General features: G+C 40.1%; 4 protein-coding genes across 7 annotated transcripts in view; 2 read left to right on the top strand and 2 right to left on the bottom strand.

Moving 5' to 3' along the window:
* Positions 1 to 25466: 25466 nt before the first annotated feature.
* LOC132148764 (uncharacterized) lies at positions 25467 to 28624 on the bottom strand. Its single transcript, XM_059557462.1, has 2 exons — positions 28563 to 28624; positions 25467 to 28314 (listed from the first exon to the last, which is right to left on the bottom strand). Exon 2 carries the CDS (start codon positions 27934 to 27936, stop codon positions 26827 to 26829), a length of 1110 nt encoding a protein of 369 aa, XP_059413445.1. The 5' UTR covers positions 27937 to 28314; positions 28563 to 28624; the 3' UTR covers positions 25467 to 26826.
* Positions 28625 to 32878: 4254 nt separating this feature from the next.
* On the top strand, positions 32879 to 41564 carry LOC132148767 (uncharacterized). 3 transcript variants are annotated; one of them, XR_009434964.1, is made up of 7 exons: positions 32881 to 33100; positions 34105 to 34262; positions 34374 to 34503; positions 34871 to 34962; positions 35794 to 35951; positions 40690 to 40756; positions 41327 to 41373. XR_009434964.1 is itself a non-coding variant. In XM_059557465.1 (7 exons), exons 1-7 carry the CDS (start codon positions 32896 to 32898, stop codon positions 41431 to 41433), a joined length of 918 nt encoding a protein of 305 aa, XP_059413448.1. In that variant the 5' UTR covers positions 32881 to 32895; the 3' UTR covers positions 41434 to 41564. The 3 variants fall into 3 exon arrangements, 2 of the variants coding, with proteins under 2 accessions (XP_059413449.1, XP_059413448.1); XM_059557465.1 differs by having other exon boundaries at positions 35794 to 35938; positions 40676 to 40756; positions 41327 to 41564; XM_059557466.1 differs by lacking the exons at positions 35794 to 35951; positions 41327 to 41373 and having other exon boundaries at positions 32879 to 33100; positions 40676 to 40756.
* A 1321-nt stretch (positions 41565 to 42885) lies between these two features.
* LOC132148759 (gastrula zinc finger protein XlCGF57.1-like) lies at positions 42886 to 65434 on the top strand. Its single transcript, XM_059557455.1, has 2 exons — positions 42886 to 42993; positions 63996 to 65434. Exons 1-2 carry the CDS (start codon positions 42909 to 42911, stop codon positions 65375 to 65377), a joined length of 1467 nt encoding a protein of 488 aa, XP_059413438.1. The 5' UTR covers positions 42886 to 42908; the 3' UTR covers positions 65378 to 65434.
* Positions 65435 to 119294: 53860 nt separating this feature from the next.
* The window catches only part of LOC132148762 (G-protein coupled receptor family C group 5 member B-like), a 38100-nt gene continuing 13215 nt past the window's right edge, over positions 119295 to 144179 (bottom strand). Inside the window, exons 2-5 of one of the 2 annotated variants that reach the window (XM_059557457.1) lie at positions 126986 to 127045; positions 122932 to 123949; positions 122742 to 122854; positions 119295 to 119375 (exon numbers count right to left, since the gene is read on the bottom strand). In XM_059557457.1, the coding sequence (XP_059413440.1) occupies positions 119331 to 119375; positions 122742 to 122854; positions 122932 to 123949 (1176 nt within the window). In that variant the 5' untranslated portion in view covers positions 126986 to 127045 and the 3' untranslated portion in view covers positions 119295 to 119330. The remainder of the gene's footprint in view (positions 119376 to 122741; positions 122855 to 122931; positions 123950 to 126985; positions 127046 to 144179) is intronic. The other variant, XM_059557456.1, reaches the window with a different exon arrangement.

The raw sequence follows: 144179 nt of genomic DNA on the forward strand, positions 1-144179 counted from the left end.
CTCCCATGGGATCCAAATTTTTTTTTCTTTTTTGGGATGGATAAATGGCCTAAAAATTAAACAAATCACAACCTGTATATTAGTTGCTACATATTGAAAATAACTTTCAAAACTGTTGCTTTTATTTCACAAATGATTGACAAAGTAGTCTCTGCTACCGTTGGATTATCTGTTTTGCTTTATTGACTAAACTTTATTTGACTTATCTTTTTAATCTTTCTCTGGACACGAATTAAATTCCACTTATATGGGCATCCGCATTTGTTTTTCCTCTGTTAAAAGGAGGCGACCCGACTGATTTAAATAACTATAGACCCATCTCGAAATTGTCTGTCCTGACCAAGGTTATGGAAACTCTGGTGAACGAACAATTGAAAGAGTTTCTAACTATCAACAATATTCTGTCTAATTTTCAATCAGGTTTTCGTAAAAAACACAGCACAACTACAGCAGCCCTAAAAGTAGTAAATGATTTTATTGACTCCATAGATAAAAAACAACATTGTGCAGCTCTCTTCATTGACCTATCGAAGGCTTTTGATACTGTGGATCATGCAATATTAAAACAAAGACTTCTCAGTGTCGGGTTGTCAGAACAAACAGTTTGCTGGTTTGACAACTATCTATCAGGTAGATCAGAGTGTGTACAGGCAGATGGTCAAACTTCCAGCCCTCTTAGTATATCCAAGGGTGTGCCCCAAGGGTCAATGCTGGGACCACTTCTATTTATTTTATATATCAACAATCTTGATCAAAATGTCTTCAACGCAAATTTTGACTTTTATGCTGATGATAGTGTGATATACTGCTCTGCATCAACTCCAAACCAAGCTCTTTGTCAGCTTCAACTAGCTTTTGATACTGTACAACGTACCTTGTTCGATTTAAAACTTGTTTTGAATGACGACAAAACAAAACTTATGTTGTTCTCAAATGCAAAATCAAAGTCACGGAACCTTCTACCCATCACTACTTCTCAGGGCTCCGAGATTGAGTCTGTATCTCAATTCAAGTATCTTGGTATCCTAACTGATGATTCACTCTCTTTTAAACCTCACATTCAACAGTTGGTAAAAAAATTAAAGCTGAAATTGGGTTTTTATTTTAGAAACAAGTCATGTTTTTCCTTTGAGGCCAAAAGGAGGCTTGTTGCTGCCACTTTCTTGTCAGTGCTGGACTATGGCGATGTTGTATACATGAATGCTTCCACCACAAGCTTGAAATTGTTGGATACTGTTTATCATGGAGCTCTTAGGTTTATCACAAACTTTAGAGCACTTACTCATCACTGTTCTTTGTATGATCGGGTTGGTTGGTCTGCATTGTCCACCCGTAGACTTAACCATTGGTACATTTTTATCTACAAGGCAATTCTTGGTCTGCTTCCTCCATACCTCCAATCTTACATCAAAAAGAAAAATATAGGAAGATATTGTCTTCGTTCTGAGGACTTATTATTATTATCTGTCCCTCAAGTCCGGACCGAACTGGGAGAAGGGGCGTTCAAGTATGCGGCCCCCTGCACTTGGAATCAGCTGCAAAATGTCCTGAATCTTTAGGAGCCAGTTTCATTGGCTGATTTTAAATTACTTTTAAATAACATGGAAGCTACACAAACTGGCTGTAGATGTTATGACTGACTCAGTTATGACGGACGATTCTTGCTTGCAATAATATGTGAAATTCTGATTTCTTATGACTTTATAATTATTTATTACTTTTATAAATCGTTATATGTTGATGTTATATGTTATATGTTTTTATGTCTGTAACCTTGTTAATTGTGCTGCTGCCTGTCTTGGCCAGGATGCTCTTGGAAAAGAGATTTTTAATCTCAATGAGTTTTATTCTGGTTAAATAAAGGTTATATATATATATATATATATATATATATATATATATATATATATATATATATATATATATATATCTTACTATCACTTTCTGTTTTTTAAAGTGGTAAAATATAACTTAATTCACACCATATTTCTGATATTATCGATCAATCTTATCAGATTAACTTTGATCATTCACTTTTATTTTATATCCGTGAGTGCAGTACACCTGCAAAGCGTTAGCACTCGTTAGCTTGTCATTAGCATTTTCATTCGAACCTATCGCTGTTTTCTTTTCTCCTCTCCCTCGCTCCAGTTTTCCACAAGTTCATTAAACAACCGCAGTAAGAATTTTCATCAAGCACGGTGAGTAATGGCTTCTCCTATCATTGTTTCTTGCACCTCTTGCCACATGTACAGTTTATCTATCTCTGTCGCAGATGAGGGATTCACATGTGATAAATGCAGGGAAATAGTTAGGCTGACAGAGAAGATTTCAGAATTAGAGACACGCATCCAAACTTTAATTGAGGATAGTAAAAATGTTAGGGCTCTAGATACGGCTTTGGATGCGTCTAGCTCAGGGATTCCTGTACATTGTTCGGTTCCGGAAACAGAGCCCCAGCAGCAGGGCAACTGGGTGACGGTGAGGCATTGTAGTCGTGGGTCAAAACACCACTCTTCTGTTCCGATCAAAACATTAAACAGGTTCTCCCCACTCAGTGATGCACCCACTGAGAAACCTGATGAAAGTGCTCTAGTTATTGGTGATTCTATTGTACGGAACGTGAATATAGAGACACCAGCCACCATAGTCAAATGTTTACCGGGAGCCAGAGCGCCTGACATCTTGGCAAATTTAAAAGTGCTGGCTAATGCTAAACGTAAATACAGTAAGATTGTTATTCATGCCGGCGCTAATGATGTTCGACTTCGCCAGTCGGAGATCACTAAAAATAACATTAAAGAGGTGTGTGAACTTGCAAGCACGATGTCAGACACTGTAATATGCTCTGGTCCCCTCCCTGCTTACCGTGGTGATGAGATGCATAGCAGATTGTCATCACTCAATGGCTGGATGTCTAAGTGGTGCCCACAGAATAACATAGGTTTCATAGACAATTGGACGAGCTTTTGGGGCAGACCTTACCTGTTTAAAAGAGATGGTCTTCATCCCTCCTGGGGTGGCGCCACTCTTCTCTCTAGAAATATGGCAAATAGTCTTAGTGTTTATACTTGACTAACTGGGGCCCAGGTCAGGAAGCAGACAGACTGGCTAAACCGACCGTCTGCTAGCTGCCTCCCGTCACAGAGGTCAGTTAATTCTCACTACATAGAGACTTTTTCACCTAGATATCACACTATAGAGACTGTGTCTGTTCCCCGAACTAGAAAAAACAAAAAACGTCCAAACCAAGTTAAGATTAACAATTTAATTGAGGTTCAACAAATAAAAAACAGAAGCAATATGGATAAACAAATGATAAAGCTTGGCTTATTGAATATCAGATCGCTTTCTACGAAAACACTTTTTGTAAATAATATGATCACTGATCATAATATAGATGTACTCTGTTTGACAGAAACCTGGCTAATACCTGATGATTACATTATTTTAAATGAGTCCACCCCCCAAGATTACCGTTATAAACATGAGCCGCGTCTAAAAGGCAAAGGTGGAGGTGTTGCTTCAATTTATAACAACGTTTTCAGGATTTCTCAGAGGGCAGGCTACAAGTATAACTCGTTTGAAGTAATGGTACTTCATATAACATTATCCAGAGAAACAAATGTTAATGATAAATCCCCTGTTATGTTTGTACTGGCTACTGTATACAGGCCACCAGGGCACCATACAGACTTTATTAAAGAGTTTGGTGATTTTATATCAGAGTTAGTTATGGCTGCAGATAAAGTTTTAATAGTTGGTGATTTTAATATTCATGTTGATAATGAAAACGATGCATTGGGATCAGCATTTATAGACATTCTGAACTCTATTGGGGTTAGACAACACGTTTCAGGACCTACTCATTGTCGAAATCATACTCTAGATTTAATACTGTCACATGGAATTGATGTTGATAGTGTAGAAATTATTCAGCCAAGTGATGATATCTCAGATCATTATTTAGTTCTGTGCAAACTTCATATAGCCAAAATTGTAAATTCTACTTCTTGTTACAAGTATGGAAGAACCATCACTTCTAACACAAAAGACTGCTTTTTAAGTTATCTTCCTGATGTATCCAAATTCCTTAGCATATCCAAAACCTCAGAACAACTTGATGATGTAACAGAAACTATGGACTCTCTCTTTTCTAGCACTTTAAATAAAGTTGCTCCTTTACGCTTAAGGAAGTTTGACACCATGTTATAATGAGCATACTCGAACCCTACAGAGAGCAGCCCGAAAAATGGAGCGTAGCTGGAGGAAAACAAAACTAGAGGTATTTCGTATTGCTTGGCGGGAAAGTAACATATCCTACAGAAAAGCATTAAAAACTGCTAGATCCGATTACTTTTCTTCTCTTTTATAAGAAAACAAACATAACCCCAGGTATTTATTCAATGCAGTGGCTAAATTAACGAAAAATAAAGCCTCAACAAGTGTTGACATTTCCCAACACCACAGCAGTAATGACTTTATGAACTACTTTACTTCTAAAATCGATACTATTAGAGATAAAATTGCAACCATTCAGCCGTCAGCTACAGTATCACATCAGACAGTGCACTATAGACCCCCTGAGGAACAGTTCCACTCATTCTCTACCATAAGAGAGGAAGAATTGTAGAAACTTGTTAAATCATCTAAACCAACAACATGTATGTTAGACCCTATACCATCTAAGCTCCTAAAAGAGGTGCTTCCAGAAGTCATAGATCCTCTTCTGACTATTATTAATTCCTCATTGTCATTAGGATTATGTCCCCAAAACCTTCAAACTGGCTGTTATTAAGCCTCTCATCAAAAAACCACAACTTGACCCCAAAGAACTAGTTAATTATAGACCAATCTCGAATCTCCCTTTTCTGTCCAAGATACTAGAAAAGGTGGTATCCACACAATTATATTCCTTCTTAGAGAAAAATGGTATATGTGAGGATTTCCAGTCAGGATTTAGACCGTATCATAGTACTGAGACTGCTCTTCTTAGAGTTACAAATGATCTGCTCTTATCATCTGATCGTGGGTGTATCTCTCTATTACTTTTATTGGATCTTAGTGCTGCGTTTGACACAATTGACCACAACATTCTTTTGCATAGACTTGAACACTTTGTTGGCATCAGTGGAAGTGCATTAGCATGGTTTAAATCGTACTTATATGACCGCCATCAGTTCGTAGCAGTGAATGAAGATGTATCCTATCGATCACAAATGCAGTATGGAGTACCTCAAGGCTCAGTACTAGGGCCGCTACTCTTCACGCTTTATATGTTACCCTTGGGAGATATCATCAGGAAACATGGTGTTAGCTTTCACTGTTATGCTGATGATACTCAGCTCTATATTTCTTCGCAGCCCGGTGAAACACAGCAATTTGAAAAACTAATGGATTGCATAGTCGATATAAAAAACTGGATGACGAGTAATTTCTTACTGCTAAATTCTGAAAAAACAGAGGTGTTAATTATAGGACCTAAAAACTCTGCTTGTAATAACCTAGAACACTGTCTAAGACTTGATGGTTGCTCTGTCAATTCTTCGTCATCAGTTAGGAACCTAGGTGTGCTATTTGATCACAATCTTTCCTTAGAAAGCCATGTTTCTAGCATTTGTAAAACTGCATTTTTCCATCTCAAAAATAGATCTAACTTACGGCCTATGCTCTCAATGTCAAATGCAGAAATGTTAATCCATGCATTTATGACCTCAAGGTTAGATTATTGTAATGCTTTATTGGGTGGTTGTTCTGCACGCTTAGTAAACAAACTACAGCTAGTCCAAAATGCAGCAGCAAGAGTTCTTACTAGAACCAGGAAGTATGACCATATTAGCCCGGTCCTGTCAACACTGCACTGGCTCCCTATCAAGCATCGCATAGATTTTAAAATATTGCTTATTACTTATAAAGCCCTGAATGGTTTAGCACCTCAGTATTTGAATGAGCTCCTTTTACATTATAATCCTCTACGTCCGCTACGTTCTCAAAACTCAATTTGATAATACCTAGAATATCAAAATCAACTGCGGGCGGCAGATCCTTTTCCTATTTGGCGCCCAAACTCTGGAATAACCTACCTAACATTGTTCGGGAGGCAGACACACTCTTGCAGTTTAAATCTAGATTAAAGACCCATCTCTTTAACCTGGCATACACATAACATACTAATATGCTTTTATTATCCAAATCCGTTAAAGGATTTTTAGGCTGCATTAATTAGGTAAACCGGAACCGGGAACACTTCCCATAACACCCTATGTACTTGCTACATCATTAGAAGAATGGCATCTACGCTAATATTAGTCTGTTTCTCTCTTGTTCCGAGGTCAACGTGGCCACCAGATCCAGTCTGTGTCCAGATCAGAGGGTCACTGCAGTCACCCGGATCCAGTACGTATCCAGACCAGATGGTGGATCAGCACCTAGAAAGGACCTCTACATCCCTGAAAGACAGCGGAGACCAGGACAACTAGAGCCCCAGATACAGATCCCCTGTAAAGACCTTGTCTCAGAGGAGCACCAGGACAAGACCACAGGAAACAGATGATTCTTCTGCACAATCTGGCTTTGCTGCAGCCTGGAATTGAACTACTGGTTTCGTCTGGTCAGAGGAGAACTGGCCCCCCAACTGAGCCTGGTTTCTTCCAAGGTTTTTTTCTCCATTCTGTCACCGATGGAGTTTCGGTTCCTTGCCGCTGTCGCCTCTGGCTTGCTTAGTTGGGGACACTTCATCTACAGCGATATCGTTGACTTGATTGCAAATAAATCCACAGACACTATTTAACTGAACAGAGATGACATCACTGAATCCAATGATGAACTGCCTTTAACTATCATTTTTGCATTATTGACACTGTTTTCCTAATGAATGTTGTTCAGTTGCTTTGACGCAATGTATTTTGTTTAAAGCGCTATATAAATAAAGGTGACATTGACATAAACTGCTTTGTTGTTTAGTACCTTGTTTACCTTCATCATCATTGGGCATTAAACGTTACACATATTTACAAGACTTACATTTGATACAGGTTTAATCTGCTTTCATTGCAACTTTCTATGGACTTAATGTTGAGGTGTATTCATGGATACTCACAGCAATAGTCCATTGATTGTGCTCATTTATCACACCCAGAAGAACTTTATACTGGCGTGGATTACACTAAAATAACAAAAATAATAAAAACCGATTGCTAAATCAAATTAATATAGCAATACAGAATAGAACCAATAAAGAAAATTATTAATCATTAGAAAAAAGATTGTTAAATTAGATAAGGACAGTGTTTTGTAAAATATTTATTACATAGTCTCAGTCCTAGATACAGTTACCCTGCTTAAGGTGCGATATGACCCTTCCCATATTTTGGTCATTGCGTAGGAGTCTATCAAGTATGCCTGGTCCTCGTTGTCCTGGTTATACTTCCTCACCAGCATAAAAATGTGTGCATTAATAACCTTCAGCGAAACAAACATTTTGGTGCTACATTGATAACATAGTATATATATATATATATATATATATATATATATATATATATATATATATATATATATATATATATGGGTAGTTGACGTGACGTGGCAAAATAATATATTTCACATTACCTGAGTTATTTTTTTATTTTTTTACACCTTTGAGACAAATCTCAAAATCGTCCTATGGTGTAACAGTAGACAACATTATTTCATAAATACTAACTTTAATAAAGAACATAATGTTTAAAAATCTTAATTAACACTCCTGGCACAATTGTGCAAGTGTCCATTTCAAAAGTGATCATCACTTTTCCTACACATACATTCCTAAAAGTGTATGAATTTCATAAAGTTTGTCAAAGAAAAAAATGTCCTTTGGTGTTATGCAATAACCTGATATTAAATTGGGCAAAATCATGGACAACTACCTTTAGTTGAAAGACCCCATTCAAGGTCATGTGACTGAAGACCCCTATGAAGCCCATGAGCAGTGCACATGGTAATTATTTCTCTCAGAATTGTTCAAATATTTAATCTTTTCAGAGCACTGAAGTTAAGTTTTTTTGTCAAATTTCATTTTTGAATTCAAATTTGTATTTTTAACAGCAGGACTATGTAGTATTAGGTAAAACTTTACTTGAAGGGGTGTGCATAAGACATGAATATGAAGGAGGTTTTATGCATGTTTATGACAAATGTCATTAAGTGTCAATGTCATTTGCTCAATTATGACATTTTTAATGCAAATATGACATTGTGTGAGATGTCTTTGTTATTGCAACTTAATATCTCCTCTTAGATAGGTACAATTTCAAACAGTTTTGTAAGGTTGGCGAAAAAGTTTTATTGACAAATAGGGAAAAGTTTATCAAGTGCATCTATTCATGGTGGAAATGATTCTAATTAGTACTTTCATGTAAAATAAAATCACTTTAAGAAAATAATGTTTTAATAATGTTAACACTTCTTTCTCACGTATTTTTTTTATGTTATTTACTATAATTTCTTAGTACTTTTAAAATGTCACACCATAGGACACAGTACTGTTACAAAAAAAAAATATGTGAAGACATTGACAAAATGAGTGACCACTACTATTTTCATAGTTTTCATACTCCATAAATATGTATTTTTTCTTAAAAAGTTATGTTTTCCAAAAAAAGTACTTTTTCTTGGCCATTTGTCAACTACCCATATATATATATATATATATATATATATATATATATATATATATATATATATATATATATATATATATATATATATATGAATACATTTTTAATACATCTAGACTGAAAATGCTGAATACTGTACCTCGCTCTCCACTTCCCTCCCAGGTGCAAGGTTTGATATGTCCATGGAAAAAATTTTGTATGGCCCAATTTTGGCCATCAGGACACAAACCTTTTTACCAGACCAAATAGCATTGATGCCTGCAAACATTATGTAAGGGAAAAATTACATTAATAACAATAAATTACCCTGATTCAGAACTGAAAAAATATAATAAAAATATAATATAACGGTCACAGATTCAACCATGCCATCAGCACCAGATGCACCTGCTAACGCTCTAGTACATGATCAACTATTTCATCTGAAGCAGTGTGAAGCAGCACCGTTCCAGTGCATACCCAGTTACCAACCACCCCTGTACCCCTGTTCAGGTGAGCCTTTGGAAGTTCCAGCTGTGAACCACTGGATGCAGGAATGTGAGATACTATATTTAAGATGCAACTTACTTTTTTCAGTATCACTGACCAGGGGCACTGTGTCTGGGACCAGGACCGGAGACGCTGTGTCAAGGACCAGGGACACTGTGTCTGGGACCAGGACCGGAGGCACTGCTGTGTCTAGGACCAGGGACACTGTGACTGGGACCAGGACCGGAGGCACTGCTGTGTCTAGGACCAGGGACACTGTGACTGGGACCAGGACCGGAGGCACTGCTGTGTCTGGGACCAGGGACACTGTGTCTGGGACCAGGACCGGAGGCACTGCTGTGTCTAGGACCAGGGACACTGTGACTGGGACCAGGACCGGAGGCACTGCTGTGTCTTGGACCAGGGACACTGTGACTGGGACCAGGACCGGAGACGCTGTGTCAAGGACCAGGGACACTGTGTCTGGGACCAGGACCGGAGGCACTGCTGTGTCTAGGACCAGGGACACTGTGACTGGGACCAGGACCGGAGGCACTGCTGTGTCTGGGACCAGGGACACTGTGTCTGGGACCAGGACCGGAGGCACTGCTGTGTCTAGGACCAGGGACACTGTGACTGGGACCAGGACCGGAGGCACTGCTGTGTCTTGGACCAGGGACACTGTGTCTGGGACCAGGACCGGAGGCACTGCTGTGTCTGGGACCAGGACCGGAGGCACTGCTGTGTCTGGGACCAGGGACACTGTGTCTGGGACCAGGACCGGAGGCGCTGTGTCTAGGACCAGGGACACTGTGTCTGGGACCAGGACCGGAGGCGCTGTGTCAAGGACCAGGGACACTGTGTCTGGGACCAGGACCGGAGGCGCTGTGTCTGGGACCAGAGACACTGTGTCTGGGACCAGGACCGGAGACGCTGTGTCAAGGACCAGGGACACTGTGTCTGGGACCAGGACCGGAGGCGCTGTGTCTGGGACCAGGGACACTGTGACTGGGACCAGGACCGGAGGCACTGCTGTGTCTGGGACCAGGGACACTGTGTCTGGGACCAGGACCGGAGGCACTGCTGTGTCTAGGACCAGGGACACTGTGACTGGGACCAGGACCGGAGGCACTGCTGTGTCTGGGACCAGGGACACTTTGTCTGGGACCAGGACCGGAGACGCTGTGTCAAGGACCAGGGGCACTGTGTCTGGGACCAGGACCGGAGGTGCTGTGTCAAGGACCAGGGACACTGTGTCTGGGACCAGGACCGGAGGCACTGCTGTGTCTGGGACCAGGGACACTGTGTCTGGGACCAGGACCGGAGGCACTGCTGTGTCTAGGACCATGGGCACTGTGTCTGGGACCAGGACCAGAGACGCTGTGTCTGGGACCTGAGGCACTGGGTTCACTGTGTCAAACCTTCTGAGACTGTGAGGAACTCGAGCTACTTCCTCCACATATGGGACCAAGTGATCTAGATTAATTTTCTTGAATTTTAGTCCATCATCACTAATTAAATCTGCACTTTTCCCTTGTAAGGACATAATGGTGAAGGGCCCCAGAAAATCTCTGTCTAACTGCCCTCCTTTCCTCTCCTGGCTTCTGATGTTCCTTCTGAGCACCTTTTCCCCAAGAACAAATTTGTGAATTACAGCCTTTGAGGCTTGTTTTTTTGCTTTTATTTTGTCCCTGGAGGCTTGCATATTTTTCTTCACTGCCTCATACACTTGGTCCTGCATCTGTATGGCAGGCTTGATTAGCTCTTCCTGGAGCACATCTTCCACTGTTTCAGTTACCTAGACAATGATAGGAAATTATATATTTATAAAAGTAAATATTTAAAAATGATTGAAACAAGATATAGATATGCAGTGAAATAACTCACACTGGAAGATTCAGGAACTTCTGAGAAGTAGCGTGCCTCTCTTCCAAACATCAGATAGAATGGTGAATACTGTGTAGTCAGTTGTTTTTTGGACCTGATGTTAAACAACACAGCATCAAGGTATTTGTCCCATGTTTGTGGTTTGTCCTGACACAGTTTTCCAAGGGCGCTGAAAAAAAAAACTACTTTAATGGTATATGGTTACTGCTTATACATTTTTGTTTGTTAAGTTCTTTACTGCTTTCCACTTTCTGCAACACAATGTGTAAATGAAGCAAAACACTGCTTTATTAAAGTACTATGAACCGGACTCATGCCTACCAATGTATGAAAACTCATTGTCCATGTTATCAGGTCCACTTAACATATACAGTGGGGAATACAATGCAAATTAATTTAGCAAATTAATTACTTTAAAATCATACTATGTGATTTTCTGGATTTTTGTTTTAGATTACGTCTCTCACAGTTGAAGAGTACCTATGATAAAAATTGTAGACTTCTACATGCTTTGTAAGTGGGGAAAACATGCAAAATTGCCAGTGTATCAAATACTTGTTCTCCCCACTGTAGGTGTATATTGTGCACCTTCAGTCATCCATCCCTTTCTCAGTATAATTTGTTTGCTTTTTCTTTATGTTCAGGCCCCATAGGCCACCGATGTAGGTATTATTTGCAGGGTTCATACAGACACTGTAAATTGAAATTCCAGGGATTTCAAGGGGCTTTCAAGCACTATTTTTGGTTTTCAAGGACTACAATTCAATTACATTATTACACTTATATTGTAATATTCCAATAATAATCTCTTTTATTTCTTTCAAATTCTAAAAAGTAAATTTAAAAAAAAATATAACATAAAAAGAAATTTACTATATTTCACACATCAAGTTTTTATGTCTCATAAATGCAATTAAATGATACCTGAAAGACAGATGCATAAATACTTTTATATTTATGGTGTTTTTATATATATTTATATTTATATATATTTCTGTTTTAAAATTATAAGAAAACACCAGTACTTTGTTTAGGCTTGGTTTGTAGGGAATTCCAAACCTGCGCACATATATTCAAACGCACATAACTATAGAACCCATTCTTAATGCATTTCGCATTTAAAGTCTGTGTAGAGAGAATGGTGTTGTCTTAGCGGCCCCTAATTTAATAACAAATGATCATTGTGACGGAAGCGAATCAATCAAAACTAACTTTAGATGGAACATAACTTTATTAAAGAACCGCTATAAAGACAAAATAATCTTACCTTAAATTATACGTTTATCTATGTAAAGCTGCTTTGAAGCAATCTACATTGTTAAAAGTTCTATATAAATGAAGATGACTTGACTTGACTTTTACAATTACTAATCTTACCTCTGTATTGTGCCATTCATGCGTTCCACTAACCCATTGGTCTGTGGATGGTACGGTGAACAAAGACTGCGTTGTATATCGAACAATTCACAAACTTCTTTGTTGATCTGGAGAAAATAATTGTATTGGTATAGTAAAAAAAAAATAACAAAAAAATATATAACAACATTAATAATAAAGTAAACAGTTGAGCAAATGCAAATACAAACCCCGAAACGATAAAACATTTTTACAATGCAGGTTGTAACCTCCTCGGCTAACCCACTTTGTGAAATAATCTATAAGTACACAGATGTACTGATTTTGTGCCAACCAACCAACCAACCAACTGCCATGGTTCAGTCACCTACACAAACAAATCAGGCAATGTATTTTTGGACAACATTTGTAGAAGAAGAAGAAAAAGAAGAAAAAGAAGACACAATTATTGGAGTGTACTCTTCCTGGAGTTTGATAGGTCTATTCGCCTGGCATGCAAAACACAATTTAATCTGAAGAGAGGAATAAAAAACATTGTTTAGTAATTCTTTTATTTTTTTATTTTTATAGGAACTGGCACTGTTTATACAATTTAGCAAAATGTTATTAAAACTCACCCAGTTTTCGATATCAACTGACATTCCAGGCCAATAGTATCTATTAGAAATGGCATGTGTTGTCTTCTCCTTGCCACTATGCCCACCTGCCTCACTGGCATGGAATTCTTTAAAAATGCTGTCTGCTTCTGCAGCACCTCTGACCACTTTTACTTTCACCTGTCTTTCTGTGCCCTTATGGCGGATATAAAAGAGTACTCCATCTATGAAAAATAAAATCAAAATAGTTTGTGTTTTTTAGCGTGTGTGTGTGTGTGTATGTGTGTCCACGTCAAATTAAATTTACAGAAGTAATTTTACTTATAAAAAAATTAAAAAACATATTAAAATGCAAGTAAAGTGTCTACTTTCATGTTTCAAAAAACCTTTGTGAAAATAAAATGACAAAATATTTTAGTAACTAAACTGAATTTTATTAGGTTTAGTGACATGTTACAGTGTTTACATGGTGCAATTTCTGGTAAGCTACACTTTTTTATTATTGCAATTCATTTATTTTGATTTGATTTAATATTGACTCATTTGGATAAACATTAGGTAGGCTACACAAGATAGGCATTAATTTACCTCATGAAAAAAACAGCTCACCTAATTCTGTAAACATACAGAGAGCCCTATCAGCAGCTAGTATTATGTAAGGTTAAAAATAACTCAAATTAAATATAATACGTTTTTATTATAATAACTTTATTTAATGATATAAGTAAAACTATAATATATATATAATATATAACTATAATAACTATAACCGCTGGGCTTCAGGGCTTAAAGCAGAATTCCGCCACGTTAGCCTGGCCAGCGCAGGTCTGAGAAGCTCCAGCTGCTCCACAATGAGTTGTCTTGGGAGGGGATTTTTTTTAATATAGCCACGTCAGGCAAAATGTCAAAAGGGCTTAAGTTTTGCTGAATAAAAAAAACTGACATGGACTAAACGGCTCCGTGTCTGGCTCCGTCTTTGATTCAATACAAGAACACGTTGGATCGCTGCCATAGTTGGTCGCTTACTGGACACCACCATGCTTACCCATTTATAGATCTTAGCCATTTAGAGACAAATTGTTTGCCAGATTTTAATTATCAAAAAAATTATTGCCAATTCGCTTTAATTACATTACGAAAAAGCCTAGGCTAATTACCACCTTATTAGTTCTGTAACCACATAAAGTCAACTTCATAAATAGGCCTGTATCTATTGCGAACATCATTTATTATGAGTCTTAAAAATAACAGAAAATCATTGTTGAGCCACAAAATTGTCAACATACCATAGTTTGACTTGTACTTCGCTGCGCTGGTTTCTAAAGACTGCTGCACAGTAGCGTCATGAGCTCAAATAACGCTAAGAGAGAGCTACGAATGGTCCAGACCAACTTTACGAAAGTGTGACTTACAGAAGATATACTTAGCGTACGAACGTGTTGGGAACCGTGCCATAAGGTTAAGAGAGAGGTTAAGGAATAGGTTAAGAACTACTTAACGATAAGAACGTTTTGGGGAACCGGGCCCTGATGAAATATGACGAGCGCTGAGCGCGTATACATGCCCCCTCGGTTTGAATGGGCAATGACGCCTCTGGCTGTAGTGAAAACTGGACATCTACCTGTGTGGAAGATTTTTATTAGTAAGATTTTAATTAAACAAGTATATAATCAATGTGAATCTAGCCATTTTAGTTGCTAGTTATTACTCCATTATAATCTTATAGGTAATAGAAAGCTACGTGCTGGAATGTACAAAACTGAGGAGAAACATATGGTCAGACATACATACAGGGCCTTTGTTTAGAATAAATCAAGCAGGGGGCCTCTCCTCTCTAGGGAGGTATTAAAATTGTAATCATAAGGAAAAGTTTGACTATGTGGAACCGCCCCATATAGTGTATATAAGGAGATACCAAATAACATTCGAGAGATCTCCTTGCAAGGACTCTCGGCTTTATTTTCTGTAAAATAAAGTCTTTTCTTCTGAGAGAAAAATCCCTGACTGAGTGTGATTCTTCAGAGAAGGGCAGACGACACCACAGATTTGGCACCCCAGATGGGACTGGAAAAGAGCGGCAGAGTGGACAACCGCTCTTGAGCTGACCCATGATCAACACAACCGGGTGGCCACCATAAAATAAGGTAAGCATTTTTGCTTATAAAATTCGTTTGTGTTGGTTGAGGTCAGTTCTGAGTGGTAAGGACACTTAAAATCTGCTCTTCCAAATTTAGAAAAATATTAGGATATCTAAATTGAAAAAGGGGTTTTACTCCAGAAGAAATAACTGCATGCACATATTTGGTTTATTAATAGGAAAGCCTTGGAAGGTCACCTTGATTTAAAACAAAGATGGTGTAGGCTGAAAGACATTGTATGCAATGGTCTGTGTTTATTGGAGACTGGGCCTAGGAAGGACAGTGATAAACGGAGAAGCAGATTGGTTAAGGATTTGCAAGGAAAAGCCCCACGGATACCGCTTTGAGAAAGTATAAAGTGAAAAGTCTCAAAGGTCAGAACGGGTGGGCCCTTAAGGATGCTCTAGGAAGAGCGGTGTTTTGTTGTGTGGATGTAACTGTGTCCGGACGAATGAATGAGTGAACGAATGAAAGTATGAACAAATAAATTCCGTATTGGGTGGGTAAGGGTTGAGCACCGTTCCTGGACCGTCACTTCAGTGTGACTTGGCAGAATTGGACTCAACTAGTATCCACTTGAGAGGGATGAATGTATGATGAGCCTTGATAATAAAAAGACAATTAATGACTGATTATCCCTTGGATAAAGGGAAAAAGTACGCACGAATAAGCACTCTGGCTCAATAAAGAGTGTAGAAAGTGTGAATGAGTTTAGGAAAATAGTATCAATAAAGTTTGAATCAAGATCTATAATAGGTTTTTGCATTTTGGATGCTTGTGTGAAAGGGGAGAGAATTCTTTGACTCAGTGCAGTGGGAGTGGGAGCAAGGGATGAAGTGTCTACATTAAAGTTGTATTACATGGGTGGACAAAAAAGGAAAGAGAAGTAAAATAAAGAATTATTGTTAGAAATTGTTATCTAAAAAGTGATAATAAAATAGAGCAAATAAAATAGACAGTGAAATAATATAAAGAAGTGTAAATGCATCAGACAAAATAAAAAACTAAATTCAAGGAGGTATGACACAAAGTAAAAAATAAAAAGTAGGGTGAAATTGGTAAAGGAAAAATAGTTAAATTAAGTAAAAGGGAAAAGAAGAGATTGTAACCAAGTTACTATATAAAACTAAAAAGTTGATTTTTGAGGGTAATAATATAAATAAAGATATGGCAGCCACACCAGTGGAAATAATTGGATTAAAATATCCACTGTGTAAAGAGCAAATAAACAAAATCTCAAAAAAATGGCAGAAGAGAACAAAAAATATGATGACAAAATGGCCAAAGGAAGGGACATTTGATGTGGCATTGTGTAAGGAAATGGAAACTCTGATAAAAAACTATAAAACTAAAAGCATCAATATGAAAAGAGAAACAAAGAGGGAAAAAGAGAAAGAAGTAATTGCCCTGTTTAAAAAAGAAGGTGAGGATATGTTGAAGAGTCTTAAACAGGCTAGGAAAATCCTGAAGGGGGCAGAGAAAGATAACATGAGAAAAGAAAAGTTATTTTCAGAGCCTCCCCCCTATTTGCCAGTACAAGGAGAGTTCCCAATACTCAAGGGAACAGTGGAAGTAACAGGAGAACTAGAGTTAGAAGGGCAGATAGAGATGGATGATAGAGAGGAACAAGCTGTAAAAACACAGAGGCAACCCAGAAAGGAAGTTGCAGAAAGTTTGCATCTTGATTGTTACAGGCAAGCACGTACAGCTTTAGAAAAAATGAAAGCTAATCAGGTAGATAAAACCTGGTTTGAGGAAGGATTAGAAAAAAAGAGGAGGAAAGATAGAGATATTGTAGCACAAGTACAAGCTATGGAAGAAGAAATGGAAGAGAAAATTAGAGAATCATGGAAAAAGATGCAAGAGGTAAATAAGTTGGAGAGAGGAAAGAGTAAGTTATTCTATGGTAGTGAAGAGGAGAATCAGGCAGAGGAGTTATTTGATAACGGTCAATGGGAACAGGGCAGAGAAAAAGGGACACTTAGACCACTGGCCGCACATCTCCCAATTTTAATCAAGGGTGAGCAGGGACAGTATGTCCCCTGGGCTTCACAGGACCTTGAGGGGCTTGTCACTCGCCTTTCTGATATAAATGAGGGCGCGGGCAAATTTATTCGAATGTTTGAGGACGAAACAACAGGAAAGCTATTGTCAGTAGGTGATGTCAAAGCTCTACTGGCTAGAATTATTGGAGGGACAAAGATGGATGAAATTCTTCTTACAACGACACTAAACAGAGCAGTGAACTCTCACAATATGGATGGGATTGTTTTTGATGCATTCCGCCCAGCAGTATGGCAGGCATTGCGTGCGGAGTATCCGATCAGACTGAATCCTAAATCACTGAAGGGAGAAGAAATCGGGGATGCAGAGAATCCAACCACATATGTACAGAAACAGTTGAAAAGGTGGAAACAAGAAACTGAGGGGGATCCCGAGGGAGACCCATTAATGGCAACATTGTTTAGACAAGCTGTGATTGATGCTATGCCGCCAGCGGTAAAAAGCAAGCTGGAGGATGTGGTCGGTTTAACTTCTAATACACACAAAGAGTTTTGCGACCATGTGTCTCATGCAGTGGAACAACACAGAAAAAATGAACAAAAACTCAAAAGTCAAGAGAAAGAGTTACAACGTAAACTAACTCAATTACAGCTTGAAGAATTCACAAAGAAAAATAAGAAAAATATTCAAGCTTCAATAACAAATGCAGCAGCAGAACAAATGACTATAATGCCTCCAGTAATTGTTCCACAACCAACTCTTCAGTCAAGCCCACTTACAACAGTCCCTCCATATCAACACTTGAACTCTGTGCCCATAATAAATGTTTATACTCAACAGCCAGGACAGATGGGATGGAGAAAAAACCCCATACAGCAAGGCCAAAGAGGCAGAGGCAGAGGCAGAAGCATGCCTCCAAGTCTGTGCTGGGGCTGTGGACAGCCCGGGCACAATAAAGCTGACTGTCCAACTCGTCAATGGTCACAGCAACCTCAAGGTGGAAGGGAGGTGAGCTGGCAACAGCCTAATCAGGGTCCAGTGCAGGGTCCAGTAAACCCTTGGGGAGGTCCCAATCCAGGCTATTAGGGGTGCCCAGAGAATCCTAAAGGGGAGAATCAGCTTCCAATTTTATCAACAAAAGCTGATCAAGAGCCTATTATGCAGATTAAAATAGAGGGAAAAGATACTCCGATGATGATTGATACGGGCGCAAATCTAACTTGTATTAATTTGAAATATGCTTCACATCTCCCCATGTCTGGAAAATTTGCAAAGACGATAGGATTCTCGGGAAAAATGCAATTGATACCCATAACAGCTCCAGTGTGTCTTCAAACAAAAGATCAAAGTATAACAATGCCCATTCTGGTATCAAATAACAAAATCAATTTGTTAGGAAGAGATGCATTATGTAAATTAGGACTACAAATTTGGTGTTCTCCAGAACGAATATATATTGATGCAATAGGAACAGAAACACAAATGATGGTTGCAGAGCCAAAAGCAAATGTTTATTGGATAGGACAGATAGAACAAGATGTGACACAGTCAATAAATGGGGAAAGTTTACTGAAGCACAGATACCTGAAGCACAGCTATCAAAGTCTGAATTTCATTGCACAATGATGTATGATCAAGAAAGGGATGAAAATATAGAACAGAAATGGCAAAAAGAAACAAAAGGACAGCGGATTGAGATAGTCTCCCAGTACATCATCATAGGTAAACAGGGAGCAGCTTTAAACATACCAGAAGGTGAATTTGTCAAAAAATGGTTAAATGTAAATAACTCTGTCCCGCATATTGCAGTATATGTAGGAAAAAGTTGGGAAGCAAAAGATTTAGGACCAATGATGAAAAGGGCAGAACAAAGCAAATGGGAATCAACAGAAAACCCATAAATTTTTCATTCAGCTGACAAAAATTACATCAAAATTTTGTGTGCAACCAGTTTGCTGGGAATTCCACAGGAAGTAGTTATCAGCCAAAAGAAAGAGACACAGATGACTACAGCATCTGAGTTAATAAACACAACTGAGACTGAATTATTTAAGGAAATGGAGTGTCAGGTACCAACTGAACTATGGTCTCAGCATGACACAGATATTGGATTAATAAAATCAGCAAATCCAGTAAGAGTTCAACTTAAGCCAAATACACGTCTACCTAGAAAAGCACAATATCCTTTACGGGCAGATGCTGAAGCAGGAATAAAAGACACAATTGAAGGCTTAGTGAAGGCAGGAGTATTGATAGAAACTACTAGTTACTGTAACACTCCAATTATGCCTGTAATCAAATCAGACAAAAACAGATGGTGACTTGTTCATGATTTACGAACAATAAATGAAATAACTGAAGATATGCCAGCTGAGGTACCAAACACGCACACTTTACTGACAAATGTCCCTCCTGATGCCAAATACTTTACTGTAATTGATCTTTGCTCTGCCTACTTCAGTGTACCGCTTGCAGAAGAGAGTAGGTATCTATTTGCATTTTCATTTTCAAATAAACAATACACATATTCTAGAATTCCCCAGGGATATAATCATTCACCACATATATTCAACAAGATTCTTAAGGCTGATTTAGAAGACCTCGTAATAGACGGTACACTATTACAATACATGGATGATTTAATTATCTGTTCTACCACACTAGAACAATGTCACAAAGATTCAATTAAGGTGTTGACAAAATTAGCACAAGGAGGACACAGGGTGTCTAAAAAGAAATTGCAATATTGCCAGCCTCAAGTGGAATACTTGGGAAGATTAATTGCATTTAGCACACGAGCTATAGCTCCAGCTCAATTAGAAGGTATAAGTAAAACACCGTTACCTCAGACAGTAGGACACATGATGACTTTTTTAGGAATGACTGGCTTTAGTGCCGATTGGATAGAAGACTATGCAATAAAGACAGGGCCTTTGAGAGAAATGATGAAACAAGCAGGATTACAACATTTAAGCAATCCATTAAAATGGAACACAAATGCCTTACTAGCATTTGAAGCAATAAAAAAAGAATTACAACAGGCCCCTGTCCTGGGAATGGCAGAATATGATAAAATGTTTCATCTATATGTGGCAAACAGAGTTGATGGTTATGCATCAGCTGTATTGATGCAAGAGACCTGTAGTGGAAGGAAAAAACAGCCTATAGCGTACTACAGCACAAAGTTAGACAATGTAGCCCAGGGATACCCACCATGTTACCAACAGGGTTTAGCTGCAGTGTATTATGCTTATGAAAAAGCATCCACAATAACTATGGGGTACCCAGTGACTATATATACCCATCACAAAGTTGTGGAATTAATAGAACAAGGGAAATTTGTTCTGACACAAGCTCAAATTCTAGCCTATTCCTCATTACTCACATATCCAGATGTTACCATTAAAAGATGCCAGACAGTTAATCCAGCTGAATTAATTCCTTTGGCTTTTGAAGGAGAACCTCATGAGTGTGTGAATGAGTCCTTGGCATTTACTAGATTACGACCAGATCTTGAATCAACACCTATTTCTGAAGCAGAAGTTACTTACTTCGTAGATGGTTCTAGCTTTAGAGATCACGAAGGAAATCATACAGGATATTCAGTAGTGAAGAAAAACAAAAAAGAATATGAATCTGTAATATCACAACATTGTGTACAGCCATGCTCTGCTCAATTAGCAGAATTAAAAGCTCTCACAACTGCATGTCAGTTAGCAAAAGGACAAACTGCTAACATTTTTACAGATTCAGTATATGCTCATGGTGTATGTCATCTATTCGGAGCAGTGTGGAAACAAAGAGGTTTCAAAAAAAGTGATGGGACTCCCATCCAACATACTGAACAAATAGGGCAATTGATTTCTGCTATGATGCTACCAAAACGACTAGCAATAATCAAATGTCAAGCACACAAGAAGGGAAATGACTATGTCATTAAAGGAAAAAATGCAGCAGATTTAGAAGCTAAAAAAGCTTCAGGGTGTCAGGTAGCAGTATTAGCACCTGTTGTGTTTATCGAACCTCATCCTCAACTGGATGACATTATTCGAATTCAACAACAAGCAGGCCCCTATGAACAATCAATCTGGCATCAAAGGGGAGCTAAAAAAGACTCACAGGAGATCTGGCGTACACATGAAGGACACATTGTTGCACCTACTTCACTGTTGAATATTCTTATTACAGATGCACATGGTTTTGACCATTGTGCAAGGGGAGAAGTGGTAAGAAAAATTAAACAGCAAGGATATTGGTCTCCTTATTTATATGCAATGGTGGATGAATTTTTGTCCACATGTGAAGTATGTGCTAAATACAATGTAAGAAAAGGCATAGTGACACCAATAGGTCATATTCCAACACCTGAAGGCCCCTTTAAACATCTTGTATGCGATTATGTGGATATGATAAAGCGTGTACAAGGCAAAAGATACATGCTGGTTATCATAGACAGGTTTAGCAGATGGGTGGAGGCGGTACCATCCGCAGATCTAGGAGCAGGAACGGTAATAACATTTCTAACAAGAGAGGTAATTCCTAGATTTGGAATTCCATCAGAAATAAGTTCAGATAATGGGTCGGCATTCATACAAAAAACTGTGAAACAAGTATTGCAACAATTAAGAATAAAACAGAGATTAGGATGTGTTTATAGACCTCAATCACAAGGGTCAGTGGAGAGGGTTAATGGAGTTATCAAGGCCAAAATAAACAAAATATGTGAAAGTACTAAACTTAATTGGATTGATGCATTACCGCTCGCACTAATGAGCTATCGCATGCAAACTAACAGGAACACGCATTTAACACCGCATGAAATGCTTACGGGTCGACCCATGCCTGTGCCATATTGTAGAGGTCCCTATAAAGGACCGCCTCTAGAACAATTACAAATGGAACTTCGCTCTTATATGAAGAAATTAACTGACATACATAAAGCTATCTATTTACAGGAAAAAAGAAAAGAGCCCAGAGAGGAATCGGAGACTGCCTGTCCAGTTGTTCCAGGTGACCAAGTTTATCTGAGGGTATTCCGGAGAAAATGGAATGAGCCCAGGAGAGAAGGACCCTACACAGTGGTGAGAGCTACTCCAACAGCAGTCCAAGTGGAGGGAAGCACAACCTGGTATCATCTAAACCACTGTACTAGAGTTCCCACAGGAAAGGCAGAAAGAAAGGAAAACAGACAACCAGACAATGCAGGAGAGAGCAATGAGGAAAAATCAGAGACACATGATGAAGTGCAAACTGACGAGAGCTCACCAAAAGATACACAAGGAGCTTCTTTCCTCCTGTCAGACAAACTGGAGAGGACAGAGAATAAGTCTGACAACATGTCTGAAGACCATCCTATGCCTAATTGATCTCATAATGCAGACTCAAACTCAACCGATAGAAAGCAACCTGACTTCCCTTCCATTGACTTTTCAACCTTTGAACAAAACTGACAATGTTATCAACTCAACAGAACCAATGATAATCAAAATTCGTAGAGACATTGATTATGATGTTCAAGGTGATGAAGACATTAGTCAAATTGATGCATTATGGGATACAGCCCAAAATAATGAATGGTATAAATGGGCAGCTTTTACAGCTAAAGAAACAGGAAAAGAGGAGTTGCCATATTAATAGGAGGATTATTATTTTGCTGTGTATTACCTTTATTAAGATCATTAATCGTCAATGCTACTGTTAAGCAAATGGAAGTGATAAAAGTCCCGAATAATCAACAAAGGATCACTGAAAGGAGTCTGGAGGAATATTATGAGGGATGGCTAAACAAACTGAACTTAAATGAGCAAACTTTTGACGATAGTTCTATTGACTCTAACGAGAATGATGAAGATGTCTAAAGGTGAACCATTCCCTGGATATAAGTGCCAGTTTAACTTCGGCCCAGGGAGGCTCTCTACGATACATAAGGTATCTGAGCTGAAGATCAACTTTCATAATCTTGTGATATTCAATTATTGATGTAATGTATGTATTTTATGCCTTTTATACATAACTGTGATAACCACAGGCAAATGCTGAACCAATTGCACGCTCACGCTTATAACATTGTGTACTATTAAAGAAGGAATTAGGGAGACTGGATCTTTTACTCCCTCCTCGTCAAATAAGGAGAGAGATGTTTGGTCCAGTAATCCCTCAGAGTGGAATTTCATAATCTACTCACTGGTGATAATACAATGTGACTTATTTAGTCACTAGGTAGTGTAACTAATATGACTGGATTTTGGAGTAGCACTCTGGATAAGAATAATCAAATGTGAGACTTACTAAGTCTCAAAGGGGAGAATATGTGGAAGATTTTTATTAGTAAGATTTTAATTAAACAAGTATATAATCAATGTGAATCTAGCCATTTTAGTTGCTAGTTATTACTCCATTATAATCTTATAGGTAATAGAAAGCTACGTGCTGGAATGTACAAAACTGATGAGAAACATATGGTCAGACATACATACAGGGCCTTTCTTTAGAATAAATCAAGCAGGGGGTCTCTCCTCTCTAGGGAGGTATTAAAATTGTAATCATAAGGAAAAGTTTGACTATGTGGAACCGCCCCATATAGTGTATATAAGGAGATACCAAATAACATTCGAGAGATCTCCTTGCAAGGACTCTCGACTTTATTTTCCTTGAAATAAAGTATTTTCTTCTGAGAGAAAAATCCCAGACTGAGTGTGATTCTTCAGAGAAGGGCAGACGACACCACACCTGCGCTAGCATTTCTTTTTTTATGCAAATATATAGCCTACCACATATTGTCGGATATATGCAAACTATAAACAAGTGTGAATTACAGTACAGTATCTTACCCTGGACAACATAGTGATGAGCACGTCGCCGAATTACATACTTTTCTGATTTTGTTAAATTCTCAGGGTATTTTCCACTAATTTGGTAGTTTAATATCTCCTCATATTGTGTCGGATCCATTCTGAAAAATAAAAAGGTCTAAATTTAATCTTATTTAAAGTGTTTAGACTTCTTGTAATGTAGAATTAGTAAAGTTAGCTACACATTCGGAATAGTTAGTAAATGAAACAATCACTATTAAATATCGGCAGTATGTCATTAATCATGACAGAAAATGCATCCTATTATTTAATACAAATATTTTTTGGTGTTGTATGAAAATAAAACAGCAAAACGTACCTCATAAATGTTTCTTCATTCACACGCAAAAGTCACAATCCTTTTTTATTATTATTGTGTGATCACCTCCACATAACCAGAAGCGCAGTAGGCAGTGACAGCCGTGACAGGGCACTAATTAATGTCGTTTTTTTATTTATTTAAATTGATGTGTTATAAGAAATAATGAGAATGAATAAAAGTATGTGTTTGTGTTATAAATTCAAATGTGTGTATGTGCGAGTATGGGTGGGGGATGGGAGAAAATAAATCTGGCAGGAATATATGGTGGGCACTGGGCAGACTGTTATAAATCCTCAGAAGGTAATATACAGGGGGGGTACCACTTTTTCTGGACCTCCGGGTTATACTGTTCCCCCTGTGTTCTCAGTGGAAGGGTCTGATCTGTGGATGACAGTGTTTACACGTAAAAGAAGACAATTAAATGCATCACCAGCATCACTGTAGTGTGTTATAAATGCTCAAAAGGTAATATACAGGGGGGGAACCATTTTTTCTGGACCTCCGGGTAGACGAAACATAGGCCTATCATAAAATATCGTAAATGAAAATAACAACACAGTACTTATTGTGCAGTGCAATATAGTTTATTTATGTGTGCAGCAAAACTGACAAAACGACACACACACACACACACACACACGATGTAGGCTACATTAAAACACACAGTAATAATAATAATAATAATAATAATAATAACAATAATAATAAAAAGAACATGAAATTAGCAAACGATGTACATTAAAACATCTAAAACCTACATGTAACGCAAATTATCTAGTAAACAACGTAAACTGTACATTACTAGTAATTTACAGTTTAGTATATTACAGAAATGTAATATATGGCCATATATATACTTATATTTTAAATAGCATGACATATATCTCTACATATATTTGACTTATCTGAGAACACAATATATGCCTCCGACATATATGTATACATATATTTGACGTATCTGAGAACACAATATATGCCTGCAACATATATTTGACTTATCTGAGAACACAATATATGCCTCCGACATATATGTATACATATATTTGACGTATCTGGGAACACAATATAAGCCCGCCACATATATGAACATTTATGTGTCCAAACATGTGAAGAAAATATTTGAGTTCATCCATATATGATACCATATATCGGCATATATTACAGTATAGTATTGGTTTCTCGCATATATGGACAACATTAAGTATAAATATGTTACATACATTTTAAATATGTGGAAAACAAATATGTATGTAAACATACATGCATGTGATACTGATGCATTTTTAAAGTGGTGGCATATGGTTATGGTACTTTGTGGATGTATTTGTCAAAAATGACAAAGAAAACACTGAATTATTGTACTAAAAATACTATATTTGGTATTCACACAATACAGACACAATATCTCCAACTATAGACATTCAGATATAATATATAAAACAGTACATTTTGACTATTTTAAATATTGGCGTTTGAGGTATTCAGACATTAAGTATCATCTTTTCAAACTATTCAGACAAGTAAATACAACATTTCTATTATTAACTGGCATTTCATTACATGACATTTTGACAAGTACAAACAATTCATGTCAAGGTATTCAGAGTTAGACAATATTCTTTTTAACTATCATTTAGCATTTCATTGACAAGCGAAAACTCTATAAAGAATGTGTTTTCACCATTTGGTCTGCATGGGTAAAAATGTTTTGCATTCGATGACCCCTTTCGTTTTTTTTATCAATTCGTCAACTCATTACGATTCAAAAACATAAAAACATAATTAACCTTCAGGTTTGGAAGATTCATAAAGAGACACTTTCTCTGAATAACTGCAGCTGGAACAGCTGTCAGATGCCCCAACTTTTTGCCAACAGCAACAAAGTGGTGTGGGTTTGACAATGAAGCAAAAAAAACTGTGTCGCTTTGTTTCAAAATAATGTCCTATGGCATAGCAGTGTTCCCCACTTCCAAAGTCTGCAACAACAAACTTATCAACACTGAAAATACTGTTATCTGTGAGGACTACAACATGCGAGTTTCTCTTTCTCTCTCTCGAATGTCTTTTAGAGTGCGTAACTTCACCATTAATCACTGCCCTGTCACGGTAACTGACGAGAATTCTCTCTCTATGTGATTAGCTACATTGTGGAGGGCAAGGTAGTCATCTTGCTCAAGTCTTACTTTCTCATGTCTGCCTCCAAGTGCAATGACCTCTTTACACCTTATTGCACTCTGGGTGTGTGTAGGACTGACTAAGTCTTCAAAGGCCGAAATGCATTCAGACGATGCATTTGACAGTGTTTTCTGGGCATATAAGGGCAGACCTTTTTGTAACTGAAATGTTTTAGCAATCTGCAAAGGGACCCCTTGTGTGCTCTTGATCATTTTGAGCAGGCTGTGATTATATGACTCAAATGTGAAAGCTGAATGAGCCCATAAAGGACCCCAGTTTCGCACACTTTGTGCAAGGTGAAGAGAGAGATGGACATTATAGGACATGTTTTGTATACCATAGAGATCCCCCATTTCCATCACAAATCTCCTAAGCATGATATCTGCTTTCCTGAATTTGTTGCAAGGTGACACTTTCAGTTAAGAGCAATGCCAAAGCCTTCACAAACCGTGTCCAGTGGATTAGATAGCACTCTGGTAAGATCCCTTTAAGCACTGGGATGCTATAGTAGAAAAGCCACATGTACCACTCATGCGCCTTCCAATAGTTTCTCTCTCGCAGTGATCTAGGCACTCTCGAGACACAGGAGGGTGGTTGAATAAGGTGAAGTTTTTGATCAATCACTTGGATACATCTTCCTACATACCATGGATTTTCATGATTGCCACTTCCAACCCACATATAAGTCATAGATCTTGCAACACCAAGAAGACAGGCGTGCATGTAGTCAGGTACGCAACCTTGTATCAGGTCAACTGATGGGATCAAGGACAAAATAGACGGTCCTTTCACTCCTTTCACAGTAGTGCGATTTTCTATAGCCTCTCGAGCAAAATCTAGGCTGCTACCATGATTTCTGCTTTCAGTATCAGACTCAAAAGGATAGACCCGTACATGACCTTGACCCTTCTCAACGACTGTACCTTTTTGAAAACAGTAAGAACATCCAAATTCTCCATTGAATTGCTTAAAATTTTGAATCATCGGTCTCGCAACAGAATCACATATTGCAACCAAGGGAAATACTTTGGACCGGCCATGAATACCATTTACACTGATCCACTCAAACCCATGAGTAAGCAATTGATTGCATTCTTTCACAAATGGTGATAAGTATGTGTTACAGTTTGGCTTTGATGGACCAAACCATAAGGCTGCCAACATCACTTGTTTTGCTCTCAAATCAGGTGGTAATTCATTGACTGTATAGAGAAGTGGCCAAATACTGTAAGAAGATTTCTTAAACACAGGTACCCCGTCACAGCTAAAGGTTAGTGTGAGATTGACGTGATGCTCAGATTGGCCTTCAATATTTCTGTTAACCCTCTTGTAAAGCTCACCATCGGTGATATCTGTCAGTGGACTAGAGTGAGCAGCACTGTTAGGCCTAGTCAACTGGCTGAAGAGTTCCTCTTGTTCCATCATATTCCTTAATTGTGATTCTAGTGGAAAAACAATAAAGAAGTGCCCCTGTTTCATGTGATCGGCTACACTACAAGAATACTGACAATTAGGACAAACCACTTTTTCTCCCTCAATGTTTACAGAAATTGTGCATCCCTCACATATGTAGTGAAACTGAATATTTCTTTTCAAGTCATCAAAAGTTCTGTAAAAGTGATGTTTGGTAGATGACGCAGCATGCCTCTGACTTATAACGTTAACAACTTTAAGTGTGTCTTCTAAAGCTTCATCAGTCAGTCCATGCTTGAGTTTTAAAGCAAGAAGAAGCAACTCATGCTGTTTTCTTGTATCCTCGACAGTAGCAGTTTGCGGTACCTGCCCATATGCACAGGAAGTGTTTGTAGAGGTTTGGTGGACTGGTGGTATGAATGAGAGTGGAGGTTCTTCACAGACCTGCAACACACAAAGAAATTTATAATGTTATTTTATTTCAGCCAACGATACCAAATAGCAATGATAAAGTATGTGTATTAATCTTAATATTATAAAGTAAAACTTGCATAACAATTAACATTCCGGTTTGTTGAGATTTCACAAATAAGCAAAAATGAGCCTTAATATGTGACCGGGAGTAGTTTTTAGAATGTAATATAATAATATTATTTTATATAATATTTATAGAGACAGCTATTAACATTTACCGATATAGTACTAATGAGTGCAGAATCAGTATCAGGCAACACAAGTGCAGGATCACAGGAGACGAGTGCAGGATCATGTCGGTCGAGTGCAGGATCAGGATCAGGACCATGTGAGTTCAGTGCAGGACCACAGGAGACGAGTGCAGGATCAGGACCATGTGAGTTCAGTGCAGGACCACATGAGACGAGTGCAGGATCAGGATCAGGACCATGTGAGTTCAGTGCAGGACCTCAGGAGACGAGTGCAGGATCAGGACCATGTGAGTTCAGTGCAGGACCACAGGAGACGAGTGCAGGATCAGGACCATGTGAGTTCAGTGCAGGACCACAGGAGACGAGTGCAGGATCAGGATCAGGACCATGTGAGTTCAGTGCAGGACCACAGGAGACGAGTGCAGGATCACGTCGGTCGAGTGCAGGATCAGGACCATGTGAGTTCAGTGCAGGACCACAGGAGACGAGTGCAGGATCAGGATCAGGATCAGGACCATGTGAGTTCAGTGCAGGACCACAGGAGACGAGTGCAGGATCAGGACCATGTGAGTTCAGTGCAGGACCACAGGAGACGAGTGCAGGATCAGGACCATGTGAGTTCAGTGCAGGACCACAGGAGACGAGTGCAGGATCACGTCGGTCGAGTGCAGGATCAGGACCATGTGAGTTCAGTGCAGGACCACAGGAGACGAGTGCAGGATCAGGACCATGTGAGTTCAGTGCAGGACCACAGGAGACGAGTGCAGGATCAGGATCAGGACCATGTGAGTTCAGTGCAGGACCACAGGAGATGAGTGCAGGATCACGTCGGTCGAGTGCAGGATCAGGACCATGTGAGTTCAGTGCAGGACCACAGGAGACGAGTGCAGGATCAGGACCATGTGAGTTCAGTGCAGGACCACAGGAGACGAGTGCAGGATCAGGACCATGTGAGTTCAGTGCAGGATCACAGGAGACGAGTGCAGGATCACGTCGGTCGAGTGCAGGATCAGGACCATGTGAGTTCAGTGCAGGACCACAGGAGACGAGTGCAGGATCAGGATCAGGACCATGTGAGTTCAGTGCAGGACCACAGGAGACGAGTGCAGGATCAGGACCATGTGAGTTCAGTGCAGGACCACAGGAGACGAGTGCAGGATCACGTCGGTCGAGTGCAGGATCAGGACCATGTGAGTTCAGTGCAGGACCACAGGAGACGAGTGCAGGATCAGGATCAGGATCAGGACCATGTGAGTTCAGTGCAGGACCACAGGAGACGAGTGCAGGATCAGGACCATGTGAGTTCAGTGCAGGACCACAGGAGACGAGTGCAGGATCAGGACCATGTGAGTTCAGTGCAGGACCACAGGAGACGAGTGCAGGATCACGTCGGTCGAGTGCAGGATCAGGACCATGTGAGTTCAGTGCAGGACCACAGGAGACGAGTGCAGGATCAGGACCATGTGAGTTCAGTGCAGGACCACAGGAGACGAGTGCAGGATCAGGACCATGTGAGTTCAGTGCAGGACCACAGGAGATGAGTGCAGGATCACGTCGGTCGAGTGCAGGATCAGGACCATGTGAGTTCAGTGCAGGACCACAGGAGACGAGTGCAGGATCAGGACCATGTGAGTTCAGTGCAGGACCACAGGAGACGAGTGCAGGATCAGGACCATGTGAGTTCAGTGCAGGATCACAGGAGACGAGTGCAGGATCACGTCGGTCGAGTGCAGGATCAGGACCATGTGAGTTCAGTGCAGGACCACAGGAGACGAGTGCAGGATCAGGACCATGTGAGTTCAGTGCAGGATCACAGGAGACGAGTGCAGGATCACGTCGGTCGAGTGCAGGATCAGGACCATGTGAGTTCAGTGCAGGACCACAGGAGACGAGTGTAGGATCAGGATCAGGACCATGTGAGTTCAGTGCAGGACCACAGGAGACGAGTGCAGGATCACTTAGGGTAACAGCAGAAACACATACCTGAAATAGGAAACCAATATTTATGAAAAAAATAAATATTACTTCAAGGCGGTATTCAATTCTTCAAGGCAGTATTCAATTCAACATGTTTCCTTAATCTCTGATAATACATGATTTTGTTGTACAATAACTTACCAACTTAAAATGAATAAACACGAGCTAGAGCTAAAACACTACAAATATAACATTATAACTAAGTTAGACTTTATAAAGTTGGTGCAAGTAAAATGGTAAAAATGGAAGCAGGTAGCCTGCAATCCTGACACAGATCAGTGTAGAATTAGAATGTGGATTTCAATGTGTTCACATGTAAAGTGACTTACTTTTTTTCTCCTTGGGGAGCCTGAACATGCCGCTGACCTGAAAGAAGAAAATAAGAAAAAATGAGAATTGTATTTTAACACTAAGCTTGACCATTTCTTCAGGGTTTGGCAATTTATGTCGATTTGTTTTTTTTGTTTTTTTGCAATTTCTCAAGTGATTTTATTATTATTATTTTCTTTAAGGTCCAGTTTACACATATGTAGATATTTTTATAATCGGATTTTTAAAAAACATCAGTTTGAGATTGCTAAAACTTCAGTACAAAACACACACTTACAAACTTATACTTTATAATTGTTATTTTCCCCCAATCATTAGATTCAGCAGCATTTGTTCTCCAACATTAACGTTAACTTACATGTCAATCATGTCTCCTTTCTTTGCATGGCTACAATAAACTTAAACCTACCCAGAATCATCTTTCTATGGCTCTGAACCTACCTAAAGTTCCGTGTACTTTTTCGTTCATTTATTTTTTTAACAAATAAATGAAAAACGAAAATAAATTGTGATTTTCTTTTTTCTTTTACACGGACCACCCCTGGTTATACATAAACAATTCTCATGAATGAAATGCGGAAAAGGTCAATGGTCCGTGTATCTTTTGGTCATTTGATTTTCTATTTAAAAATAAATAAAGATAAATGAGAAACGGTTTGATTTTCGTTTTGTTTAAGAAACGCAAAACGAAAATGTAGCTGGATTTTTCGTATTTTTGTTTGTGGGTAAAAAATGAGATTATGCTTTATTATTTGTTTGAATGTGTGGGCGGCGCTGAAACGCCCCTTTCATCCCTTCTGTACTGCACCGACAAGCGGCCACCGCAAACTCAGTTCATTTTCACCAGGAGAGAAGCGGCAGACAGCAGAGCATATTAATCCCGCGGATTCAAACAAATATTAAAGCATAATCTCATTTTTTGCCCACAAACAAAAATACGAAAAATGCAGCTAAATTTTCGTTTTCCGTTTCTTAAACAAAACGAAAAAACGAAAATCAAACCGTTTCTCATTTATCTTTATTTATTTTTAAATAGAAAATCAAATGACCAAAAGATACACGGACCGTCAATATTACTCAAGTTTTCCCTTTTCTTAAGCTTTCTAAATTTAACAGAAACGGATAATAATAATCGAAGCATGCTTGCTTGCTAGTTCACATAGACAGTATAATTCAAGTTAGGCAGCTGCTAGATATAATTGCTAAGGTAACTAACGCTATGTCTTATGCACGCACGGAATTGTCTTTTAAAGTTAGCTAACGTTATCAGTATAGTGCACTTACCTTTTCCATTGACGTGCTGTTCGCGCAGGAACTGCTGCACCCGTGGTAAGGTATTTTCGATACTCCATTTATGAACTTAAAATCAAAATGCCGTCTTCCATAATTGACTCTGAAATCACCCAAGCTAATATTTATTTGAACCTTCTTCTTCTTCTTCTTCTTCTTCTTTATGGCAGTTGGCACACAGCGTCTGGTTGCCGCCACCTTCTGAAATGTGTGTCAGAATAATATATTTACCTACACTTAAATTATCTTTATTAAACCAGTTCTTCTAAAAAAAAAGAAAAAAAAGAAAAACCTAAATCTCCAGAATTCATTTGGAAAATATAATTTAATATCAAATGTATCTCTTCATCTATATTTGAACCTTGCCTGACCTTGCTTTCTTTTTTTTCTTTTTTTTGACTTTTAGGAATTACAACTGCAGTCAGGGGGTACAAAAAGTAAAGCAAATAAACAGACATAAAAATACATATACATAATGAGAGACAAATTTAAGCCTGACCTTGCTTTCTTGGAGCACATTTACTTGGTGGATTATGTAACCTCCAGTAACGGCCATCTGATTTTTAAAACTAAGATAAAAATAATAATAATAATAATAACAACAATACCAATAACATATTGGTTTTGATTTTTAAAACATTAACATTTTTCTTATTGAGATTTTTTTTCAGTATTTCGATGGTAACCAGTTCTGTCACTATAGCAACACCCGCGTAAACCTGAGGAACGTTAACGAAGAAGAAACGACAAGGAGAAGTAAGACATGTATGCGCTTGTGAAATGGTGTGCCGGGGTTGATGAGGGGAAATTTAGTATTGTTCACATTAAATACATACAAAATTTTGATCTGGAAAGTTTTGTAAACGGCGTGATTACCTACGAAGACGAATTTGCCGTCGAGTGGGGTGTGGGAAAACGACCAAAAGGTGGATTCCCCATTTATATGGCTACCGTTCAATCAGTTGGAGGTAAGTAAGTTCAACCCTAACGTTTTTTTACTGCTTTGTATTAGTTACACAGGGATATAATGTAAGGGATAATGTAATACGAGGCGGTTTATAACTGTTAGACGTTATCAACCCCGACAGGCTGAATTCAGAGGGGTCTTGCATCAGCCTGAAGGCTTGTATTCTCAATAATAACCGCCTCGCTATAGGCTACATTATCCCTCTTATTACATGGCTAACGTGACGTACAAAATAAATAAATAATTTGACACAAAATATTGATTAAAAAAAATTTTTTATTGCTTCCGCAAAAGAAAATAGTCCGTTCCGCGTCCAACGCTCTGTTTTTCATGGCAACGGCGTAACGTTACTTCGCAGCGGTTTGTTATGAATAACAGGCCGCATACTAAACCAAGCCATGTAATAAGCTATATTAACATAAATAGATAACTTATTACGAAACCACGTTGTCAAGGAATGTGTTTAGTTAACGTTATGTTACATGAGTTTCATTTTTCTGAGGCAAAAAGGTTACTTTGACTTGCTAAAGCTACCTCGAGGTTATGTAGGATAACGTTAATGAACGGCGTTCTACCGATATGAGTGATCACTTTGTGATATTAATAATAATGTGATAATATCATATTGAGCGGGCTTTACTTTATTTCATGTGTTGTTTCAAACCTGTATGAATTTCTTCTGCTAAACAGATAACAGAAAGAAAGATATTTAGAAGAACGTCATCTGACAGTTTTTGGTTTCACTGACTTTCATAGTATAACGTTATTTTTTTTTCCTACTATGGAAGTCAATGAGACCAGAATCTGTCTGGTTACTGACATTCTTCTAAATATCTTCCTTTCTGTTCAGCAGAAGAAAGAAATTCATACAGGTTTAAAACAACATGAGGGTGAGTATATGATGACAGTATTTTCATTTTAAAGTGGAGCATCCCTTTAACTCAGACCCTTGTTGGTACTATCAGTGTGTTAGTGGCAATGGTGACTGATATTTCTCTGCAATAGACATGAATACTTTGGAGCGAAAGTTGGACAAACGTTCGAAGAAAGATTCCGAAGACAACGCCATTGTGGGAAAGAGAATCCGTGTTGCCAAACGTCTGTGGGAGGATGAGGATGAGGATGACCCCCCTACTGCCGTGGCCACAGTCAGTGGAACCAAAGTGAGTTTTTTGTTTAATGTACTAACTCTTTACCCCATAATGATATATATATAACTAAGGCAATAATTTGTATGTTTAATTTAAAATAATTTCATTTATATGTTTCCACAGGCTGCCATTCACAATCAAGGAGCTGAAATCCTAGCTTCCATTTCCTTGGAAGAACAAGCAGAAAATGGGGACAACGAGCTCTCACTTGTGCGTCAAGAATTGCTAGAAATAAAAAAATTCATCTTTACAGGTAAACGTATTATATCTCCATTCTGCACACACACATACACAAAGTAAAACTTAAATACTGGGGGCTTTTATTTTGTCAGATCATAAAACTCGACCTGCCAATGTTTCTTATTCATTGACCAGACTGCTGGCCTGCCATCCCACACAGTAAAATTGGCTGGTGTAAATTGTTTATGGGGACTTACATCATCACATCATTATTTTAAAAGGACTGATAAGAAGCGTGATGTTTTCAACAGTTTGTCTCACTAATACATAGATGGGATAAATGCAGAGACTGAATTTCCCTCACAGGATCAAAAGAGTATACTTCTATTCTTATACTTTTTGGCTACAGTCTTTCACACCCGTTTTTCCTGTTGATGCAGAGATACCTCAGATAAAAGAAATGCTCAACAGAAGCTCCATGCACCTCGGCAGTCCAGGGTCTCTCCCCAGCCCTTCAAACCCTGTTCAAATAGTGAGTATTTTTTTATGCAGTGCTGTTGGAACGTATGTGAACTGCTTGCAATCACCTTGTCTTCTATATCAGGGTAGCCGCGGGGTCTTAAAAGTCTTAAAAAAGGTCTTAAATGACATGTTCCTAAATTAAGGCCTTAAAAAGTCTTAAATTCCATTGTCCAACGCTTTAATTTTTTAAACGAAGGTCTTAAATTTCATTACACTAGCCTATTTATTCAAAGTCAACCAGACTGCAACGCAAGGTGAAATGGGGGAAACAACAACAACGTGAAAATTCAACAGGGTTTAGCGTAACGTCAGAGAACATCTAATTTCTAGTATGCGCAAACAATAGTTTGGGTTTTCGCTAGGGCTGCATGTTTTCAAGTTTTTCATTAACCGTTAACCGAGGCCCTTAGCGGTTAATACTCGGTTAACCATAGTGTGAGCGCCGCAACCCCGAGATAGGCGGGACATGTCCCCACCACTATTTTCTAAGGTAGATTTTGTTCCCACCACTTTAGAAAAATCTCGCCGCACGAATACCAATACAAATAAACAAAACATCTCCAGTTAACTAGCAGAGCATTCATTTCGTTCGTTTTTTTTAGGCGATCTAGCGCTGAAATGTTTTATTTTTTAAACAAACCTTGTGGCAATGGCTCTTTTTCACACTACTTATTGATAATATGACATCTCCAACATTGACAGTAGGGACCAGGAATGCTTGACATTATACTATTGGGACCAATTTACACAGTCAATTGTACATAAATCTTGAGTGCTGGATATTTTGTTTACTATACTGAATTGAAACTTTTAAGCCTATCTATTTTATTTTGTTCAACAGGAAGAAATTGTCCCAGGTTCAGGTGTTTACGTATCACGAAGTGTGTGGCGCTCTGCTTGCCAGGCATCTAGTGGGACTTCAATGGCAAGGATTTTGCTGCTTGGGGTGTTTGACATTGAAACACTCATCAAAAGTAATTTGAGAGGTTAGTATTGTCTGTACAGTAGTGTAGAGTGTAGTTAAAAATGCTTATTCCATAGTCACATTTGTTATATTAAATGACAAGTTTGGTATTTTACACTTAAAGCCCTGTTTTCAGATTGTTTTCTGATGAAATAGAATGGTTAAGACTTAAATTTGGACAAATGCTGCTGGCCTGGTTTTTGTGGTAGCAAAAGTAGGTTTTTGACAAAATTCAAAATGGCGAAAAAATGTGCAGACCAGAAATGAAATTGATTACATTTTGATCTTCAGGAGTCCAGCTTTCCATTGATATAAGACATTTGAGTCTACGACATATGGTCTAGGAGTTATGAGCAGTTTCACGCTTTTGGTCGCTATAGCACCCCATAGGTGCACTCCAATCGGGGTCATACTTTGATAACCTCTCCTTGATTTTTGTACTACCATCTGGCAAAGTTTCAAGGCTCCAGCTCTTACGGTTTGGGCTGCACGATGCGTTTTACAGCGGAAGAAAAATAATAATAAAAATCCTTACAATTACAATAGGGTTTCAGCACTTCGTGCTTGAACCCCTAATAACTACAATTCAGAGTGTACTTGGCCTGTGATCCGTCACACAGATTTATGATACAACATACCCTAGACAATTCTTTTTCATCGATGCGAGAAAAAGTATCCTAGATGTTATTCTACCGTTATGCACAACCATGCTATAGTTAGCCAAGCAACAATAAAACTTCGAATTTACACCAAAGACTGTATACAGGTCCTTCTCTAAAAATTAGCATATTGTGATAAAGTTCATTATTTTCCATAATGTAATGATAAAAATTAAACTTTCATATATTTTAGATTCATTACACACCAACTGAAATATTTCAGGTCTTTTATTGTTTTAATACTGATGATTTTGGCATATAGCTCATGAAAACCCAAAATGCCTGTCTCAAAAAATTAGCATATTTCATCCGACCAATAAAAGAAAAGTGTTTTTAATACAAAAAAAGTCAACCTTCAAATAATAATGTTCAGTTATGCACTCAATACTTGGTGGGGAATCCTTTTGCAGAAATGACTGCTTCAATGCGGCGTGGCATGGAGGCAATCAGCCTGTGACACTGCTGAGGTGTTATGGAGGCCCAGGATGCTTCGATAGCGGCCTTAAGCTCATCCAGAGTGTTGGGTCTTGCGTCTCTCAACTTTCTCTTCACAATATCCCACAGATTCTCTATGGGGTTCAGGTTAGGAGAGTTGGCAGGCCAATTGAGCACAGTAATACCATGGTCAGTAAACCATTTACCAGTGGTTTTGGCACTGTGAGCAGGTGCCAGGTCATGCTGAAAAACGAAATCTTCATCTCCATAAAGCTTTTCAGCAGATGGAAGCATGAAGTGCTCCAAAATCTCCTGATAGCTAGCTGCATTGACCCTGCCCTTGATAAAACACAGTGGACCAACACCAGCAGCTGACATGGCACCCCAGACCATCACTGACTGTGGGTACTTGACACTGGACTTCAGGCATTTTGGCATTTCGTTCTCCCCAGTCTTCCTCCAGACTCTGGCACCTTGATTTCCGAATGACATGCAAAATTTGTCCAAAAGTCCAGTGCTGCTTCTCTGTAGCCCAGGTCAGGCGCTTCTGCCGCTGTTTCTGGTTCAAAAGTGGCTTGACCTGGGGAATGCGGCACCTGTAGCCCATTTCCTGCACACGCCTGTGCACGGTGGCTCTGGATGTTTCTACTCCAGACTCAGTCCACTGCTTCCGCAGGTCCCCCAAGGTCTGGAATCGGTCCTTCTCCACAATCTTCCTCAGGGTCCGGTCACCTCTTCTCGTTGTGCAGCGTTTTTTGCCACACTTTTTCCTTCCCACAGACTTCCCAATGAGGTGCCTTGATACAGCACTCTGGGAACAGCCTGTTCGTTCAGAAATTTCTTTCTGTGTCTTACCCTCTTGCTTGAGGGTGTCAATGATGGCCTTCTGGTCAGCAGTCTTACCCATGATTGCGGTTTTGAGTAATGAACCAGGCTGGGAGTTTTTAAAACTCAGGAATCTTTTGCAGGTGTTTAGAGTTAATTAGTTGATTCAGATGATTAGGTTAATAGCTTGTTTAGAGAACCTTTTCATGATATGCTAATTTTTTGAGACCGGCATTTTGGGTTTTCATGAGCTGTATGCCAAAATCATCAGTATTAAAAAAATAAAAGACCTGAAATATTTCAGTTGGTTTACAATGAATCTAAACTATATGAAAGTTTAATTTTTATCATTACATTATGGAAAATAATGAACCTTATCACAATATGCATTTTTTTTTAGAAGAACCTGTAGATTTACACAAATAGGCTGAATTAACGGTCAAGATGAAAGCAGGAACTTCTGCGTTCCTTTTAAAATCCTCACAAGCTCTTTCCATCTTGGAAAAGCCACTCCTATATAGACTTTGGTCTCGTTGTTTTTCCTGTCGCGTTGCCGTTATAATTCTCTTTTTCGCTTCCTTTGCGACTCCTTTTCACGTCCTCGAGAATAGGTGTGATCATCCATCTTCAACAGGCTTTCAAATCTGCCGGCAGTCGCGAGTAGACTAATCTCCCCCTGGCATTAAAGCGTGAAAGGCATACATTGTAAAGTGCTTTGAGTGCTCGTGGGAGTAAAAAAGCGCAATATAAATGCAGTCCATTTACCATTTAAAGCAGGGCTCAGTAGTTTCGGGATTTCTTCACTGTATTCTCGCTTTTTGCTCGCATGTTTCTCTCTAGAGCTCCCCCCACAGCTTCGGAATAGATATTTGACAACACTGTTGTAAAAACTCGTTGGCGATTCTAAGACACCAGAGGCTAGTAGATCAACAACATCAAAGCAGATGGGACATTCTTTAAAACGTCTTCTTCATTCCAGTTCGAACAGCGTGAGGGAGCGCAATAATGACAGAGTTTTAGCCAATTTCTTTTGGGCATAAAGCAATTGTTTACATTGCGAGACTTCCCATCCCGGCTCAAAGTTGCAAGTGCGGATTTCCCACTCACGGGCAGCAGGGGGGTGCAAAACGACCACCATTCAACCCGAAATAAGTAATATAACCATTCCAATGACTCCGAAGCTGTTCAGTTAAAGCTGTAGTCTAGGATGTTTGGAAAATCGGTCGAGAAAGCCTGGGACGGTTGGGAATAAAAAAAAAAAACTCATCCCACCCCTCCCCTCTGTGCTACCTGATCCCTCCCACCGGGAAACGACCTGAACAACGTCACTCAGTCTGTCAAGCTGTGATCACCGGTAGTAAACATCGGAACAGAGATTTACCATGTGCAATGTCAAAATAGCTCAGAAGCACACGTTTGAGTTCACGCTCACGCAAGATTAGCAACACATGCAATGTTCTAAACCCCCTACCACCACCACCCCCTGAAACACAAACAATAATAAATAAATAAAATAAATAATACTGTATTACAGCTGCCGTCTTAGGAGGGTACGTTTGACAAACGTTTCCCCTCCTGAGCCTCGTTTACCCAGGTCAAAAGTGCTACCTAGCGCACATTAATTGCACAATAATTATTAGTTAGTATTGCTAAAGTTGAGTAATTGTTATAGCAGCACACAGCGCATCTTGTTCAAATTCCGATCGGCTCGAAACAGAACCCGCTAGGCCTACTAAGATATATTCAAGCACTTCAAGAAATATAATTACTTTGACCCGTGATAGGCGATGCTAAACGGCTAACATTCCAATGCCGACCGGCAGCATGAGCATGTTGTCAGACTGATAAAAAGCTATTTATGTAACACCATAAAAGTATAAATAAATGCTTACCTGCTCAACAAAAGTCAGCCGTGACTGTAAGGGCAAGCAGGGGCCGCTTGCTGCTTTCGGTTTGTTTTTTTTCCATTGTTGAGCTGATGCTACTTTGCTAGCTACCATAGACTGTCAGCTGCTTGCCCGCGAAATTTCATGTCGCAGGAGGGGGGCGGGGTGGGTTGCGGTGGGGTGGAGACGCGAGCGTCACATGGAGTTTCAAGCGGAGCGGGGGATTGGATGAGAGCAGTTGACCAATGTAAGCTGTCCGGCCGGACAGCTTACATTGGTCAATTTCTCTGCGGGTGTACCCCACCCCAATAGAGTGAATGGATTTTTTCATTCTTTTTTCTCTTCATATTGTTAGGATTGTACTGTAGAACCATAACCAGCATCTAAACGAGGTTATTAATAATGAACAATCTTTGAAATCGTAGACCATAGCTTTAAGGTAAAAAAGTTACTTAGATCACTGTGGCAGGGGAGGTGTGGTTCAGCGAGGTCTGCGACGGGAGAGAGAGTGAGGAGATCAGCGGTGGTAAGTGAGTTAAGTGAGAAACAAGTGACACCTGCTTCTCATTGCAGTGATTGGCGTGGGGAAGCAGTATTTAAGCCGGCTGGGAACCAGAGGAAAGCGAGAGACCTGAGGACTCGTGGGAGAAACGACCGACGGAAAGCGAGAGCCTGAAAGGATCAATGTTGTGATTCATGCGCATGTGGCGCGACTGTGTGTTTCGTTCATTTTGATTTAGTGTAATAAAGTTCCCACGAGCCTCAGTACGCCGACCCTGGTCTCCTTCCTTCTCTGCCATACGAATCGTATCACAATCACCTTTAAGCTGTGCATGTAAATGGACCGACAGTATGTGTCTGTTTTCAGCCATTTTGATTGTCATTCTGCTGATAATGAAAACGTAAACTATATACTGGTTATTTTTCATACTGAAAAACATCTTTTTTCCTCAGGAGGGGAATCCAAGGTTTCAAAGGGGGGAGATGGGGAGAAAAGAAGCGCCCTGGATGAAATAAAAGTGAAAGCTATAATGGGTAAGTTATGATTTTGCTATTTGACATCATTTGCCACAGGTCTGTATGTAAAGTGTTGTGAGCCTTAACTCAGTCAAATCTCCTCAAGAACAACTTGGGGTTAAGTCCCTTGCTCAAGGGCACAACGGTGGTGACCGGGATTCGAACTCCAAATTCCAGGCTACTAGCATACTAGCCAGGTTCCTTTACTGCTGTGCTACCACCACCCCTTTTGGATTCGTGCCTGCGTCCGAAACACACCCATAGAAATATTTGCAAAAAAATGGACTATCATTCATGGGGCTGCAGGTAGTGCATCTCAGAATTTTCAATGTATTTGTTCAAATTTACATTCGGCGTTGCAAAAAAAAAAAAATTAGTTTCGATGAGAGGTGGTGGTGGTGTTTGGCACTATGATCCTATCTCGCCTGGAAATTAAATTGGTGCAAAACTGGCCGCCATGCTTACACACTGTTTGCAGTGTGTTGCACTAGAAGAAACTGCAATAAAGGTTTTTGTCTTTGATTTTTGACCAGTGTTTTGTCTGCTTTATACCTAAAACTTTTTTTTCTTTAAAATCTACCTTTTCAGATGCTGTTATGTCAAGACACTCAGTTTCGACTGGCCAGATCAGAGCAGCCCTGAATGGGAAGATGGCAGAACTAAGACTGGCAATGTCCAGGAAAAATTTTCATTAAAAATGAGTGTTTCCCGAGTGAGTCAAAAAATCTGAAGTTGAAATTAAATGAAGTTTTTACTTGAAAAGTTTGTGTACTGAACAAAATGCATTAAAGTTTGTATTTGAAAAGACCTCGAATTGTGTGTTCTGTGGAATGAGTATAAATATATGTGCAGGATATATAAAAAACATAGTTGTGCCACTAATATAAGTGAAAGTACATGGTGTCATCATATAAGAAGCATATTTGTATCCCTAATATAAGTGAAAGTATGTACTCTGGAAATAAATACATATATGCATGTATACATATATGTGTCTTGCATATATTTCACATATATGTGCATATATGCGAAAATATATGGCACTTACATGAAAACGGCCATTTTTGATATATTTTGAAATATATGTTTCATATATGTCTATGTGTTTTACATATATGAATTTTGCATATATTCTCATATATGCAGCAGACATACATGGGCACTGATATTATATATGTAATTTACATATATTGACATATATTACGGATGGAGAGTAGGTAAATGTATATAACTGCGATGGAGAGTAAATAGTAAAAACACACAAATGCACAATATATCCGCTGAACGAAGCTTGCGCGGAATTATGAGGTCATGATTTTCGTCTTGATGTTGCGCACGCGCGGCAGGCTGAGGGGAAACAGGGGAACCGAATTCTCCGGAACACCGGCGTATGTTGTGATTCAGCTGAAGAAAGGTGTGTTTTAAGCGTTTAAAGTGCGGACTGTTTGGTGTGTTTTTAAAGTGATGTTAAATGCAGGGTTGCCAACTCTCACGCATCTGGCGTGACACTCACGCTTGGACTTCAGCGTGAGATTGATGCTGAAAACGTGAGTGTCACGCCAAATGCGTGAGAGTTGGCAACTATATAAATGGCTCAGTGATTATTGAAGGTAAGATTGTAATACCTAACTAACAGTAATGGACGCTATTTTGTTACAGCGCTTTGTTAACGAGAAACAGAAAAGAAGCGCCTTATTTCGCTACAGTATCGTGATTTTGTTGGTCATGAACAAGAATCACTGGCGAGTAGTGATGGACAAACGGATCTTTTTAAAACGAGTCAGTTGAGTCGATATGATTGTGAAAATGATTCACTGATTTTAAGCGCTCGAGTCTCCGCACTCTGACGACACTTCCGGTTCAAAATGCTACTAGAAAAACTAACAAATGACTACTTTTACAAACCATCTAGCGATGTTTTCATGAAAGTGTCATCTATTAAATAAATGATTAAATAAAAAAACATCACTTAGTGTTATTTATTTATATTTGCCTAGTCAGGTAAGACCAGTTTATCACTCTTTGATTCTCTTATCAGATAACTGATTACTGAACCAGATGTAGTTTGATTTATTTTCTTTCTGTTAACTTTTTATCATCTTAAGCTTTTACAGAGCGTCCAAGCACAGAGAAACTCTGAAGAAATTCTCGTGACACTATTATTATAAAGATGGCGTTTATTAAAGTGGAGAGTGAAGACCTGAAGATTGAAGAAGTATTCAGTGTCAAACAAGAAGAAACTGAGGAACAAACAGGTTGGTTTTCTTTCTCAAAGCTGAACTCATTTACAAAATACTCAGAAGATTTAAAGGTGCTGTATGTAAGATTTTGATTCTCCTGAAGCATAAAAATACCATGTTTGCAGATATTTAAGAAAAATAATAAAACTTTATTTTATAAAGTGCCTTTAAAAGCAGCTTCTCAAAGTGCTGAACACAATATAATCAATACAATTAAAAGCAATACAAAATCAACATGCAAATGCAAGTTTAAAAAAAGTCATAAGTTGAACCTTACAAACATCATAATTCTGAGCATCTCTAAGTTCAAGAGGCAGAGAACTCCAAAGGACAGGAGCATAGAAAGAGCAAGCCTTCTCACCCATAGATCTTAGACATGTTTGACTGAGAGGAACGCAATCTATGACTAGGAGTGTATGGATGTAACACTTCTGTAAGGTAATGTGCTGCCAGACCATGTAGTGCTTTAAAAGTAAGCATCATAATTGTGCAATCCACTCTAAACCTGACCGGGAGCCAGTGCAGAGAATCTATTACTGGAGTAATATGACTGCCAATCCTAGTCCCAGTTAAATCCTGGTGGCTGAATTTTGTAGATGGACAGATGACAAATAAAGGTGAAACAGTATTTTTTAAAACACAGTTCTAAATTGCTTGAGAATTGCATTAATTGGTAAAGTTCAAATACTGTTGTTTTTGAAACTGTTGGAGGTGAGCAGTTTTTTTTTCTCATTATGTAATTTATTAAGCTTTTCTCACAGCTCCAGGCAAAATATGTCCTGCGGTGTGACATGACATTACTATAAAATGCAAATATTGAAATAATATTAATTTCAACTACCAATCAGATATGTTTTAAGTTTTGACAAATATTCTTAAAGAATGATCATTAAAATTATGCATATTTTTTTTAACAGCTGTGTGTCAATTATATTATTTGCTTGTGCAATCTTTTACCACTCACTCCAGTGGAAATATTGTGTAAAATGAGAAAAAATATTTGAAAATGTTTATTTTTTTTTATATAGTTATATTATGCGATGTTTCAAATGCATATAATTATTTAAGCTAGTTAACATAGTAAAAGTCGTTTAATTGTGTTTGAAGTGATGTCACACCACAGGATGAAATGAGACACTGTATGAACATTTATGGTGAAATTATTTGAATACTTTTGTAACAAATTAATTTGCATCTCTATTTGAACATTGATGAAAATGCAACATTTCAGTACAATCTTATTACTTAGTGTATACTAAAAACATAGTGAACAAGACCTACTGAATAATTAACATTTTATAGGCGTCAAATTAGACCCAGACATAAAGACCATTCATTTCTATTTTTAACTTAAGAGACTAAACAAATATCTTGTTTCTCAGGAGAAAGTCCTTAAAATCATGCTTAAATAATTAAAAGCATGTTAAAATCAGCAATTCAGCTCTTTGAAGAAAGACTCCAGTGAACGAGAATTTGACATTCTGGAGTCGTCACTAACAAAAGAGCCAATATTAAAAAAAAGATGTAGAAATTATTTCATAGGAGAAATGGTAAACTTATGGGTTGAACATGAGCCAGTCCATGTTCGTTAACTTCGCAACTCGACCATGGGGCTCAGGCTCTGAAATCTTACCAATTATGTCCCTCCGCTAGAAGTAAATGGTATCATCTTTGTCAGGCCACTGGAAGGCATTCTTGTTTCCATGTTGAACCATACAGTTTCCTCTCCCTGAATATTCAACACTTGGCCCACATATCGCTTCTCATCATATTTTACTATGTTGAAACTTTCCCACTTCAAACACTTGTTCTTGGTTACTTTCGACATCTTCATCCAAGAAGGACGGGGTAGGGATGGGGTAATCTCTTGAGCTGGACTGTCACCAGCCATTGTGACTTTTGTAGCCTTGAAGCAGCCACACACTTTTGTGTGGAGCAACTTACTGCCCTATGAAACACCTCCCCTGGTGTTGTAGAGAAAACAGTCACTGTAAACCAGTCACTGTAATTCCATGTGATACTGGAACCCCCAGGTAAATGGCAGTGTACTCATTAGGAAACAGTTTGCCTTGTTGAGATACTGTGTCACAGGACCAGCACTGATGAGGTGGAGTGACTCAAACTGTGTGTCATGCTGCATTGCGAGGTCTTCAATGACTGGCTGTAAGTGAGCCCATACAGCACACTCATCATACCTCAGAGATTTTGAGATGGTTGCAAAGCTCTGAATGGCTGTTTTGGTGTAGGCAACCACTGTATATACAGGTCCTTCTCAAAAAATTAGCATATTGTGATAAAGTTCAATATTTTCCATAATGTAGTGATAAAAATTAAACTTTTATATATTTTAGATTCATTGCACACCAACTGAAATATTTCAGGTCTTTTATTGTTTTAATACTGATGATTTTGGCATACAGCTCATGAAAACCCAAAATGCCTGTCTCAAAAAATTAGCATATTTCATCCGACCAATAAAAGAAAAGTGTTTTTAATACAAAAAAAGTCAACCTTCAAATAATAATGTTCAGTTATGCACTCAATACTTGGTGGGGAATCCTTTTGCAGAAATGACTGCTTCAATGCGGCGTGGCATGGAGGCAATCAGCCTGTGGCACTGCTGAGGTGTTATGGAGGCCCAGGATGCTTCGATAGCGGCCTTAAGCTCATCCAGAGTGTTGGGTCTTGCGTCTCTCAACTTTCTCTTCACAATATCCCACAGATTCTCTATGGGGTTCAGGTCAGGAGAGTTGGCAGGCCAATTGAGCACAGTAATACCATGGTCAGTAAACCATTTACCAGTGGTTTTGGCACTGTGAGCAGGTGCCAGGTCGTGCTGAAAAACGAAATCTTCATCTCCATAAAGCTTTTCAGCAGATGGAAGCATGAAGTGCTCCAAAATCTCCTGATAGCTAGCTGCATTGACCCTGCCCTTGATAAAACACAGTGGACCAACACCAGCAGCTGACATGGCACCCCAGACCATCACTGACTGTGGGTACTTGACACTGGACTTCAGGCATTTTGGTATTTCCTTCTCCCCAGTCTTCCTCCAGACTCTGGCACCTTGATTTCCGAATGACATGCAAAATTTGTCCAAAAGTCCAGTGCTGCTTCTCTGTAGCCCAGGTCAGGCGCTTCTGCCGCTGTTTCTGGTTCAAAAGTGGCTTGACCTGGGGAATGCGGCACCTGTAGCCCATTTCCTGCACACCCCTGTGCACGGTGGCTCTGGATGTTTCTACTCCAGACTCAGTCCACTGCTTCCGCAGGTCCCCCAAGGTCTGGAATCGGTCCTTCTCCACAATCTTCCTCAGGGTCCGGTCACCTCTTCTCGTTGTGCAGCGTTTTTTGCCACACTTTTTCCTTCCTACAGACTTCCCAATGAGGTGCCTTGATACAGCACTCTGGGAACAGCCTGTTCGTTCAGGAATTTCTTTCTGTGTCTTACCCTCTTGCTTGAGGGTGTCAATGATGGCCTTCTGGTCAGCAGTCTTACCCATGATTGCGGTTTTGAGTAATGAACCAGGCTGGGAGTTTTTAAAAGCCTCAGGAATCTTGTGCAGGTGTTTAGAGTTAATTAGTTGATTCAGATGATTAGGTTAATAGCTCGTTTAGAGAACCTTTTCATGATATGCTAATTTTTTGAGACAGGCATTTTGGGTTTTCATGAGCTGTATGCCAAAATCATCAGTATTAAAAAAATAAAAGACCTGAAATATTTCAGTTGGTGTGCAATGAATCTAAAATATATAAAAGTTTAATTTTTATCATTACATTATGGAAAATAATGACACAATATGCTTTATCACAATATGCTAATTTTTTTGAGAAGGACCTGTATGGTTACTTGGTTTCTATTTCCACCAAAGTGGAAAGATTGAATTTCTATGTTCAGCTTGCATCCATAATTTTCAGAGAAATCAACGTGCAACACCAAATAATTTTCTTGCAATTTCTCCTTTAACCCTCTGGAGTCTAAGGGTATTTTTGGGGCCTGGATAAGTTTTGTCATGCCCTGACATTTGTGCTTTTTTCAGTTTCTTATAAATATCTAAATGGCTAAAGTCTAATCTCACTGTAATCAGCACAAACTGGGCTATAATAATATGTGAAATGCATGTATGTACATGATTGTGTTTTTGAGAAAAAAAATATTATGCGTGGTTAGTGAAAAACTAAAAATGTTAAAACACTTGAATAAGGCAGAAAAACACATACAGAACAATGGTTCCCGGGATTTTTGAGAACTGGAGCTTGTAGCCTAGAATTTTTCTTTCTAAATTATGTGAAAATCTTGTTTACTCACTCACAGAGAACAATATATTGATTTAAATTTTCTAAGACACTTTTTGTTGGTAAAAGTCATATGCGAGTAGGTGTCAACTATCATGAATATCATTGTGATTTTCACCTGAGAAGACGAAGGCTGCATAATGAGCCGCATAATGAGCCGCATAATGAGCCGCATAATGAGCCGCATAATGAGCTGCATAATGAGCCGCATAATGGGCCGCATAATGAGCTGCATAATGAGCCATTCAGTCATCTGTGCCACTGAGAGTGAGGAGTTACAAGAAAGAATGTGAGAACAAAATAAATCTATATAATTTTATGTTTGTAGTTTATTTAGAATATATTTAATTATCCCACAACATAATTTGATATCCACTTGGGGGAGCAGTTAAACAGTTTATCAGGAACAATCAAAGCTGACTTTCAAACAAATTGTTTTGCATCATTACTCCAGTCACACAATCCTTCAGAAATCCTTTTAACAATCTTATTTTCTACAAAAAACATTTAGTAATATTATTGTTGTTGTTATTATTATTATTATTATTATTATAAATGCTGAAAAGAGCTGAGAATATTTTTCAGGTTTTTTAGGGGGAATAAATGGAAAGAACAGCATTTTTTGGTACATTTTTAGTTGCATTTATATTATATGTAACATTTATATTATTTATAATATTTTTATATTATCAAACTTTTGAATGGTATAGTACTGTATATTGTTATTGTAACTTCATAATATTTCATTTGATTATACATTGTCAGGAATTATAGTTTGGAAAAAGTCTAACTAGGAAAATGTTTACACGTTATGTGAAAACTAGTACAAGTATATAAATAAATAAAAAGAGACTTACTCATGTTTATGATCTCTGCTGAATAAAGTGCTTCATTCTTTTTTTTCTGAGGAAATCCATTTCTCAAATCCTCAACCACATCACATCTTTTTGGGGTGAATTATGTCTTATTCCTCTCATCGCGAAGCAAACAGTAAAAAAAAAACTTGGACGGTCTCGCTGCTTTTTCTTCTGTTATGGGCGTATTCAAGCCGCGCGCTTCAGTGAAACATTAGAATCTGAATAGCGCGTTCGGCGCGGGGGCGTGGTCACATTAGAAGATAATGAAGGGAGACGTGAAAAACGGACATCGCGTTGTTTTGATATGGATTACTTTATCACAGAATATCTGTTTTCGGCGGCACTTGTTTAGTTTAAAAGTAGACATGTCAGGCTTTCTATAGATGTGTCTCATGTGTCTTCGTCGAGTATTCACGGAGTTACAGTTCATTTTAATGACGTGTTTGTAAAAGAAGATCAGCGCAGACAAAGGCTGCAGACAGCGCACCTTGTTTGTTATCTTTATTTCATAAGTTTTGTTATGTCTGTATGCAAAAAAAGTAGACCCTTTACAGATTCGATTGATGTATTGCTCTTATCTGTACGATCAAAACTGAAAGTGTAAAGTTCTTTTCGGGGTTATCAGGAGAAAATGCCTCATAACGCGTATCCGCGTTAATCGACTCCAGAGGGTTAACTCCCTCATTTTGGCTGATTGGTGCATCCAGTTGAATTGATGGGTTGCAATTGACTCCAGGTCACGCTGGAAGGTCTCTGCCAGCTTTCCCAGTGTTCCCTCAACCCCTTTTTTCACCTAGTTCGTGAACACCTTTTACCCTACAGTCACCTTCACCCGCTCCCAATGCTACCAGCTAGCGTATTCATCAGGGTTGTGTGAGTTGAGACGCACCTTATCAAAACAGCAGTTGGTGCACTGCTTGTACATACGGTTTTGTTCCTCTGTGTTACAAATAATGGAGAAAAGAAGATTAGACAGGCTTTTGGTTGAAATCATGCCTTTTAAAAACCAAAGAGTCAGTCAGTAGGCGCATGTTTTCATGCTGCTAGAATGCACGGGTATTTCTATCTGTTGGCCTGGTCTCTGTTATGTGCTTGATCCTGTAGCGAGCAAACTGCCGGTCCAACATTTACATTGTGAAGATAGATTCTTCAATTCAGTTCAATTCAAGTTTATTTGTATAGCGCTTTTTACAATACAAATCCTTACAAAGCAACTTTACAGAAAATTATGTTTCTACAATATTTAGTAGTAGCTAGTAGTTTGTGCACGTTTGACAGGATTTTTGAAAAAATAAAAAATAATAATAATAGTACAAGACGTAGTCAGCTAGACGATGAACTATCAATATTATTAATTAATAGTTATTATATGATGCAGTCACACATGTAGCAATAATTGTTAGTTCTGTTTGTTGATTCAAGGTTAGCATCATCTGGGGTCCTCTGAGGGTCAGCATCATCTCTTCTCAGGTGTTCTGGATCCAGACTGGAGCTTGTGTAAATCCTAGTTACCGCGGGATGTAAATCCCGTGGCAAAACATAGAAACAAAATAGAGACATCATTAGCATAGCTGCTGTTCCAACAAAGTAAAATTAGTTTAACCCAAGCTAAAGAATAAAAATGCAGATGCAACTACACTCACAATTTAAGAGATACATTATTCAAATGCTTGGCGAAAGAGATGTGTTTTTAATCTAGATTTAAACCGAGAGAGTGTGTCTGAACCACGAACATTATCAGGAAGGCTATTCCAGAGTTTGTGAAAAAGCCAAATGTGAAAAAGCTCTACCTCCTTTAGTGGACTTTGCTATCCTAGGAACTACCAAAAGTCCAGCGTTTTGTGACCTTAGGGTGCGTGATGGGTTGTAGCGTGGTAGAAGGCTAGTTAGGTACGCAGGAGCTAAACCATTTAGGGCCTTATAGGTAAGTAATGATAATTTGTAACTGATACGGAACTTAATAGGTAGCCAGTGCAGAGACTGTAAAATTGGGGTAATATGATCATATTTTCTTGACCTGGTAAGGACTCTAGCTGCTGCATTTTGGACGACCTGTAGCTTGTTTATTGAAGAAGCAGGACAAACACCTAGAAGTGCATTACAATAGTCCAGTCTAGAGGTCATAAATGCATGAACTAGCTTTTCTGCATCAGAAACAGATAACATGTTTCGTAGCTTGGCAATGTTTCCAAGATGGAAGAATGCAGTTTTTGTTACATGGGAAATATGATTTTCAAAAGACAAATTGCTGTCTAATATAACACCCAGATTTCTGACTGTAGAGGAAGTAACAGTACATCCGTCTAGTTGCAGATTGTAATCTACAAGATTCTGTGTAGTGTTATTTGGTTCAATAATTAATATCTCTGTCTTATCCGAATTTAATTGGAGAAAATTATTTGTCATCCAATCTTTTACATTTTTAACACACTCTGTTAGCTTAGATAATTGGGAAGTTTCATCTGGTCTCGTTGAGATATATAGCTGAGTATCATCAGCATAACAGTGGAAGCTAATTCAGTATTTTCTAATAATATTACCAAGGGGCAACATGTATATTGAAAATAGAAGGGGACCTAGGACGGATCCTTGTGGCACTCCATATTTTACTGATGATAAATGAGATGACACCCCATTTAAGTAAACAAAATGGTAGCGATCAGACAGCTAGAATCTAAACCATCTTAGAGCCTGTCCTTGAATACCTGTATAGTTTTGTAATCGATCTATGAGTATGTCATGATCTATGGTGTCGAACAAAGCACTAAGATCAAGTAAGACTAGAAATGAGATGCAGCCTTGATCTGACGCAAGAAGCAGGTCATTTGTAATTTTAACAAGTGCAGTTTCTGTGCTATGGTGGGGCCTGAAACCTGACTGAAATTCTTCATACAGATCATTTTTGTGCAGGAAGGTGCTCAATTGAGCAGACACAACTTTTTCTAAAATTTTAGACATAAATGGAAGATTTGAAATAGGCCTATAATTTGCCAGTACACTAGGATCTAGTTTTGGTTTCTTAATAAGAGGCTTGATAACCGGCAGCTTGAATGGTTTTGGGACGTGATCTAAAGATAACGACGAGTTAATTGTTTTAAACCTGAATATGATTCTATTTTATATATATATATATATATATATATATATATATAAATTTTTTTTTCTCGAACTACATCAGTCACACCACAGGACTTTCAAAAATGGACACTTTCATGGTCCTCCTTAGCACATCCACCTTAAAAGAAATGGACACAGCGACCCCATTGGATTCAATGGAGACAAGTGAAGTCAATTAGAAGCACGTATTTCCTGGGGGTCGAGCATACTACGCAGACTCAAACTGAGCTTGATGACGTAGATGTCACGTGAGCAACCTGTCTGACAATTGTAAGTGTTCTAATCGCTGTGCCAAGAGAAATCTGATTCACCCACCAAATCGTGCAGAAGTTGTTGAATAATTTTGTTCCGTTGCTTTTATGGACTCTCTATGGGCTTCTCCCTTGACTTTATGCCTCCATAAAGTCAAGGGAGATGCCCCGTCGCTCACTCCAGTCTTCATCTGCGAGATTCCGCTCTTCTGCACCTCGCCAGGCTCTAAGACCACTCTGAACCGGATGCTTGTTTCGGCCAAAACCAGCAGTGGTAAGGGCCTGGGAGGAAACGTTGAAGAGCCCGCACAGCGAGAGAGCCAGCGCTCTATCCTTGGCCACCGAGCAGTCTCCCTGACGGACCGATAAAGTGGAAGAGAGAGCGTGCGGGAGACCCCGCCCCCCCCCAAGCGCCATGTTCAAATGCATCATGTCCCCCATGTTCCTATGGGCAACGATTGCTATGTGTGTTTAAATGCTGTTTGTGTGAGTTCCACAATCGAAGCAACGTATACAATCAACAAAAGAGCTTTTTCTTTCTCTTGCACCCAACACTGTGTCACTCGCCCGGTCTCAGAGCGGCGCACGGATAATCTCTCCAGTTCAAATGCAGAGCTCCACGCTTCAATGGTGTGGTCCCGTCACTGACTTTGCCCCAAAACATTCCTGTTCTGCGACAGGAAGTTCTCAATCTGCTCAAGGAGGGAGTGGTAGAGTAAAATATTCCCTCAGATCGAGCGGAATGCGCATGTTGAATTATCTGGACGATTGGCTAATTTTAGCCCGCTCAAGAGATGTGCTAATCAGTCACGTGGAAACAATGCTTCGCCCTTTTGGATACGCTGGAACTGCATGTGAATATGCAGAAGAGTGTGTTTTTACAGAGTTGGGACTATAGCATATCTGGGAATATTTTAGAACTTGATGGTGATGCGAGCCCATCTCTCTCTAGAGCGTATAGAGGCAATTTCATCGACTCTGCGCTATTTCAGACCGGGCAGGTCGTTTTCACTGAGGGAATTTCAGAGGCTTCTGAGACTGATGGCGGCAGCTTATTCAGTGTGCCATCTGGGTCTGCTGCATATGTGGCCTCTACGTTTTGGCTGTAACTCGAGTTTGGCCGAGTGCGTGGTCTTTGGTCCACATGTGCATTACGGTCATTCACAGTTGCGTCAGCACTTTGAGACCATGGAACAGCCCGGATATGTTCTTTTCTCAACAAACACGTCAACTTCAAGCTGGAGAGCAGTGCGCCTGGGTGTACCTGCCTCAGGCCTGTGGTCGGAGTCACAGAGAAGGCAGCAACATGTACTGATTCAAACCGACAACACGACTGTGGTCTCGTACATAAATCGCCATGGCGGCTTGTGCTCCAGAGCTCTACTCAAACAGGCAGCGAGTCTCCTGTTGTGGGTGGACCGACACTTTCTCTCCATAAGAGCGGCGCACATCCCTGGTATTCTGAACCGTGGAGTGAGCATGCTCCCCAAACTGGCCGAATCAGCCCTGGTTCGCGGACCTGAGAGAGTTAGTGGTGGCTCCCCCATGGCAAATCCCCCTCAGGAAGGACCTGCTGTCTCAAGCAAACAGAACGATATAGTACTCAGGCCCTGAGCTATGGCACCTTTATGTGTGGCCGCTGCGGGGACCCTAATGAGTGGGACGCTCTGCACTCACGAGTGCTGAGCACACTTACGGAGGCGCTGCTGAAGTGGGGAGTTATCATATAATGGTGCGAGGACATTCATATCGACCCGGGGACCGTTCTACAGCACAGTAGGGATTGCGGGAATTTGCCATACATGCTGAAGGTGTATTTGACCACTATTGCCGCTTTTTGTTCCCCCGGTTGACGGGCAAATGATCCGTAAGAACGCTCTTGTAATCAGTTTTCTCAGTTGAGCAAAAAGATTCTGTCCTTCACTGCCACCCTCTGTGCCGCCGTGGGATCTAGCGCTAGTTTTTAGGGCTCTATCTCTAGCAATGTTTGAGCCCTTTGCTTTGATAGTGGTTAAGGAGCTTCCCTGAAGACTTCCTTGCTTCTTGCTCTCACCTCGGCGAAGAGCATTGTAGACTTTTTGGAGTTTTTGGTGAATAATATTGCATCTGTTTCGAACCTGGCAACTAATGTCACTCTCCAGCCGGACCGGGTTACATTCCGAAGTCACTCAAAACACCGTTTTGGAATACATGTTGTTTCTCTGCCCACCTTATCTGCTGAGCCGTCAGCCCTGCATGATTCTGATGCTCAGGGCGCCAGGGCCCTGTTAAGGTGTTACGGATGTTTATGCATCGCTAGGCCACCTTTCGTCAGTCGGACCAGCTGTTCATGTGCTTGGTGGATGTAATAAGGGACGTGCTGTTTCAAAACAGAGACTTCTCACTGGATTGTGGCCACTATCGAATGCTAGCGAATGCCAGTGGAAGGATTGTCCCCTCAACATCAGAGCACATTCTGCGAGGGCAATATAAATTCTTTCTCATGGGCCTGATCTAGAGGTATGTTTAGCCAGTATTTATGTTTTGCTGCTAGCTGGTCTTCTCAGAACATATTTACCAGGTTTTACAAGTTGGATGTACCCTCTGTAGCGTCACATGTACTTTCGGTGAGTTAAGTTTTATTCATGTGTTGTGAACTGTTAACCAGCTATACAGTAGTTACCATGGATGTTAACTCTGTGTTATGGTTTGTAAGGTTTATGCAGTTGTCACCGCAAACACCGTCGACTCTGTTTTACTCTAAGGCTTGAGTGCTTGTTGCGTTGTGTCTGCCCTGTTTAGTGCAGCCTTATGTTATTGCTTGAAGATATGCAAATTTTGTTAGGGTCGGAGCAGGTGTCTCATTGGTCTAGTTCCGCCTATCAGATGCGAGCACTCTTAGTGACACGGCCATTGGCCAGAACAGTCTTGCTTATGTGAGGGGTGATCGACCCCCGTTCAGGGCTTATCTTGAACTGCTCTCATGGCAGGATTGAATATAGTTCCCATATACGTCATAGCTGATGTAATGTCGAGTTACTGCCTCGAGAAGGGAACGTCTCCGGGTTACTATTGTAACCTCTGTTCAAGACATTGTTAGCCGCCGTGGTCGCTGTTTGATCAGCTGTGCTAACGTTCAGTCGTGATTCTGATGTAATTTTTGCACCCATGCATTTTGTACTGCCTACTGACCTGTCAGTATTTGCATGTTTCACGTCAATTGGCCAACTGTCCCCAGCTGGTGTTAGCCCATAAGATTTAATCTAAAGTGGAGAAGGGAGGAGTTCCCATATACATCATAGCTGACATAGTGTCTCGTTCCCATCTCTCAGCAATCTCAAAAGGTGACCTTAAGGTGACATAAATGTTCAAAAAGAAAGGACCCATGAGGGACGCCAGTTGAGACCAAGCTAATCTCAGACCTATAACCACCCATAGAAACAAACTGGGAGCAGTACGGAAAATAAGACCTCAACCACCTTAATGCAATCCCAGACACACCAAACACTCTTTCAAGACGAGTAAGTAATAGACTGTGATCCACAGTATCAAACGTGGCTCTTAGATCAAGAAGAATAAGAATAGATGTTGCAGAAGTCAGAAGCCATCAACAAATCATTGGTGACTTTGACCAAGGCCATCTCATTACTGTGAAATGTACGAAAACCTGACTGAAGAGGTTCAAAAAGATTATTAACCGTGAGATGGTTACACAAATGAGAAGCAAAACTACACAAGTAATTTTGCCAGAAATGCGAGATTTGAAATGGGACGGAAGTTATTGAAGTCATCCAGTGCCACATTTTCTTTTTTTGGTACAGGGGTTACAGCAGAAATCTTTAATGCTGCTGGAACAACCCCAGTCTGTAAGGAGTCATTTATAATACTAAGAACAGCAGTACATAAAGCATCAAAGCAAGATTTAAATAAGCTACTGGGAATAGGGTCAAGGAAGTGGTAGAGCTCATGCTAGATACTTCCCGTTTGAGAGTCTCAGTATCAAGTTGAGAAAAATTGGTAAAAAGAACACCGGTGAACAGTGACGTGGTAGTAGAAACTAGTGAAACAGAAATTTGTTTACAAACATGATCAACTTTTGAATAAAAAAAATATTAAGAAATGAATTGCATAACTGCTGAGAAACAGGCATGGTGGAACAGCATTAACTTAAAGCAGTGTCTCGGTTTCCTTGGTTGTTTTCAATAATCTGAGAGAAATAAGCAGATCCACGGGGTCCGGCTGGGCTCAGCCCCGAAGGAGCGACGTGGGGCCGCCTTCCTGTGGGCTCACCACCTACAGGAGGGACCGTAAGGGGCCGGTGCTTAGACAATCGGGCGGCAGTCGAAGGCGGGGGCCTCGACAGCCCGATCCCTGGACACGGAAACTAGCTCTAAGGATGTGGAACGTCACCTCACTGGCGGGGAAGGAGCCCGAGATTGTGCGTGAGGTTGAGAGGTTCCAACTAGCGATAGTCGGGCTCACCTCTACGCACAGCTTGGGCTCTGGAACCACACTCCTCGAGAGAGGATGGACTCTTCACCACTCTGGAGTTGCCCATGGTGAGAGGCGGCGGGCTGGTGTGGGTTTGCTTATAGCCCCCCAGCTCAGCTGCCATGTGTTGGAGTTTACCCCGGTGAATGAGAGGGTCGCTTCCCTGCGCCTTCGGGTCGGGGATAGGTCTCTCACTGTCGTTTGTGCCTACGGGGCGAATGGCAGTGTAGAGTACCCAGCCTTCTTGGAGTCTCTGGGAGGGGTGCTGGAAAGTACTCCGACTGGGGACTCCGTTGTTTTACTGGGGGACTTCAACGCCCACGTGGGCAACGACAGTGACACCTGGAGGGGCGTGATTGGGAGGAACGGCCCCCCTGACCTGAACCCAAGCGGTGTTCAGTTATTGGACTTCTGTGCTAGTTACAGCTTGTCCATAACGAACATCATGTTCAAGCATAAGGGTGTCCATCAGTACACGTGGCACCAGGACATCCTAGGCCGTAGGTCGATGATCGACTTTGTGGTCGTTTCATCCAACCTCCGGCCGTATGTCTTGGACACTCGGGTGAAGAGAGGGGAGGAGCGGTCAACAGATCACCACCTGGTGGTGAGTTGGATCCGATGGCGGGGGAGGAAGCTGGACAGACTCGGCAGACCCAAACGTACTGTGAGGGTCTGCTGGGAACGTTTGGCCGAGTCTCCTGTCAGAGAGATCTTCAACTCCCACCTCCGGCAGAGCTTCGACCAGATCCCGAGGGAGGCTGGAGATATTGAGTCCGAGTGGACCATGTTCTCCACCTCCATTGTCGAAGCGGCCGCTCGGAGCTGTGGCCGTAAGGTTTCCGGTGCCTGTCGAGGCGGCAATCCCCAAACCCGGTGGTGGACACCGGAAGTAAGGGATACCGTCAAGCTGAAGGAGTCCTATCGGGCCTGGTTGGCTTGTGGGACTCCTGAGGCAGCTGACAGGTACCGGCAGGCCAAGCGGACCACAGCCCGGGTGGTTGTGGAGGCAAAAACTCGGGCCTGGGAGGAGTTCGGTGAGGCCATGGAGAAGGACTATCGGTCAGCCTCGAAGAGATTCTGGCAAACCGTCCGGCGCCTCAGCAGAGGGAAGCAGTGCCCTACCAACGCTGTTTACAGTAGAGGTGGGGAGCTGTTGACCTCAACTGGGGATGTCGTTGGACGGTGGAAGGAATACTTCGAGGATCTCCTCAATCCCGCTGTCACATCTTCCATTGAGGAAGCAGAGGCTGAGGGCTCAAATGTGGACTCGTCCATCACCCAAGCTGAAGTCACCGAGGTAGTCAAGTAACTCCTCGGTGGCAAGGCACCGGGGATGGATGAGATCCGCCCGGAGTACCTCAAGTCTCTGGATGTTGTGGGGCTGTCTTGGCCGACACGCCTCTGCAGCATCGCGTGGCAGTTGGGGACGGTGCCTCTGGGATGGCAGACCGGGGTGGTGGTCCCTCTTTTTAAGAAGGGAGACCGGAGGGTGTGTTCCAACTACAGGGGGATCACACTTCTCAGCCTCCCTGGTAAAGTCTATGCCAGGGTACTGGAGAGGAGAATCCGGACGATAGTAGAACCTCGGATTCAGGAGGAACAGTGTGGTTTTCGTCCAGGCCATGGAACACTGGACCAGCTATATACCCTCTACAGGGTGCTGGAGGGTTCATGGGAGTTTGCCCAACCAGTCCACATGTGCTTTGTGGATTTGGAGAAGGCATTCGACTGTGTCCCTCGCGGCGCCCTGTGGAGGGTGCTCCGGGAGAATGGGGTCCGGGGCCCTTTGCTAAGGGCTATCCGGTCCCTGTACGACCGGAGCAGGAGCTTGGTTCGTATTGCCAGCAGTAAGTCAGACTTGTTCCCGGTGCATGTTGGGCTCCGGCAGGGCTGCCCTTTGTCACTGGTTCTGTTCATGATTTTTATGGACAGAATATCTAGGTGCAGCCAGGGGCCGGAGGGGGTCAGGTTTGGTGACAACACAATTTCGTCTCTGCTCTTTGCGGATGATGTTGTCGTGTTGGCCTCATCAAGCCAGGACCTTCAGCTTGCACTGGGACGGTTTGCGGCCTAGTGTGAAGCGGCTGGGATGAGAATCAGCACCTCCAAATCCGAGGCCATGGTCCTCAGTCGGAAAAGGGTGGCTTGCCCACTTCAGGTTGGTGGAGAGTTCCTGCCTCAAGTGGAGGAGTTTAAGTATCTTGGGGTCTTGTTCACGAGTAAGGGAAGGATGGAACGGGAGATTGACAGATGGATCGGTGCAGCTTCTGCAGTAATGCGGTCGATGTACCGGTCTGTCGTGGTGAAGAAAGAGCTGAGCCGCAAGGCGAAGCTCTCGATTTACCGGTCAATCTACGTTCCTACTCTCACCTATGGTCATGAGCTTTGGGTCATGACCGAAAGGACAAGATCCCGGATACAGGCGGCCGAAATGAGCTTTCTCCGCAGGGTGGCTGGATGATCCCTTAGAGATATGGTGAGAAGCTCAGTCTCCCGGGAGGAGCTCAGAGTAGAGCTGCTGCTCCTCCACATCGAGAGGGGTCAGCTGAGGTGGCTCGGGCATCTGTTCCGGATGCCTCCTGGACGCCTTCCCGGGAAGGTGTTCCGGGCGCGTCCCACTGGGAGGAGACCCCGGGGAAGACCTAGGACACGCTGGAGAGACTATGTCTGAAGAGCTGGAGGAAGTGTCTAGGGAGAGGGAAGTCTGGGGTTCTCTGCTTAGACTGCTGCCCCCGCGACCCGGCCCCGGATAAGCGGAAGAAGATGGATGGATGGATGGATAAGCAGATCCTAATGTGATCACCCAGAAGATCCTTCCAAGCTAAATGTTATACATTCAAGCCAGTGAGATGCCATTTACGCTCCATTTTTTGACAGGCAGCCTTCTTAATGCACAGATTTTCATTATACCATGGGGCATAACGAGCAAACGTAACCTTGCATGTCCTCAGAGCAGCAATGGTGTCTAAGTTCGCATTAAGAGTATTATTCAACTATGAAAGTTTTTCATCCAATGATAAATTAAATGCAAATCACCTAAGATGGAAACAGCAGATGTCACGTTCGGGGTTACAGATAACACAGGAGAGGGAACCAATTGCAGGTATGATGTTTATTTGAAGAGAAATCCAAAGGGGTAAACAGTCCAGGCAGGGTCAAAACCAGAATATCCAAACATAACATAAACAAGACACGAAGACAAGGTAAGGTAAGGCAAGGCAAGGCAAGAAGCGACGGACATGAATAACTCTAAACAGTAAACAAGGACTCCGTAACACAGACTCAGACAGACCGGGTATAAATACACAGAAAGATAATGAGGGAACAGGAGACAGGTGGGGAACAATCAATTACAAAACGGGAGGAAGGTGACCAAATAAGGGAACAGGAAGTGATAAGGAGACAGACACCGTGAGAAAGGAGGACACCTAGTGGAAACCCAGGGAACACAACCCAGACACTGTGACAGGACCCCCCCTCTACGGAGCGGCTCCCAGACGCTCCACGACAAGACACGACACAGACCAGCAGGGAGGCGGACAGGTGGAGGCTCAGTGGGAGGGACGGAGGGCCAGACTCACTGAGGGGAACAGACAGAAACATAACAGAAACCAAGAAACACGAAACAGAAATCCATAAGGACATCATGTGGCGCCCCCCAGGGCGGATCAGAAGACCACCACAGCCGTGTGGTCAAGGCGGAAGCCCCTCAGGGCGGAGCAGAAGACCACCACAACCGTATGGTCAGGACGGAAGCCCCCCAGGGCGGAGCAGAAGACCACCACAACCGTGTGGTCAGGACGGAAGCCCCCCAGGGCGGAGCAGAAGACCACCACAGCCGTGTGGTCAAGGCGGAAGCCCCTCAGGGCGGAGCAGAAGACCACCACAACCGTGTGGTCAGGACGGAAGCCCCCCAGGGCGGAGCAGAAGACCACCACAACCGTGTGGTCAAGACGGAAACCCCCCAGGGCGGAGCAGAAGACCACCACGTCCTTGTGGACGAAGCCAGAGTCTTCCAGGGCGGAGCGGAAGACCCCCACAGCCGTGTGGTCAGGGTGGAAGGCCCCCAGGGCGGAGCAGAAGACAACCACAGCCATGTGGTCAGGACCAGAGCCCCCCAAGGCGGAGCAGACCCCCGTGCGGCTGGACCAACGGGACGACGAAACTATGGTAATCCCCTGATGTCCTTCCTGGACTCCAGAAGATTGGTGCTGGCCTGACACTGCTCATGAAGGTCATTGGTGACTTGATTTGCTTATGAAGATCAATGGTGACTTGTATTTGCTCCTGAAGATCACCAGTGACTTGACTCAGTCCTTGAAGATCACCGGTGACTAGCCCTGACTCCGAAAGTTCAACGGTGACTAGCCCTGACTCTGAAAGGTCAACGGTGACTAGCCCTGACTCTGGAGGATCAGCGGTGACTAGCCCTGACCCTGGAGGATCAGCGGTGCCTAGCCCTGACTCTGGAGGATCAGTGGTGCCTAGCCCTGACTCTGGAGGATCAGCGGTGACTAGCCCTAACTCTGGAGGATCAGCGGTGACTAGCCCTGACTCTGGAGGATCAGCGGTGACTAGCCCTGACTCTGGAGAGTTCACTGGCACCTGACTCGACTCTGGAGAGTTCACTGGCACCTGACTCGACTCTGGAGCGTTCCCTGGCACCTGACTCGACCCTGGAGAGTTCACTGGCACCTGACTCGACTCTGGAGAGTTCACTGGCACCTGACTCGACTCTGGAGAGTTCACTGGCACCTGACTCGACTCTGGAGAGTTCACTAGCACCCGAATCGACTCCGGAGGGTCAACTGAGACTCTCATCCTGTGCAGCGGCACTGGGCAAGCAGCCATCTTGGGCCATGACTCTGGCCAGGCAGCCATCTTGTACTGTGGTGCTGGGCTGGCGGCCATCTGGGGTTGTGGCGCTGGACTGGCGGCCATCTTGTGCCGTGGCGCTGGACTGACGGCCATCTTGTGCTGTGGCGCTAGGCTGACGGCCATCTTGGGCTGTGGCGCTGAACCAGTGGCCAATTTGAGCATTGGCGCCGGGCTGGCGGCCATCTTGGGCTGTGGCGCTGGAACGGTGGCCAATTTGGGCATTGGCGCTGGGTTAGCGGCCATCTTGTGCTGTGGTCAGGGACTGGCGGCCATCTTGGGTTGTGGCACTTGGCTAGTTGCCATCCTGTACTTTGGCGCTGGACCGGTGGCCAATTTGGGCATTGGCGCTGGGTTAGCGGCCATCTTGTGCTGTGGCGCTTGATTGACGGCCATTCTGGGCCATGACTCGGGACGGGCGGCCATCTTGGACCGTGGTTCTGGACCGGTGGCCAACTTGGGCATTGGCGCTGGGTGAGTGGCCATCTTGCGCTGTGGCACTGGGCTGGTGGCCATCTTGTGCGGTGGCACTGGATTGGCGGCCATCTTGTGCTGTGGTGCTGGGCTGGCAACCATCTTGCACCGTGGCACTGGACTGGTGATCACCTTGTGTTGTGGTGCTGTGTTGGCGTCCATCCTGCCTCGTGGCGCTGAAATAGCGGCAATCATGGGCTGTGGCACCACCGCGGCAGACGTGCGCTTCCTCTCCACTCTCCGTCCGCCATGGTGAGACGGTGGCTCTGATCCATCCCACACGAGCCCCAGGTCAAAGGGAGGCCATGGTTGAGAGCGGTGCTGAATCTCCTCTCGACCACTCCCTCCTCGGCGACCTCCCCTGGTCCCCCGGAAAACCACCAGGCGAGTTCCCTCAAATCCGTTCCTCTCCCGCTCTGTGGCTGGGGAGGAGACATAAGCAGACATACCGCTGGTTCCTAGTGTGACGGAGTCCTTCTGTCACGTTTGGGGTTACAGATAACACAGGAGAGGGAACCAATTGCAAGTATGATGTTTATTTGAAGGGTAATCCAAAGGGGTAAACAGTCCAGGCAGGGTCAAAACCAGAATATCCTAACATAACATAAACAAGACACGAAGACAAGGTAAGGCAAGGCAAGGCAAGGCAAGAAGCGACGGACATGAATAACTCTAAACATTAAACAAGGACTCCGTAACACAGACTCAGACAGACCGGGTATAAATACACAGTAGGATAATGAGGGAACAGGAGACAGGTGCAGAATAATCAATTACTAAACAGGAAGTGATAAGGAGAAAGACACCGTGAGAAAAGAGGACATCTAGTGGAAACCCAGGGAACACAACCCAGACACTGTGACAGCAGAATTCGAAAAAGCTGTTTGATCAATAGATTCCCACTTCCGGAATTTTACAGATTGAGTGGTACGCACACTTGGTTGATTTAATTCCAAAACAAAAAAGACAACTGAGTGGTCCAATAGACCAATATCAACAGATGATAGTTGAGATGCAAATGTACCATTTGTAAGCACAAGATCCATTTTATGTCCTTTGGAATGTGTTGGACAAAAATGTACTTTTTCACTCTGTGGAACTTCGGAATCAGCATTATCAAAAAGTCATTGGTCCAATAGACCTAGGAGCATCTGTAGAGGAAGACATTTTTTGCACGCTACACCAAACTCAAATAAACACTCATGTATGTAGACTCAGATGCACTAGTCCTCAACCTATGCTAGAGAAAAACAATAAACTTGATTTTTGAGGAAGAAAAGTTTGTTTTAGAGATGTTAATTTTAACCGGTTATGGATTTTGACCGATTAATTCAACCAGTTAAATGGTTTAAAAAGTTACTTATTTATTTTCAGTCATTTATAGGGATGTAACGATTAACCGTGAGCCAGTTAAAAATTGATTCAAATATATGTGATTATTCAAATCGGTTGAGATGCTAAACAAATCATGATTCATTTAGGTGTAGAAGTTTATATGAATTCCAGTCTGAGGGGAACTTACTCTTTTTTAGAAAAATAGATATTAAAAGTTCATAAGTGCAGCGCTGCTTTGTTTATAGTAGAAACCAAGGGAACGCTTTAAGCTCCACCTGCTGGTAGAGAATGAATCTCCGTCTCATTCAACTCTTCCACGGTTTCATGCTGATATTATGTTAGTTTCACAAAACTGAATTCAAAGCATCCTGTTTTTGATTCAAAATTTCTAAATTATACCATCTCATTTAAATTAAAAACTGCAGTATCTTTGTTTGGATCATGATTAAAATTCAGTGGTTGTCTCTTGTTTTAAATGGAAAGAGCTGGTGATCGACGAAGATGTATTGGCCAGCCGATGTTTTGGGATGCTTTTTGCGGTTTTTACGTGTATCTGAACTGGTGAGTACACGGCTGCTGTGTTCACAGATAGTTTTTTCACGCAATTATTTACAGACAGGCGTCCACAGGCAGCTCTGTGTTTTGACTTGGCTGAAATATTGCCATACACTTTGCCAAACAACCGACCTTTCCATGACAGCATCAAAAGCTTGGCCGAACACCTGTATACTCTTTCCGCTGCAAATTGATAGGGCAACTGGACAGACTCCCCAACCACATGCAGCCAGGAACAACTTCAGTAGACCTGCCAGAGTTTAATTTTCTAATGAAAGATTACACTTTTTTACATTTAATTACATTTTAGATTTTTTTCTCCTATATGTAATACTTTTCATACCTACCTGCTAATTGCACTCACAATTGCATAAAATAGCCTTATCAAGTTTGGTTGAGTAAGGGGAAAATACACAAGATGTAGTCCCTTAAATGATTTGTAAATTTACAGTTATGCATTTTAACAGAATCTTTTATCCAAAGCGACTTACAGTGCATTCAAGCTAACACTTTTCTATATAAGTATGTGTGTTCCCTGGGAATTGAACCCACAACCTTTTGTGCTGCTAATGCAGTTCTATACCGCTGAGCCACAGGAGCACTATGGACTGTAGAGTTCTTTTACTCTGTAAACTACTTTTGCAGCAGAAATAAACTGCCCTGAAAAAATCAGCCTATAAGCATGGGCCTGACTACTTGATCTAACATCACTAGAAGATAAATCTAGCCATGAGTAGATACCAAAAGAAGGTCATGTGTTCAATTTATTCTTCTTGTTTCACCTTAGGTCTGATGACACTGAAAGAGGAGAGTGAAGCTCTGAATGAAACGGATGAGAAATATAAGCTTGAGAAACATCACGAGTTCATAACTGAAGAAAAACCATTTACTTGCTCACAGGCTGAAAAGACGACTTCAAGAAATAGAGCTCAAAAGACAAGAACCTGCGAAAATAAGCATTTGACCTGTCAACAGTGTGAGAAAAGTTTTAACCGAAAAGAAAGCCTAAACAAGCACATGAAATCTCACAATGGAGAGAAGCCCTACACATGCCAACAGTGTGGAAACCATTTCAGTCTACGTGGAAACCTTAAAATCCACATGAGAGTTCACACTGGAGAAAGCCCTTTCACCTGTCAACAGTGTGGAAAGAGTTTCACTCAAAATGCAAGCCTTAAAAGGCACATGACAATTCACACTGGAGAGAAACCTTACACCTGCCAACAGTGTGGAAGCAGTTTCAATCTATATGGAAACCTAAAAACTCACATGAGAGTTCACACTGGAGAGAAGCCCTACACCTGCCAACAGTGTGGAGACAGTTTCACTCAAAATGCAAGCCTTAAAAAGCACATGAGAGTTCACACTGGAGAGAAGCCCTACACATGCCAACAGTGTGGAAACAGTTTCAGTCAGAAAGGAGGCCTTCTCAGACACATGAGATCTCACACTGGAGAGAACCCTTACTCCTGCCAACAGTGTGGAAAGAGTTTCAATCTACGTGGAAAGCTGAAAATTCACATGAGAGTTCACACTGGAGAAAACCCTTTCACTTGCCAACAGTGTGGAAAGAGTTTCACTCAAAATGCAAGCCTTAAAAAGCACATGAGAATTCACACTGGAGAGAAACCATACACCTGCCAACAGTGTGGAGACCGTTTCACTCAAAATGCAAGCCTTAAAAAGCACATGAGAATTCACACTGGAGAGAAACCATACACCTGCCAACAGTGTGGAGACCGTTTCACTCAAAATGCAAGCCTTAAAAAGCACATGAGAATTCACACTGGAGAGAAACCTTTCACCTGCCAACAGTGTGGTAAGAGTTTCACTCAAAAAGCACACCTTATCACACACATGAGACTTCACACCAAAGAGAAGCCTTACACATGCCAACAGTGTGGATATGGTTTTATTCAAAAGCCAAACCTTATGAGGCACATGAGACGTCATACCGGAGAGAAGCCTTATACCTGCCAACAGTGTGGAAAAGGTTTTGCTGAAAAAAGATACCTTATGAAGCACATGAGAGTTCACACCGGAGAGAAGCCTTATACCTGCCAACAGTGTGGAAATAGTTTTACTGACAAAGCAACTCTTATCAGTCACGAGAACTCACACTGGACAGACAGAGTTTCAATTACCTTTATAAAGTTTACGTTCATATGAGAAATCAAAGGCTGCATCTACACTTGTCATTAACATGTGACCTGTATCTGGATGATGTCCACACACTGAAAAGACAAGTGTAAACATGCTTCTGATTGGAATGTTATCTGATCAGTGCGTCCTGGTCCAGAGGTAATCAAAGACTCATTGTGATCAGTGCCCGGTTGCATGAAACTCCTTAAGCTAAGAAATCCCTTAGATATAAGGTTAGGTACCCTTAGTGAAACTTGGGTTGCAAGAAAAAAACCCTAAGGGTTTCCTTAAAGAAATTAAGGCTGTTGTTAAGTTTTTCCCCTTAATTATCTAAGTGTTCCCTTAAGCGTTGCTACAAAGTCCTTAGTAACCATTTTAGCTTAATAAATTTAAGGGACCAAAACAGCTCCCTTAAGTCAACTTTCACTCAAAATAAGATGGCCGATTTAGTGTTAATCGAAGAGGAGGAAATACCAAGGCGTGTTTTTAAAGATCGTAATATTTGTAGAAGATGAATAATACGCAGTTATTGAGAGAGTATCGGTTTGACCGCCAGTCAATCCTTCGTCTCACCGCAACACTTGAACATGACATTGAGCACCAAACCCGGCGAAGTTATGCAATTCCAGCACTTCTTCAAGTTTTAATTGCCTTGCGTTTTTTTGCTTGCGGTACTTTTCATTCTGTCATCGCCGACGTCTTTAAAGTACACAAATCTACTGTCTGCAGAACTGTACATCGAGTGGCCTTAGCTCTGTGTCACCAAATTGACAAATACGTACAATTTCCTTCCAAAGACGAGGAGGATGCAATAGCGGAGCGTTTTTTTGCAGTCGCTGGATTCCCACGCATTTGCGGAGTAATAGATGGAACACACGTCCGAATTCAAGCCCCTCACCAATATGAAGATCAATTTGTTAACCGCAAAAACTTCCATTCCATAAAATGTCCAGCTAATATGTGATCCAGACTGCAAAATAACAAATGTTACTGCTGGTGGCCTGGGAGTTCCCATGACGCACGCGTGTTATTAGAGAGTAACATTTATCGCAGTTTTGAGAATGGATCACACAGGGGCTTACTTTTGGGGGACAGTGGTTATCCCTGTCGTTTATGGCTGATGACACCTTTCAGGAATCCAATAGGAGATGCACAGGCAAAATTTATTTACTTCATTTAAGTTGTTTATGGATAAATAAATAAGCATACAATTAGTAAAAGTAAAACTGAATATTTTTTCCTATTGCAGGAAAGATACAACACTGCTCTAACAAAAACTAGAGTAATCATTGAAAGAACGAATGGGCAGCTTAAAAGGAGATTTCACTGTCTTCACGGGGAGCTACGTCTAGAACCAGCAAGAGCAGGGAGAGTCATCATTGCAAGCGTCGTCCTCTTTAACATATCCAAAGACTTAGGTGTGCTCATGGATGACTACACTGAACCTGAAGGCGTAGTGCAGCCAAATCATATCGTGGAGGATGTGACAACAGAGGGACATGCTATCCGAGATGTGCTTGTGCAACATTTATTTTCCTAATGTGAGCTAGAATATGTTAAACTGTAGGCTATAATAGTGTTTAGATACTGTATAAAGCAGTGCATTTATAATTAAAAATAAGTAAAATCAAAACTTTATTCTATATACTTTATTCTTTACTCAGGACTCTAATATATACATAAAACAGCCATAAAACATTTACAGTAAGCAAATCACATTAGGTATTATTATAGTATAGTATTGTTATATGGTTGTTAAAAATTTGTATATTACAAATCATTTGAATAATAAACACCCTATCAACAGATCAAAGTTTGTGTTACTCTTCCCCTACTGGTTGTATAGTTATTAATCCATCTCGAGCAAGTTTGTTAATTTTGTATTGGAGAACTATATTCTGCATATTCAAGTTTTCCTTTTCCAGTTCTATTTTAGAAATCTCCACCTCTGCTTTTCTCTTCTGCAGCAAAAGAACTTCTCGATTAAGTTCAGCCAGCCCTGATGTGTAGCCTTGGTGGCTTCCAATCCTCTTTCCTCAAACGAACGTCTGAAAACAAAACAAATAACCAGTTAGTTACCTCACAGTTACTTTAGTATTGAACGAACAGTTATACAATGTTACACACACACACACATACATATATATATATATATATATATATATATATATATATATATATATATATATATAATAACCTAGATGTCACTACCTTTGGGCTGTATTGCTGGGAGTGTGGCTTGTCACTCGAACATCCTCCCAGTTATGAGTAGGTAGGCTGAAAGTATTGTTATTATTATTATTATTATTATAACCACTTACGAAAACAAAAGATTTTTTACAAACTGCACGCAAAAAATGCAGTTTATACATATGTATGTATATGTAATTTAGGTTGTAGCGCTCATTTGCATTATTTTACCTGCTTCCCGAACTGCTTTGAGGAACGCCTGGAATACCGACTAGAGAAGGAGAATCCTTCCCTAATATATCTTGTACCAATTTCGCTGTGTCGGATAGGTCTTGTGGCGATGGCCCTCCTCCTTTACACAACAAAACAATAACATTGTTCCATACCAAGCGCGATACCTTTTTGATACAATTTATCAGGCACGAGCATGAACATTACTCACCGGTCTTTCCGGATTCTTTTTTATTGTTTGCTATTTCTTTTCTTGAACTCACCACTATGTTTTCATACTTTTTCATAACTTCTTCTACTGTTCGCTTGACAGCAAGATTTCTTGAATTTATTTTTTCTGTTATCTCCTGCCAAGCTTTCGATTTGTACGAATGAGTGACTGATGGGTTATAGCGGCTTTGGAGAATGTTATTACTTTTTGTGAATTCTTCTAAAAGAATTGCCTTTTCGTCCTCTGTCAGTTTGGTTTACGTTTTTTGTTTTCTGTTATGTTTGTACTCTCCATAGCACAAATATATTAATACAAATGTGGTTTTAGTAAGGGTTCGGCTTTGTGGTTCATTATGTTCTGTTTACTGTTAGAGGTAGTAACTATAGCAACCGCGGCGATCTTTGCCGTATGTTGTCAGAAACTACTGTGAAACGCTTAGTATAAACACTTAGGTAAGGGTGACAGTTAAGAGGTTTCTTGCAACGCTCTTAATGAAATCCCTTACCTCAGGGATTTTTTCCCCCTCAGGGAAACCCTCACTTAAGGAGTTTCATGCAACCGGGCACAGATCTCAGTGTAATGTAAACACAATCCACCCATTGATTCTGCATTTCCCGGTCAATGTAACACAAACCCCCCAACCCCCCCCCCCTCTCTCTCCCGAACTGTCAGAAGAAAGATGGAGGATACCAGGCCGTGGAGTGCTAGTGAGACTCCTACACTTAACACTGCGTCTACACTGGACTGATTCTCTTTTTGAAACAAAATAACTGTGTAGCAGCTGTTCATTTAGTGACTCCTAGTGAGCGCAAACATGCTCATCATAACGACGCAAACATTCTCCTAGATTTCACACTTTGCATTCAGTTAACAGATCCATACGAACCATGCATGAAATAAGTTTATAAAGTCAAATGGTATCTTTATGTGCTTTACAGATGAACTTGACTTTACAAAATGTTCAAGAATAGATTATCTTTGACTCGGTAATGCAAGTTCATGATCTGATCCGTGAACAGAAGATTCTTGAGTCAATTTTATTAAATAATCATTTCTTTTATTTAACGAAACCACTGTGGGAACCAATGTTTTACAAACCGATAGATCTGAGGTGTAGCCGGATGTCCTGGGGCTACTGTGTTTTTCAGTCGGGTCCCAAAATGTATCACTGCTCTGCATGATGGGCTGTCTTGAAGAGTTATGCTAAACTCCTAACTTTATTCGCGTTGTTCACTCGCTAGAAGAGGTGAAACGGATTGTAGTTGATTGTTTGCACTTGTTTCTAAATTTTGCTGATTCTGAGCTTGCGCGCATTCATTCAAAGCAAGCGCTGACAGCATTTCAGACAATGCGCTTAAACAGAACTGATTCGTCTTTCGCTTATCCTTGCTTCTGAATGAATACACACACACTTGATGATTTCAAAAAATAATTGTCTCTGCAAGTATTCTCGTAAACACAGTCTGTTATGTCTTAAGTGAACGTGTACAGTGGAGAAAGAAATATCCTGAGCATTATTATTATATTGGATCGGTGCACTCGTTCTTAAAGGGGCAGTAGCCTTTAAATACCTGCTGTTCCATTAGTGGCACCATCTGTCAGAGAGTGACATCTGCGTCTCATTCACAAAGGTAAAATCTATAAATAAGAATATTTTATGGTGTAATCTGTATTTTGAATTTTACCGCATTGTAAGTTTATTGAATCGTTACATCCAGATATGCTACTAGTTTTTGCTGATCATGCTGAATTGTCCATAGTAAGGTTCAGCCAATGTCCTTACTTTTAATCCGGGCTAGTTAAATTCATTTTTGGCTGCGAAAGAATGCCTGCCCGAAGGGCTACCAGGGATTTTGAAGTCTGAGGTGTGTTTCCCAAAAGCATCATTAATTACGACGTTGCATTAATTAGAACCTCCAGGCAAAGTCTGCATGGCTGGCCATTGTAAACAGTGTCCAAAATATGGAGAGGATGACGTTCGCATTAAACTTAAGGATGGATAAATACTTACAGTATTGGGAAAAATGGATTGTGTCTATGACACAGTTATTGTCTGCTGTATCATCTGAGATATACCTTCATCAATGTTTATGTGGGAATGTTTTGGTGACCAAATAACTGATCTGTTGTTTAGATGGGATTGTTTGTTGTTGTTGTTTAAAAAAAAAAAGTGTGACAAAAAATAGAAACCGTACGGAATCCCATTCATTGTATTCAAATTGAATCTATATTGATTGGAAGATTTAGATGACTTTTTTTCTTTTGTTCATAGAAATTCTGTGGAAAATTCGTCATTAAAATATAAAATTAAAAGAAAACAAATCTTATGGCTGGTAGATGTCAGAAAGCATAAAAACAAGACATCAAGTTAATATGTTTCTTTGTGTTACAAAGCTTAAGTATTTCAAAGTATTTAGATTAAGTTACTAAACCTGAATAATCTAAGGAAATACGTTACTGTTTACTTTTTAAAACTTGTATTTTGTAATCTGTAGTAAAATACATTTTAAAAGTAACCTTCCCAGCCCTGGACTCATTGAAATATTCCATGTGAAAGAGGGATCTGATCGGTTATCCAGATAGAGAGATCACTTGATGTTGCCAAGTGTATACACGCCATGTCCTGATTGACTGATGACCGATCTGCTTGATTCAGATCACGGCGATCGCATGTTAATGCCACGTGTAAACGCAGCCAAACTGGACAAATGCCTTTTGCCCTAAGAGCACTGTAGAAACCGTTTCACTCTAAAGGAAGCTATAACAGGCACATGAGAATTCACATTGGAGACAAAGAGTTTTGATCAACTTATCAAACTTTATTTTGGACTTGCAATTACTTTTGTTCATTTGGTTCTTTTATCCAAAACAAATTATAGTTGAGGAAACCAACAAGCGATTCATCATAAGATGGCAATAAACACGAGAAATGCCTGTTAAACAAGGTTTCAGTCAATGTTCAAATCCATAAATCTAAGACAGGATATAAAGTAAGGAACAGCTGGTTGTTATAGAGTACCGAAGTTATTACGTCAAGTGAGTTAGCATTTTAGCACTTCCGGTTCCCTCGCCCCAAAAGTCTATGGGTTTTTTGAATAGGATTTTGCCTGAAATAAGGTGGTTAACAAAGCCTCTAAATATTTTCACGTTTTGATCTATGACATAAAACACACCAGTTATAACCTGCTTGTGATTTTTATTTATTTTTTTTACTTTGTGTCTTAAAAACGGTGGTTGCTTTCAAGTTGCTAAAAGGGACTACATCCATTGGCGGGGACTTTAGACGTCATCATGACAAACATGAAATCTCTCACTAGCCCGCGTTTCAGCCTCACGTTCTTAGAAGTTTACCTTTCAGTTAATATACATAACGTTATATATTTAGTCTTTTCAAATTGTAGTTTTTCCAAATATTATTGTACACAGAATTCTGTGATATTAAGGTAACCGATTACCAGGTCTTTATTTCTGTGGAGAGACTGTAGTTCGACAATGGTGTTTTGTTTTTTCCCGAGATGCAAGCACAAGTCGTCGAATGAAAGATGCTCGTTTTACCGGTTTCCGTCCAATGTTACCTAGCAGAGACTCTGGATTCGTGCAATAAGGTAAGCTCACACAACGATGATTTCCATGTGAACACCGTATTTACTGCCTTAATGTGGCCACGACGAAACTTTAATGGTGCGCTTAACACGTTACTTTGACAGATGGAGTGAAAAAGGCTAGAAAGAATAAACGTTTTTCATAACCAAATCAACAGCTAAAATACCTTTGTCTTTCTCTTAAAATATCTAAATGCTTGTTTACTTTGCCACTGTTAAATAGATTAGATCCGCTGCAGTTTTATTAAAGGCTAACGTTACGTCGAGAAATGTGTTTAATTAAAATAATCAAAATAATACTTGGTTTATTGATTATTGTAACTTGTTTGGATATAATTATAGAAAGGGTGGGTCCTGCACCCTGATATTTGTGAACTTGGCTTTTACCCACTTATATTAATATGATTGTATTTGTAAACAGCATTAGTTAAGGCATTAGGTAACAATTATATTAACCTTTGTTATTTTAGTAGTAAATGTTAACTATATTTAATGTGCTATATAAACGTGGACAGATCAATGAAGAAGATTAATGTAAATGCTGAAAAACTCCATTCTAATTTAATACAAATATTTTATTGTGTGATTTTTTTTTTTTCCCCCCGCCCCTTATAGAAGGTGTAACTTCCATAAAACTAACATTCCTTAGTTTGAATTTATCCTCAGACGAGCTGACCGGAAGCCCAGTGTCCATTCTCGCATCTGCAGGGGAAAACAAATGTCCCTGTTTTGTTTTTATCCACAAACGATGTTCCCACTGGACAAATTTTGGAAGATCATTCATACTCCCAGAGACAGGATAGCGCTGATGTGCCTAAAAATTTCAATCACCCATTGTAGCAGCAATGCCATCTTTCCCTGTAGAGACCTGTTGTGTGAATTATCAGTTTTTGCAATTAGTATATAGTTTGTTTTCAGTTTACTTATTTTATGAAAATAAAGATGTTTACTACAACTCTTGCTGTAAGGTATCTGTGGTTCAGTGATTAGAGCATTTTGTTAACTGTGTAAAAGGTTGCGAGTTCAATTCCCAGAGAACACGCTGGTATAGCCTGAATGCATTGTAAGTCGCCTGTCTGATAAATACCAAAAATTAAATGTTAAACTATTGTATACTACTTGTATACTATTGTAACTACACTCCAGTCAGCTCACAGTAATGTGAATGTGAGATAAAATATACTACACTGGCTCTCACATTGGGGCTTGTGGATTACCAGGTAAAAATATATAGAAAATGTGAACAAAATGAGTATATATTAGGGTTGGGCATCTAAGGTATAATGCCGATCCGATATGCATCTCGATACAAAGTATTCGATCCGATATATTAACGATAAATATGTGGCATTTTGCGATGCAATACGATACGATTCACACCTAGATCACGATACGATGCGATAATTCAGCACTAGCTAATTAGATCAAGTTTATGTGGTTATGTGAAAGAGGATGGGGTGCCATTGAATTAGTTTGATTATTTATTAACCAAATAAAACCAATACTTTTTTACAAACTGGCTTTTCTTTCAGAGCCCGAGTGTCGGTTTACAGTAGAGGGCCATTTTAGAACCCGTGGCACATATTAAGTATTTCCAAGATAAACAGAACGTATAAAACTGAATATATACTAAAAAAATCTTTGCACTCTTTCAACAGAACGAAGGCTTACCATTGCACAACAAGAATTGTGATTTCACTTTTCAACTATGAAAATAAGTTACAAAGATATTTTGACACTGAATATTCAAAACTTAACGTCATGAACTAGCAGTGTTATGCTGTTGTTACTTTGAAACATCAATGTCACTGTAAACAACAGGCTAATAAAAATTAAATAAATTTCCCTAAAGCAAAGAGGAGGACTCCTTGTGGCCTTTTAGAATAGTACACATTGGTCAGTCACCTTCAGTTAAAGGTTTTTCTTCAGAAATAACTGATCAACATGATCAGGGTGAAGCAAGCTACGCTGAGCTGTAACTATGTCTCCAGCTGTGCTGAAAACTCTTTCAGCTGGTACGCTTGTTGCTGGGATGGACCGATATCTCTTTGCTAAAGCTGATAATAGTGGAAGATCAACACATCCCCATCCAAACCTAAAGTGTCCCTCTCTCTATATTTTAAGATTTCATCCTTAACTTTCTCCCTGATGGTCTTTGCTGGTGGTCTTGCACTCAGGAAATCTCCAAACATCTGGTCCATGGCAGTCTTTTTCTTTGGAGGGGCATCATCTACAGAAGAGGGCAGTGGAGAGGCTCATCAATTGTGCAAAAAATATTCCTTTCATTTACAATCTGAAAATTACTAGACTATATTGCATCTTCACTACATACTTCTGTAAATTTTTGGCATTGTCTCCATTTAAACCAACCTGTCTTGTCCTCTTTGGAAGGGCTTTTGTCGCATTCTGTTTCAGCTGTCTGGTCCTCTTCCAATGTGCCTGTTGCCTGGTCTTCATTCGGCATTGCTGTGTCACTGGCCTCTTCCTTAAAAATGCATAAACATGTAAAATAATGCATATTCATATATTATTAGTTCTAAACTGCAATAACGATCTTACTATGTTCTTACCTGTCCATTCATCTGTACCACCTCTGTTGTTATCTTCATGAATACCATATCCTTGGCATCACTGTCATCCAGAAAAGCCAGGTCTTTAAAACGTGGGTCAAGTGCTGAGGCACAGTGGAGAGTGCCTTCAAGATATGTATAACGGCCATCAAAGTCCTGCCTGAATCTGTCTTTCATATGGGAAATAACCTCTAGATCACTCTCATCTCGTTGGAATTGTCTCTGCAATTTGGCTTGGATTGGAGATATAATGGAGATGGTGGGTGATTTTTTTTTCCTCACTGAGGAATGTGGTTCCCACTTTCAGTGGTGACATTAATTTGATGATCTCTGGGATCAGTGTCATGTCATCTTCTGTCAAACTGGCTATAGCCTCACGCCTCTTTATCTTCCTGGACAGCAGGGTGTTCAGCACAGCAGGCTGCTGCTCCCAGAAACGCTCCAACATGTCGAGGGTACTGTGGAAACGTCATGGATGAACTTGTGGTTGGGCAGGTGTAACTGGGTCTGTATTTCACGCAGAACTTCAGTTGCCTTGGGGCTTTTGTGGAAAAAGGAGACAAGCTTCCTAACTTTCACCACCAGCTCAGAGACACTGTCCACTTTAAAGGCTTTTTGAGATGCCAAGTTCAATGTGTGGGCGATGCATCTCACATGTGGGTCTATCTTGGCACCAGCACCAGCCAGGATCATGTTTCTTGCATTATCTGTGACTAACACAGGGCTCTTCTCTTCAATCTTCCACTCGCGGCAAACATCCTGAAGTAGAACGGCTAGATTATTCCCTGTGTGAGCCTCGCTGAACACTCTGGTCTGCAGAACGTGGTTTTTGAGAACCCACCCGTAATCTATGTAGTGTGCTGTGACCGTTACATATGATGCTGTAGTGCACGATGTCCAGCCGTCCACTGTTACAGCAACTCTTTGGGCTTTGTGCAGAGACTCCTCTGTCTCTCTTCTGACCTTGTCGTACAGGGCAGGAATCTGTTTATCGGAGAATAGCCTTCAGTTTGGTATCTTATAACAAGGCTCCAAGACATGGAGGAGGTGTTTAAAACCTTCGTTTTCTGTGACACTATAGGGCTGAACATCTTTGCAGATGAACAATGCAATAGCATCAGTTATTGCCGTAGAGCAAGCGGGGCATGGAAAAAACTTTCAATACTTTTCTCACCACTTTTGGAGCTGGTAGCTACAGGTGAGTCAGAGCTGGAGGCAGGGGATTCTGGGGCACTAGCAGACGCTTCCACAACAACACTGTGGCGCCGCTTCAAGTGAGATACCAGATTAGTCGTACTGCCCGTGTATTTTACAGATGCGCGGCACATTTTACAAATTGCATCGGTCTTGTCAAGTGTTATGGAAATTTTTAGTTTTGTTAATTTGGCATTGATTGCATTAATTTCATTTAAGTATCTTTTTAAACATACAATGAATAAGGTAGTATATATAGTCCATAGGGACATTGGGTTATTTTATGTAACTTGTCCACGTAACTGCTTTAGGTTGAATAACAACATTTGAGGGGAAACTGTGTAGCAGGGACGGACAGTTTTTGAGAGTACCCAGGCATCTACGATGAGATGTGCATGAGATGTGCATGTGTTATGATGTGATGTTCACTGAGCAACATGATTGGCTCAAAGGTCCTAGTCTGTCCTTCAATGTATCTTTTTATAATCTATAAAAAGTGGGCTGTGATTCTGTGTGTTATTTCTTTGTGTAACCCAGGTCACAAAGGGTTAAAACAGAATCTTGAAAAAAAAAAGAAACAACAAATAATATTATATGTAGAAAAAGAATCATCTATATTATTCAATATAGTATAAAAAGATATATCAGTACAAATATTGTATTTTAAAATAACTCTAAGTTAAAACTAATCAGAGGAATCTAAAGAGATCGCTAATTGGATAAGTGAAAGTTGAGCCCCGCCCCTAGAAGCTCATCGGAAAGAGAGATGTGAGGCGCGATGTGAGAAAAGCCATGTTTGAGAAGCCATGCGAGAGCATTAGCTATATTAAAGCTGATAAGAGATAAAAACAAACCTTGATTATATTGAACAGAAGTTCTGTAATGTTCCTGATCGGAAGGAAGACTTAAGCAGTGGCGATTTACTGAAGTAACAAGGCCAAATCGATGGGTGTTTAGGATAATCACCAAAAAAAAATTTATTTTCTTTTTGGATTATATTCTCCTTGGTGAGTAACATTTTATTTTAAGATGTGGTTTTTGAATGTGAAACGACAAATATGAATATCTTGACTAATGTGCACGTATATACAATGGTAATCTGAATGTCGTGAAATGATGCAATTACTGTTTAAATGAGCTGTGTGCAGTGATGTGAATGTGTAAATGGTGTTTAATGTTGAAGGAAAACATGTATATTTGTGTGAAGTTAGTTTTGTTTTTTTTCTCATTACTGAGTTTATCACCACGAGGTGCTAGCTTGCTAACCATGTATATATATTTCAATATGTATCAACCGCACGTGAGTTGATTAGCATGTCACGTTCTCTGTGTACGAGGAGAATGAAATTGATCAGACAGACATGTTTGAGTTTAAAATAGTTTATTAGAAATTGAAATGAGATATGTTGACTGAATATTTGGAAAATGTGATTTAATGACTGGTTTTTTTTTTTTTTGGCTTTGTGTTTTCAAGGCCGGGTTTTTTTTCTTTGTTTTTTTTGTTTGTTTGTTCTCTTCTTTCTTGTTGAGCATATGTGAGTGTTTCATCTGCTGCCGATCCTGAGCTTCAGCAGTAGAGATTGACATCGAGGAATTGTCCTTGCCTTTTGCTGTGTGTGAATTGCGAGGACTGGCGAGCCATTCCCATCTGAATCGTACCTGGTGACATAGTTTCAAGCCTGATGAATACATATTAGGGGAAGTTGTGGCCTAATGGTTAGAGAGTCGGACTCCCAATTGAAAGGTTGTGAGTTCGAGTCCCGGGCTGGCAGGAATTGTGGGTGGGGGGAGTGCATGTACAGTTCTCTCTCCACCTTCAATACCACGACTTAGGTGCCCTTGAGCAAGGCACCGAACCCCCAACTGCTCCCCGGGCGCCGCAGCATAAATGGCTGCCCACTGCTCCGGGTGTGTGCTCACAGTGTGTGTGTGTGTGTGTTCACTGCTCTGTGTGTGTGCATTTCGGATGGGTTAAATGCAGAGCATGAATTCTGAGTATGGGTCACCATACTTGGCTGAATGTCACTTCACTTTCACTTCACTTTCACTTTCATATTGGTAGGACGAACCATTCTTCTTTAATCACCTTTATTCTACTGGACTGAGCAACTTTATTATTATTTTTTCTCTCTCTCATCTTTCGGACTCGCTGGATTGAGAAACTGATTTTTTTTTTTTGGACTGAGCCATTTTTTTTTGTTTCCCTCTTTAAATCTGAACTGAGATACTGAGATACTGATTATCTGAACTGAGATACTGTTTTTTTTTAACTGAAACACTGATTTTCTGAATCGAGACATTTTTATTTTATTTTTATTTTGACATTTCAATTGAATTATACTGTTGTTTATATTGTTTTTTTCCCCCATTCTAATATTTCACTTCAAGAGTTACTAAGAAAAGAAAATATAAAAAGACACGTAAAATATAAATACTTTTCTTATAGTTAATACTTACATTGATGTTTTGAGTGGTTATTCCCCTTTTGTTGTCGCTGTATATAATTAGCATTTTCTCCCTCCAGAGAGCCGTACTTAATCTTCTGTGACTGGTCTATACTTAGTTTAAACTTGTGATATAGGTTACATTTGCACACAGACTCAGAAGCTGTGTGTAAACCAGATCATTCTCTGCAGAGAATTAAAGCAATACAAAGACAAAACTTGGTTTGGTTTTTCATTCTCAGTCTCTACAAATTGTTATTGAATTAGATTTTCCACAACAAACTTGGCGACGAGGATGGGATTCCACAGCTGATCGCCCAGGACCTGAGGACGTTAGTTGGCTGATCACCCTAAACCCACAAAGGGTTTAGCCCTAAACCCCAAAAAGGTTTCAGGGGAAGGGGGGACTGACGTCTGAGGGCTTGTGGACCTTCACTGCTGGTTTCTCAACAGATCAGAAAACGTGTGCTACAAACGGTGAGACTGATTTTGAAATTCCAATAACCTTAAAATTTACAAATTGGTATTTTAAATTGGCCAATTAAGATCTGGTATTCCCAGACTTTACTGGCAAAGTGAATACCACCAAAATCATGCAGAAGAGCAGAGGACAATGACTGTCTCAGGCTGATCCAAATGTTTGCTTTCACTGGTGGAGAGGGGACATTGAAAAATTTCACTGGGCACGTTTGATCAACCAAACGGCGGCTGGACCAGAGAAAGCTGAGGCAGACTGACAACAGAGACTTTCACAGCAGAAGCTGAAGAAGAAGGGGGGAGTCGCTTGCTAGCTTGCTCATGTTTCTAGATCCAATTCCAAAATTAAGATGGAAATTTAGTTTGGTCTACCACTGCATCTGGTTATATGGTCAGAGAAAATTTCCCTGTACCATTGAGATGTAAAGATTAGAATGGCATGAACTTTAAGCATTGTTTACTGCTGTCAGAAAACTGCCTTCAAAATTTGTAAGAAAGAGATATACGGTAATGTCAAACTGGGAAGTGGCTCAGTGCCAAATTCAAACTTTAGCCACAATCCAACAATTGCAGTTGTGTATTTACCAGTGTAAACTGAAAAATGATGAATTATGTGAAAAGCTTGTCAAGGCTGCAAAAGACAATTTTCAGCTAATTCTGAATTATGCCATTCTCTGATTTACATTGCACAGCACAAATATCATTGGGAAAAGATTACATTTTAGAACAAAAATGGTTTCATGTATAGAAACAACAGACCTGAAATGGTTAATCGAGACATGAAATAGATGCGTTGATTTGAGAAATGAACAGCAAATGTTGTTTGATTCTCTTCCACGTCTTTCATTGTCCAAAAAGAACAATGACCATAGGGAAGACATTGGTTTATTTGTAAAAATGTGTATTTTTCATGTGAATTGGGTGGAGACAGCAGAGGAAAAGGCTGAATACAATCCAACACTGTCTTTATACCGAATGTGTTTGCACGGGCCTGCTGTTAAAGCTGTACATACAGTCTGTGAGATTGATGACACAATGACAACAACCTTTCTCTCAGGAGAGGAAGTAGAGACTCACCCAGTGCTCAAAGAATTCCCTAAAACACTTTGGGCTTTATCTAAATTTGACTTGGGACTGTTTAACAATTGCGAACCAGTTCAAGTCACTCCAATGTCTGATTACAGACTCTGTGAACACCAGTTTTTGAATCATTAAGAGCAGCTGAGGTAATTGTGCGTACACCTATTTTCCCTGTTAAAAAGATGAAGAAACATACAAACAAGACCCTGTAAAACTTTAAGAACTTTTGGCTGCTGAGGGTCATAAGCCATTAGGTCATCATCACTAAAAATGGCAAACCTTTGTCTAAGAAACAAAAAGAGACAATTCAAAAGATTTTAAAGCTTATAATAAAAAAAGCAACTAATGTCATTTTTTGGCATGTGTTCGTATTGTCGAACGTTCATTCCAAATTATGTTATCAGAGAATCGCCCCTGAGCGCTTTGGCTCATCGGAAGGGCTTGCAACCCCATGACAAACTGACCTGGATTCCAGAAGCAGAGAGTGCATTTAAGAATAAATTATTGCTACAAACATCACCAACACTGGGACTCCCAGACCCAGAGAGAAATTTTGTACAAACTGTTGATGAGAGAATGGGTTTTCTTCTGTTACAGGATCATGGGGGAGACCTGTGGCCTATTTTTCAAGTAAGCTCGATCCGGTAGCGGCAGGCATGCCAAAATTGCCTGAGAGCTATTGTATCTGCAGAAAAAGCTATTTTAGCTTCAAGGGAAATTGTGGGGTACTCTGATGTGACTTTGCTCGTGCCACACACAGTCTCTGTGATCCTGTTGGAGCAGAAAACATCCCATTTGTCATCTGCCAGATGGCCCAGGTACAATGCAATTCTTTTAGAAATGCCAAACATCACAATTAAAAGATGCACAGTGTTAAATCCAGCTACACTGCTCCCTACGAAGCAGGATGGGGAAGAACATGATTGTGTTGCCACACTTGAACAGGTCTGTACACCAAGACCAAAAGAAACCCCCTTAGAAAATGCTGACTTAATTCTATTCATTGATGGTTCTGCATCTAGAGACCCAAATAATTGGCAAAAACAGAGCAAGTTAAGCTGTAACCACTGCATATGCAACAATAAGATCTGGAGCGATCCACGCGCATTGCTCTGTGCAAGCGACTGAATTAGTAACAAATTCTTATTATTTTGGGGTTTATCATGATTTTGGGGCATTGTGGAAGCACAGGAAATTTATAAAGTCTGATGGTAAGCCTGATAAAATGGCAGCATTGTTTGAAGCAATTTTGCTACCAAAGTTAGTTGCTATCTGCAAATGCGTCACACATTCCAAAAGTTATGATTGTGTGATTTTAGGTAACAAGTAAGCTGATACCACGGCGAAGGACACAGCTATGAGAACAGAACCTTCTTTTACCTGTGTAACATTTAACAATGATTAATTCACACTCCCTCCTGATTATCTTACAGCCATGTAAGCTTTTGCCACAGCAGAAGACAAGAAACAATGGGTGAAGGCCGAGTGCAAACTGAAAACAGGCCGAGTACTGAAGACAGACCATGTCTGCCAAAACACTTTTTCCCACACTATGCAAAACTTGTACATGCCTAGATCACATGAGTAGAGGGGGAATGTTTGATTTGCTAAATCAATATTGGTTAACAAAGGGATTCACTTCCTTTGCAGACAGGTATTATCAATCATGTATGATCTGTGCCTCAAGCAAAGTGGACAGAGGGCAAATGATGCCTCAAGTGGCACACCCACTTCCAAATCAGCGAATTGATAATATAATGTACAATTGAAAGCATAATTAAGAATGCAAATAAAACCATCAGTCAGATGTGAAATTAAAGAACTGATTAATGAAGTGTTGTGAGCAGACAGGACTGTCTTGGGTAAAAGCACTCCCCATTGTGTTAATGTATATGAGAATGACAAAAAGAACAAAGACTAACTTGAGTCATTTTGAAATTTTGTTTGACAGGCCAACTTTCAGTGGAGTTGGAACAGAACCACAATCACTGTCCTCTACAGCCTTGTGTGAAGATGACATGCTTAAATGTAGAAGAAAGTTGTCTCTTGTTCTCTCTCAGATATCTCAGCAGGTAAAGGACACTCTGCCCAAGCCAGCGGAAGGAGTCTTGCATGATTTAGGTCTTGCTGATAACACACATAACTGAGGTGAAAGTGGCAGAGAGAGCTAAATGGCTACATGCAAGTCACTGCAGGAAGGTTCGAGCGCCACCAGAGGGCTACAGCTCAGTAAAGTGATTGACCAGCTGCCCCGTGCCAAGGGGGACGTCTGGCTGACTTAGGTGAACAAACATACAGTGGTGTATGGGAGCTGAACATGCAGCAACATCACTGTGTGGGGGTGATCTGAGGTCAGTTTGGGCCAACGGATGGATGACAGCGAGGGACTTGAGATGTTAGGAAACATACCATCCGACCACTGCAGCGAAACTACACAACCAACTTGACAAGAGGGAAGACAGGCTGTGGAACGGAGCTGAGAACTTCTTCAATGCTGTAATTCCGGCAACTGGGGTCAGTCTTCTTCAAATCCAAGTCATAATTTGCGAGGTATGAACTGATGAGTTTCATGAACACTACTAAGGTGATGATGGAAGGCATCAAGAAGGAACCATGAGGACTGAGGCCGACTGCACTGCAAGACTTGTCCTGGACCAGCTCTCCGCATCTCCTGGCGGGGATGTGTTTGTACTTGTGGGAACTGTATTCAAAACATGACTAATTCAATTCACAGGTTAACAGCTAGAGAAGTAAATGCCAATGATTATTGGGAATGGAATGTCTACCTTTGATTGCAGGCGAGGACACGTTCGCTCGAGGCCGTGGGAAAGCAGATTCGTGACCTGGATGTAAGGTAAAAGCAGGTCCAGCTAAAAGAGCGGAGGGCCGTGCTGGAATCATCCTGGGCTGACGCTCGCAAGTCGAGGGTAAGTATACAGCGTGCTGTTAACAGTCCCACCACGTCTACTTCGTGTGTTTATCTGTACAGGCCCGGTGCACCCAGGACGCGATCTTCCCAGATGTCATTCACTCCGGCGCCGGGACACCACGGACCCTGGGTGCATCCTCATCATTGAGTTGAAGTGTACAGTACACACATCCGCAAGTCCGTTGCTTAGGCCTACTTTATGTAGGTCGATTGAATTATGCGCAAAAAACAGGTTGACAACACTTAATAAATAGAGAAATACATTCTGTATTAAAAGGATAAGCTGTATCTCAGAAAAAAACGATGCGTCTCGCAAAAACCGATGCATCTCGATTTGCTTCCAAAATTTCATTCATCCTCTGCTGCTCTACCGATGCACTCGCATCGTGCACGCGCATGACCGCGTATCGATACATATCGGTTAATCTTCCCATCCCTAGTATATATGGTTTATTCAGGGAACACATATGGTTTATTTATAATATATTATAATAAGCATTTGTTGATGCTACTGGACAATTCTCTTTAAATTCAACATATGTAATTATATACATCTATTATATTAAATGTTTGGAATTTAACTGTGTTATGCTTGTTCAGAGATTGTTTGTATAGTTATCTTAAATACATAGAACACTATTATAACTCCTCTAACGTTATTTCACTAGTTTTACTTACCGAGACTCGATAAACCAGCATCTAAGCTGCACTGTTCTACATGTCCAGATTTATAGTGGTTCTCTCCTCGATCTATGGTTTTTCTATCGTCTAAGAAACAAGGACATAATAATGGAAATTGATATGGCCATAGCTAACCTTAGTGCTTCTGAGATGGTAAAAGCGCGTTTTTTTTTTTTTGGCGAATTAGCAAATGGTATGCAAACATGCAATCGAACATAATACAGTGAAAGTAAACTTTAAATCTTTAAAGTTCATTTGGGACACAATGATAAGGCATAATAATCTTAATCACAAAGAAAATAAAATTAAGGTTTATATAAAATAACAAAATAATAAACTAATAAAAAATTGATGATGACGTCGATCCGCGACCATGGCGTGCTGTAGTCCGTTTATAGCATACCGTTAGCATTTTATATCTGACGGCTTTATTTAGGCTTCAAAATGTATACATTTTGGAGTAATTTGTAAAGATTATCTTGATAGACAAAACGTGTAAGGGTCATAACTCTTTGTTGAACACAGATCTTATTTTTTCGATTTTCCAAAAGTCTATGGGGAAAATGCATGGCTTTTTTCGATCGAGGGAACCCATGCGTCGCTAACTTCCCGGTTGTCCTACAAAGTGACGTCATAACTTCGGCAACAGAATAACCTCTGACAGGTGATCAGGACCCCAAAGTGGAGCGGACTTATATCACCCTGAAGGGGGTTTTTCTGTGATGATAAGCTGCTGGATGTACATTATCCCACTTATTAAATGTCTACTTGCCACATAACTAAATAATTATAAAATATTGATTTGAGTTGAAATATTTGAACGCAAAGTTTCCGTGATGAAAGCAGGAAACTGAACACTTCTGTTGCTCCGGGATGGAGACTCAGAACTTGGTCATCCACTTCTGGCAGAGGTTGGGGTCAGCCGATGGCCGATATGTGCTGCCCATTTTTAGGGCTGACATCTTGAAGTTTTCCCCTTCATTTGCAGGCTAAAATGTCACACTAATAATAAGTGGATGCACAAGTTGTAAGCTGGTCTGTGTTCAAAAGCAAAACGTTTTTAAGAAGAGTAACTCATTTGTTTTGAAGTGGATAAACAGTTTTCTCCTATATTACCTGATGAGGCTAACACCTGACAAGAGATCAGAGACCATCCCTTCATCCAGAATCACTCCAAACCCTTCAGATTCCCAGCTCCATGTTGGTGCTTCTTCCCTTCAGTTTACTCCTCTCATTTTCTGTAGGGTTCAGGTCAGAGGACTGGAATGGCCATAGCAGAAGCTTGGTTTTGAGCTCAGTGACCCATTTCTGTGATGTTTTTGAGGTTTGTGTTTGGATTACTGTACGTTTGGATGATCCAAACATGGCCCATTAAAAGATTTCTAACAGATTCAGTCACTTTTTGTTTTTTTTTATCTGTTGGTATTTGATAGAAACCATGATGCCATGTGTCTAAACAAGATGTCCAGGGCCTCCAGCAGAAATATAGGCCCACAACATCAAAAATACTAAAGTATATTACATTGTACACATGGGGTACTTTTTATCCCTGTGTGCACCAAACCCATCTTGAGTGTTTGCTGCTAAAAAGCAAAAATAAAATATTCCATTCCCATTTGAAGTTCCAGTCATGTCTGATAACTGAATATGCTGGAGTTTTGGATGAGCTAGAATTTTTCTTGAAGCCCTCCCAAACATGTGGTGATGTAGGTTCTGGTTTTTTTTTTTTAAGGATTTCTGACCCCAAGACTCAACTATTTTCTGCCGTTCTCCAGCTTTGACCCTTGGAGAGTCTGTAGCCACTCAAACTCTCCCTCTCACCGTGCATTAGGACGATATAGACACACATCCTCTTCCAGGCAGATTCGTAACATTTTATGTTGATTGTGAATTTTTTATTATTGCCCTGATGGTGGAAGTGGAATTTTCACTGCTCTAACTCTTTTGTTAAAGCCACTTCACTAATTTGTGTAATACTCTTTTATCACAGTACAGTGATAAACAATATTTCATATACATTAGTTTTAACAATAAATATAAACAACATATTATTCATGCATTTGACTTCTAGGTTTGTAAAATAAGTTGCTCAAGCAAGTGGCAACACATTTAAACATTGTTAGACTATATCACAAACATTTAAAACAAAACTCAGCACTGACAGAAACAGTCAACTCTAGTGCCTTTTTCATTTAAATCTTTATTACAAGCAATCCCATGGGTCTTAATCCCTCTGCCTCCATAAAAGTGCATATATTATGTTGCAATGTTTATCTATAGGTGTTCTTTTTCTTGTTTTAAACTTACCCAAAAAGCAATGTGTTCAGTGTGAAACACAGTAGGCTTTGTCACCCCCCACATTTTCAGCATGGAGACAAATGACGTACCCAAAATTAAAGAAAATGCTGCTTATGAGTCTTTCTGACTAGACACATATTTGACTGTTATGATAATAGAGATATACAAGATCAAACATGAAAACAAAAATACAAATATTTAAAAAAACTGTTTAATGTATTAAAAAATGTTGATGTAGGATATGGTTTTAGAAACATAATGAAGTTAAAGCCACAAGTTTATGAATGCTTCTTTTTGATCTTTCAGAATATAATCTCACAAACTGAATTTTATGAAACAATTTCTAATACCATGTCTTGTTTGTTTTTAGATAAGGCTCGTAAAAGGATAATAAAATTGATTTATGATCCCTGTAAGCTCTTTGTGCTATTATCTCCGACAAAACTCCCCCATTCATGATTCTATTGTTCTCACCAAACGATTCTTTCACACCTCCGCCAGGTATGACACATTATCCCCATTATCCTTTTATCATTATTCTTTTGTTTTTATTCCACCTTTATTAGCCTTTGTTGTGGTATTTCAAGGTTTACCAAGCCATTATCGCTTCAATTCCATTTACCCCACTATTGTCAAAAGTGACCTTACATGAGTTATTATGACAAAATGCATTATGAAGAAGAACCGCATCTGTTATGTAGCTGCATTAAAGCTAACGTTAGCATCAAGCTACATCAGACAATTCATGAAATTTAGTACACATTTACTCAAAACTCACTTTAAACCCCGATCAAGTTTTTTGTAATAACATCCTTTAGCGATCACGGGTGGAATTTGATAGTTTACTGTTGTAACAATATGCCATTTATAGCCTTTTACATCGCTGCACAAGTTATCATGTCAGATGAACATTTTCAATAGTGTAATAAAAATGGCCCAAATCTCAAGAAAATCACATATAAACCATTTACTAACGTTAGCATGTGTTTATTATTTGAATATTTCATGGGTACAGAGATTTCTCTGTGTTGTTTTGGTCAGATAAATGACTCAAACATATTTGTTATTTTGTACTCCTGACATAAATTGCCAAATAACAGTCACTGCAACAATGTTTTATCAAAACAGTGGTCAAATATCTAAGCTAGATATTTGTTTATCTAGCTTAGATATTTAAACAATATATATCCCAGTTTCTTATGTGGCCCCTTGGGAAAATTAATTGCTCACCCCTGCATTAACAGATACCCTTCATGCAAAGTCTTCATTCAGCAACACAACAGATTCAGCTCGTCCTGAGTCTCCATCCCAGAGAGCCAGTAGTGGATTGACCAAGTTTTGAGTCTCCATCCCAGAGCGCCAGAAGTGGTTTGACCAAGTTCTGAGTCTCCATCCCAGAGAGGCAGAAGTGGATTGACCAAGTTCTGAGTCTCCATCCCAGAGAGCCAGTAGTGGATTGACCAAGTTTTGAGTCTCCATCCCAGAGCGCCAGAAGTGGTTTGACCAAGTTCTGAGTCTCTAGCCCAGAGAGGCAGAAGTGGATTGACCACATTTCTGAGTTTCCAGCCCAAAGTGCCAAAAGTGGATTGACCAAGTTTGGAGTCTCTAGCCCAGAGAGCCAGAAGTGGATTGACCAAGTTCGGAGTCTCTAGCCCAGAGAGGCAGAAGTGGATTGACCAAGTTATGGGTCTCCATCCCAGAGAGCCAGAAGTGGATTGACCACATTTCTGAGTTTCCAGCCCAAAGTGCCAAAAGTGGATTGACCAAGTTCGGAGTCTCTAGCCCAGAGAGGCAGAAGTGGATTGACCAAGTTCGGAGTCTCCAGCCCAGAGAGGCAGAAGTGGATTGACCAAGTTCTGAGTCTCCAGCCCAGAGAGCCAAAAGTGGATTGACCAAGTTCGGAGTCTCTAGCCCAGAGAGCCAGAAGTGGATTGACCAAGTTCTGAGTCTCCAGCCCAGAGAGCCAAAAGTGGATTGACCAAGTTCGGAGTCTCTAGCCCAGAGAGGCAGAAGTGGATTGACCAAGTTCTGAGTCTCCAGCCCAGAGAGCCAAAAGTGGATTGACCAAGTTCGGAGTCTCTAGCCCAGAGAGGCAGAAGTGGATTGACCAAGTTATGAGTCTCCATCCCAGAGAGCCAGAAGTGGATTGACCACATTTCTGAGTTTCCAGCCCAAAGTGCCAAAAGTGGATTGACCAAGTTCGGAGTCTCTAGCCCAGAGAGGCAGAAGTGGATTGACCAAGTTCGGAGTCTCCAGCCCAAAGTGCCAAAAGTGGATTGACCAAGTTCGGAGTCTCTAGCCCAGAGAGGCAGAAGTGGATTGACCAAGTTCGGAGTCTCTAGCCCAGAGAGGCAGAAGTGAATTGACCAAGTTCGGAGTCTCCAGCCCAGAGAGGCAGAAGTGGATTGACCAAGTTCTGAGTCTCCAGCCCAGAGAGGCAGAAGTGAATTGACCAAGTTCTGAGTCTCCAGCCCAGAGAGGCAGAAGTGAATTGACCAAGTTCGGAGTCTCTAGCCCAGAGAGGCAGCGCACTCCATCTGCCGGGCTTTCAGCTGATTAGAGCGGATCGCGACGCAGAATCAACGGGGAAATCGCGCGGCGGCGGGACATGCTTTTACATCAATGAACGGTGGTGTACAGATGTAACTGTGTTAAAGAAGATGTGCTGTCCTGATCTAGAAATGCAGTTTGTCAACTGCAAGCCGTTCTATTCGCCGCGGGAGTTTCACTCGCTCATTCTGGTTAGTGTTTACATCCCTCCGCAAGCACAAGTAAGCCTGGCTTTACAGAAACTCGCTGATCAGATCACAGACACAGAACAACAACACCCGGACTCTGTTTTAATCATTCTTGGGGACTTTAATAAAGCCAATCTCTCCCGTGAACTGCCAAAATACAGACAGCATGTTACCTGTCCCACCAGAGACAGTAATATATTGGATCACTGTTACACAACAATAAAGGATGCATATCACTCTGTTCCACAAGCAGCTTTGGGACGTTCTGATCACCTTCTGGTTCATCTTATACCGACCTACAGGCAGAAACTAAAATCAGCTAAACCTGTATTAAGGACTGTAAAAAGATGGACTAATGAAGCAGAGGAGGATTTACAATCTTGTTTTGACCTCACTGATTGGAGTGTTTTTGAAGCTGCTTCCACCGATCTGGATGAACTCACAGAGACCGTAACATCATATATCAGTTTCTGTGAGGATATGTGTATTCCTACCAAGACTCAACTAAATTACAACAATGACAAACCGTGGTTCACTGCAAAACTCAGACAGCTCCGTCAGGCCAAAGAAGATGCTTACAGGAAGGGGGACAATGTCTTGTATAAACAGGCTAAATACACACTGGAAAAGGAGATCAGAGTGGCAAAGAGGAATTATTCTGAAAAAATAAGGACTCAGTTCACTTCGAACGACTCCGCATCAGTGTGGAAAAGCCTAAAGAAGATCACCAATTACAAGACACCACCCCCAGCATTGTGGAGAATCAACGACTGGCAGACGATCTGAACGAGTTTTACTGCAGGTTTGAAAGAACACTAATCACCTGCCCTGAACACCTCTCCACACAACCGTTCACACCATTAACAGCTCCTGCAACCCATCCTGAACACCTCTCCAATCAAGCACTCTCACCATTCACACCTCCTGCATCCCCCCTCTCCCCAACACCTGCAATACAGATCAGCGAGGATACGGTGCGCCAGGTCTTCCGGAAGCAGAAAAGGAAAAAAGCACCAGGCCCAGATTGTGTTACACCAGCCTGTCTGAAATCCTGTGCTGACCAGCTGGCCCCCATCTTCACAAAGATCTTCAACGGATCGCTGGAGCTGTGCGAAGTCCCTTCATGCTTCAAACGCTCCACCATCATTCCCATCCCAAAGAAACCCAAAATTACAAGACTAAATGACTACAGGCCTGTGGCTTTAACATCCGTAGTCATGAAGTCATTTGAAAAACTGGTGCTGGCTCACCTGAAGGACATCACTGGACCCTTGCTGGATCCTCTTCAGTTTGCCTACAGAGCAAACAGGTCTGTGGACGATGCAGTAAACATTGGACTGCATTATGTTCTGCAACACCTAGACAGACCGGGAACCTATGTGAGGATCCTGTTTGTGGACTTCAGCTCGGCTTTTAACACGATCATGCCAAACCTCCTCCTGCCCAAGCTAACTCAGCTCTCCGTGCCCACCTCCGTCTGTCAGTGGATCAACAGCTTCCTGACAGACAGGCAGCAGCTAGTGAGACTGGGAAAATACACATCCAGCACCCGTACAATCAGCACCGGAGCTCCCCAGGGCTGTGTTCTCTCCCCACTGCTCTTCTCCCTGTACACTAATGACTGCACATCTAAGGACCCCTCTGTCAAGCTCCTGAAGTTTGCAGACGACACCACACTCATCGGACTCATTCAGGATGGTGACGAGTCTGCTTACAGGCAGGAGGTTAAAGAGCTGGCTGTCTGGTGCACTCTCAACAACCTGGAGCTTAACACGCTCAAAACAGTGGAGATGACTGTGGACTTCAGGAGAAACCCCCCTGCACTCCCCCCACTCACCATCATGAACAGCACTGTGACTGCAGTGGAGTCATTCAGGTTCCTGGGCACCACTATCTCTCAGGACCTGAAGTGGGACATTCACATTGACTCCATTGTGAAAAAGGCCCAGCAGAGGTTGTACTTCCTTCGCCAGCTGAGGAAGTTTAACCTGCCACAGGATCTGCTGAAACAGTTCTACTCCACCATCATCGAATCCATCCTCTGCACTTCAGTAACTGTCTGGTTCAGCTCAGCTTCTAAATCGGACCTCAGAAGACTACAGAGGGTAGTCCGGACTGCTGAGCGAATCATCGGTTCAACTCTCCCATCTATTCAAGAACTGTACTTATCCAGAGTGAGCAAATGGGCTGTTAAAATCACTCTGGACCCCTCACATCCAGCACACTCCCTCTTTGAACTGTTGCCATCTGGTCGACGCTACAGAGCACTGAGCACCAGAACGACCAGACACAGGAACAGATTCTTCCCTCAGGCAATCCATCTTATGAACAGCTGATACACACTGAACACACTACACTTTATATTTATATACACATACACTTAATTTATCTAACACACATACTTAGTATACACTTAAATTTTGCACATAATATACATGTACATGCATAACTGCATTTTTGGAATATACCTGCCTACAATTGTCAATTTGTATATTGTCATTTCTTATCTACTTATTTGTATTTTTTGTATTTTTATATTCTTGTATTATGTGTTTTATGTTCTGTCACTGTCATTCTGTTGTACTGCGGAGCTTCTGTCACGAAAACAAATTCCTCGTATGTGTAAACATACCTGGCAATAAAGCTCATTCTGATTCTGATTCTGAATTGACCAAGTTCTGAGTCTCCATCCCAGAGAGCCAGAAGTGGATTGACCAAGTTCTGAGTCTCTAGCCCAGAGCTCCAGAAGTGAATTGACCAAGTTCTGAGTCTCTAGCCCCTTAGAGGCAGAAGTGAATTGACCAAGTTCTGAGTCTCCAGCCCAGAGAGGCAGAAGACATTTGCACCAAGGTTAAGCTCCAAGGTTAAACCTTCACTTCAAGGTACTTTCGTCTGCGTGTTTCAAATTGAGTTTGAGTTTGAGTTTATTAGTTTATAATAACGTGGACAATCCCTTTTAATGAAAAGAGCAGCTTTAGCCTCTACGGCTAATTTCCAGCTGTAGTCCCCGGCCAGTTGTTAAAAGGCATACAACAAATAAAAAACAATACAATTATATTTACAACAGGGATAAGCAAGATGGAATAAGACATACAAACATGTGGCACACAAATGAGACAAGCACAAACAAACAAGCAGAAATTGCAAAGGCATATAAGCAGTTTATGCATTAAAACAGTACAAAACAACATACACGATAATAACACAGACAAAACCTAACATTGAAACAGACAGAAGAAAAATTTAATGGCAGCAGCATGACCATGTCACATCAAATACTTAAAAAAATTAAGAATCTTATGCACCTAATTCAGGGCCTCAGCTGCATTTTCCAGATTTTAGGACCTTTTTGTGTTCCAGGATATCAGCACCTATAGCGCTCCGTGCTCAAGGCTAGTTTCAGAAAAACAATTTTATTTTTGATTTAGATAATGTTACTCTGACATAACAACACCTAACTTACTCACTTGCATTCTATGCACTTTGTTCCTTTGTCATTCATGCTATTCATTAAGTAGATGTCAATTACTCTTTATCTTTTGTTAATTACATTTATTTTGTTAGACTTGAGTCTTTCTTGTGTTGATAATACAGTTAGAGACAATACAGGTTCACGTTAATGTCACTAATCTGCATTTAAGTGGATCCACGTTTTAGTATTTGTCACTTTTCTATGCTCTTATTTTCCCTTTGTACAGGGCTTTGTGGCATACTTGATTGTGATTGGTCAATCTTAACATTCTGAGGTCTGTTATCCCTCGATAACAACTGGTAAAAACTAATAACACAGGCTCATCCGGGTAAATGAAGTTGGTGCTAGAAATATTTTTCTCTTCTTGAAAGTTTGCCGTTTCTTTAGGTAATAAAAAAATAAAACTCAATTCAATATGATGTGTATAATTATTAATGTCTTCCTGGTTTCACAGACTTTGCTCTCTCATTTCATAGAAGAGCAGCTGTTGCCATTTTGCAACGATGGTTTTGTATGCAGTAATGGATTATAAGATAACTAGCAAACTGGTAAGATTTTAAAACATTTTATTGCCTTCATTATTTAGGTGGTGAAATTGAATGCACCATATCCCTTAAAGGCCATGTTGCAGGTTAACCACCACTTTCAATTAATGGATACATAAATCACTCAAGGTATGTATATAATTTGCAAAATGTCTCAAAATTCTGACGTCACACAGCACGCGAAACAACGATTGCAGCCCCTACGAATAATACTGCCTACGTATGCAGTGTTTATGCAAGTAGTACACGTTGAAGAAATGATTTTAGGTCAATGTAACGTTGCAATAAAATAAATAATCTAGCTACAATTCCTTGTGTTCAGAAAGTTTGGCGTAACTTGCCTGGAACGGTACAAAGTCATTAGTCGTGGTATGAAATAGTGATGACGAGCTCAAAAAACCTGCCTGGAACGCAGCATCAGAACTATAGCGACTGACTGGGATTGGGACTGGGAGGAAGAGGTGGCAAGAGCCAACATGTATGATGGCCCGCAGCCATGTAATTTCGAACCTGCCAGACATAAGAGGGCAAATGAGGAATTGCCAAGACCTGATGGCCATCAAAGCCAATTGTGTCGTAGAACTGGTAAACTTTGTCTTTTTCATCTAGAAATAGAACGCATCATGCTAGCTATATGGGAGTTTCTAAGCGTTTATCTCTTCCTCCAGTGAAAATGTTCTTGCAAACGTAGCCGCGTGTGTGTCGCTGTGTTTGGCAGGTGCTTGTGTGGGCGGTGCTGTCCCATGGTAGTGCGTTTTGGTCGCTGTTGGCCGATATCTATCTATCTATCTATCTATATATCTATAATCTGCGCTATCTGAATACTCTCGTCTACTACTCGTCTCTCTAGTCACTCTCAATGCTCTCAAGGCGGGCTTTGGTAAATTCTCTCCCCTACGTGACGTGATGCAATGCATTGAGGGGGAAAGGAGACCACTGTAAGATAGTACCTACTTTTTTGTATTATATTCCGTTTTGTGATACCCAACAACATAAAATACAATAGACAACAGTTTAAATGTTTATTACCAACAAGCAAATTGCAAAAATTTGTTGGAAAATTAACCCTGCAACACAGCCTTTAAATGCCTGTCTAGTTAGAACTTGCAGATTGTCAGTGACTGCTTTCATCATGGAAGCTTTGCATTCAAATATTTTAACTCAAATGAATATGTTGTGTCTATTTATTTACTTATGTGGCAAGTAGCTGTGTAGTAAGTGGGATAATAAAGTTTGATAAGTTGATCAAAACTCTCTCTACAATTTGAATTCTCATGTGCCTTTTATTGCATCCTTTTAGAGTGAAACGGTTTCTAAACTGCTATTAGGCAAAAGGCATTTGTCTAGTTTGGCGTGATGTTGATCTGCGAGTACAGACTCCATGGATTGGATTGTATTTACATTACACTGAGATCCGATCACAATGAGTCCTCGACTACCTCTGGACCAAAATCCGCTGATCGGATAACATTCCTATTAGAATCACGTTTACACTTGTTTTTCAATATTCATGTGGACAACTTCCAGATACAGGTCACATCTTGATGACAAATGTAAATGCAGCCTTTGATTTCTCATATGTACTTTAAGGTTTTAAAGCTGAGTGAAACTCTGTCTCTCCAGTGTGAGTTTTCATGTGTGTGATAAGGTGTGCTTTTCTATTAAAACTTTTCTCACACCGTTGACAGGTAAAATGCTTCTTTTCGCAGGTTCTTGTCTTTTGAGCTCTTTTTCTTGAAGAAGTCTTTTCAGCCTGTGAGCGAGTAAATGGTTTTTCTTCAGTTATGAACTCATGGTGTTTATATTTATCTTCTGTTTCATTCAGAGCTTCACTCTCCTCTTTCAGTGTCATCAGACCTAAGGTGAAACAAGAAGAATAAATTGAACACATGCTTTAAATAAATTGACCTGCTTTTGCCATCTACTCAGGGCTAGATTTTATGTTTTTAAGTTAGATCAATCGAGTAATCAGGCTCACACAAGCATATAAGCAGATTTTTTTCGGCTTGTATAAAATAACTTCTAAGTATCAAGTTACAGGATTCTGTCACTTTGGGCAAGCTTATTCACAACAGTGTTAAAAAGTATTTGAGTAAATGTAAGCCGTTACTGTGCTTAAGTACCTTTTTGGCTAATTGTAGTTTTATTGAGCAATGACAATAGCCACTTTTTTACTTTCTACTTGACTACATTTCTGAATTATTAACTGTATTTACATTTATTTTGAAATATGAAGCTCGTGATTATGAAAAGGGGCATTACATTTCAGTCGAGTGCAGTGTTCAGCCAATTTATTAATTTTATTATTTTTTTTCTAAATGTGTTTTATTGTTATCTAATTCTGTATTTTAGCATGTCTAATTATTTAAATGCATAAAACTACTTAATTTATTCAATGTTTTCTTAAAATAGCGTTACGATATGCCCCCCCCCCCACAAATTTTTAATTTTTCTGCTTATCATGTATAAAACAATTTATCTTTTAATTATTGAAAATTAGGCACACTTTATGAAACTTTAGAAATGTGGTGTGATTATTCCTTAAATAATGTTTGTTTCTTGAAAAAAAACACAAAATGACTTTTCAATATAAACAGATATTTTTTTTTTTTTACCTTTTATCACAGTCTTGGGCATGTCAAAAATTTGTAACAACATTGGCTTTGATGCAGTGTTAGTTTTTGTGCAGCATCAGATAAAAAAAAATCTCCCTAATTTACTGTTCGTGGCTGTTTTTGCCCCATTGACTTCCATTATAATAAAAAAAAATTAATTGCAAAGCCATGATGCCATATAATCATGCATTTGATTGTTGGGTGGTTTTCTCTGTTGGGAAGAGGTAAATTTTTTAATTTTTACTGTTGATCATAAGGTGGCACCATTAACCCTTTAGATATGAGATAATGACTAGTTTTACTCAAATCAAATGGTCAGATCCTTATGAAGTGACTCTCCGAGCAGTTCTGGAGATGCTGTTCATGTGTTTACGTCCTCATTTAGAGAAACAGCAGACGCTGAGATCACCATGAGCATCACGCACGCTTCCATATGTGTCTAATAAAAGAAACTGTGCTTTTGCGCCATTCATTAACAGAGACAGACAGAACATGCAGGATTCATATTTAAATCGACTTTTGTGGCTTAATATTTACTTTATTATATTTAATGACTGAAAATAAATAAATTACTTTTTAAACCGTTTAACTGATAATTGGCATGAATTGGTCAAAACTCTTAATGGACAGTTAACCGGTTAAAATGAACATCCCCAAAACAGGGTGTCTACAGGTTTGACCAAGTTAAATTTAAGACTTTTTAATACCATTTCCAAACAAAATTTAAGACTAAATTCAAAGTCACGCAAAAGTCAAGCACAAAACCATGAGGATATTTTAAATTATTATTTTATTTAACTGATTGTTCTTGAGAATATATTGAACAAAAAACACTATTCCAGAAGAAGAAATTAATTTCTATTTCATGACTGTCAAGGCACTCACACACTTTGAATCCAATGTAACAGTAACAATGTGAATGCACAAACACTTGAAATGTAAGGTCACTTATGCTGCTTGAAGCACTTGACAATACTCTCACTCACACATACACACACACACACAAATACTTTCTCTCACAAACACACACACACACACAATATACTATATTCTTACTCACTGCACAGTACAACACAATACACTTTCTCACTCACTCACTCTCAGACACCCATTATACCATTTTTCTAAGTTCTGCTGTTTTATGCTCCAACTCGCTCTCAACCCCTTTCAGTTCTGACACTTTTTCTTTGAAACGCTTTCTAAGAATATTTGATTTCGTGATCAGCTGGGCCATGAGGGTCCCCGATTTCCCTTCTGCTTGCTCGGCGAGTTTGTCAGCATCTTTTTCAAGGCTGGTAGCCACTTCATTAAGGATCACCCTCTTCTTTTTTAGTTCCTCGAGGTGGTCCTCAGCAGCCTTTCTTTTTTGTTTCTGAGCCTTGCTCTCCAGTTTTTTCTTTTCATTTTCAAGGTGCAGACGGTACTGAGACCTGGCGGAGGCAGCAGCTCCCAGGAGCTCTTTTGTCAGGGGAACTTTAAGAACCCCTCCACAGATAGAGACATAATCACATATGATTCTCTGAGCCACCACTGCATCCTCATGCATGTTGTCAGTCTCTACCTCCTTATTTACAGAGAAGCCCCTTTCCACTGTTGCTTGGCCATGGGAGAGTAGGAGTAGTTTCCTACAGAAAGTCCAGAGCTCAGGATAGGATTTGCACAGGTGTCCATGCAGGAAAACATCAAGACTGGTTTGCATTGGTTGGAAAGAAGAAAAGGATTCAGATTTTGCCTCCATGGTCAAAAATGTTTCAAACTGCTGGAGAATCACATCACCTGATAAAAAAAGGACAAACACATACACACACAAACATGATTATAACAATATTCAAGGTCAGGAAGAAAATACATAATCAGAAAAAGGCATCCCTATTGCAATGGGTGACTGAATGAACCTAATGTCTAGTCACATACAGTACAGATTTTAATCTAACTTTAGCCTGGTTAAGTTTAGTACCGGCAGAGACTCCCCCTGACAGCTGCCTGTGTTGCAGAAACTTCTGGACTAGGCGTTTCATTCTTTCCTTGGACACGTCAGGGTCAGAAAACATGTTTCTCGGGTCCAAGGATGCCATTTGCTTCACGACTGAGTACTTCAGTGGGCTCTTAAGCTGCAGTTTTTGGATGATTTTAGTCATGCAGTCCATGCAGTCCTGTCTAAATTCCAACTGCCTGCGCTCACTTATGCTGCTGTTGGGACTACTCTGGATTTCCTAACAGGGGGAGTCGGAACAAAGACATTTCCTGATTAGACTACACTACCCAGGCCATCTCTTCATTACAGTCAGATACACATTCTGCCTCCATGCCTCTCTCTCTCCCCCATCTTGCACATGCATTATTTCTTTATTCTCAGATGATTTCTTTGATTTTGTATGTGTATGATTATGTATTTGTTATAACGTCAGGTGACATGCACTAAATGGGCAGTTTAGAAGCCAGTAAGTCAAAAGTTTTGATCTTCTCAAGAATAATAGCCAATTGCTTGATCATTGTAACAGGCCTTTCAGGTTGCATAACAAAAAATATTTTTGTGTGTAATATCAAGAGTTTATGTGACTGATCAATCAAAGAAATCAACAAGTCTATTCCAAAAATACTGGATAGTTGCCGCCCAAAATATCACACTACACAAACTTCTTTAATCTTAACACATACATTGATCCCTTAAAGTACACTCACACAGTATGGTCTTATTATATTTTACCTTAAGGACTGCTTCTGCCCCCAAGACAATCTCCACATTCTTTAGCTGAACCCTTGCTGCCATGTCACTTGTGTCCAGTTTGACTAGCTGTAGTGGAGTGATGTGATGGAGGACCTCTGATTTGATGAACCTCTTCAGCAGGCTCTGAGAAGACATACAATGCAATCAGAATCAGGTTTTATTGCCAAGCATGTGTGAGAATACAATTTGTCTCTGGTTCTTAACTACTCTCTAATGACACAAAAAATACATCTAGACACATTTAGACCCACTGAAGGTGAATTCAAATAGAAACAATATACACTGTAATCTACGGCAGCTATTCATTACCTTGATGAGCACAGTCAAATCTTGACTGATGAATGGCAGCACAGGCTCATCTGTTTGGTACTTTGTCAGAAACGGGGTGAAGGTCTTGGAAAGTGCCATAAAGAAATGGAACTAGCCATGATAAGAGGGTCGTTCCTCGCCCCAGCAAGACAGTCAAAGGATGATGTTCTAGGATTTGGAAGCTTTTTCTGGGTAACTGCATCCACATACATTTCTATATGTGGCCATATTTCAATGGCTCTGTTCACCACTGGTAGATTTTCAATCCAGCGATGTCCACAGAATGGCAATGGAAAGACAGATGACTTTGTTAACGTGGTGAAGTCTTCTCTTCGGGGCAGGGGTGTTGTGGAATACTGTATGCAGTGCTTGAAGCACCTTATCTAGCTGCCAGACACTGAATCCACCTTTAAATGCATTGTGAAGTGTATGCAGCCCACAGCTACCCACTACAATCAGTTGTGAACCACCAAATGCCTCTGCATGCTCCTGCTGGAGATGTTCAAAAAGCTTCCAATTCACATTTGGGCCATCCATCGAGACTGAAATCATGTTTCTCAGGTCAAGGTCCTGCACACACTCCTGGAAAATAGAAAAAAGGCATTAGGGACATGACAGTCTAGGTCACAAAAAAAATCTAGATGTGAAGAAGCATTTACACCACTAGGCAACTTGTGTGACAAGCCTACAGCCACCTTTAATTAGCGTGGGATAGCCTATACCAAGATGCCAGGAGGTAAACACAACCCTATTCTAAATAGGTTATGACATACGGGTGATTCTTTAATTGGAGATACATTTGAAGTCCGAAGCCATTTATTTTTAACAGCTTTACCAAAATTTTACTCCAAAAACACATTTTTATTTTTTTAAATTCTTTTTAAGAGTCACAAAATGTTAGAGTGTAAAACTAGAAAATATTTTATTTTAAAAGCTATTTCATGATGTTGAAAGTCATGATATCATACTGTCCTTAGTGGGTGGTACTTTTTTCAAACAAGGGTAAAATATGCATTAAACATGTTTTAAATTACAAATTTCAGGTTGGGGTTTTAATTATTTTTGTTTATAAATTATTATTGGTGACAGTTTCCAAATGATGCTAAATTAATTTGTTTAAAAGTAACTTTTATTGTTGAAAAATACCAATCCACAAATCCTGTGTCAATTCTGTTACTACATGTTATTGTCTCTTTAAATTATGCTTATCTGTCGCATCAGTATCCTAAGCAACGCAAGATGATGTCACTTCCCTTTTGGTATTAAACTCTGAAGAACTAGGAGGTATGTGTTTTGTTCTCTCTGAAGCCATGTAATCTTACAGGCACTTGCACCAAGAGTTCTTATATAATATGTCAAAACTGTTTCAACAATCTCATAGGGAAAGCAAAGTTCAAAGCTATTAACAAAAGCAGGTATTAAAAGTTTTTAAAATCATCTTTAGTATCAGGCCATGTGCTCTTAGCCTTTATGCTAGCATGTGGTGCTATTAGTAAAAAATGCTAAAAATGTCAACTCTGTTATTGTCAATTCTGTTACCAAGGTACGGTAACAGAATTGACCAATGTCCATCTCTTGGTTTTCACACTGCCCCTGCCTTGGTTACAATCACACAATGATGCAAACAGACACAAAAAGGCATAATGGGTGTTTATAGCCACACACACACACACACACACACACAGAAACGCAGAGCGGACGCATTAGCTAACAGTGGGAAAGATGTGCCAAATGCACAAAAACTTTTTCAAGCATTGGTGGATGCACCATCATCCAGTGAAGCTGTTCTACATTGAAGAACATGCCATTATCGCAATGGAGGTGATGCCAAAGTCACTTCCTGTCGTACCCTTCACCATAAAAATCCACCAAGTGGTCACGGTCTTCCCATATCAGCTAATTTACCGGGATGTGAGTTGCTCCTGTTCCACTCAGCAAAAGTTGGTGTGCCAGTGCCACCAAACAAAGACATTCAAGTTCCCTGCTGATCCTCTCACATTAAATGGAAAGCAGAGAGTTGGATAAGAGAGAGCCGTTGGAGAAGAGAGAGCCGTTGGAGAAGAGAGAGCCGTTGGAGAAGAGAGAGCCGTTGGAGAAGAGAGAGCCGCTGGAGAAGAGAGAGCCATTGGAGAAGAGAGAGCCGTTGGAGAAGAGAGAGCCGTTGGAGAAGAGAGCCGTTGGATAAGAGAGAGCCGTTGGAGAAGAGAGAGCCATTGGAGAAGAGAGAGCCGTTGGAGAAGAGAGAGCCGCTGGAGAAGAGAGCCGTTGGATAAGAGAGAGCCGTTGGAGAAGAGAGAGCCATTGGAGAAGAGAGAGCCGTTGGAGAAGAGAGAGCCGCTGGAGAAGAGAGAGCTGTTGAAGAGAGAGATGAAGACCAACAGACAGACATACACTGGGAGAGCCAGGATGTGGTTGGACAATGGTGTGTCCTCACATATGACCATAATATCTATCCTGGTACCATCCTGGAGGTCAATGAGACTCAAGTGAGGGTCAAGTGCATGCACCAAATAGGAAAAAATAGATTCTTTTGGCCTGGTCATGAAGATGTTCATTGGTACCCACATGAGGACATCCTCAGATTAATTCCACCTCCGACCAAGGTTGCGACACGGCATGTAGAGATCCAGAGGGATATCCCTTACGAAAAATAACCATGATTTTATTATAGTAAAACTGTAGTAACCCATGGTTTTTTGGCATGTTGACTACCATTTGTATAACCACAGATTTACTACAAATACCATGGTTAAACTACGGTTAATATAGCAAAACCATGGTTAATTTGTGGTTACCATGGTTAAACTATAGTAACCATGGTTTTTTGGTTTTATTTGTAGTAAAACCATGGTTAATTTTCGTAAGGGATCTGGTCGAGTATTTCTCAAGAACTCAGCAGTTATTTTCTTGTTATAGGCATGTTCTGGTTGGTTTGGGTCAATTCTGTTACCCCCGTCAATTCTGTTGCCAGATGTGTCAATTCTGTTTTTAGTCTTTCATCTTGAATATTAATGAGATAATACATTGAAATATCAAACTACTTAATATTGTTATTTTTATATTGTGCAAGAGTAAGATATATGTTATAGTTTTATCTCTACCCTGTAATGTTCAAGTAATTTGATAAAAAAACAAGTGCACCCTTTGGATAATCCACTATTGCCTGGGGGTGAATCTAATTTTGAAGTTGTATAAATATGACATTTAATATCTGTTTTAAAGGCCTGAATAAAAGGACTACATGACAAATGAAACTAAAAAGATTTATCTTTTTTTGATGTACTGTTACTTCTATATATTTGGTTGTTCGTCCGTAACAGAATTGACGAGAAAAACTATGAACAGGTGATATTTTGATAAAATAGAGAAAATAATAAACTATCTGTATTTGTATAGCACTGAATATATAAACTTTAAAGTGTTTTCAAGGTAATTCTTAAACAATGGTTCTGTATGACAACCTTTTTTTTTTTTTTTATTGAAATGCAAAATGTATCTCCAATTATAGAATCACCCATACATGTGATAGCTGGTCGATGAGCTTTTTGAAAAAAAAAAAAAAGAAAACAAGATGCCTTCATCTCAAAATAAAGTTTAATATAATAACTATCAGGAGGAGCCCTATCATCATAAATGGTCCTCCTAACCGAACAAATCTGCTTAGCACAACACAGCAGTCCGACCACTGTTCTGCTGCTATGATGTTGGACAGGATAAGTATATATTAAAAAAGAAAAAAGAAAATCCACAACAAAACAAACCAACCAATTGAACCAATGGAACCTACTGACTTAAATGACTTACAATTGCTTTTCTAAAATGCTTATATACCTTTCATGGTTTCATTTAACCCTTTGATGCATAGTGTGCACTACAGTATTGACCAATTTAAAGGTTTTCTAATATATGCATGGATGTGGTAGCCTGGTAATATGGATGTGGATGGTATCTTTGCAAAGTTCTCACTTCAATGGAAATCAGTGACTCATCCAATATTTCGCCACTCACTGGAGAGTAAATAAATATATTATAAAACTGTGTGTGTATTATATATATATATATATATATATATATATATATATATACATACAAACACACACATTTACATACACATACATTGTAATTATCATGTTGCCTTAGCGATTAACAGGACTAGAAAATTATACAGCTGTGTTTTTATAGAATATCTATATCATATAAATATGACACCATATTATTTTATGAATGGCTTTATATAAAAGATTTTTTTTTAAACTAAATAAATTAAAAAGTCGAATAAGTTTAAGATTAAGAAAAGCATCACTCAACATCTGTAGATGTTAAATGTATGTGAAAAAACGTGGTGTTTAATAACTCATGCATCAGAGGGTTAAGGAAGCTACAACCGGAATCGTAGGCCTAATATTATTCATAACTAGCCGGGTTTGGCCAATACATATTTTCTATCCGAATAGTTAACAGACAATAAAGCACTTACTTTGAAATGATGTAGTAGGTCCTGAGCAGTCGCATGTCCCAAAAATTGTGAGCCGTAGAATCTCGACTGAACATGGTTGCTTTCCAGAACCGTACGTGTAGGTCGAGTTGCTTATTCTTCGTGGTATGGTTTAAGCTCTCGTCAAACATGACGACAAATGGCCCACTGGACTGGACTTCAGCTATAAGTTCTTTTTTAAAATACCAGGCCAGGCCGAATGCTGCCACGTATCGGCTTTTATCTTTCCCACAAGAGAAAGACTGAGCAAGCACGGAGTCAGGAAACATTGCCTTAAAAATGTCATTGATTCCGTCATTTGACCTGTACGATTGATGGCTCGTCACAGTCCTCAGCACCCAAATTAACGTTACTTCTGCCCTCAGTGTCGGAGTAGAGCCAAATGTTGTTTGGATGTCTGACGATGCCTGTGCTTGTTGAGCTGGCTGTGTCCTCGCACCCTCTTTTCCGTTAGCAGTGGCGGTACAAAAGTCATTTATTTGAGGCTGATGTTGGCGGGTTGTAGCAAAAGCTACGTGTTTCCCGCTCTGCATGTGAGACTCCAGCGCTTTGATCCCCATTGTACCCAACTTAAACTGTTTACAGCAAACCGGACAGTAAGCCTCGCTGTCATCTTTGGGCACCGCTTTCAGCCACCACGAGAAACTTGGATTTTCGAGCCATTTGTCGCTAAATTTACATTTACCCATATTTGCTTGCCTTGTCTCGAGACTACGCCGACTAAATCCAGATAATTCAGTAAAATGCACCGCTGGGGTCAGGGTTGCCAGATCTGACTGACAGTTTCCAGCTCAAACACGACGTTAAACCCGCCCAAATCATGAAAAGCCCAATTTGGCGGAATATCTGGCAACACTGAGGCTTTGTCAAGCAAGCGCGTACCTAGCAACATAACAGATTTAGAACCTGCGCAGGAGATTCTCCTCAAAACGAAAAACGTTTTCTTTTCAAAGTGTAAAAAAAAACATTTTAATGATGGAAAAAATCTTTGTAAAATTAAGATGAAAACTTAAGACCCTTGGATTCAGATTTAAGACAAATTAAGACATTTTAAGGCCTTATTTTAGGAAAACGGAATTTAAGACTTTTTAAGACTTTTTAAGGACCCGCGGCCACCCTGCAAAACAAACATATCATTGTCCTCCTCAAAAATCAACAGTTTCTTGTTTTTCTTTAGCATTAGTTGATGACTAGTGCATCTTTGAGCGTACGTACATGAGTGCTTATTTGTGTTTGGTGTAGCATGCAGGTAATGTCTTCCCCTCCAGAGATACTCCTAGGACTATTGGACCAGCGCCTTTACTTTCTCTTAATTATGTTCTCTTCATTGTGATCAAAATGCATCTGTTATTTCTGTGCCTCCTTTGAGCAGCTATAGACCTTTATCAGTAATCACAACAGTCAACCCCTCTGGAGGAGTCTAAGGGTATTTTTGGGGCCTGGAGAAGTTTTGCATTTGTGCTTTTTTCAGTTTCTTATAAATATCTAAATGGGTAGTCTAATCTCACTGTAATCAGCACAAACTGGGCTATAATAATATGTAAAATGCATGCCAATGTCAATGTCACCTTTATTTATATAGCGCTTTAAACAAAATACATTGCGTCAAAGCAACTGAACAACATTCATTAGGAAAACAGTGTCAATAATGCAAAAATGATAGTTAAAGGCAGTTCATCATTGGATTCAGTTATGTCATCTCTGTTCAGTTAAATAGTGTCTGTGCATTTATTTGCAATCAAGTCAACGATATCGCTGTAGATGAAGTGTCCCCAACTAAGCAAGCCTGAGGCGACAGCGGCAAGGAACCGAAACTCCATCGGTGACAGAATGGAGAAAAAAACCTTGGGAGAAACCAGGCTCAGTTGGGGGGCCAGTTCTCCTCTGACCAGACGAAACCAGTAGTTCAATTCCAGACTGCAGCAAAGTCAGATTGTGCAGAAGAATCATCTGTTTCCTGTGGTCTTGTCCTGGTGCTCCTCTGAGACAAGGTCTTTACAGGGGATCTGTATCTGGGGCTCTAGTTGTCCTGGACTCCGCTGTCTTTCAGGGATGTAGAGGTCCTTTCTAGGTGCTGATCCACCATCTGGTCTGGATACGTACTGGATCCGGGTGACTGCATAGGTTGTTATGGGAAGTGTTTCCGGTTCCGGTTTACCTAATTAATGCAGCCTAAAAATCCTTTAACGGATTTGGATAATAAAAGCATATTAGTATGTTATGTGTATGCCAGGTTAAAGAGATGGGTCTTTAATCTAGATTTAAACTGCAAGAGTGTGTCTGCCTCCCGAACAATGTTAGGTAGGTTATTCCAGAGTTTGGGCGCCAAATAGGAAAAGGATCTGCCGCCCGCAGTTGATTTTGATATTCTAGGTATTATCAAATTGCCTGAGTTTTGAGAACGTAGCGGACGTAGAGGATTATAATGTAAAAGGAGCTCATTCAAATACTGAGGTGCTAAACCATTCAGGGCTTTATAGGTAATAAGCAATATTTTAAAATCTATGCGATGCTTGATAGGGAGCCAGTGCAGTGTTGACAGGACCGGGCTAATATGGTCATACTTCCTGGTTCTAGTAAGAACTCTTGCTGCTGCATTTTGGACTAGCTGTAGTTTGTTTACTAAGCGTGCAGAACAACCACCCAATAAAGCATTACAATAATCTAACCTTGAGGTCATAAATGCATGGATTAACATTTCTGCATTTGACATTGAGAGCATAGGCCGTAATTTAGATATATTTTTGAGATGGAAAAATGCAGTTTTACAAATGCTAGAAACGTGGCTTTCTAAGGAAAGATTGCGATCAAGTAGCACACCTAGGTTCCTAACTGATGACGAAGAATTGACAGAGCAACCATCAAGTCTTAGACAGTGTTCTAGGTTATTACAAGCAGAGTTTTTAGGTCCTATAATTAACACCTCTGTTTTTTCAGAATTTAGCAGTAAGAAATTACTCGTCATCCAGTTTTTTATATCGACTATGCAATCCATTAGTTTTTCAAATTGGTGTGTTTCACCGGGCTGCGAAGAAATATAGAGCTGAGTATCATCAGCATAACAGTGAAAGCTAACACCATGTTTCCTGATGATATCTCCCAAGGGTAACATATAAAGCGTGAAGAGTAGCGGCCCTAGTACTGAGCCTTGAGGTACTCCATACTGCACTTGTGATCGATAGGATACATCTTCATTCACTGCTACGAACTGATGGCGGTCATATAAGTACGATTTAAACCATGCTAATGCACTTCCACTGATGCCAACAAAGTGTTCTAGTCTATGCAAAAGAATGTTGTGGTCAATTGTGTCAAACGCAGCACTAAGATCCAATAAAACTAATAGAGAGATACACCCACGATCAGATGATAAGAGCAGATCATTTGTAACTCTAAGGAGAGCAGTCTCAGTACTATGATACGGTCTAAATCCTGACTGGAAATCCTCACATATACCATTTTTCTCTAAAAAGGAATATAATTGTGTGGATACCACCTTTTCTAGTATCTTGGACAGAAAAGGGAGATTCGAGATTGGTCTATAATTAACTAGTTCTTTGGGGTCAAGTTGTGGTTTTTTGATGAGAGGCTTAATAACAGCCAGTTTGAAGGTTTTGGGGACATGTCCTAATGACAATGAGGAATTAATAATAGTCAGAAGAGGATCTATGACTTCTGGAAGCACCTCTTTCAGGAGCTTAGATGGTATAGGGTCTAACATACATGTTGTTGGTTTAGATGATTTAACAAGTTTATACAATTCTTCCTCTCCTATAGTAGAGAATGAGTGGAACTGTTCCTCAGGGGGTCTATAGTGCACTGTCTGATGTGATACTGTAGCTGACGGCTGAATGGTTGCAATTTTATCTCTAATAGTATCGATTTTAGAAGTAAAGTAGTTCATAAACTCATTACTGCTGTGGTGTTGGGAAATGTCAACACTTGTTGAGGCTTTATTTTTCGTTAATTTAGCCACTGTATTGAATAAATACCTGGGGTTATGTTTGTTTTCTTCTAAAAGAGAAGAAAAGTAATCGGATCTAGCAGTTTTTAATGCTTTTCTGTAGGATATGTTACTTTCCCGCCAAGCAATACGAAATACCTCTAGTTTTGTTTTCCTCCAGCTGCGCTCCATTTTTCGGGCTGCTCTCTTTAGGGTGCGAGTATGCTCATTATACCATGGTGTCAAACTGTTTTCCTTAACCTTCCTTAAGCGTAAAGGAGCAACTTTATTTAAAGTGCTAGAAAAGAGAGAGTCCATAGTTTCTGTTACATCATCAAGTTGTTCTGAGGTTTTGGATATGCTAAGGAATTTGGATACATCAGGAAGAAAACTTAAAAAGCAGTCTTTTGTGTTAGAAGTGATGGTTCTTCCATACTTGTAACAAGAAGTAGAATTTACAATTTTGGCTATATGAATTTTGCAAAGAACTAAATAATGATCTGAGATATCATCACTTGGCTGAATAATTTCAACACCATCAACATCAATTCCATGTGACAGTATTAATTCTAGAGCATGATTTCGACAATGAGTAGGTCCTGAAACGTGTTGTCCAACACCAATAGAGTTCAGAATGTCTATAAATGCTGATCCCAATGCATCGTTTTCATTATCAACATGGATATTAAAATCAACAACTATTAAAACTTTATCTGCAGCCAGAACTAACTCAGATGTAAAATCACCAAACTCTTTAATAAAGTCTGTATGGTGCCCTGGTGGCCTGTATACAGTAGCCAGTACAAACATAACAGGGGATTTATCATTAACATTTGTTTCATTTGCATGCATGTACATGATTGTGTTTTTGAGGAAAAAAAATGTTATGCGTCGTTAATGAAAAACTAAAAATGTTAAGTCACTTGAATAAGGCAATAAAACACATACAGAACAATGGTTCCCGGGATTTTTGAGAACTGGAGCTTGTAGCCTAGAATTTTTCTTTCTAAATTATGTGAAAATCATCTTGTTTACTCACTCACAGAAAACAATATATTGATTTACATTTTCTAAGACACTTTTTGTTGGTAAAAGTCATATGCGAGTAGGCGTCAACTATCATGAATCATTGTGATTTACACCTGAGAAGACAAAGACCTGCATAATGAGCTGCATAATGAGCTGCATAATGAGCTGCATAATGAGCCGCATAATGAGCTGCATAATGAGCCGTTCAGTCATCTGTGCCACTGAGAGTGAGGAGTTACAAGAAAGAATGTGAGAACAAAATAAATCTATATAATTTTATGTTTGTAGTTTATTTAGAATATATTTAATTATCCCACAACGTAATTTAATATCCACTTGGGGGAGCAGTTAAACAGTTTATTAGAAACAATCAAAGCTGACTTTCAAACTAATTGTTTTGCATCATTAATCCAGTCACACAATCCTTCAAAAATCCTTTTAACAATCTTATTTTCTACAAAAAAAACATTTATTGTTGTTATTATTATCATTATTATTATTATTATTATTAATGTTGAAAAGAGCTGATAATTTTTTTTAGTTTTTTTAGGGGGAATAAATTGAAAGAACAGCATTGTTTTTACATTTGTTAGCCTACAGTTATTTATTTGTTACATTATTATTATTTACATCAAGCTTTTGAATGGTATAGTATTGTATATTGTTATTGAAACTTCATAATGTTTCACTTGATTATACATTTAGTCAAGAATTATAGTTTGGAAAAAGTCTTTGGAAAAAGTCTAACTAGTAAAATGTTTACACGTTATGTGAAAACTAGTACAAGTATATAAATAAATAAAAAGAGACTTACTCATGTTTATGATCTCTGCTGAATAAAGTGCTTCATTCTTTTTTCTGAGGAAATCCATTTCTCAAATCCTCAACCACATCACATCTTTTTGGGGTGAATTATGTCTTATTCCTCTCATCTGCGGCACTTGTTTAGTTTAAAAGTAGACATGTCAGGCTTTCTATAGATATCTCTCTCATGTATTTTCGTTGAGTATTCATGGAGTTACAGTTCATTTTAATGACGTGTTTGTAAATGAAGATCAGCGCAGACAAAGGCTGCAGACAGCACACCTTGTTTGTTATCTTTATTTTATAAGTGCACAAAGTTTTGTTGTTATTATGTCTGTATCCAAAAAAAGTAGACCCTTTACAGATTCGATTGATGTATTGCTCTTATCTGTACGATTAAAACTGAAGGTGTAATTTAAGTAATTCTCGGGTATATCAGGAGAAAATGACTCAAAACGCGTATCCGCGTTAATCGACTCCAGAGTATATATACAACCCTACCCAGCTATCTGGACCGTGATTGGGTAAGACTCAGTCAGCCCCGATTACTGTTGGCACTGTTGGTGTGAGAGGGCCAGGTGATAATGCTCAGGGATGTGGAGGCATTAGTGCCATTAGCATATAAACAGAGGAGACAATCAGCTGGCCAGACGCTGCTGGGGGAACTGTGGGATGTGGGGATTCTTTAAAACGAGTCACTTTGATTGGGATTGGTTTGCTTTAAGATTATGTAGCTTGAAAAATAATCAGGGATATTTTTTTTTACACATAGACATTTAGTGCTAGAAAGATTATAAAAGTATTAAAAACGATTTGTGTTGTATTCAAAGTCTTCTGAAGTCATACAATAAGTTTATGTGAAAAGTTTTAACATTGAGGTATTAATTACTGAAAATAATTCCACTCCATAAACACAGTCATCATAAAATACAGCTGAATTTGAGTTTGAGATAAAAGACATCAAAACTGACGTGATAAATATCTCTGTCCACAGCGTCTGTGTGTTGATGCAAAGGTATCTTAATGAAACCAATGAAATACCCTGCACATGGAAAAACTGCACTAAATGGGCAAACTAAAAATTGTTCTAAATAAATGTGACTTATAGTCCAGTGCGACTTATATATGTTTTTTCCTCATCATGACGTATTTTTGGACTGATGCGACTTATACTCAGGTGCGACTTATAGTCCAAAAAATATGGTAGGCCTATCTTAAAAAAAAGAAATTTTAATTCAATGAATAACTTTTTTCTGTAACTTGACGTCTAATGTTACATAAGTAACTTGAACAACTACCAGAATTAACATTACATTAACAAAATGCTGGAAAACTCTTGTTCGGTGTTAATTCATGTTAGCTAATGCATTAAGTTATCTAAACAATTACAACCTTATTGTAAAGTTTTGCCATCATATGCACATGCACACACACAGCCTACATCATACACATCATTTTTCTTATTCATATTGAATGTATTTGTTTAACTTACACATTAACGCAATCAGCGATATTTTTTCAAATCACTCTTGCTTTGGCAGCAGAAACAGTACACCGTTACCATAAACGTTGGGGTGTTCAAAATCTCCAGTGTGCATACGGAGTATTCACTTACCTAGATGCAAATTAATGCAGTAAAGGTGAAATTATAAGACACATTAAAATGTATTCATTGTTGCATTCTGACCTGTACACGTCTCAAGTCTACCATAATTTTAAAGATGCAATAGGGGATTGTCTTCAAGAACAGATTTTGTTATGCTGGTTGAAAGTGCTGTCAGGCTAAAGTTAGCATTTTCCAAGATCTCCTTCTGCATTTTTAATGCACTGCTGAGCAGAACATCACCAACGCTGATCTCTTGATATAATACAACACTCCCACCCTGTGGCTCATTTACCTTATTGTCATGAGTAATCCTGCTTTGACAAAGACACCTACACATTGAATGCCTACTAAATCATATCATTATTACATGTTAACACCAGTTAAACTTTTCTTAAATTGTAATCATTATAAAATGTGCCTTCACCTTTTCTGACTGAGTCTCATCAAAGAAAACACTTAATAATCTGGGCTCATCTGCTTGCTCGTATATAATGTGCTTCATCATATATACTGGATTTAAACGTTTAAAATCACTGTATAACTGCATCAAGCCACGTTAAGTGTTTAGATCGTCCTGCTGTTTTCAGTGATGCATGGATTGTTATTTCCGTGCCCCCGGGAGTACGGTCCCACAGATGGGATTCTTATTTCCGTGCCCCCGGGAGTACGGTCCCACAGATGGGATTCTTATTTCCGTGCCCCCGGGAGTACGGTCCCACAGATGGGACTCTTATTTGCGTGCCCCCGGGAGTACGGTCCCACAGATGGGATTCTTATTTCCGTGCCCCCGGGAGTACGGTCCCACAGATGGGATTCTTATTTCCGTGCCCCCGGGAGTACGGTCCCACAGATGGGATTCTTATTTCCGTGCCCCCGGGAGTACGGTCCCACAGATGCGATTCTTATTTCCGTGCCCCCGGGAGTACGGTCCCACAGATGCGATTCTTATTTCCGTGCCCCCGGGAGTACGGTCCCACAGATGGGATTCTTATTTGCGTGCCCCCGGGAGTACGGTCCCACAGATGGGATTCTTATTTGCGTGCCCCCGGGAGTACGGTCCCACAGATGGGATTCTTATTTGCGTGCCCCCGGGAGTACGGTCCCACAGATGGGATTCTTATTTCCGTGCCCCCGGGAGTACGGTCCCACAGATGGGATTCTTATTTGCGTGCCCCCGGGAGTACGGTCCCACAGATGGGATTCTTATTTCCGTGCCCCCGGGAGTACGGTCCCACAGATGGGATTCTTATTTCCGTGCCCCCGGGAGTACGGTCCCACAGATGGGATTCTTATTTCCGTGCCCCCGGGAGTACGGTCCCACAGATGGGATTCTTATTTCCGTGCCCCCGGGAGTACGGTCCCACAGATGCGATTCTTATTTCCGTGCCCCCGGGAGTACGGTCCCACAGATGCGATTCTTATTTCCGTGCCCCCGGGAGTACGGTCCCACAGATGGGACTCTTATTTGCGTGCCCCCGGGAGTACGGTCCCACAGATGGGATTCTTATTTGCGTGCCCCCGGGAGTACGGTCCCACAGATGGGATTCTTATTTCCGTGCCCCCGGGAGTACGGTCCCACAGATGGGATTCTTATTTCCGTGCCCCCGGGAGTACGGTCCCACAGATGGGATTCTTATTTCCGTGCCCCCGGGAGTACGGTCCCACAGATGCGATTCTTATTTCCGTGCCCCCGGGAGTACGGTCCCACAGATGCGATTCTTATTTCCGTGCCCCCGGGAGTACGGTCCCACAGATGCGATTCTTATTTCCGTGCCCCCGGGAGTACGGTCCCACAGATGGGATTGTTATTTCCGTGCCCCCGGGAGTACGGTCCCACAGATGGGATTCTTATTTGCGTGCCCCCGGGAGTACGGTCCCACAGATGGGATTCTTATTTGCGTGCCCCCGGGAGTACGGTCCCACAGATGGGATTCTTATTTCCGTGCCCCCGGGAGTACGGTCCCACAGATGGGATTCTTATTTGCGTGCCCCCGGGAGTACGGTCCCACAGATGGGATTCTTATTTCCGTGCCCCCGGGAGTACGGTCCCACAGATGGGATTCTTATTTCCGTGCCCCCGGGAGTACGGTCCCACAGATGGGATTCTTATTTGCGTGCCCCCGGGAGTACGGTCCCACAGATGGGATTCTTATTTGCGTGCCCCCGGGAGTACGGTCCCACAGATGGGATTCTTATTTGCGTGCCCCCGGGAGTACGGTCCCACAGATGCGATTCTTATTTCCGTGACCCCGGGAGTATGGTCCCACAGATGGGATTCTTATTTCCGTGACCCCGGGAGTACGGTCCCACAGATGGGATTCTTATTTGCGTGCCCCCGGTAGTACGGTCCCACAGATGGGATTCTTATTTCTGTGCCCCCGGGAGTACGGTCCCACAGATGGGATTCTTATTTGCGTGCCCCCGGGAGTACGGTCCCACAGATGGGATTCTTATTTGCGTGCCCCCGGGAGTACGGTCCCACAGATGGGATTCTTATTTCCGTGCCCCCGGGAGTACGGTCCCACAGATGGGATTCTTATTTCCGTGCCCCCGGGAGTACGGTCCCACAGATGGGATTCTTATTTCCGTGCCCCCGGGAGTACGGTCCCACAGATGGGATTCTTATTTCCGTGCCCCCGGGAGTACGGTCCCACAGATGGGATTCTTATTTCCGTGCCCCTGGGAGTACGGTCCCACAGATGGGATTTAGAATGTTCTGTGATGTCACATATCTGTCAAATTCAAACTGCGTTTTCGCACGTTGGCTGGCACTGAGCCAGAGAGAGACGTGCACTGCTCTCGTCATATTATCACACTATGCAGTGTTATTAACCACATAATGCATAATTTAGATTTCAGACACTTAAATACACATAAATACCAGTAAAACAATACATTTAGAGTTTGAAAAATACACACGTCTATGGAAGCAACAATAACAATCCATTCAAATTAAATGTACAGATGTGTTTTATTCAAATCAGATACACATAATGTAAGTAACTATAAAGTTCACTCTATTCATCACCCAGTTCACCCCCCATTTATTACTTGTATTTCAGGAGACATTGATCAGTTCATGTGCTGTAAATCTGACTGACAGGACTCTCTGAACTGAAAAGAGAAAAAACATGGCGGTGCCCATCTCACATTACAGATCACGATTAAAAGATAATTTAGATAGGTTTTTAACCCTTTGAAGTCGATTAACGCATTTATGCGTTTTGAGTCATTTTCTCCTGATAACCCCAAAAAGAACTTAAATTACACTTTCAGTTTTAATCGTACAGATAAGAGCAATACATCAATCGAATCTGTAAAGGGTCTACTTTTTTTTGGATACAGACATAATAACAACAAAACTTTGTGCACTTATAAAATAAAGATAACAAACAAGGTGTGCTGTCTGCAGCCTTTGTCTGCGCTGATCTTCATTTACAAACATGTCATTAAAATGAACTGTAACTCCGTGAATACTCAACGAAAATACATGAGAGAGATATCTATAGAAAGCTTGACATGTCTACTTTTAAACTAAACAAGTTTCGCCGAAAACAGATATTCTGTGATAAAGTAATCCATATCAAAACAACGCGATGTCTGTTTTACATGTCTCCCTTCATTATATCTAATGTGACCACGCCCCCGCGCTGAACGCTCTATTCAGATTCAAACTGAAGCGCGCGGCTTGAATACGCCCATAACAGAAGAAAAAGCAGCGAGACTGTTCTTCAAGTTCTTTTATTTTACTGTTTGCTTCGCGATGAGAGGAATAAGACATAATTCACCCCAAAAAGATGTGATGTGTTTGAAGATTTGAGAAATGGATTTCCTCAGAAAAAAAAGAATGAAGCACTTTATTCAGCAGAGATCATAAACATGAGTAAGTCTCTTTTTATTTATTTATATACTTGTACTAGTTTTCACATAACGTGTAAACATTTTACTAGTTAGACTTTTTCCAAACTATAATTCCTGACTAAATGTATAATCAAATGAAATATTATGAAGTTTCAATAACAATATACAATACTATACCATTCAAAAGTTTGATGTAAATAATATAAATGTAACAAATAGATAACTGTAACAAATGTAAAAACAATGCTTTTCTTTCAATTTATTCCCCCTAAAAACCCAGAAAAATATTCTCAGCTCTTTTCAACATTAATAATAATAATAATAATAATGATAATAATAACAACAATAAATGTTTTTTTGTAGAAAATAAGATTGTTAAAAGGATTTCTGAAGGATTGTGTGACTGGATTAATGATGCCAAACAATTTGTTTGAAAGTCAGCTTTGATTGTTCCTGATAAACTGTTTAACTGCTCCCCCAAGTGGATATTAAATTATGTTGTGGGATAATTAAATATATTCTAAATAAACTACAAACATAAAATTATATAGATTGATCTTGTAACTCCTCACTCACAGTGGCACAGATGACTGAACGGCTCATTATGCAGCTCATTATGCGGCCCTTTGTCTTCTCAGGTGTAAATCACAATGATATTCATGGTAGTTGACGCCTACTCGCATATGACTTTTACCAACAAAAAGTGTCTTAGAAAATTTAAATCAATATATTGTTTTCTGTGAGTGAGGAAAGGTTTTTAACATTTTTAGTTTTTCACTAACCACGCATAATATTTTTTTCTCTCAAAAACACAATCATGTACATACATGCATTTCACATATTATTATAGCCCAGTTTGTGCTGATTACAGTGAGATTAGACTTTACCCATTTAGATATTTATAAGAAACTGAAAAAAGCACAAATGTCAGGGCATGACAAAACTTCTCCAGGCCCCAAAAATACCCTTAGACTCCAGAGGGTTAAATGACAAAACACACTCATTTACACATTTTTATGAATCGGAATATCAGATTGTTTATTCACAAGTTTGTGAATATTTTAAATAAAAAAAGAGAAATGGAATAAAAGCGAGTCCTCTCTCATTCAGTGTTATTGTAGACGCGGTGTGTCATGTGACAAGCCTGACACATCGCCATGGAAACAGTAAGGGGAACTTCTAAAATAACGGTCGTCTAAAAACAACACTGAAAAGGTTAAATATGCAAATTCAGGATTAATAGCTCCAGTCTAGGCCACAAGCAGACAGGCCATGGGCTCCTGCTCCACCTCTCAAATTGACTAAATATCTCGGTCAGTGGTTCTTAAACTTTTCACAGAGTAGTACTTGAATTCAAATGATTGATGTATGATTCAAATATAAACCCAACACTTGGCTCATGTTTTACTTTAGGTAAATATTGCTATGATTATAGGCTAAGGTTGTCTAATAAAGCAGTAAGCTCTGCGAAGCCGTTTCGTGAGAACAACCTTGGTTACTCCCTCATGGTCCTGTCTGGACATCAGCGGGAGCGTGAGGCTGGCAGATTGGACAGAGGTGCCCTCATGGCTAACAGAGATGTATTTCTCAAATATGCCTGCACATTCGAGAAGATTGCAGAAACCATCAGAATGCGCAGACAGAGAGAGGGAACAATACCTGGCTGTGAGGGTGACTGTCTGGTGGGCTTTGGTGTCTACAGCAAGAACACCTTCAAGGAGCTCTATGAGGCCAAGGACAGGGAGAGGAAAAGGTAATATATGCTTTTGCTTGCTAATTGTATTGATCTTTTGTATGTATTTTACTCTAATCATTCATGTATATTATTTTGTTGCAGCTATGTGGATTTCATCAAAAGCTAGAAAACCAGTGCAGGCAGCAAGATGAATGCCCTGAAGAAATACATCTTGCATAGGGAATGGAAGAAAATTAGGGCTAAAAGGAGGAAACAGTCATCCTCTGTATCTTCTGCATCCCAGCCTGTACCGCACCCTTCACATCTGGCTTCTCCTCCTCCCACCCAAAGCTCCTTTCCCAGCCAGCTACAGTACACGGTGAGTTTTTAGATTATACCTGGCATAATTGTATGACATTGTACATTTTCTGCACTCAGAGCCAAAAGATGCAGATCTTCTGGCTTCAGCCATAGAGGTGGAGACACAGGGTGAGTGTTTTGTTTTCTGTTGTGTCATATAGTATTATGTAACCATAAATGCCTATAAACTGAAAATAATTAAATCATTATTACTCATTAGAAAATTAAAAATTACTTCTTTACAGTACATCAACCACCACCAACTTCAACGCCGATCCGCTCACCTTGTTTGGAGCAAAGAGAAAGGCTGGTGTCAGTAGCTTCTGAGGTACAGTTTTCACTTCATAAGTGTGCATATATATATATATATATATATATATATAAACCAGGGTAGAAGGGCAGTGCTGACAGACAACCTGCAGATGTGGTGGTACCCTCCCCAGCCACGTCTGCTGTATCATCAGCCTCCAGCATCGCCGGACGTGTTCTTCACCTGGCCGCTGTGTTTGTGGATGCCCTACAGGATGTGGTCCTACAAGCTGATCTGCAGCTCACCAGACTGCAGACGGTCCGGTCAGCGACTGACTGCTTGTGGGCTCTACAAGACAGTGAGGCGGTATTTTCTGGCGACTGAATACCTTGAGTGTCAGTGGTCCTACGACATCCTGGACCAGCTGGATCCGTTAATACTTCTCACCAATCATTCCTGAGGCTATGTCCAATTGTTTTCCAAATATCTATTTTTTTAGAGTATCCTTGTCAAATAGTGTTGGGTTTTTCTGGACATTGATGATTAGCTTCTCTGCAATGTCTTCTGCCATTGTAAATGTGCAAGCCCTTTAAATTAGAGTGGATTCTGATTGGCTGTCAGTGTTTTATCATTCATCAGCTAGAAAAAAAATCATTTTGAAAGTGATCGCAATGAAATGGCTCCTCTGTACAGTTATTGTTATAGGTTTGGTGTTAACCTCAGAGGAGCTGAACGAAGTCACAGGACTGGGCTTCGGCCCATCTTCACATCATCGTTCACATGGTTTAGGCTTCAGCTTCCTTTAGTGTTTTAGACATCTATTCTAAAGTGTTACCAATGATTATTATAAAACCAAACTGGTAGTTAATGTGTAATTAATGCACTACAAGAGTTATTTTGATGCGGTTCACAATAAAGTATTTTACAAAACAAAGATGGATTCTCTAATACTTTAAAGGATGCTCCTCCCAAAAATGTCTAATTCTCATTTATTCACCATCATGTCCAAGATGTGTAACTTTTTTATGGTAAACAGATATTTATATAAAATAGATCCATATCAGTCCATATAATACAAGATAATTTGTCTCTTAAATCTGATTCTTCACAAACCACATGAAGTCAAATTCTATCTTTTTGGTCATAAAAGTTCATTAATCAGAAGTCCTGTCCACTTTCTTCTTTTTACCACAATAAGAATTTAGTTATTACATTAATTTGAATACAAAAAGAGCAAACACTGGTTGTTGAATGGTTTTATTCCACATAGATTGTTTTTGGGGGAAATGATGACGAGGGCAAAACAACGGCGAGGTGAGAGATGTGACGAACACAGAAACAAGAGAAGATCAGTAGTATGGAAGATTTCAGGAAACACACATTACGTGCAGATCTCGTTGTTTTTCTAACTTCATGGACAGGTTACCAACCAAACTTCATCTCATTTAAATCACACTACATTGCCTCATTCATTATTTTCAGTCATGTGAAAATACAGTACACAGGTTATTTAATGACGGTCATGTCCTGACAAACACGTCATGTGTGCATATTATATACACACACATATACAGAAGCTGACCTAACAACAGAAACAATAAGAGATATTAATATAAAGGCTGTAATACACAACAGGACCCCTTCTCTTCACACAGCACCTTCAGGAAGTCTAATAATGCCTGTGTAGTGGGACTGAGGCCAGACACAAACCTAGACACAAATATGTCATCACTACATTACAAGTGAGCTTCTCATTGTACTCTACGATAACAGTTACCTTAAAATACGGTCTGTCCCAGAAAACCATACACGTTAGTGTTCAGCTAGGTAACTTTTCACAGTTTAACTAACTTAAATTCTCTTCACACTGCCCCACCAGGACAGTAGAAATAAAGTGACCACAGGAGGAAGTTCATGCTAATGCGTGCTATAGCTCTGAGAACTGCACTTTGACACATCAAATGCAACAAAATATGTACGAAATATCAATAGATTTTAGGATAGATTTTAGTTTATTGTTATTCGTTTTTTATTATTATATTAGCTATGTCACCCTGTGGTTGGTTACTGAGGGTTTAGGCTTGATGCTATGTTAAGATGAACTACGTTCTACAATGAAACTGTGAGCAAACCACCCAACAGCAGATCTATACTTGCCTACAGAGACCAGTAAAATCGCAGGTGTGCATCAGTGAACCACGCATGGGTTTCTGGACTATGCTTCAGCAATCCAACATAACTTGTGAAAGTAAACTGCTATTGATGACGTCTAACTTACATCTTGGCATTCTCAGAGGATGGTGGCAGCATATTATTAGCCTTTTTGTACCTTGTATAACAAGGGGAGGAGGGTGGAATCGAACTCTGAACTGGACCAAGCAATCAACCAAATGCTCACACTTGGGTTTGTGAAAACAGTCGTAATCTAGATCCGTTAATGTGATGTGGTTTAGGACCCTGCATGCATGACATAAAGGAAATCATAGCCCAGTATAAGGAGCAAACATCAAAGACAAAAACACGCACATGGTCACCCTCAATGGACGAAACCATGACCTGACCAGAGCCTCTTAGCACCGTCCTCTGATCCTTGTTCTGTGGCCATGGACATGCTGCAGCCGTCACGCTCTTCACTGCTCGAAGGGACCGCTCTTAACTTAACTCTTAACTTCAATATATTTCATCTCTTTTTGTTCGTCTGTGAATCTGAACATTTCAAAGTAATCCATACAACTCCAATTATGTTCATCACATTTTTGGATTACTTTCCCATTGTCTATTTCTGGAGCCTGCTTGGGCTCTAACGTTTAGTTAGGTGAAAAATAGTTAACACACACACACACAAAATTATTAAAATTAGCAAAACAAAATAAACTTACTAACGGTGATCTAGTTATCAGGCACTGTAACTTATTAAAAGTTATCACATCCAGAACCTTGCAGTGTGTATATGGCCATTTAGATTTGCTTTTAAGATCATAATTCAGACTAGCAAACCCAATCTAAATGCTATTACCCTCGTCCTCGCCTCACTCCTTTGCTTCGTGTCCAGCAGTAGTATGTATCTGAAGAACTGTTAAACAGAGCAGAGCTCAAAACTGATTAAATATTTAAAAGAATAATTTGAAGTATAAAAATACAGCCCATAAGCAACATGGTGTTGCTCAGAATTGAGTGAGATTTCAGCTAACGAGTCCATAGAAGAACATGGGGATTGACGTCAATCATTCCTACACAGACAACTCATGAAATAATAAAAAACAGAGGTACTGTACCCAGTTATCACAGAACGATAAAATGTCCAAGTTATACTGCACAATCACAACTGCAATACAGACGGATCTGTTCAACTTCTTCATGTAACATACGATACGACTTCAGGGTGAATCTGAAGCCAGAGCAAGAGAAATATTCAGGTGTATCTGACACAATTATAAAATCTAAATACTGTTCGCATCAATATTTATACCAGTACATTAACTCAAAATCACTACAGCTATTGATGGTGCAAAGAGGTGTCCAGTGTGCTCTCTCTCACACACACACACACACACACACACACACCCCGTCATCAGAGACCTGTGTTTCAGTCTCACTGGCGGCTGTCAGGTTACACCCCTTTTCCAGTCCCCCTTCTCCTCCTTCACCAAAGCTGTCTTCCTGTATATGTGGGAGGTGCGGATGGAACCTGTGACGGTAAGAAACAAAATCAGACAGGTTTACAGACATTTACACAAGATAAGTGATGCATCATAAGAGGGGGAAAACACCTGTCAAGTGCATTAGACAGCATACAATCTGTCCCCAGCTGCTGTACAGCAGAAGTGGAAGTCCTGCCAATCAGGAACATGCAGACGGAGAGGCCTTGAAGAGAAGACTTGCTTGCTTCTCTTGCTACAGTATTTAGAGTTCTTCCTTCTCTCCTTTTTCTTCTTTTTTTCAGCAAGCTTCTCTTTTCAGAACCCTCCTTTTGTCTACATTTACATTTATGCATTTAGCAGACGTGTTTATCCAAAGCGACTTACAGAGCATTCAGGCTATACATTTTTTTAATCAGTTTTTATCAGTACGTCTATAAGAGGGAACCTTTCAATCCTCTGTGAGCAGGACAAATTTTTCTGAACCCGGGTGTGCACCCTCAATCTGTACCCGAGTCTGCTTAAAAACGATGGTCATGTGAACTCCAGTTTGCTGGTCGTACCAGTCCCTTCATACAAAAATAACTATGGTCAGAAATCTTTTTTTTTTATACATGCGCAAAAATCTGGAATGATATCCCATATCACATAAGAAAAATACCATCTGTTACAGGTTTTAAAAAGGCATACAAACTGTTTTTACTGAACAGTTACACTTGTGTTCATTAATTGTTTTGAAATTGTCCTAGTTTTGTTTGTATTGATTTGGATTGCCGTTTTTGTTTAGCTTATGTTTAAAAGTGTTGTTTTTCTTTTCTTTTTATGTTGTAAACTGTGTTTTATGTTTTATGTTCTGCAGAACAGGAACCTGCTGGAAACCAGTTTTTAAACTGAGTCAGGCCCGTTTAAACTGTATTTCAATGTTACTTTTTAACCTTTCCTGTATAATTTTCCAATTTCGCGAAAGTGAACCGCTATTAATGAAGTATTATGTGATGAAAATGTGTGTTTGTGTGTTTCACTCACTTTACTGATGAGTCTGACTGACGCTGCAAAAAGAGCTGTATATTTCATTTATGTTCGCCTTTTGTGTTTTCTTTAGAGCATTTGCAGTTCATTCGTAAGACAGACGCAAGTGCCGTTATGTACCGGCAATAGCTGATAAAGAAGAGTTGAAGTCTATCTAGCAGTGAACAACTGGTATACAGCCAGCATTTTCTCAGAGGATTATCAATCCAGTCTTGTTTTTCCCAAAATAATTATAATACAGTCGACACTGTGGTAACTGATGATGTCTGGTTCGGATTTTGAATTAGTTCTACATTCACAGTTGTATATTGCCTCGTTCTCTTTAAGCAGAAATATTGCTTTTGTTTGGATTGATGTTAACTCAGCTTTGGACAAGGCTTTGGCTGCAGCATTGCATTGCATTGCTGGCATCTTTAGTTCTATTTATAGTTGGGTCAAAGAAGAGAAGACACTGACTCTCCTCCATAGTGCATCACTCATCACTTAAGAACCAAATGTTTAAGGGATACACCATTCGTGCATTGGAACATCTGTCCAATAGTTTGTAAAAAATCAATGATATGACTAAAATGTTATTTATACATTTAGTTATTTAGTGATCTTGATGGTATTGCAAATAAAAAAGAATAGTCATCAAGTATAGGAGCTTTTTTATCATAAATCTTATTTTAAGATTTTGCAACGCACTAAACTGTGCAGATTATATATATATACACACACACACACACACACACACACACACACACCTTAAAAGGATTAATAATTTAACCTTCGGATTGAGTTGCCTCTGTCCTGGCAGTAATTCCATAGGGACCCCTAACGTCAGTGTTGATGTGACGTTGAACGTCACTGACTGAAAGGGAACAAAACTGTTATGTTATGTAACCCTCATTGCCTGAAGGAGGGAACGGAGATGTTGCATCCCTCATGCCATAACGCTAGAATGCAGGGATGCTCTCTCAGCTCCTCAGCACAAACCAGAATGAATGAATGCACACTGCCATCTTATATACCTCTATGTACGGAGAGTGGTTTGGCATGCAAAATACACTCGCCAATAGACACTGGCCATTTCTTGAGCTCCGAGGTGACTTGGGCTCCCTTACGTCAGTGTCGATGTAATGTCTCCATTCCCTCCTTCAAGGAACGAGGGTTACATAACAGACATTTCCTGAGTAGGGAATGATACTTTGTGTCAATTGCGGATGCAATGGGAGCATCCTCCAGGTGTGACTGTTGTCTGAAGCCTTTGGAAAGCAGATTTCTCCTAAGGAGGCTCCTCCAGGAGTGAGGTTCGAAAACCAAATGTATGTCAGCCAAAACAGTTCCACTAAGAGATGCTGCACTTTGTTTTCTTGATTCAAATTCAGATTCAGACGCCCTGAGATGTGCACTGCCTTCTGCGACAGACACTTGTTCTTCACCCGAAGCAGAATGCACATCATGGAGGCAGACCCGGTTATAACCACAATCATCAGAAGAGACTGGAAGATCTGACCAGTGTTGGCACGGGCACATTCTAGTGATACAGTGCCTCAGAAGCCAGTGGATATAGATTTCAGACAATTATCATATCTTAATGGTGTTCCTATAAGACAAAGCATTGAGTGAATGTATGAAAAGGAACGTGGGCAGCATTTTTCATGCATATAACCATAAAAATCAAACAGCTTCGTAAAATATTGTTGGGAAACATGTAGCTCTTCAATTCTGCAGTTATAACCAAAAAATTGTTCAAATAAATTGTCTTAAAGGCCCAAAACGTAATATTTCGCTGCCTGAAGGGTGCGCATTCAAAACAGAAACAAAGGAGTAGTTTGATGAGTGTGGAATCATGCAATCCGACGGGACTCGAGCAGAAATCATGTTCATGTTCAATAATTTATTAAATTGGTAGAATGAAGCAGGTTGAAGCTGAAACGAAGCCGCTGAATGAGTGTGACACACGGCTCGAAAGCAGCGGAGCTTTTATTATGCCACAGTCAACCGCAGTCAAAGCGCTGCTGATTTATTATGCTATATACGTTTGAAAGTTTTGTTATAATGCTACTCTGTGCAGTCGTTACCGGTCTATTAAAACACACAACACATTAAAGAGTATTTGGTGTTTCCATGTCATTCTATGAGTCCATGATAGTTTTCCCCCCACATGTTATCTACTGTACTGTAGGACCGAAGACCTGAACCTGACTCATCACAAAATATCAGCTTTGATCTTCTCCGATAACACTAATAAAACCTCTAGATCAACAGAAAGGCTGTTTTTGACAGGGCCTGTTTCAGGTTTGAGTTGGTCAGTCACTTTTCTCAAACCTGTCAGATATATGGAATCAGGTTCCAACAGGTTTATTTAGTCTATTTATAAAAACATGAAGTTGTGTACTCACTGCTCCTCCGTTTAGTATCATGGTCATCTCAGTCGGCTGGTAGACGTTACTTCTGAACGGTGCGCTGGGTCTGGCCCCTGTGTTGCCATTATGATGGCTACCACTTCTCAACCCTACAACACAGAAGATGGATGTTAGGATCTATTTAATGTATATTAAATGACATACTGATCTTTGTGCATAATTGTACCTGCAGCATTTTCATCAAACGCGTATCCCTGGCTCTCCACAAACTGCCTGTGTGAAAGTGGGATGTCCTCATCAAGGCTGGCGTCTCTCATGCGTGATGAATTCTGAGATGTGTCAAAATAGTCTGGAGCTGAAGGCTGAGGTGGGGATCGAAGACAGGCATGGGCTTCAGGAGCAGCATGGCACAGCAATAACAACCAACCCTGTGCTACCAGGGCCACAGCCAATGCTGGATCATCCCAGTCCGGAGACTTCTCAAGTACTTTGTTTCCATAGACGTAGAAACCAACCCAAGCCACCCACAGGAGAATGGACAGCAAGCAGGAGACTAGGAGCCACACAACATTACAGTGCCATTGTCGTGCCTTCCCACACAGCGCTAATGTTGCAGTTACAAGGGCAGCCAGCAGAAGTGCCACCACATAGGCACAAGCGAGTGCAAAGTCCAGTGGCTGATACTCGCAAGCCAGGTTACCCTCCCGCAGCACTGTTAGAAACAGCCACTCTGCAGCAATAATAGCTTGTACTGCTGTTAACCCCAGCACTAGTCCAACGAGGGCACACCCGCCCGGGCTACGAGACTCACATGCAAGCTTGCGCAGCCTCAAGCCCTGTGTTAACATGCAGGCAAAGCAGAGGGAGAAAAACAAACCCCAGAGGGCACGTCGCACCACACAGATGCTTTCATTTTGCTCAATAAGGTATGCAAAGCTAAGCCCAAACAGCCCAATAATGCCCATTAACAGTAAGAGAATCGGACCGATGCCACTTCGCCGTGGTGCCTCGGTCACGGAGTGCAGGCGACACAGTAACACCATCACAAGTAAAATGGCAGCGAACACACCGGCCGCTGTTACGACCTCCACCACCACGCCCCAAACAGCACCCAGGTCACACAAGAGAGTGTATGGTCGTGGAGGTCCAAATCTGCAGCCAAACGGGACCGTCGCCTTCTCATCTGCAGACAAACTCACACCCAGGCCAGTGAGAAGCAGGAACACCACATCAAATAATGACATCTGAGAAAGAGAGGAAACCGAAATTAGTCCAGTTTGCTTTTAAAATATACAGTGGCCCAAAAATTATTTTGGTTGCTTAAGTCCCATTTAAAGCGTGGATGTCAATGCATTATATGAAATATTACTAATTAATGAATGATTGTTTTTTTATTACAGAACTTTATACCATTTTTAATGTTTTGCAGGTCTCCTACAATATGTTTACGCGCATCCAAGGTCAAATAACAATTGACTTTTCTTGTAATCTTGTAATTTTCTTGTTTCTCAAATAGTCTTAAATGATTCATTCAAATCTTCAGTCTCTCCAAAGACCTCAACAAAACTACTCTACTCTGATTGGTCAGATGGCTCAGTCTGTTGAGATTGTCTACTGTTTGCAACACGTGTTGGACACAGAGTGGCCATTCAGCTCCGAAGGCTTCCTTAATCCTTAGCGATTGAAAACACCGCAAAGCACAGTAACAGTGGCGTTGTTAACCATATCAATTTGAGCCTGTCTGATGATGAAACATTGGAAGAACTAGTTGATCAATCCAAACCTCCTTTGCAAGGACCGCTTGAACAGGGCATTTGTCTTCGATTGTGGTACATTTATAGACATCGTAACTGTGCTATTCCTCTACATTCGCATTAACAAGTGTATGTCCATCAACAAACCAGTGTGTGGGAACTCCATCAGAATGCCACAGCTAAATAGTAATCTCTTATGGTAATTATCAAAAATGGTACATATGTAATGTGAGTTAGCCATGTGAAGCAGTCGTCAGTAAGAGGACGGGAAGGTTAGTGTTTTACTGCTGTTTTTCATCGTAAAAAATGTATTTTAACCACTGACTCTTCACGTACTGATCCCTTGGAATTGTAAACATTGCAAATCTACTTTCCCGCTGTAGAAATCATCACAACACGAACCACAAACTAAAGTGTTTGAGTGTGGGTCAGAGTAGACATTGTTTGCAGGAAGCCAATTAAAATGATTATGCAAATCTGTTATGGATCTATGAAGAGAAGTTTTGTAACTGAAACAGGAATTGCTGTATAACTGATGGATTTGGGTCAGATTTTCTGTAAATTTGGACTCTTTTTTTGACTTAAATATAAATCACAGAAGTAAAAGAAACTAGGAATAAGGGAACATTTTGCAGAAGATACATTAAAATGGCAGAACATTTTAAAGTTTAACATTGAGAAAACGTCAACCATATTTAAACAATAGCACTTAGCAATTAAAATGATGTTGCTAAAATTTCTCATGTTAAACAGAATCTGGAGAATTCTGATGGTGCCGGACACATTATTGGTCAATCAGAGCTTAGGTCCAAGATTAAGAATACACCATTATTTACATGTAAAATGTTTTATTTATTTAACAACAAAATTACACCAGTGAAAGTCAACTTCTCTTGTATGATCACTTCTTCCCTCAGATAGGGGTGTTCCAATTAAAATTAGACTCCCTTTACTTTATATCAAAACAAGATCAAGAGTACAAGACTGCAGTCGTAACTGCACACTTTTCTCTTTTTATACTGCAAGCCTTAAACTCCAACAATTCACTTCTGACTTGACTGCTCAAACATTTGTCCAGTTTGGAGATGAGATTACCTTGAAATAATTATCATTTTCAAAATCACTATTTAAAGAGGGAAAAGCCACAGGTTACAAATTTTAAAGGAGGGAAAAGTTATTAGTTACAGCCAAATAAAAATGGTTGAATATTATTTTAGAGTTGAACAAATTAGGGTAACCATGGCAAATGATTTCACTTAACAATGTAAAAGATTAAACAGGAAAAGCAGGAATGGAGGCATGTAAAATTACATTTTACATGTGGTGTGTTGTGTGTTTGGGGAATCTGGATACTCATGCCCCATGTTGTGTCTTGTTGTGAGTGTATGATGGGGGTCCTTTCATGTTTCTGTTTGAACACAGGGCCTCTGACCTTGTTTCATTGGCTGTGTGCTTGTCTTATGTTCATTGTGTGGTCTAGTGTGTTTGTTGAACACATGGTTTGTGATTTATATATATATTATATATATATATATAGATAGATAGATGTACCAGATTTGAAAGTAAGCAGAAACTAGTAAAAGCAAAATGCCTTTTTTGCCAAGAAGGTTGAATTGAATTGAAGCTGAGTGAGTGATTTGGGGAGACTGGCTATTGGTACCAAGTGATTTATTATTTATTATTATTATTATTACACAACACTGCAGTGAATGTTTGCTGGATGCTGGAGGTGTTATTGGCAGGGCCAGAAAACACGTCAGCAGCGTCGTGAAGTGATATGATGGACACTTTAGTATCCCACGAGGCCACAGGAGAGTTCTGAATGACAGTGATGCTGGAAGGACATGTGACAATGACAACATGCCGAATGTAGTACGTCCAGATTACATTCATACTATACACATTCATACTGTATACAACATACTCTTTCTGCAGTCATAATTACGTATTACATTAGTAATTACTTATTCAAAAAAGTACTGAAGAGAGTATGTTATTTCAGACACAGCCTTTATCTGGGCCGTCCAATTCCTGGTTCAGGTGAGTTTAATCAGGGTTGGAGCTAAACTCTCCAGGAACAGGTCTGGACACCCCTGGCCTATGCTTTATGTTCACTTCTGGGAATTCACCAGCATTGTGGGTAATGTAGTTCCACACACGCTATTACTCAACATCATTACAGCTACTTAATCATTACTCTCTTCACTGTTATTTATGTGTTGGACCTTCATAGACTACATGTACACTTACTTTAATAAGCAGTACAATAAGACAACATTGTAGCAATTATTACAAAAGTGAAATTATACATAATTATAGTTAATTTATAATCTATTACAATTATTTATATCAGCTGCCAGAAGTAACAGTTGCAGAATTAATATTACAATCTGTTCATCCAGCAAACGTCATTCTTAATCATCTATCAGTTCTAAAAACAAAGGTCCCGAAAATGTGGTACAGTCCACAGAACTTTAAATGTTTTATGGATTAATATAATAACAGCCAATAACTGTAACAGCTTACCTTAGTATAAGATATATTCAGTTGTAATTGCCTTGAATATTATGGTCTAAGAGATGGACCCTGCACAGCCAGAAAAAAAGAAAAAGTTTTAGTATTCACATATTTCATGTTACAAACACATGAAAGAAACGATCTCTAAATGAAACAGTTTTGGAGGATTCAAACTGCGTGGTTATGGCACTGGTAGTCACTCCTATGAGCAATGGGAAGACCGCTCAAACACTGATTATTTATAGTGCACATGCTCAGTGCTTTATTAATAACCTGTAACAATATACAGCACGTCTCATTTGAATAAATTGATAAATAGTCCTCCACAACTCTTAATATTACACTGCAATCCCCATCACAAAACTGGACAATGAGTATAAAATCACGTTAATCTCTCAACTAAGACTGTTGTGTTTGGTGTTAAATATACATTACTAACACTACCAGTCAAAAGTTCTTGAACAGGAAGATTTTTAATGTGTGTTTTTTTAGATTATTCTCTTTTGATGCAAGTTGAATTAAATAAATCCAAAATGAGCAGAAGCAGTAATATATACTGCTTTCTATTTGAATATGTTTTAAATTATAATGAATTGCTGATTTCAAAGCTGATTTTTCAGCACCATTACTCCAGTCTTCAGTGTCACATGATCGGATGATGACACATACACACATATGTTACCAAGACTGACACTGCGTCCCAAACGGGATAAAGGTATCTATGTAGGGCTCTTCAGAGTGAGAACAATCATGGCCGCCGTAATGAAGAGTCATTCCAAACCAGAGTACACAGAACCGGCCTCTTGAAAGAGCTCTTTGTAATTAAGGATTTTGGGAGGTACAACTGATGGACACTTCGCACCCATGATTCGTTGCGCAGGTTTAATTGTGTGATGAAGGCCCCTCTTTACTCTTTGGTCCCCTACACCATTCATCCCTTCAAACTCTCACTCTGGAGGGTAGACGATTAGAAGAAACCAAGCAACTTCAGGACGTTGGTTTCTGAACGAATCGGTTCAATGACTGACTTATTAAAAGGCAGAGACTGTTGGTGAAAATACTCACCACACAATGTTGGCCAGGCTTCTTTGCTGTGTGTTGCAAGCTGTTGTGAATGTGTTGTCAAATGAGGACGCTTCTGGGGACAGATCAAGTCGAAAGACAATAGTGGGCCATAAACCCAGTATACCATAAACAGACGTCTGGTCACCCTAACACCAGTGGACACAGCCTTATTTTAACAAGTTTGTTTGTCCAAAAAACTTTTTACTGAAACTAAGTGTTTATGGTACAATGACCTGACATGTGTCAAAAGATCAAGTAAAATAAGATTTCTCAGTGTATCACCCCTTTAAAACAAGGCAGATAAATCAAATCAATAAAACCACACACACACATAAAAGTAACTAAATACATCTTGCGACTTGATTTAAAAGTATAATTCACCTGAGCTTTGACAACAGCGCCTGCTACTTTGGAAAAAACACAGATAAAACAGTGATATGTTTGTTTCAGTGTTCCTCTTGCATGTGTGTCAGGAGTGATTGTGCAGTGATTGCCATGGAAACAGCAGAGACAGAAAGAGATGTGGGGGGTGTTCGGCCATCCCTCAGTGCTCGAACACACACTCGTCACGCTCTGCCGGAGAACTAAACCTTGTACTCTCAGGACTTCTGTGAGGAACGAGAGGAACGGTGCTTCGCGTCAATACGTTTTCATTGTCTGTGTTGCAGAAATAGAGATAAAGCAACAATGTAGTGATGTTTGTTGCAGTCTGTTGTGATTAAAAAAAGAGAAGTTTTGATCACATTCAAAGTGGACAGTCAAACTGCTTGGGACTACAGCGTCAGCATCCAACCATGAAATATCACACATCTCTTAAGCATTTCTCATTCATTCTCTTGGAAGAAATCACACGTGGATGGGTGCGATGAAAGCTCCTGCGACAGGCTTGTGAAAGCACCCCCATCCAGTCCGCTCCCACTCTTTTGTGCTGCTTTCGACGACTCCTGTTACATAACAAGGATCCAGCTCTCACCAGTTCTGCTGCATGGCTGGCACTGAGGCTTCATCATGCAAGACCCTGCTTTTATAACTAAAACCCAAATTGGCCTGATATGTCAATTCAAAAGGTGGTTAGGTGTTAAAATATTCACTTGCAATGAAACTGTCCGTTTGCATGACTTTTAAGCAGTGTATTTCTCAGTTATTAGCAATATAATATCTTTGAACAAGAATGATTCTGTTGCTTGATTAAAAGGCAGAAATTAGGGACGCAGTGCACCAATCATGATTTTTTATGGCTGATTCCAATTGTTTTACAAGCTAAAGATTCCAATAGTCCATTTTAAAAGCCTATGCTTATTTGCTGCATTACAAATTACAGTTATTTTTTTTCTCTGACAGCAGGTGGCGCTTATGGAATAGCAGCAATATAGTGTTTGCTTGGTTATCACAAAGCAGGTCTATGCAGAGAAAATGTCAAATCTTTTCTGAAGACAGTCAGTTCCCTTCAGAGATATATTCGTATAAAATATTTAGAACTTTCTTCCAATGTTTTGCGCATCGCAAACAGTGATCTTGCTCTGACTGGTACAGTGTTTTCTCTGTTAGCGCATCTGTTCTCCGTCCCATCTCTGAACCCTGTTGACATCCGGTTTACACACTTCCTAGTATTTTCACACAAGTCAAATTTTGGGAAATGACAGTGTAATTTGTGAGCAAGTTCGAAACAGAGATTGTTCAAAATAAAACAAAAAAACATTAATTTACCACACATACTGAAAGAATACAGTTATTTTTTTTGACAAAAGTTTTAACAAAACCTTTGACCTATGAAACATTAAACTGTCCAGTTGCTAAAATGGCTCTTACATTTTTTGTTGACTCACAAACTGCCATGTTCTGCATGCATGTAATGTTCAACTGTTCATCAACCCCTATCCTGAACTTCAGCTTGCACTAACGTTTCAAATATTGCCAAAACTATTTGGCCCTGTCAAGGCTTCATCTAGACCAATGATCTGATTCAGGTCTTTAGTGGAGTCAAAGACCTGAGATGTGTGTGTCAGACAAGGGAGACATGCTAAATGTGTAGAGGAGGAGGCTCCAGGAACGCGGTTGGGAACTGAGGCATGGGCGTCACAAAATTTGGAATGGCGATTTGCACAAATACTTTTCTATTGCTCATTTGAATGTCGCATCAATTACATCTTCAATTAAGCTTATATGTTAAGCTCACTTTACACCAGCAACAAAGCGACATGATCACACTGACTTTCACTGAAGAGCTGTTCAGGAATGCAACAACATTGAGAAAAGCTACCTGTAGGAGCGACTACCAATGGAGTGCATGTGACCCGTCTCCTGTCAGATAATGCATTGCTATACACTCAGCATATGTGGTTGTATAAACAAAACTTTTTATTTTAAATCAAGGCTGATCACCACAAACAAACTGTTCCTGTGGAAACGATTCAGGCAACCTAAAAGCTGTTTTATCCTCTGAGGCTTTGATCTGAAGCGTCTAGTTTGTGCAGCGGTCGCACGCATCCGTAAACTAAACCGTTTATTCTCACACTGTAATAGTATTTATAGCTCCTAACAGGTTGTGACTGAGAAGTGATTACCTCGAAATGTGCGCCAGTTTTCCCTATTGCTCTTGTGCCAGTGATTGTCCGTCTGCGTGCCGTAGGTGGCTGACCCCTGACCCCTGCTCTATACGATTACAGCTCCAGCACTAGACAGTGGTAGAGAATCTGAGAGCGCGTGGCACATAACCTATGGTAGCTGTGATGGAAAGAGCACAAGTTTTCACTGCCCTATAGAAATGACTGGATTGCTCATAGTGTACACAATATACATTAAATACTGTAACTTAAGCCTCTAATCTAATCTAAATCTAATTTTACCATTCAACTTGCTCAGAGCAACAGTATTAAATGCTGTGAAATAAGGCTTCATATCTTTAAAGCGCTATGCACTCAGTCTTATGTCTGTGAATAACTTGAAGCACATTTGATTATTTCCTGATTGATTTGTATTGATTAACATCCTGTTCAGTCTCTTGGAAGCAGTGATTTTTAAAAAGCTACAGAACAGTGCAAGTTATGACTTAACTAGCATGATATGTATATTTCTAAATCCTTCTATTGATAAACAGTTTATCAAGAGTAACTAAGAATGTCATGGCAATAGTGTGTCTGTGAAAGTTGTTTTCGGGTATAAATTGCAATATACAGTTATAATAATTAGCCTAGTAAGAAGGCTATACTGTATTTCATATACTTTGTTGGCTAGGGTTGGGTATCGTTTGATTTGATTCTTATCGATTCCCAGTTTAGACTGTATCATAGTACTGAGACTGCTCTTCTTAGAGTTACAAATGATCTGCTCTTATCATCTGATCGTGGGTGTATCTCTCTATTAGTTTTATTGGATCTTAGTGCTGCGTTTGACACAATTGACCACAACATTCTTTTGCATAGACTTGAATACTTTGTTGGCATCAGTGGAAGTGCATTAGCATGGTTTAAATCGTACTTATATGACCGCCATCAGTTCGTAGCAGTGAATGAAGATGTATCCTATCGATCACAAGTGCAGTATGGAGTACCTCAAGGCTCAGTACTAGGGCCGCTACTCTTCACGCTTTATATGTTACCCTTGGGAGATATCATCAGGAAACATGGTGTTAGCTTTCACTGTTATGCTGATGATACTCAGCTCTATATTTCTTCGCAGCCCGGTGAAACACACCAATTTGAAAAACTAATGGATTGCATAGTCGATATAAAAAACTGGATGACGAGTAATTTCTTACTGCTAAATTCTGAAAAAACCGAGGTGTTAATTATAGGACCTAAAAACTCTGCTTGTAATAACCTAGAACACTGTCTAAGACTTGATGGTTGCTCTGTCAATTCTTCGTCATCAGTTAGGAACCTAGGTGTGCTACTTGATCGCAATCTTTCCTTAGAAAGCCACGTTTCTAGCATTTGTAAAACTGCATTTTTCCATCTCAAAAATATATCTAAATTACGGCCTATGCTCTCAATGTCAAATGCAGAAATGTTAATCCATGCATTTATGACCTCAAGGTTAGATTATTGTAATGCTTTATTGGGTGGTTGTTCTGCACGCTTAGTAAACAAACTACAGCTAGTCCAAAATGCAGCAGCAAGAGTTCTTACTAGAACCAGGAAGTATGACCATATTAGCCCGGTCCTGTCAACACTGCACTGGCTCCCTATCAAGCATCGCATAGATTTTAAAATATTGCTTATTACTTATAAAGCCCTGAATGGTTTAGCACCTCAGTATTTGAATGAGCTCCTTTTACATTATAATCCTCTACGTCCGCTACGTTCTCAAAACTCAGGCAATTTGATAATACCTAGAATATCAAAATCAACTGCGGGCGGCAGATCCTTTTCCTATTTGGCTCCCAAACTCTGGAATAACCTACCTAACATTGTTCGGGAGGCAGACACACTCTTGCAGTTTAAATCTAGATTAAAGACCCATCTCTTTAACCTGGCTTACACATAACATACTAATATGCTTTTATTATCCAAATCCGTTAAAGGATTTTTAGGCTGCATTAATTAGGTAAACCGGAACCGGAAACACTTCCCATAACACCCTATGTACTTGCTACATCATTAGAAGAATGGCATCTACGCTAATATTTGTCTGTTTCTCTCTTGTTCCGAGGTCACCGTGGCCACCAGATCCAGTCTGTGTCCAGATCAGAGGGTCACTGCAGTCACCCGGATCCAGTACGTATCCAGACCAGATGCTGGATCAGAAAGGACCTCTACATCCCTGAAAGACAGCGGAGACCAGGACAACTAGAGCCCCAGATACAGATCCCCTGTAAAGACCTTGTCTCAGAGGAGCACCAGGACAAGACCACAGGAAACAGATGATTCTTCTGCACAATCTGACTTTGCTGCAGCCTGGAATTGAACTACTGGTTTCGTCTGGTCAGAGGAGAACTGGCCCCCCAACTGAGCCTGGTTTCTCCCAAGGTTTTTTTCTCCATTCTGTCACCGATGGAGTTTCGGTTCCTTGCCGCTGTCGCCTCTGGCTTGCTTAGTTGGGGACACTTCATCTACAGCGATATCGTTGACTTGATTGCAAATAAATGCACAGACACTATTTAACTGAACAGAGATGACATAACTGAATCCAATGATGAACTGCCTTTAACTATCATTTTTGCATTATTGACACTGTTTTCCTAATGAATGTTGTTCAGTTGCTTTGACGCAATGTATTTTGTTTAAAGCACTATATAAATAAATAAAGGTGACATTCCAGTGCGGTTTAAAAAATTAATTCAAACATTTAGATGAAGCATATTCTTTCTCTCAATATTTGCAAAACATTTAGTTGCAGCTGAATACCATGAAAAAAAATCAGCAGACTACTTAAAAACTGGACTTAATAAGAGCTGTGTGCACAATACGGTTGAGATTTGTTTATATTTTTATTCATAAGTGACTTTATTCTTGAAATTTTAGAAAAGATAAAGATCAAATTACTTTCAGAAGGTGATTTACTCCATTTTGATCGCTACCTTTCACATCAGTGTTTATATCCAAACTACAAACTTTCATCCCCCTACTTCTGTGAATGATTGGAACAGAAATAAAGATACTGTGTGTCTGAAAAGAGAAGCGGTTTCTTAAGGTCAACGGCGACACCAACGCAGATCTGATTATCCACATCCCACAGGGACGAACAGAGAGTTGATCTCACTGTTGTGATTGCACGTCAAAGGTTTGTCATTTAGGGAAGGTCACGTTGGTGTTTGAATAGTGTTCGTGATCTTTAAAGGGTTATTTCACACAAAAATAAAAATTCTGTCATTAATTACTCATGTTAGGGAGCGTTCTATTAATCGTGCAGCCCTAACATGGGAGCAGTGGCGGCTCCTGCCAATTCTCTCAGGGGGGCAAATGTTTGCATTATTAATGAGGATAAGTCACCCATTCAATTGATAAATTAATGGCTACTTAAAGATGTAAAGGGAACTGAACTACTATAGTATTAATTAAAAAGAAACTGACATTGAGAATCAATCTCTTGCTCTCCTTATGTTTCTACAACCCCTGTCAAAAAGTATGGAATCACCCCTCTGTTCATTCAAGATGTTCATTCAAATGTTTAATTGTGTAGAGCAAAAACCAAGCACATATATGCCACAAAACAATTTTCACTCAACAAAACAATATTCTGGCTGTAAAAAACACTTAAAACAACAAAGAAAGATAACTATAGTCAATTACAACTGTTTTTACAGATCAAACAGAGAAAAAAAAATATGGAATCACAAATCTGAGGAAAATTATATGGAATCACCATGCACTTTGCATTTCTAAAACAAACACCTGTATCTGATTACAACTGCCAATTAGTCTGCAGTTAAAAACGAGTGCTTGCACTCATTAGTGATGTGTTGAACCAAGATGATTGACATAACTCATGGCTCCAACACGAGAGATGTCAGTTGAAACAAAGGAGAGGATTATCAAACTTCTCAAAGAAGGTAAATCTTCACGGAATATTGCAAAAGATGTTGGTTGTTCCCAGTCAGCTGTGTCTAAAATCTGGACCAAGTACAAATCAAATGGAAAGGTTGTAAAAGGGAAGCGTACTGGTAGACCAAGAAAGACATCAAAGCGCCAAGACAGAAAACTTAAAGCAAATGCATTGAAAACAGAAAATGCACAACAAAACAAATGAGGAACAAATGGGCAGAAAGTGGAGTTCATGTCTGTGACCGGACTGTAAGCAATCGCCTAAAAGAAATGGGATTTACATACAGAAAAGCCAAACGAAAACCATCATTAACATCTAAACAGAAAAAAACAAGGTTTCAGTGGGCTAAAGAAAGACAATCTTGTGGCGCTTTTCCATTACCAGTACCAGCTCGACTCGCCTCGGCTCGGCTCGCTTTTCGCTCCGTTTTCCATTGCAGATAGTACCTCCACAATAGTACCTGGTTGTCATAGCGACGCTGCAGGAAACTGCCGTGACGTAATCTTCTACGCGACACACACCCGCTACCCACACACACAGGACAATGGAGGAAATCGAGTGCATGTTGTTTTTGATCCTCGGGATGTGGCTGTTTCTCACAGCAAGAAGACAAACGTTGTTTCAGGAGAGGCCGAGGGCAGCAAAACGAAACACTGCTGAAAAAAACAGGAGTGTAATGATGACGCAGTGAATAGTGACGATTCTCTCTGACCAATCAGCAGTCTGCTGTGTTTTCACGTCACATTATAGTATCGCCTCAGCTCGCTTGGAACCTCGCCGGAGGTGGTACGAAAAAAAGTACCTGGAAGCCGGTACAGGTACAACTTTTACACAGTGGAAAACCAAACAGCGCCGATTAGAGCTGGTACTGTGTAGTGGAAAAGCGCCATTGGACTGTGGATGACTGGATGAGAGTTATATTCAGTGATGAATCACGAATCTGCATTGGGCAGGGTGATGATGCTGGAACTTTTGTTTGGTGCCGTTCCAATGAAATTTATAAAGACAACTGCCTGAAGAAAACATGCAAATTTCCACAATCATTAATGATATGGGGTTGTATGTCAGGTAAAGGTATGGGAGAGATGACAGTCATTACATCTTCTATAAATGCACAAGTTTATGTTGAGATTTTGGACACGTTTCTTATTCCATCAATTGAAAGGATGTTTGGTGATGGTAGCATCATTTTTCAGGATGATAATGCATCGTTGCCATAGGGCAAAATCTGTGAAAACATTTCTACAGGAAAGACATATAATGTCAATGGCATGGCCTGCAAATAGTCCGGACCTCAATCCAATTGAAAATCTGTGGTGGAAATTAAAGAAAATGGTCCACGACAAGGCTCCAACCTGCAAAGCTGATCTGGCAACTGCAATAAGACAAAGCTGGAGACAGATTGATGAAGTATACTGTTTGTCATTAGTTAAATCCATGCCTCAGAGAATTCAAGCTGTTATAAAAGCCAGAGGTGGTGCAACAAAGTACTAGTAGTGTTTTTATTTGGTGATTCCATATAATATTCCTCAGATTTGTGTGATTCCATATTTTTTTCCTCTGTTTGATTTGTAAAAACAGTTGTAATTGACTATAGTTATCTTTCTTTGTTGTTTTTTTAAGTGTTTTTTACAGCCAGAATATTGTTTTGTTGAGTGAAAATTGTTTTGTGGCATATATGTGCTTGGTTTTTGCTCTACACAATTAAACATTTGAATTAGGGCTGGGATAAATGATTATTTTTTAAATGATTAATCTAGCGATTATTTTTTTAATGCATCGATTAATCTAACGATTAATTTTTCCAGACCGATTTGATTTCGATTATCTCCCCATTAATTGACTACTAACAATTTATACATGTTGATTTACATATCTGAATGAAAAAAACATCAATTCCTTAACATTGCAATATATGTTTATTGCTCTTAAAATGACAAAATAAAAGACTAAGAATGCATTACTTTGCATTTGTATAGAGATAGCATTCAATAAAACCTTGAAGCCTTGAAAACACATAGCTTACTGAAACAAGCTTACTGAACACATAGGGCCTAGCTTACTGAAAAAAGAAGTTCTTTCAGATGAAAATAACAACAACTTGATGTCTAGCATTCAATAAAAAAGGTCACCCAAAATACTTGTTTAGAGCAATTGAAAGAATACAGTAACCAATGTAAACTTTAGGGCTTTAAGCTAATACAGAGAGTGCTTTTACAAAAAATAAAAATGAACAGTGGGAGCCAGCAGCCTGTCATGGAGAAAAAAAATATCTCCGAATGCTCCACATGAAACTTTGGCGTTCCGCCCTTTTTCTGTCGTGTCTAATGATTTTGGTTAATATGCACGAGGGAGAGAGAGAAAGAGAGAGAGAGAGAGAGAGAGAGAGAGAGAGAGAGAGAGAGAGAGAGAGCGCTCGTGTAGTTTGAAGACTGTGAGTGCGCGAGCGAAATTTTGGTGTTTCGCCCTTTTTCTATCGTGTCTAATGATTTTGGTTAATATGCACGAGGGAGAGAGAGAGAGAGAGAGAGAGCTCGTGTAGTTTGAAGACTGTGAGTGTGCGAGCGAAATTTTGGTGTTTCGCCCTTTTTCTATCGTGTCTAATGATTTTGGTTAATATGCACGAGGGAGAGAGAGAGAGAGAGAGAGGGAGAGAGAGAGAGAGAGAGAGGGAGAGAGAGAGAGCGCGCTCGTGTAGTTTGAAGACTGTGAGTGTGCGAGCGCGCGTGAAATTTTGGTGTTTCGCCCTTTTTCTATCGTGTCTAATGATTTTGGTTAATATGCACGAGGGAGAGAGAGAGAGAGAGAGAGAGCTCGTGTAGTTTGAAGACTGTGAGTGCGCAAGCGCGCGTGAAACTTTGGTGTTTCGCCCTTTTTCTATCGTGTTTAATGATTTTGGTTAATATGCACGAGGGAGAGAGAGAGAGAGAGAGAGAGAGAGGGAGAGAGGTAGAGAGAGAGAGAGAGGGAGGTTTAAGGATACATTTATTCTGTAATTAACAGTTTACAAATCTCACCATTATTACATCATCTTTAAACAATCTTCCAATTATTAAAGAAATAAAACCAACTCTCCATCATGATCAACACCACAAAGAACATTTCCAACAGACCATTTTTCAGTGAAAGCCTGCAAATTATTGATTAATTTATAATAAACATACTCAATTCTGAGGCGGGCTTCTAACATTCCTAGAGAAACCTCATAGACCTCTTTTGACCCTTTGTTCTGAATTTTATTTTTCCTGGAAAGCCATATAGAAAGTTTAGCTACTCCAAAAACAAAATTCATCAAAACATGTTTTTGTTTTTCCTTAACAGAATACTTTGGTCCAAAAATAAATAAAGGAAAAGAAAAACATTCCCCCCAGTTTAAACAACACTGTTTTAACAAATTAAATAAAACCCCCAATCTCCCACAACCACAAAACAAATGCACCAAAGTTTCATCTTGAACACAAAACGGACAATCAACTCCTTGATTAGGATCTAAATGGGCTACATGTTTATTAGTGGCTATAGCTCCATGTACTATTCTCCATTGAAGATCTCCTGTCCGTTTATCAATTGGCATCTTGTACAAAGATCTCCAACATCCTTTCACTGAATGATCAGGACCAAAAAAGTCAAACCACCTTGATGATTTCATTCCTTCAAAAGATCTGCTATGGAGTACTTTCACACACATTATATAAGCTTCCGTCTTACCCAGCTCTTCAAAAGAACTAGTATGTACATTTGTAAAAGAAAGAAAACCATCTTCTAAGCCAATCCGTTCACTCACAGCTGGAAAAATATTAAGACATGGGAAAATATACTCACACCCATCTTCCCACTGATTAACCATATCATGATCTTCAGCAAACTCTCTTAATGACTGTGGCAATGATTCACAAACCTCTACCACAATCCTTTTCATCAATCTTTCAGATCTTATGTTTGCCAAAAGTCCTAATTCAACAAGAGATGAATGCATGGCTTTTAAAAGATGGCCTAACTTTGTACAACCAGCCTCTCTAAGTGCTGAACGCAGGCTACTAGAATTTAAAGTACTTACACAAAAGAATTCATTATAAAATAATGGCTCTTCAAAGATCCACATACCAGGTAGAGCACCTAAATCTCTGGAAACTCTCCAAATTTGCCACGCCTGCAAAACTGAATCATAAAAAGAAGTTAAACCTGTGACTTGTACCTCTTCAAGTTTTAGCAGAAAAAAATGTTTACTATAACCCAACCTCCCTACCTTCTGTAAAAGCAATTTTGCAGTTTCATGCCATCTCAATCCATTTTCATATAAAAATCTTTGTGCAGTTTTAAGTCTAAAAGCCACTATTCGAGAAGATAAATCAACAAGCCCCTGACCTCCCTCACAAAGTGGGAGATATAGAGCAGCAGCCCTAATCCAATGATACCCTGACCAAAAGAAATCCAGAATTATCTTCTGCACACTTGTAATCAATGCCTTTGGTGGATTTGAAACCATAACTTTATGCCAAAGCATAGAAGCAATCAAATTATTGATTACTAAAACACGTCCTCTGTACGACATCTGGGGAAGCAACCATCTCCATTTAGAAATTTTTGCACACACCTTTTCCATTACCCCCTCCCAATTATTTTCTTGAAATTGTTGTGTGCCAAGGAAAACACCCAAAATTTTGATCCCATCACTTCCCCACTTCAAACCACCAGGTAAAACAGGTATCTTTTCCTCTTTCCACTGTCCCACTTTTAAAGCTCCACTTTTATCCCAATTAATTTTTGACGAGGAAGCCTTCTCATAACACTTCAAAGCATTTACCACTGAATGTATATCTGTTTCATTTTTGACAAAAATATTAATATCATCTGCATACGCAGATACAACTAAAGGTGAATCAGTTATACAACCTGGTAAACTAAAACCCGTCAAATGCTTTCTTAAAAAACATAAAAAGGGTTCAATTGATAATGAATACAGCTGTCCCGAAATAGGGCAGCCTTGTCTTATTCCCCTTTTTACTGGTATTGGTCGACTAAGGCCCCCTCCCACCTTGACCATACAGGAAGCATTATTATAAAGAAGACTCACCCAAGCTATAATTTTTTCTCCAAAACCAAAAGCTTTGAAAACTGAAAATAGAAAATTATGATCTATTCTATCGAAGGCTTTCTCTTTGTCTAGGGATAAAATTCCAACACTTTCATTATATACATTACACACATCCATCACATCTCTCATTAAAAACAAATTGTCCATTATAGTCCGATCTGGAATGCAATAGGTCTGATCCATATGTACAAGTAAACCAATGTAAGGCTTTAACCTATTAGACAAGGCTCTAGAGAGCACTTTATAATCGGTACACAAAAGAGCAACAGGTCTCCAATTCTTAAGTTCAGTTAAATCTCCATTTTTAGGAAGTAATGTGAGAACAGCCTTTCTACAGGAGGCTGGGAGTACATTTTCATCATACGAACTCCTTAAAACCTCATGTAAATCAGAACCAATAACCTTCCAAAAGTGTTAATAAAAATCAATAGTGAGTCCATCTACTCCAGGTGCACGCCCAGATGCCAGCTGATTTACCGCAGTTGTGAGTTCTTCCAAGCTTTATTCTTTATACAGTTCCACTTGTTCTGGTTCACACAGTTGAGGAAGACCTTCTAAAAGCTCCTGGACACATTTCTCATCACATTGTTCCTTCTCATACAACTTGGTATAGAAGTCCACAGTGCATCTCCTCATTTCCACTCCATCTGTTGTTACATGACCATCTAAACATCTTAAACATGTCATACGCTGGTCTTTCACAAAAGTTTTCTCCAAGTTGAAAAAGAAAGTACTTGAGGCATCCATATCTTTTAACTGAATATATCGTGACCTCGCAAGTGCTCCTTTCACTTTTTCTTGTAACAAGGATTTCAACTCCAACCTTTTTGTTTGCAGATCATTATTTCCAGTCTCCTCATCATTTAAAAAATTATTTTCAATTCGTCTTATGGCCCGCTCCACCTCCTCTATGGCCTGTTTTAACATCACAGAAGAAAAAAAAGGTATACTGTTGACAAAAAAATTCTAATTTGAGCCTTTCCAATCTCCCACCACTGATTTAAAGACTCGAAAGAATGTTTTTTTACTTTCCACTTCTACCAGAAAATCTTAAAGTTCTCACAAAAAACATCATCCTGAAGTAGTTTGTTATTAAAATGCCACTGAGATCTATTTGCTTCTTGCTTTAAAAGAAGTGTTATTATAATAAGATGATGATCAGAGAACCCGACTGGTCTAATAGAGCTATCAGTTCATTTAGATCTAAGCTCTTGTGACATATAAAATCTATCCAATCTGGCTGCACTCACCCTTCCATCCACAACTTTCACCCATGTATATTGTTTTACATTTGGAAAAGTAATTCTCCATGCGTCTACCAAATCAAAATGAAGCAATAACTTTTTTAGGTTTTTACTGGATTGCAAATGAGGCTCTTCACTAAGCCTATCAATGTTAAAATCCACAGTACAATTCCAGTCTCCACCCAAAATAACAATCACAATCACTTTGTTCAAGACTTTTCTTAATATTACAAAAAAAATCTATTCTTTCAGTCCCAATATTAGGTGCATAAATATTAATAAAACAATAGATTGAACCCTCTATATCAGCTTTGACCATAAAACCTCGACCTTTAACAAACATACAAGAATTTAAGATCTTCACTTTTAAACTTTTAGAGAAAAGCATTTTTTTTTTTTTTTTTTTCCTGGAGAAAAATAACATCTAGTTTATTCAAATGGCCCATCTCCTTTACCAATTCTCTCTTCTGTCTGTCCCGCCCACCATTTATATTTAAAGAGCCTACTGTTAAACTCCCCATAGATAAAAAGAGAGAGAGGAACAGATAAAGAAATAAGAAGACCAGAAAGTGCAACATGCTCAAGACAGAAATCACTTATTTTTTGCTAAAACTTTTTTACCTTTTCTGTTTTTATTTGCCTTGGAGACCTTTTTCAATACAGTAACATGTTTCCTCAATCGATACCGCTTCCTTTCATCTAACAAATCAAAACTAACCGTTTTTTGCAAAATTGCAACCGATCTGATAAAATTTTCTGTGTCTGCAAAAAAGTCATCAACCTTAACCGACTGTCCAAAAGTTTCATCAAGAAAATTATCAATTTCCTCCAATGAATACAGATCTCTCGACCTGTTTAACACATCAGATCCTTCTCCGTCTGACTCATCCTGTTCCATTTCATCAGCATCACTTTCTATTTGATTTTCATCATTTGACACAATTTCTACATCCTTCTGGTTATTTTCAACAACAACAACATCCTGCAGAACTGGCACACTTTTCCCCATGGCTTCACTTACATTCAGTCCTTCTCCTGCATTTTCAACATCTTCTGAACTCCCTCCAACTTTATCAACTGGAACTGAATGCTCTACAAGCACATCATCTTTCTCATTTTCTCTATTAGTCCCTACCATCCGTTCACCTTGAGAAACATAATTACTGCTGGAAGCTATAACTCTTTGTCCTTCAACAACTTCATTCGTTTGTTCAATAGGTCTCTCTACACGTTCCACTTGTTCTCTATGCGGGCAAGCAAGACGCTTGTGTCCTACGTCCCCGCATTCAAAACACTTCATGCTCCCTGAGTTAGCATACACTGTGTAATATCCTCCTCCATGCTTTATTTTGAACGAAACATCCAAAGACTGTGTCGGAGAATCCAAAAACATGAACACTTGCCTCCTAAGTGAGATTACATGTTTTAAACGGCATCTCTACATCCCAGAGTCACAGTCTTAAATCCACTTGCAAATTTTCCAAACCTACGCAATTCCTGTTCAATCAATTCATTAGGGATAAAAGGTGGAACACCTGAAATAACTACTCTCGTTGACGGAACAGATAGCGGCGATACCTGAACAAACGTATCATTAATAAAGACTCCACTTTCAATCAAAACAAAAACCAAACGTTCCTCTTTCAAAAAAACAACGGCAGCTTTATTCATCCGAGATGCATAAGATATATTATCATAGCCAACTTGTTCACCTACCGCTAGCAAAGCCTCTTCCATCGTGACTCCGGGATCCATAATGAAACGAACCCCGTGTCCAATGGACAGCGGCGTCACAGAGGACGCCATTCCCCGCTAACTTTCAAACAATACTAACAGCCCTCCTATTCAGCGTCTTTGAAAAAAGAAAAAACGATAAATGATGTCTTACCTTTTTCATGCGAGTGAAAAAGAGGAAAAAGCTCACCACAGTCGTGTATTAAAAAGTTGTAAAACGCTAGCGCTCCATCCACAACCACTCACTCACGCACGCAAACGGAAACCCGAGAGAGAGAGAGAGAGAGAACGAGAGAGAGAGAGAGCGCTCGTGTAGTTTGAAGACTGTGAGTGCGCGAGCGCGCGTGAAACTTTGGTGTTTCGCCTTTTTCTATCGTGTCTAATGATTTTGGTTAATATTCACGAGGGGGGGCGCTCGTGTAGTTTGAAGACTGTCAATGTCAATGTCACCTTTATTTATATAGCGCTTTAAACAAAATACATTGCGTCAAAGCAGTAGACCGTGCAAGCTCCGAGCTCGCCTTGCTCGACACAACAATCGTGCCGCTCGAGACCGAGCCCTCCCCGAGCGCTGGATTGCAGCAGAAAGAACCCAACCAGCACGGGTCGAACCCCAGTTCTCACCGCGGCCCAGCCTTTCACCCCGGCGTACCGGCCGAGTGGCAGTTTGAGGCCGCTTCCTCTAGCGGCGCAGACCGCGCGACGTTAACCAATACATTTTCAGGCGAAGACGCTAAAAACAGGTTCTTCTTTTTCTTCATTGGATTTTTACGGCAGTTGGCATCCAAAGTGTTGCATCTAAAAGCAGGTTCGTGGCAAAAGTTGGTTAAACGACGTCATGACGCAGTTCCGTCTTCTTCTGCTAGTGTTTTATGGCGGTTTTGGCAAACCAGCGTAAAGGTGCATTACCACCACCTGCTGATCTGGAGTGTGGATTGCGCATAGATTTGGACTACAGATACAAACGTTCCGTCGGACGAAGATGCCAATTAACCACGAAGCAAAGGCATTACATTCGCCTTACCGCGCACGTTTAAACCTCACGGAAATGATACAGACATAAGTTCCATGAAGGAGAAAAAAAAAAAAAAAAAAAAAAAGCTCGTAAGTCTCTGGATAAAAGAGTCTCTGCTAAATGCTTAATTTAATTTTAAATTTTAATTTCTATGCAAGTTTTCTGGTAGGACCAAATCATTTAGGGACCTATTTCACCATTCACAGGTGTGATCACTCAAAATTCATCTAAAACGCATCCGCTATAGTGTTTCAACGCAGGATAGCAAGTGTGAGTAAAATAACTGTCGCCTTTTAAAGTCCACATGAAATCAAAATTGACTATATTTACTTTGTTTGCCTAAATTGATCGTTTTGTGCTGAACAATTCATCCATGCGAGCCAATCCACACAAAAAAAAAAAAACAAAAAAAAAAAAACAATTCTGCCTTTATAATCATTGGAGGACCTTCACTGATGATGTAGGCTTGAGGAATTTGGTGTCTGCTTAATCCATAACCACGCCCCTCAAACTGACACTGACAGTAGACAGGCTGCCTGTGTGTAGCGAGCATTGACAGCGTGTGAA

The sequence above is a fragment of the Carassius carassius genome, chromosome 9 (assembly GCF_963082965.1).
Source record: "Carassius carassius chromosome 9, fCarCar2.1, whole genome shotgun sequence".
NCBI classification, from domain to species: Eukaryota; Metazoa; Chordata; class Actinopteri; order Cypriniformes; family Cyprinidae; genus Carassius; species Carassius carassius.

What these genes read in the sequence shown, in the direction of transcription:
- LOC132148764 (XM_059557462.1), bottom strand. Translation starts at nt 27,936, where the DNA reads ATGAAACAGGGGCACTTCTTTATTGTTTTTCCACTAGAATCACAATTA.
- LOC132148759 (XM_059557455.1), top strand. Translation starts at nt 42,909, where the DNA reads ATGGCGTTTATTAAAGTGGAGAGTGAAGACCTGAAGATTGAAGAAGTA. An exon ending in AGAAACTGAGGAACAAACAG is followed by an intron (nt 42,994 to 63,995) that starts GTTGGTTTTCTT and finishes GTTTCACCTTAG; the next exon opens with GTCTGATGACACTGAAAGAG.
- LOC132148767 (XM_059557465.1), top strand. Translation starts at nt 32,896, where the DNA reads ATGTATGCGCTTGTGAAATGGTGTGCCGGGGTTGATGAGGGGAAATTT. An exon ending in AAAAAAATTCATCTTTACAG is followed by an intron (nt 34,504 to 34,870) that starts GTAAACGTATTA and finishes CTGTTGATGCAG; the next exon opens with AGATACCTCAGATAAAAGAA. An exon ending in AAAAGTGAAAGCTATAATGG is followed by an intron (nt 40,757 to 41,326) that starts GTAAGTTATGAT and finishes CTACCTTTTCAG; the next exon opens with ATGCTGTTATGTCAAGACAC.